The sequence below is a fragment of the Capricornis sumatraensis genome, chromosome 2, assembly GCF_032405125.1.
Source record: "Capricornis sumatraensis isolate serow.1 chromosome 2, serow.2, whole genome shotgun sequence".
Classification (NCBI taxonomy): Eukaryota; Metazoa; Chordata; class Mammalia; order Artiodactyla; family Bovidae; genus Capricornis; species Capricornis sumatraensis.
This window is the reverse complement of record NC_091070.1, coordinates 145,256,167-145,400,345: the sequence shown is the minus strand read 5'-3', so window position 1 is coordinate 145,400,345 and position 144,179 is coordinate 145,256,167. Positions and strand designations below refer to the sequence as shown.

Here is a 144,179-nt window from a genome sequence, read left to right as displayed (position 1 = left end):
CCTCAACCAGAGAATTCTTTGTAGAGACTGTTTTACATTTTTTTTTAAGCAACTGAATTGTGTACAAAGGAACCCTGCGGAACTGCTAATATTTAAATGGTTTCAGACGTGCAATATGGCTGCTGAAATACTGCAGTGGAAATCGATATGACATAATTAATCATGCTACATATAGGTCATGTCAGGATCTAACATAAGTGACAGCCCAAACCAATAATAGCAGCATTGCAAAAGGGTTTTACCATCACATTACATGTTTAGAATGTTTTCCATTGTAGCTTTGACTCTTTATAAGTCAAAGATATCATAAATAGAATTTCACAGAATGAACACATGCCCTCAGATTTCTTCCATGTATGTGTGGCACTTTACAAGTTAAGGTGTTTTGAACAGCTAAAACATTTTTTGAACGTATGTGAATAAATTCATTTTCACTGAATCGAGGCATATTAACCACAACTAGAAGAATAGCACTGATGACTGCTTAAGGCATTTTTTTTCTAGGTCTTACCTACTTCAACCTACTAGAGAAAAACAGTATCAGTAAGAATCAGTAGTGACCAGAGCATGTGGACCTTTTTACTAATTCCTGATAAGCCCTTAGAAAGTTTAATCTCCCATTAAAAAAAAAAAGTCCTGACAAAAATGTTGACTAATTCAGTGGCTCATCTCTTAAGTTTTCTTGAGTATTCCTTCCAAAAGCACAAGCATGCCTTTAGGACAAAAGTGATCTTTCAGAGTTACAGATTGCACTATGATAGAATAAAAGCCATAAGAACTGTGGAAACAGTATATCATAGTTTTATTTCTAGTGGCCCCAGGGGGACTTGAAATCTGTGAACTGAAAAAATACATTTTAATACACAGTGTTTCAGTACAAAACTGACAGGAGTGTCACTCCTCCGGACAGGACCCAGCACATAGTAATTTCTGGAAAGATGTTAAGTTATAAACGGAAGATTAATCAGTCTGTGGCAACTGGTGGGTAAAGAAAGACTGAAGATGTGACACTGGAAAGAAATGAAAGGAGATTTAAACAAGGGAGAGAAAACAGATGTTGCTCCAGACAGATGCTGCTGGCCTAAGTATCAATGTTCTCTTGCCCTAAATAATAATGTCCACCAGGCTCATTAAATTTACTAAAGATGATCCTGAGTGAAGAGGACAACCATCTCCTTGGAAAGCAGAACTGAAATACACTACTGCTACTGCTGCTAAGTCACTTCAGTCGTGTCCGACTGTGCGACCCCACAGACGGCAGCCCACCAGGCTCCACCTTCCCTGGGATTCTCCAGGCAAGAACACTGGAGTGGGTTGCCATTTCCTTCTCCAATGCATGAAAGTGAAAAGTGAAAGTGAAGTCGCTCAGTCGTGTCCGACTCTTGGCGATCCCATGGACTGCAGCCTACCAGGCTTCTCTGTCCACGGGATTTTCCAGGCAAGAGTACTGGAGTGGGTCGCCAGTGCCTTCTCCGGAAATACACTAAGTCCCCCACAAATGAATGAGTTCTGTTCTGAGAGAGAGTTCAAAAGTCCAACAATGTTAGCCTAGGTAGCCAAATAACATGATCAGCCATATAGTACTGTACTGTAACAGGTCTGTATACTTTTCACACAAATAATACATAAAAAACAAACAAAAAGTAAAGAAAACATTTTTAATTTTACAGGATAGTACCTTGAAAAGTATAGTAGTATGGTATAACAGTTGGCACTACTTAGCAGTACTAGGTATGTCACCAATGCTTCTGGACATCCTGGGCTTGAAATAAAGAAACTGTACTTCTGTACTCTATACAGCACTGTAAAGTACACAAATGCACAACCACTTGCAGAGGATACACACACGTGACAATGTACGCCAGACACACGAACTAACTTATGTGACTGGACATGAGAATGCACGTTTGCATCTTTGAAAATTAGAAACTTGAAGGTTCATATGTAGGGGACTTCCTGTATTAAAAGACCTTAAAGAAAGTAACAGAAACAAATCACTGGTAATTAATGCAAGGGAGAAAACAAGCAGAGGAAAAACCAAGTGACAGGTAAAAAAGCTGGAGAGTGACAAAGAATGTGCAGTGATTGCAGGGAGAGCATATAAATTTTCATCTAAACCTGGGCTTGAAAGTGAAAGTGAAAATCGCTCAGTCGTGTCCAACTCTTTGCGACCCCATGAACTATACCATCCATGAAATTCTCCAGGCCAGAATACTGGCGTGGGTAGCCTTTCCCTTCTCCAGGGGATCTTCTCAACCCAGGGATCAAACCCAGGTCTCCCGCATTGCAGGAAGATTCTTTACCAGCTGAGCTTCCCTTGTGGCTTCAACTGCTGCTGCTGCTAAGTCACTTCAGTTGTATCCGACTCTGTGTGACCCCACAGACGGCAGCCCATCAGGCTCCACCTTCCCTGGGATCCTCCAGACAAGAACACTGGAGTAGGTTGCCATTTCCTTCTCCAATGCATGAAAGTGAAAAGTGAAAGTGAAGTCACTCAGTCGTGTCTGACTCTTAGCGACCCCATGGACTGCAGCCTACCAGGCTCCTCCATCCATGGGATTCTCCAGGCAAGAGTATTGGAGTGCGGTGCCATTGCCTTCTCTGGTGGCTTAAACTGGGGCTGTCCCAAATACAGATAAAAGGTCACCTTAGAAACAAGGCATTGCACAGATAAGTGTAAGTGAGCTATTAAGATCTAGGGTTTGCCATTTAAAAGCACATTTTGGTGACCACTAGATCTTCTTTTCACTGCTTATAAATTCCAAGCAATAGTCCCCCTTTCTTTATGCTAAGTCATAACCAGGTTAAACTCAAGGGTAACTGTGGTTCCAGATTGAGTCCACTTTTAGATCCCAGGACTCTGGGGAAAAGCCTGCTTTTTCTAATCAGTACCCTTACACTTTCACATCAGATTTAAGTTCTAACCTCTGAGATGGCTTTACCTAATTGGCTGGAATTAAAAGGATTCTGCTCAGGACTTGTCACTTAAATGTGGTAGTTAGAGAGATAAACAGATGAAAAGAGAACAATGAAGTGACTATGTGTAGGGAAGAAAACATTAAAGGGAAATTTAATAATAGTTTCCAAGTACATGAAAGGAGTGTACAGAGAGCACAGGGGCCATCTGTTCATTAATTTGACTAACAGCAAACAAATCCAAACTGTAGAATGAACGAGATGGACTATTAACCTCAGTAGGCTTTAAGAAATAAGATGAATTCTCTTCTAGCACAGGAATAGTTTTTTCCTGAAAGAATCTAGAGAAAGGACTAATTAAAATCCTTATCATCTATAAAACTCTATGATTCTCTATTATAACAATTACATGTATGTAAATGCATGATTTGAAATATTCAAATGGTATGATTCCTATGCAGGAAGTTATGATGTTGCTCACTTCCCCATCAGCATTTTTTTTAGTAATATTAAAAGAATCAGAATTGCACTTAATATTTTCAGTTCACCTGTATGAGTCAAACTAGGTGACAAGGGGTTTTGCCTTTTAATCTGGTTGAATTGTTTATATGAAATATTAAATCTTACTCGTAGACAGGGCAAACTTTCAATAGGCAAACTAAAAATTCATGCACAGAAGCTTCATTCAGAGTCTTAAGAAAGTGGTCATACAATTCATCAGTGCAATTACACACACAGAGGTGTACAGAGAAGTTAACAGAGCTTGAGTCCAAAGAGCTGAAGATTAGAGTATGTTACATCTATTAGAGAGTGTTCATTTAAGTCCACAGCAAGTCAGTGAGCAAAATACTGAATCCAGTCCTTGAGTGCAGAGGTCCCATGGAAAAATAAGTACTTGTTCCTGAAAAGTAGTTTTGGATTCTTAAATTTGATAAACTCTATGTCCCTAGTATGTCAATTTTTGAAGCTTTAAGTTCCATGTTAAAAATCTTGATTTTTTTATTTATCCTATATCCCAGTTGTATAAATTATACATTGGAATTTTAAAGTTACTTAAAACAAAATTGTTATTTATTTATGACATGAAAATTTGGCAATAACTTGCTACTTAGTGAGATCTGCCACTCACCATTTTTCCTTTAAAAAATACAGGGAGATGAACAAAATAGCACTTCAGATAAGAAAACATAAAAAGTTACTACTATCAAGGGCTATTTGATTGAGGAATGCTAAGTTACCATTAATGAGTGAAATATCAGTGAAAAACCAAAATATATTTGAACAATAAATAATAAAAATAACAATAATAACCAAAATGACCTAGTATCTAGATCCCTTCTGGTTATAATGGAAACCTGCACAGAAGGACACATACTTTGTATTTGCCTTAGCTTTGCAACTCAATTCTAACACCAGTGCGCGCGAGCGCACATATGTTTATTGCCTTAATTGAAGGTGTTCACAGTGGCTGATTCCCATTATCCAGCTGAAGAGTCTTGCGAGACAGTCTTTAAAGGACCTTCCCTGGGAATTCTCTTCTTGATCATTCTCAATGGGTTGGATTCGGGACACCTACAAAATGTATTTTATTATATATTATTTCAGTGTTTAAGTATTGACTTACTTGGATAAAGCACTCATCTATTTAAAATCCGATGTTATATTGCTGGACCAAATGCTGAGCTTAAATACTGTTCCATTTCTTTCTTTCTGGATGATTATAAACAGCTTTTGTTTTTTAATTGGAAGTTATCAGCAATCAGCTTTTATGTTAAACATAAAATGGGATCTGAGCATATGATATCTTGAATTCAGTGATTTGTGTCTTCAACTCTATTGATTAAGGAAGCTGTGTGGCACAGTGGATGCTGCAGTCAGGTAGTGTGAATGTCAAATGTTTGAAGGTGGGCTCTGCAGCAACTGACATTTTCACAGGCAGTTTAATCTTTCAGAGATCTGGCTTTCTTATCTGTAAAGTGGAAATAATAATACATATTTGAGTGGATTTTGATTAGGATTAAATGAGATGAGATGCACAAAGGTCCTCATCTCTCTATCCAAACATATTATGGTTGTCCATAAAAACCAGAAGCAAGATAAAAAGTAAAAAAGAGGAAGAAAAAGAGAGAGAACAAGAAGTTTTTTATAATTGGTTGGAATTCCAGGATGCTATAGTCTACAATTCTAATATCCAAACAAGCTTTAAAACCCAAATGTTTCTTTTTTGGTGCAAGCTCATTTGGTGGTGTTTCTTACCACCACTGGTGAATTCCTGTGAGGCAATTTGTACTCTGCTGTGTTGCAGAAATATCCATCTTTGATTACAAAGTGATGCTCAAGATCCTGCTTGTGTAACAATACACAGTATTTTCTCCTAAAATATAAAATAGTTTAATCCTGAGAAACATCTAGCACGAATGATTTAGGATACGGAATCACAGTCCTATAACCAACAATTGTTACAGACACAGCCTACATTTTACCAGAGGAAGGTAGATGGATGTCATATTCCCCAATACTGGCCATCTTTATTTTGCTACTTGCTTCTTCCTTCATTCACTGTGTCCTCTGATGAGGCAAAATGAAAAGGAGAAGAGAGAAGGAAGAAAAGCAGTCACGTATGAAGTGTCCGCTCTAAGATTCAACTTCATCACGGTAGGTTTTCCTCCTGGTAGAGCCTGAAGTTGGTGAGTATTTCAGAAAAGAGAAATGATGTTAAGTCCATCTAAGAAGAAATTACTAGAGAACTTCAAACTTGAGGCTATGAAACACCGTAAAGTTCATCCAAGCAATTTCTTGTTTTAAAAAGTTGGGGATGTGAGACATAAGAGCTAAAGGTGACAGCACCAGAATTCTCTTGGGAAAGACAGCTTTTTTGGAACCATTTCTTTCTTTCTTTTTTTCTTTTTTATGGTGGTTCTGTTTCAATTTAAAATTTTATAATAGCTCTGAGTTTTGTTTCTTCTCAGGAATTTCCTTCCGGTACTATTTGGAGAAAGAGGCTAGAAACTACTCTCCAAGAGAATTGTTCCTCCCTAGAGAAAGGGGAGAACTCTAGGTGGCTTTCTCTGATAAGCTAATTAACCCAGAGGCAGGCCAAGCTTTTACTGGAGTATTAGCTATAGATCTTATGAAATATTTCCAAGTCCCGAGGAGCCAAAGAAACTTAAGGGTTTCCACAATGAATCTTTAGGAGCACAGGTTCTCTAATTGGTTGCATGTTGGAATCACCTGGGAGCTTTAAATAAATACTTAGGCAACTCTGGAGACTTCGATTTAATTGCTATGAGGCGTGCCCTGGTTAGTGGGATTTTAAAAGGCTCTCCAGATGATTCTAGTGTGCAGCTAATACTGAAAACTGTTTCAGAAATTCTGCAGGCCCAGCTGGATCCATGCCAACCGCTGGCAACACGTCCAAATCACCTGAGGTGCCTGATATACTACCAATCCCCTGGCTCAAGCCCAGGCCTACTGGATCAGATTCTTGAGACTGCATTCAGGAGTCTGGCCTTTTTTTTTTTTTTTGAATGCTGCAAGTGATGGATTCCCTTTTACATCAGTCTGAGAACCACTGCCAAGAGGTGTAGAAAAGTGATTAGTTAGCAATGTGAGCACTGTCAGGTATAGACAATCAATTCTTTCTTTAAAATGCTATCACTTCTTTGGCAAAAAGAGCATGGCCTACAAGAGCAGTAATACTGAATGTTTCTCAAAAAAAAAAAAAAATCTTTGTGTTCTAACACTTCTGGGAATAGCTGCACGTTGCATTCCTTGTTGAGAGCTTCACGGGGCATAAGGTGTTAAGAAGATTTGTAATAAACACTTATGTTTCATTTTAGCTCAGTTTTCCAATGTACTGACATGAAACTCCATGCAAGTCTCTTAATACGAATGTGTTCATGTTATTTGGTGGATGTCGGTATCCCTGGACTCTATCTGAAGTTTCTTAACTTCGCTAATTCTAACAACCTGTCCAATACTTTTAGTCCATAGTCACAACTACGTTGTCAACCACCAACCCTATTTACCTCCTGGCCTGTCTCCCTCATGCAATAAACTTTCTCTGGCCATTCTGGAAATTTCCCAACCAATAATTTTTTTCCTCTGCTCTAGTCCATCTTACTCTTTCTCGATTTTATTTCCATTATATCCATTCTGTAGTCAAGCTGAACATTCTTTGATGGCATCCTCAATTCTCTTGCCCTAATGCTCTTCTCTCACCTGCCAAACAAAATCTTGGTGTAAGCTGGTTCCTCTGTCTGGAACATCCTCTTCTCCCCTCTTTGGCTAACAGCCCTTCAGATCTCTCTTTACAGGATGTTGCAGCATCACTAAGTTTGGATAAGTCACCATTTATGTGCTCCTCTGACAGGGAGGTCCGGCGTGCTGCGAATCATGGGGTCGCAAAGAGTCGGACATGACTGAGCGACTGAACTAACTAACATAACTATCATCACTCTGTTCTTACAAAATTATTTATAAATCTATAAGTAGAGACTCATGAGACTGTAAACTCATTCGTCCTGAGAAATGTACCATAGTGTTACTTATTTGATATTTGTTGCATGTCCCATAGGCTTCCCTTGTGGCTCAGATGGTAGAGTCCACCTGCAATGCAAGAGACCTGGGTTTGATCCCTGGATCAGGAAGATCCCCTGGAGGTGTGCAAGGCAATCCACTCCAGTATTCTTGCCTGGAGAATCCCATGGACAGAGAATTTACTGTACATCACAACTGATGATAAGAAATATAACTCACCCATGTACCCATGCCTTGATTTACACTGATATTTTAATCTAACGAATGGCTTATTATTTCTTTCTTTCCAACAAAGGTCTGTCTAGTCAAAGCTATGGTTTTTCCTGGAGTCATGTATGGATGTGAGAGTTGGACTATAAAGAAAGCTGAGCAGCTGAAGAACTGATGCTTTTGAACTGTGGTGTTGGAGAAGACTCTTGAGAGTCCCTTGCACTGCAAGGAGATCCAACCAGTCCATCCTAAAGGATATCAGTCCTGCGTGTTCATTGGAAGGACTGATGTTGAAGCTGAAACTCCAATACTTTGGCCACTTGATGCAAAGAGCTGACTCATTTGAAAAGACTCTGATGCTGGGAAAAATTGAAGGCAGGAGGAGAAGGGGACGACAGAGGATGAGATGGTTGGGTGGCATCACCGACTCAATGGACATGAGTTTGGGTAAATTCCAGGAGCTGGTGATGGACAGGGAGGCCTGGCATGCTACAGCCCTTGGGTTCGCAAAGAGTAGGACATGACTGAGTGACTGAATCACACTGAACTTTTAAAAACACATTAGATTTGCTAAATCAGTAGCCTAATACTACCTGTCAGAGATGAATCAAAGGATCTGGGTAATGGATCAACTGTATGATAAGTTCATATACAACCAGGCACTGATTAAAACTTATTTAAAAAACTTGCCTATCTGGGCATGCCTGGTGCGTCAGTGGTGAGGAGTCTGTGCAGGAGACACAGGTTCGAACCCTGGTTGGGAAGATTCCTCATGCTGCAGAGCAACTAGCCCTGCAGAGCGTTAACTATTGAACCTGTGCTCTGGAGCCCGGGAGCCGCAACTGCTGAGCCCATGGGCTGCAACTACTGAAGCCTGCATGCCCTAGAGCCCATTCATACAAAGTCATGTGCATAAAGTTTTATATCAGATGTATTCATAATTGGGAAAAACTAGAACAGCCTAAATAGCCTTCAATTGGTAAACCGATTTTAAAAAATGGTGGTACATCCACACAACAAAATACCACTCAGCAATAAAAAAGGAAGAAAAAGAAAACAGGTAAAAACATGAATGAATCTCAAATGCATTAAACAAGGTGCAAGAAGTTAGACTCAAAGGCTATATACTGAGTGAATCCATTTGTATAACACCATGGAAAAGGCAAAAACATAGGAACAGAAAACATATTAGTGCTTGCTGGTGTCAGGAGATAAAGTAGGAGTTTGCTATCATTTTAGGGTGGTAGAAATGTCCTATAACGAATATGGTGACGGTTACATGATGGTAAGGATTTGTCAAAAGTCACTAAAGTGTGTTATAAAAGGGAATTTTATAGGATGTAAATTATGCCTTTGAGTTCACTTCAGTCGCTCAGTTGCGTCCGACTCTTCGCGACCCCATGAACTGCAGCACATCAGGCCTCCCTGTCCATCACCATCTCCCGGAGTTCACTCAAACTCACGTCCGTCGAGTCAGTGATACCATCCAATCATCTCATCCTCTGTCGTCCACTTCTCCTCCTGCCCCCAATCCCTCCCAGCATCAGAGTCTTTTCCAATGAGTCAACTCTTTGCATGAGGTGTCCAAAGTACTGGAGTTTCAGCTTTAGCATCATTCCTGCCAAAGAAATCCCAGGGCTGATCTTTAGGATGGACGGGTTGTATCTCCTTGCAGTCCAAAGGACTCTCAAGAGTCTTCTCCAACACCACAGTTCAAAAGCATCAATTCTTTGGCACTCAGCTTTCTTCACAGTCCAACTCTCACATCTATACATGACCACTGGAAAAACCATAGCCTTAACTAGACAGACCTTTGTTGGCAAAGTAATGTCTCTGCTTTTGAATATGCTACCTAGGTTGGTCATAACTTTTCTTCCAAGGAGTAAGCGTCTTTTAATTTCATGGCTGCAGTCACCAACTGCAGTGTTTTTGGAGCCTCCCAAAATAAAGTCTGGCACTGTTTCCACTGTTTCCCCATCTCTTTCCCATGAAGTGATGGGGCCAGATGCCATGATCTTAGTTTTCTGAATGTTGAGCTTTAGGCCAACTTTTTCACTCTCCTCTTTCACTTTCCTCAAGAGGCTTTTTAGTTCCTCTTCACTTTCTGCCATAAGGGTGGTGCTATCTACATATCTGAGGTGATTGATATTTCTCCCGGCAATCTTGATTCCAGCTTGTGCTTCTTCCAGCCCAGCATTTCTCATGATGTACTCTGCATATAAGTTAAATAAGCAGGGTGACAATATACAGCCTGATGTACTCCTTTTCCTATTTGAAACCAGTCTGTTGTTCCATGTCCAGTTCTAACTGTTGCCTCCTGACCTGCATATAGGTTTCTCAGGAGGCAAGTCAAGTGGTCTGGTATTCCCATCTCTTTCAGAATTTTCCACAGTTTATTGTGATCCACACAGTCAAAGGCTTTGCCATAGTCAATAAAGCAGAAATAGATGTTTTTCTGGAACTCTCTTGCTTTTTTGACGATCCAGCAGATGTTGGCAATTTGATCTCTGGTTCCTCTGCCTTTTCTTGAACATCTGGAAGTTCACGGTTCATGTACTGTTGAAGCCTGGCTTGGGGAATTTTGAGCATTACACTACTAGCGTGTGAGATGAGTGCAATTGTGTGGTAGTTTGAGCATTCTTTGGCATTGCCTTTCTTTCGGATTGGAATGAAAACTGACCTTTCCCAGTCCCATGGCCACTGCTGAGTTTTCCAAATTAGCTGGCATATTGAGTGTAGCACTTTCACAGCATCATCTCTCAGGATTTGAAATAGCTCAACTGGAGTTCCATCACTTCCACTAGCTTTGTTCGTAGTGATGCTTTCCAGGGCCCACTTGACTTCACATTCCTTTAGTAAACTCTAATTAAAAAATAAGGACCATTAAGCACTCCATGAATTAAGTCTAAAGGCCAAGTGGTACCTAGAATTTGATTTGTCAGTTAGTGAAAGCATTAGTTGCTCAAGTGTGTCTCTTTGCAACCCCATGAGTTGTATAGCCCACCAGGCTTCTCAGTCCCTGGAATTCTCCAGGCAAGAATACTGGAGTGGGTTGCCATTTCCTTCTCCAGGGACTGAACCTGGGTCTCCCATTGCAGGCAGATTCCTTACTGTCTGAGTCATCAGGGAAGCCCAGTTATTGAGTTATTATTTGAATAGTTGATTGTTTCAGTCACAAAAGAAAGCACAAAATAAATGTATGGAAAGATATTCAAAATATACAAATGAAAATGAGGTACTTCATTTATTTTTGACCTTTAAGATGTATGAAAATTATTAAGAATAATTCTCTTATTCTTTTTTTTTTAATTTTTATTTTTACTTTATTTTACTTTACAATACTGTATTGGTTTCGCCATACATTGACCTGAATCCACCACGGGTGTACATGCATTCCCAAACGTGAACCTCCCTCCCACCTCCCTCCCCATAACATCTCTCTGGGTCATCACTGTGCACCAGCCCCAAGCATGCTGTATCCTGCATTGGACATAGACTGGCGATTCGATTCTTACATGATAGTATACATGTTACAATGCCATTCTCCCAAATCATCCCACCCTCTCCCTCTCCCTCTGAGTCCAAAAGTCCGTTATACACCTCTGTGTCTATTTTGCTGTCTTGCATACAGGGTCGTCATTGCCATCTTTCTAAATTCCATATATATGTGTTAGTATACTGTATTAGTGTTTTTCTTTCTGGCTTACTTCACTCTGTATAATCGGCTCCAGTTTCATCCATCTCATCAGAACTGATTCAAATGTATTCTTTTTAATGGCTGAGTAATACTCCATTGTGTATATGTACCACAGCTTTCTTATCCATTCATCTGCTGATGGACATCTAGGTTGTTTCCATGTCCTGGCTATTATAAACAGTGCTGCGATGAACATTGGGGTACATGTGTCTCTTTCAATTCTGGTTTCCTCGGTGTGTATGCCCAGCAGTGGGATTGCTGGGTCATAAGGTAGTTCTATTTGCAATTTTTTAAGGAATCTCCACACTGTTCTCCAAAGTGGCTGTACTAGTTTGCATTCCCACCAACAGTGTAGGAGGGTTCCCTTTTCTCCACACCCTCTCCAGCGTTTATTGCTTGCAGATTTTTGGATCGCAGCCATTCTGACTGGTGTGAAGTGGTACCTCATTGTGGTTTTGATTTGCATTTCTCTAATAATGAGTGATGTTTAGCATCTTTTCATGTGTTTGTTAGCCATCCGTATGTCTTCTTTGGAGAAATGTCTATTTAGTTCTTTGGCCCATTTTTTGATTGGGTAGTTTATTTTTCTGGACTTGAGCTGCATAAGTTGCTTGTATATTTTTGAGATTAGTTGTTTGTCAGTTGCTTCATTTGCTATTATTTTCTTATTCTTAAGAATATTCTCTGTTGGAGAGAACACTGGATATCAAACCAAAAACCTTAAGAGTACCTTTTCCCCCTAGCATTTCCACTTCTATATATATATATCTTAAATAAGTTTTATTAATTGAACTTATAGGTATGTCTGTTTTAGAGATGTTTACCCCAGTATTGTTTATAATTGTGGGAACTTGGAAGTGGAAGCCATTCTCTATGCCTAATAGAGGTAATGGTTAATTCATATGGATGAAAACTTTTTCAATGTAATTCTGTAATACTGTATAGCACAGTGATTATGATTTTGCACTCTGCAGTGATAAACATGGAACATACATCAAAAGTGGAAAATACAGTTCTGTATTCCCGTCTCAGAACACAGATAGGTTATATGACCTTGAGCAAATTACTTAACTTTTTAAAGTCTCTCTGAAAAATATGAATAAGATACATTCAAACAATTTTTGTAAAAACTAAAATGATATGTTATGTTCTTTGCATAATTCCTGACACATATTAAGCTTTCACTGAAGATTTAGCTTTTACAATTATGCCTGATATGATTATATATTCATTGACCTGTGGCCATATTCACAACATACTGTTACGAGAGCAAAAGCAGGATCAGAAAGGAGCAACCAGGCAGGTCCTCTACCACACACAAACCCACCCACACACTCATGGGGCCTCGAGGCTATTTTAAGAAAATATTTCCAGTGATCACTGTGGTAGGATATGGATACTTTCTATTTGTGTTTTGCTTTTCCAGATTTTCAAATTTTAAACAATATACCTGAATAACTTGTTGCTTCCTTAACAGAAACAATAAACCACAATAAAATGTGGTTGTTTTGTAAGACAGGGAATGAAGTCACTGTTTATCTTCCTACTTTCAGTCAAGTAGAATTTTACATTTTCTCCTCCAAAAATGTTCATAGAGCCATGGTGTTCTGGATTGACTTTGAAGCCCTCCATAGAGTCCCAAGGACCGTCTAGCAAAAGGGAGCCGATCTGAGAGAAGAGGAGAATGAATGGGTAGGAGCAGTTTTCCATGTGTAACTAACGATGTGTGCACTGAGAGGGATTTTTTTAAATCCATCATTGTTTTATTTTCTCCTTAACTAATGACTACATAAATCATATAATTTTAAAATGTAGTCATCAACTATTTATTAGTAAAACGAGATGAGATAGCTTGTTTATATTCAGAAGTAATTTACTGAAAAGAGGCTTTTATAAAAAGCCTATTAGATAAGATTGGAAAAAAAATCTATCTTTTATTCTTTGTGAATTGTATGATCATGTATAAATAGTGTGGAGAAATAAATAATGAATACAAGGAAGCACAAATAGGAAAAAAATGACATATGGCAAAGTAATATCAGTATATACTTACTTTTCTAAACTAAAATGTTGATGCCTGGTTGGCATTTTTAAGCCTGCATTTAAAATTGTCCTTTTTAAGCAAAATTAAACAAATGAGAAAAGAGTACAGCATGCAAACACTGATTTACTTCAAATATTTTTCATAAGTACTCAAACCTTAGATTGAGAAAAAAGCCCTAAAATATGAAGGTATTTAGTTCCACTAACTATTCCAATATCTGATCACTAATACAGTTGTTTTGACAAGCTCCTATATAACATTTACATTACAGTTCAGCAGCTCTGTAAAACAAAGATTTGCATTCCAGAAAAGCAACTGAATCTCAAATAGACTGCCATCATTATTCAAGCACAACATTTTGAAACCTCAAAGGAATTTATCACAGACAGCACTGTAATGTATAATCATATTTATTTTGGCAGGAAACCACAGGATTGTTTTGCTGTTGCTATGACACTAATGTATGCAACATTTTATAGTATAATATTTTCTGCCACATGTGCTATGCATGACATAGACAATCTATATAAATTTTTAAATCCATGAAATATATCTATAAGGATAGGTATCTATATCTATTAGGATAGGTATCTATATATCTCTATCTATCTATTATCTATCTAGCTCCTGAAACAAAATGAAAATCCTATTAAAGGAAGCATTATTGTTACAGGAGAGAACTAATGTTAAGCACCTACCATGTGCCAAGAAGTTCATTTGTGATCTGTTAATCCCATCAATCACTCCATAAGGAAATGATTATTATATCAATTTTTCAGAAAATGAGGAGAGGAGTATTCATCTAATCCCACCTAGTTTGACTAGCTACAATGTAGTCAAACCAAGCTTCAAACTGAATATGCTTGCATGTGTGAGTGCCGGGTCACTTCAGTCATGTCCAACTCTATAACCCTATGGACTATAGCTCACCAGGCTCCTCTGTCCATGGGATTTTCCACGCAAGAATACTGGAGTGGGTTGCCATGCCCTCCTACAGGGGATCTTCCAGACTCAGGGATGGAGCCCTCCTTCCTGCTACTCCTGTATTGCAGGCGGATTCTTTATCACTGAGTCACCAGGGAAGATCTCAAGCTCAAGACTGCCAGCTGCAAAAGCCTGTCTTTCCATCCTTCACCTACCCTATGCTATGCTATGCTAAGTCACTTCGGTTGTGTCCGACTCTGTGCAACCCCATAGACGGCAGCCCACCAGGCTCCCCCATCCCTGGGATTCTCCAGGCAAGAACACTGGAGTGGGTTGCCATTTCCCTAACTCTGCCTAAATTTCAACACAGGCTACACTCTGATATCTATGATTTTATAATCTGCAAAGCAGTCAATGTAAATATCAACACATGGCCTTTTCTGGGTCACCATGAATTCCCTTCGAATTTTCTTATCCATATAAATTTCCATTACAGTTGCCATTATTGTTGTTTAGTTGCTAAGTTGTGTCTGACTCAGTGACTCCATGGACTATGGCCCGCCAGACTTCTCTGTCCATGGTGTTCTCCAGGCAAGAATATTGGAGTAAGTTGCCATTTTCTTCTCCAGGGGATTTTCCTGACCCAGAGATCGAACCTGTGTCTCCTGCATTGGCAGGTGGATTCTTTACGACTGAACCACCTGAGAAGCACAGTTGCCATGAGAATTAAACATAACACAGAAATTTCCATCTGTAGTATTATACACTTCTTATGCTATTTCTAGATTTTTTGAGTTGTGATCAATGCTCACAACTTTCATTCCAGTGATGCTTCTGTTGATAAGGGAGTGCTTTCACACTACGAGCTTCTTGGGTAGTACAGGCTAGTAAAAAGTCCCTGATCTATGTACAAAACTGTAATCTGCAATCTTGTAAATTCTTTCTAGCATTACTTTCCTTCCCTGTTGTAGGCAAAAGGGGATCACTTTTGGTTGAAATGATTAGATCACATAAACCTTAAAAGAAAATAATGGAGAAAAATTTTTTTTCTCAAAAAGCATTTATTTCATCTACCTGGCTCTATCCATTAAATGAATTCTCAGAGTTATCTCAGATTAGCCATAAGTGGCTATAGCAGCCTGTCCTATTAATATATGCCTCAACAAAACTAAAAAAAAAAAAAAGTAGATATCAATTGCTCTTGGATCTATAGGAAATATTTCATTTTCTATCAAATCCCATCCATCCTTATATTTATTTAAAACATTTTTTTCCCTTGCCATATAGTGTCCCCTCTTTAGATTTTGTTGTTTGGCATCGGTTAAAACTGATGATGCATAAGCATACATCATTTGCATGTGCTTACCTATGCAAATCTGAATGGTAGCCTTCTGCCTTAAGAGGGAGAATAAGCAGAGGGCAAGAGAGAGGATAAAAATAAAAGCACCTAGTGCTCTGCTGCTGGAATGAATACAGCTTAACCCAGGAGGATCCCTGGAAGGAAAGAAGACAAGGAACTCCTTTTCTGTTCAGTTCAGTCCTCAGTCATGTCTGACTGTTTGTGACCCATGGACTGCAGCATGCCAGGCCTCCCTGTCCATCACCAACTCCTGGAGTTTACTCAAATTCATGTCCATTGAGTGGGTGATATGATCCAACCATCTCATCCACTGTCGTCCCCTTCTCCTCCCATCTCCAATCTTTCCCAGATCTGGGTCTTTGCCAATGAGTCAGTTCTTTGCATCAGGTGGCCAAAGTACTGGAGCTTCAGCTTCAACATCAGTCCTTCCAAACAATATTCATGAATGATCTCCTTTAGGATGGACTGATTGGATCTCCTTGCAGTCCAAGGGACTCTCAAGAATATTCTCCAACACCACAGTTCAAAAGCATTAACTCTTTGGTCCTCAGCTTTCTTTATAGTCCAAGTCTCACATCCATACACGACTACTGGAAAAACCACAGCTTTGACTAGACGGACCTTTTTTGGCAAAGTAATGTCTCTGTTTTTTAATATGCTGTCTAGGTTGGTCATAACTTTTCTTCCAAGGAGCAAGGGTCTTTTAATTTCATGGCTGCAGTCACCATCTGCAGTGATTTTGGAGCCCCCCCCAAAATAAAGTCTGTCACTGATCCCATTGTTTCCCCATCTATCTGCCATGAAGTGATGGGACCAGCTGCCATGATCTGAGTTTTCTGAATGTTGAGTTTAAAGCCAACTTTTGACTTTCACTTTCACAAAGAGGCTCTTTAGTTCTTCTTCGATTTCTGTCATAAGGGTGGTGTCATCTGCATATCTGGTTATTGGTATTTCTCCCAGCAATCTTGATTCCAGCCTGTGCTTCATCCAACCCAGCATTTCTCATGATGTACTCTGCATAGAAGTTAAATAAGCAGGGTGACAATATACAGCCTTGATGTACTCCTTTCCTGATTTGGAACCAGTCTGTTGTTCCATGTCCAGTTCTAACTGTTGCTTCCTGACCTGCATATAGGTTCCTCAAGAGGCAGGTCAGGTGGTCTGATATTCCCATCTCTTTCAGAATTTTCCACAGGTTATTGTGATCCACACAGTCAAAGGCTTTGGCATAGTCAATAAAACAGAGTAGATGTTTTTATGGAACTCTTTTGCTTTTTCAATGATCCTGTGGATGTTGGCAATTTGATCTCTGGTTCTTCTGCCTTTTCTAAATCCAACTTGAACATCTGGAAGTTCAGAGTTCACGTATTGCTGAAGCCTGGCTTGGAGAATTTTGAGCAATACTTTGCTAGCATGTGAGATGAGTGCAATTGTGCGGTAGTTTGAGCATTCTTAGGCATTGCCTTTCTTTGAGATTGGAATAAAAACTGACCTTTCCCAGTCGTGGGGCCATTGCTGAGTTTTCCAAATTTCCTGGCATATTGAGTGCAGCATTTTCACAGCATCCTCTTTCAGGATTTGAAACAGCTCAGCTGGAATTCCATCACCTCCACTAGCTTTGCTTGTAGTGATGCTTCCTAAGGCCCATTTGACTTCACATTCCAGGAAGCCTAGCCTTAGGTGAGTGGTCACACCATCATGATTATCTGGGTCATGAAGATCTTTTTTGTATAGTTCTGTGTATTCTTGCCACCTCTTCTTAATATTTTCTGCTTTTATTAGGTCCCTACCATTTCTGTCTTTTATTGTGCCCATCTTTACATGAAAATTTCCCTTGTTATCTCTAATTTTCTTGAAGAGATTTCTAGTCTTTCCTATTCTATTGCTTTCCCCTATTTCTATGCATTGATCATTTTTCTGTTCAAGAGAAATCTTTGAAGAAAGGACAGGAAAATGACACAGATGAAAGGTTGGCGTGTTTCCTAAGGTGGGTGGGATGGAGGAATAGTTTTCCTAATGACACCCTGGCCAGCATATAGCCCTTTTTCACTGTAAATCACTGCTGTGGTTAGATAACCCCTGCATATAGACTGCATTCTTTTGTAACCCCAAATTCCTATTTTGAAACTTAATTCCCAACATGATGAGTCTAGGAAATGGGTTTTAGGGGGTGATTAGATCTTTTATGAATGGGATAACTGTTCTTATTAAAGGGACCTTACAGAACTCCCTCAACACTGCTGCTGTGAGAAGGCACAGGGATAAGGCCATCTGTGAACCAGGAAGAAAGCCCTCATTAGAGACCGAATCTGCCAGTGCCTTGATTTCAGACATCCCAGCCTTCAGGACTGTGAGAAACAAACTTCTGTTGTTTATAAGCTACCAGTCTATAGTATTCTGTTATAGCAGACTGAATGGAGTAAGACAACTCCTCTGATCAGAATCAGCACCCGGCCAAAATACATTTCACTAAACTAGCACAAAGGCTAATGCCAAGAGAATGCACTGGTCATAGCAAACCCTGTCTTCCAACAACACAAGAGAAGATTCTACACATGGAAATCACAAGATAGTCAACACCGAAATGAGACTGATTATATTCTTTGCAGCCAAAGATGGAGAAGCTCTATACAGTCAGCAAAAACTAGACAGGGAGCTGACTGTGGTGCAGATCATGAACTCCTTATTGCCAAATTCAGTCTTACATTGAAAAAAGTGGGTAAAACCACTATACCATTCAGGTATGACCTAAATGAAATCCCTTATGATTATACAGTGGAAGTGAGAAATAGATTTAAGGGAATAGATCTGATAGACAGAGTGCCTGATGAACTATGGATGGAGGTTCATGACACTGTATGGGAGACAGGGATCAGGACCATCCCCAAGAAAAAGAAATGCAAAAAAGCAAAACGGCTGTCTGAGGAGGCCTTACAAATAACTGTGAAAAGAAGAGAAGCAAAAAGCAAAGGAGAAAAGGAAAGATATAAGTATCTGAATGCAGAGTTCCAAAGAATAGCAAGGAGAGATAAGAAAGCCTTCCTCAGAGATCAATGCAAAGAAATAGAGGAAAACAATAGAATGGGAAAGACTAGAGATCTCTTCAAGAAAATTAGAGATACCAAGGGAATATTCATGCAAAGATAGGCTCGATAAAGGACAAAAATGGTATGGACCTAACAGAAGCAGAAAATATTAAGAAGAGGTGGCAAGAATACACAGAAGAACTATACAAAAAAGATCTTCATGACTCAGATAATCAGGATGGTGTGATCACTCACCTAGAGCCAGACATTCTGGAATGTGAAGTCAAGTGGGCCGTAGAAGCATCACTATGAAAAAGGCTATTGGAGGTGATGGAATTCCAGTTGAGCTATTTCAAATCTTAAAAGATGATGCTGTTAAAGTGCTGCACTGAATTTGCCATCAAATCTGAAAAACTCAGCAGTGGCCACAGGACTAGAAAAGGTCAGTTTTCATTCCAATCCCAAAGAAAGGCAAAGAATATCAAAGAATGCTCACTACCACATAGTTGCACTCATCTCATATGCTAGTAAAGTAATGCTCAAAATTCTCCAAGCCAGGCTTCAGCAATATGTGAACCATGAACTTCCAGGTGTTCAAGCTTGTTTTAGAAAAGGCAGAGGAACCAGAGATCAAATGCCAACATCCGCTGGATCATGGAAAAAGCAAGAGAGTTCCAGTAAAACATCTATTTCTGCTTTATTGACTATGCCAAAGCCTTTGACTGTGTGGATCACAATACACTGTGGAAAATTCTGAAAGTGATGGGAATACCAGACCACCTGACCTGCCTCTTGAGAAACCTGTATGCAGGTCAGGAAGCAACAGTTAGAAATGGACATGGAACAACAGACTGGTGCCAAATCGAGAAAGGAGTATGTCAAGGCTGTATTTGTCACCTTGCTTGTTTAACTTATATGCAGAGTACATCATGAGAAATGCTGGGCTGAATAAAGCACAGGCTGGAACCAAGATTGCCGGGAGAAGTATCAATAACATCAAATATGCAGATGATACCACCCTATGACAAAAAGTGAAGAACTAAACAGCCTCTTGATGAAAGTGAAAGAAGAGAGTGAAAAAGTTGGCTTAAAGGTCAACATTCAGAAAACTAAGATCATGGGATCCAGTCCCATCACTTTGTGGCAAATAGGTGGGGAAACATTGGAAACAGCGGGTGACTTTATTTTTCTGGGCTCCCGGATCCCTGCAGATAGTGACTGCAGCCATGAAATTAAAAGACGCCTACTCCTCGGAAGGAAAGTTTTGACCAACCTAGACAGCATATTTAAAAAGCAGAGACATTACTTTGTCAACAAAGGTCCATCTAGTCAAGGCTATGGTTTTCCCTGGAGTCATGTATGAATGTGAGAGTTGGACTATAAAGAAAGCTGAGCATCGAAGAATTGATGGTTTTGAACTGTGGTGTTGGAGAAGATTCTTGAGAGTGGACTGCAAGGAGATCCAACCAGTTCATCCTAAAGGAGATCAGCCCTGGGTGTTCACTGGAAGGACTGATGTTGAAGCGGAAGCTCCAGTACTTTGACCACCTGATGGGAAGAGCTGACTCATTGGAAAAGACTCTGATGCTGGGAAAGATTGAGGGTGGGAGGAGAAGGGGACGACTGAGGATGAGGTGGTTGGATGGTATCACTGACTCAATGAACATGAGATGGGTAAACTCCAGGAGCTGGTGATGGACAGGGAGGTCTGGCGTGCTGAGGTTCATGGGGTCACAAAGAGTTGGACACGACTGAGCAACTGAACTGAACTGAACTGATGCCTGGTCAGTCAAACGGCACGACAAGGCTGTACTGAGGCAGAGTCTACGTCGTCTTTATCATTTACCTGATTTTTACAACAGTCCCTCACAGACTTGTTTCTGTTTGGTTTTGTTCTGCTTCAGTGTTGATCTCCTTCAATTTATTTTCCATTCTGAACATGCCATTTCCTTCCTGACACACTTTCTTGGCTCCTTCTTGCTTATAGGGTAACAACCCCACAGTGTTGCATAAAAGACTTTTCATGTTTTTTCATAAATCTGACTGAGAATACTTTTCCATATACTTCTTTTTGGTTTGAATGGTGTGGCTATTGATGAACTTTGCCTATTTTTCAACTAGTATGTTTTATATATTATAGACATCAACTCACTAGCAAGTATGTCATTTATATTTTACATGTTTATTTTTAAAAATGCTTGAACCTAAATTTTCTAGTTATTGCGAGAATGAAACTAATAGAGTCCCTCCTTTATAAAGTCTACAACTCATCACACTTTCACAATTTTATTGATATTATCTAAGATCTGTCTCATTTTGTCATTGCTGCATTCATTAATTTTGCAGTAGATCTTTCCTTTAAAGGAATTCAATCATTTTGCCCTGTTTCTGTCACTGTATTTACCATGTGTGTGCGTGCTTCGTCGTGTCTGACTCTTTGTGACCCGATGGACTGTAGTCTGCTAGGCTCCTCTGTCCATAGAATTTTCCAGGCAGGAGTACTGAAGTGGGCACCCACTCCCTTCTCCAGGGGATATTTCCGGCCCATGGGATGAACCTGTGCCCCCTGAGCTGCAGGTGGCTTCTTTATGTAAGATGTGTAAGAACCTGGGAATTCTTCCAGGTCTGGTGCTTTACGGTTATCTTAATGCTTAAATGACCTTTTGGGTGGGAACAGAAGTCTTATGTCACAAACTCTTTCATGGAAACTCAGAGACATTACATCATTCTATTCGGGCATCTAACGCTGCTGAGGGAGAAGTCTGTAGCCAGCATGCTGTTAGTCTTGCGTGGTGTGTTCGCTTTGTGTGTATTTGCTTTCACTCACTAGGCACACTGTATTAAAACCTCAGTTGGCTACCAATAACAAAGGTGTGTTTCTTTCTTATACTACACATTGGTGCTCAGGTACTATGGATCTGCTCCAAGCTGCAGGCTGGGCATTGGCCTGCTGCCCATGACTTCCCATTCTGTGACCCAGGCTGTCAGAAACAGCCCGTATCTGGAACATGGCCTTCTCCGAAAGAAAGGATCATGAGCAACAAGATTGGGCAAAGCTTATGATGACTCCTCAAGCTTCTGGTTGATGGGCTATCTGTCAAGTTCATCCACTTGTCACTGATCAAGTCCAAAGAAACTGAAGCAGAAAGGATACTCTGCCTATGGAAGGGGGAAGATAGTAATTAGGAACGATAATATCAGCCACCACGATATTTATAGAATTCTTTCTTCAGTGTTGAAATTTGAAGTTTTCACTGAGAAATATCTAAATTCTAGTATATATTTTCATTTTACCTGGTATCTTGTTAATCCTTCGAGTCTAAAGATTCAGATATTTATCTGGAAGGAAAGTTTCCTTATAGTATGTATCTGAATATTGTCCTCTTCTTCAACATCCATATAACAAGTATTCTGAGGTATATCCTTCATATCTACTACAGATTCTGAAACCTGTCCTTAACATAACTGATTTTACTTTCTCCATGGTGGATTTTGTCTTTGTGATTTTGAACTTTCCAGGTGGCACACTGGTAAAGAATCCACCTGCCAGAGTAGACGCAGGAGAGGCAGGCTCGATCCCTGGGTTGGGAAGATCCCCTGGAGTAGGAAACGGCAACCTGCTCCAGTATTTTTGCCTGGAAAATTTCGTGGACAGATGAGCCTGGTGGGCTACAGTCCATTGGGTCACAAAGAGTCACATACACAGTAGGTGAGCTCACACACACAGTATCGGTTTTAATCTTGCCATGACATTGTTTTCTTAGTTTCCTAATTGTATCTTTGTGCTAGCTATCTTTCATCTCTCATTAAACATATTTGCTTTAATTTCCTTGACAGTAGAAAATATATATTATCTACAATAAATTTAATATCTTGAGCTCATCTTTTTTTCCTAAAAAATGTATTCTGACTCTTAAAAATGTCTCTTCTGTGTCATAAAATCATCTTAAAGAATTTAAGTAACTGTCCTGATTATTTATGCCTGAATCAGAATAGATTTAGCTCAGTTTATCTTCCTAAACTTAATGCGAGAAGATTCAAAGATCCTTTAAGTGTTTTCATGAATAGTCAGGGGATCCTTCACTTAGATCTGGAGCTGAAGAGCTGGAGAATGCAGTTTTACAAGATTAGGTTGATGATTTGGCAGCCTGAGTGGAGTGGAAGAAGCTGAGGCCATGGACATTTTCAGGAAGGTCAGTTTATTTCTACACAGTTTCATTGCTGCGGTTGCTGAAATGTCAGGACTGCTATTCTGTTCAGCTTAACCTCTTCTACAGCAGAATGATATAGTCCTTGGATGTAGCTTATTTATTTTTTTGACGGAAGATAACTCTCCATCCCATTTTATAATACCTAGTCAGTTCGGGAAGGGATTTCTTCATTTGGCATGGACCGTTATTAATGAGAAGCCTGATCAGAGGAAAGCTTCTTGTCGGAAGGCTTTCTCTTGGGGTGTACTTGCCTATTTGCTAACCCTGTTTCATATGGTGTTGGTTCATGGTGCTGAATCATGTGGTAAGTAAGACTTATTCTCTCAGAGGCTGCTCCTATCTCTTGTTCTCACTCTTTGAAATCTGGAGGATATTACTGGGATTACATAGGATTCTAGCCACTTCTGCAACATCCAACTTCTTTACTGGCAAAGAAAAATTTTAATTGTCCTTCGGTGACATCCATCAAACTGAAACTATTCATACTATATCTAGCAGAAATGCCTAAAATTTTACTCTATCTAGTGTTTGCTCTCAGTGACACAGCTATTAAGACATTAATTCCTACTTGACTCTTGCTAATATAGGAGAGTAAAGCTAATGAATATGTAAATGTTTCCATCTTCATTTCCTAGAAGAGGTAGGATCTTTTTATATTGAAGTATAATTGCTTTACAATGTTGTGTTCGTTTCTGCTCTACAACAGAGTGAACCAGCTATATCTCTCTCTATATATATCCCTTCCCTCTTGAACCTCTCTCCCATCCCATACCCATCCCACTCATCTAGGTCATCCCAGAGCCCAAGTTGAGCTCCCTGTGCTTTATAGCAGACTCCCACTAGCTGTTTCACACATGGTAGTGTATTCATGTCAAACCTAATCTCCTTGAAGGCAGGAAAAGGGGATGAGATGGTTGGAGAGCATCACTGACTCCATGAACCCGAGTCTGAGCAAACTCTGGGAGACAGTGATGGCTAGGGAAACCTGGTGCACTACAGTCCAAGGGGTTGCAAACAGCTGGATGTGACTTGGCGACTAAACAACAACAATCTCCCAATTCCTCCCCTTCATCCCCCATGTCCACATGTCAATCCTCTATGTGTGTATCTGTATTCCTGCCCTGGAACTGGGTTCATCTGTACCATTTTTTTCAGATTCCACATATATGCGCTAATATACGATATTTGTTTTTCTCTTTCTGACTTACGTTACTATGTATGACAGAGTCTAGGTCCACCCACATCTCTACAGATGACCCAATTTCCTTCCTTTTACGGCTGAGAAATAGTCCATTGTATATATGCAAGACATCTTCTTTATCAATTCATCTACTGATGGACACTTAGCTGCTTCTATGTCCTGGCTACTGTAAATAGTGCTGCAATGAATGTTAGGGTACATGTGTCCTTTTAAATTATGGAAGTTTCTTAAAAAACTAAAAATAGAACTACCATCTGACCCAGAAATCCCACTACTGGACATATACCCTGAGAGGCAGACTTGTTTTTTTGACTCCTGAGAGTATTTAATAGTGCCTTTCTTTGTATTTTTGCTAACTCCTAAAGCCAGCACCCCTGAAGATTCTGTTTGGGATGCATGGGCTCTTGAAGGCAGGAGCCAGAAAAGGATGAGTTGGAAAGGGAGAAGTGGTGTGACTGAAGAAAAATGTTGGCTCCCTGGGACCTTCAGTTGGTGGGATGTGTGGGTCCTGAAAATGACAGGCACCTGCACACAGCTTGTGTAAGGGCCCCAGGACAGACAAGACCAAAAGAGAGGTGTGCCTATGGCAGCTGGACCCTGGGCATGAGGCATAAAGACTTGTGCGCTACAACCAAGGTCTCCGTGCCCAATCTGGCAGAGAAAAATACACCAAATGCTCTCAAAAGGCTTGTGTGAGTCATAAGGAAGGGGCACAGGGATTTAAATAATTCTGGGGCAATTTTTCCAAGGGACTTTTGACTCCAGTGTTCTTGCCTGGAGAATCCCATGGATGGAGGAGCCTGGTGGGCCACAGTCCATGGGGTCGCAAAGAGTCGGACACGACTGAGTGACTTCACTTTCACTTTTCACTTTCCTGCACTGGAGAAGGAAATGGCAACCCACTCCAGTGTTCTTGCCTGGAGAATCCCAGGGACGGAGGAGCCTGGTGGGCTGCCATCTATGCGGTTGCACAAAGTCGGACACGACTGAAGTGACTTAGCAGCAGCAGCAGCAGAGAGAAATATCTTGTGTGGTATTTTGCATAACTGGCTTCATCATATATAGACACATTTTATACACATCAACTTAAAAAAACACATTCTACAATAAATCGGAAAACTTTCCACATCTTGATTTACCTCATCCGTTTCAGCTGTTGAATAGTAATAATAATCGGTAATGATTAAGGGCTTCAGAGGTGCCAGGCTGTGCTAAGTGCTTGCTTATTATCTTACTGAACACTCATGACTGTCGTTCTATGAATCATTCTATGCAGGAGGAAACTGAGTCACAGAGCAATTAAGTAAGCTGCCAAGATCAAAGCACCCCAAACTGCCAGCCATTCTACCACTAGAAACTGTGAACAGGAACACCACACGAAAACGTTCTGGATCCTACTGTAGGAATGTAGCCCAAAGGATTTAATAATTCACTACAGATAAACATTTAGACCTCTCCCGATTTGATATTACAAACAGCTGTAGTAAAGTTACTGGTAACTTCAATGTTTAGTGAACGTTGAGACATGATGGGCTGGTTTCCACAGATGATTAATTCTTTTCATAAAACCAAATGTAATGAATGTTCAGATTTACTTAGCCTTCAGAAAAATCATGACTTTCCCTCAAACTATGGTAATTAACTATATGACAAACTCCCTATAATTAAGGGATAAATTGTTGGCATTTTATAAGCAAGAACACTTGCATGCTGTAATTATTCTGTAGCTTACAGTTTATCAAATATGTACTTTGAATATAAGAAGTTATATAAGTACCTAACTTCTAAAAGAAACCCATTGTCTGGCTCTACACAAAACCGACAACCAGAAAATGATAGCTTGGCATAACCACGCTAAAACAATAGGCCATAACTGCCAACCCAGCTTTAACACCAGGCCCCCTTTCTCTCCTCAGAGGGCCAGCTTAAGGAGCTAATGTCACTTCTCAACTGTCAATTATAAAGATCAAACTACTAGGGAGGGTTTTTGCATTCACTTGTTTCCCATTGTGATCTACGATGGAAATCAGTACATTTACTCCAAATATTCCTTATTAAAGAAGGAAGAGAAAGCTCCTCTGGGCTTCTCTGAAGTGACGGCCTTCCTCCATTTCTGGCTGATGGGCAGAAACACATATCCTTTCAGCAGCAGAGCTCCAAGGGGAAGCCCAAGACTCATGATTTTCCTGTGTGAGTGCAGACAGGGTTCTGCCTGGAAACAGGGATGGAGAGAGTGGAGAGGGAAGGCGGAGCTCAGCGGGGCGAGTGCCAATGCTCTAGGTGTGTAGACGGAGAATCAAATTAGATACCAATCATCTTTATTGCCTACCTATCACATGGAAGATAAAGCACACGAATGTATCATAAACAAAAATGTTAAAGAATAAACACTGATTTCTTGCAATCAATAGATTCTAATAGAATATTTTTGCTTTCATCATCTAGTATCTTAAAAGTCGCTGTAAATAAAAATGAATTTGCATAAAATCAAGAACAGAAATATTTTAATCATTTAATACACATAATGATGTAATGGTATATAAGATATTTGGCAAGGCTAGCAGACCTCTAAAGAAACATTTTGCAAATAAATGTTAAAAAGTAGAAGACTGGGATTCCTGTTCAAGTTAATATGTTGAGAGGTGCTTAAAATACCTAATTTTTACCCTGATGATTTTCTTCAAAGTATGTTTAAGATCTCTACCTAACTGCTATTGCTTTTTGTATTTAAAGTTCAACAAGATCTAAAGTGAATATGTATTCTTCACTTCAGTTTAGTTTAGTTGCTCAGTCATGTCCAACTCTGCAACCCTGTGGACTGCAGCACATCAGGCTCCCCTGTCCATCACCAACTCCCGGAGCTTGCTCAAACTCAAGTCCATCAAGTTAGTGGTGCCATCCAACCATCTCATCCTCTGTTATCCCCTTCTCCTGACTTCATTATTTCCCATTTCCCAGCATCAGAGTCTTTTCCAATGAGTCAGTTCTTTGCATCAGGTGGCCAAAGTATTGGAGTTTCAGCTTCAACATCAGTCCTTCCAATGAATATTCAGTACTGAATTTCCTTTAGGATGGACTGGTTGGATCTCCTTGCAGTCCAAGGGACTCTCATGAGTCTTCTCCAACAACACAGTTCAAAAGCATCAATTCTTTGGCGATCAGCTTTCTTTATAGTCCAACTTTCAAATCCATACATGGCTGCCAAAAAAACCATAGCTTTGACTATATAGAGTTCTGTCAGTAAAGTAATGTCTCTGCTCTCTAATATGCTATCTAGGGTTGTCATAGCTTTCTTCCAAGGAGTAAGCATCTTTTAATTTCATGGCTGCAGTCACCATCTGCAGTGATTTTGGAGTATAAAAAATAAAGTCTGTCACTGTTTCTATTGTTTCCCTATTTACCATGAAGTGATGGGACTGGATGCCATCGTCTTAGTTTTTTGAATATTGAATTTTAAGCCAGCATTTTCACTCTGCTCTTTCACTTTTATCATGAGGCTCTTTAGTTTCTCTTCACTTTCTGTCATAATGGTGGTGTCATCTGCATATCTGAGGTTATTAATATTTCTCCCGACAATCTTGAATCCAACTTGTGCTTCCCCCAATCCAGCATTTCGCATGATGTACTCTGCATACAAGTTAAAAAAGCAAGGTGACAATATACAGCCTTGATGTATTCCTTTCCCAATTTGGAACCAGTCCGTTTTCCCATGTCCTGTTCTAACTGTTACTTCTTGACCTGCATACAGATTTCTCAGGAAGCAGGTAAGGTGGTCTGGTATTTTCATCTTTTTAAAACTTTTCACTTAGATATATATTTTATTGGGGCTTCCCACGTGGGGCTACTGGTAAGGAATCCACCTGCCAATTCAGGAAACATAAGAAAAGAGGATTTGATCCCTGGGTAGGGAAGATTCCCTGGAGCAGGGCATGGCAACCCACTCCAGTATTGTTGCTTGGAGAATCTCACCGACAGAGGAGCCCAGCAGGCTACAGTCCATGGGGTCACAAAGAGTTAGACACAACTGAAGCAACATAGCATGCATGCATGTATGTATTTTATTACATAGGTATATATCTTGAATCACTATACTGTATAACTTTTCTTTGCTGTTTACCAATGACATGGACATCTGCAATCTGCTTAACGACTTGAGTTTCCCAGGTGATGCAATGGTAGAATCCACATACAAAAAGATCTCCTGGAGAAGGAAGTGACAACCCATTACAGTTTTTCTTCCTGAAAAATTCCATGGACTGAGGAGCCTGGTGGGCTGTAGTCCATTGGGTTGCAAAGACTCGGACATGACTAAATAGCACACACATAACTACTTGGGAGCTTCTCTTAACTGTATAATGAGAACATTTATTGTAAGAGGGCATCAGCTAAGCCATGGTAGAAAAGAGATTAAAATAATCAATGACTTAGAGAAGGAGTTAATTTCTTTTTCAGAACCACCTAGGGTGTGTATGTGGACTGCTCCCTGAGCTCATCCAGAACCCAGGTTGTCCAGGAGGATTGGTCATCTTCAAAAATAAAAGATGATTCCAGTCACTTATCTTTTCCATTTGTTGATAAGGAATACAGACTGTCCAGCACAAGAGTTTTCAGAGATGACCCAGAGGTTGTGGCACCTACCCTTCTGTTTACATTGCAGGGGTCTAAACTTGGTTGCTATGTTGCACCTAACTGCAGGGCAAGCTGGGGAATAAAGACTACAGCTGGACAACCATCAGTTCAGTTCAGTTCAGTTCAGTTGCTAAGTCGTGTCCGACTCTGCAACCCCATGAATCACGGCACGCTAGGCCTCCCTGTCCATCACCAACTCCCGGAGTTCCCTCAGACAACCATGAGTGTAGTTAAAATTGGAGTGAGAAACTCAGTTACTGAAGAAGAGGAGAAGGAATACTGATCATCTATTAGCAGCCTTTGCCACTATAATGATGAAAGTGAACGTGTTAGTTGCTCAGTCATGTCCGGGCTACCTCTTTGCAACCCCATGGACTGTAGCCTGCTAGAAAGAATTCTTCTTTCCATAGAATTCTCCAGGCCAGAATACTACAGTGGGTAGCCATTCCCTTCTCCAGGGTATTTTCCCAGCCCAGGGATTGTACGTGGATCTCCTGCCTTAAAGGCAGATTCTTTACCACTGAGCCACCAAGGATACTCAGCTTTAAAAATTGTTGTAAAGAACAAAAGTATACTTTGTAGAGCACAGAAGTGGTTTTGTGGAAGCAATCAGGATACCATTTAGCACAGCGTGCATGATCACTAAATGGTCATTGTTATTTTTATCATCATCATCACCATCATCATCATATAGTGTCTCTATCCTCATTTAAATGCTTAAAATCCTTCCACAGTATCATGGATAAGTGCTTATTTAGCTATTCTTGAATCCCTATAGTAAAAAGAAATTTCATTGCTTTTAAGGTGGGGAAGTTATTAACTAACTTCCAGACATTATTTATCTTCCTACACTTCCTTCTCTTTCATCCTGATTGTGATCTCTGAGATCCCATAAAACAAATTGCATCCCTCTGTCATACAACAGTCCTTCAGATCTTTATGGGAAGCTATTGCTTCTTTCTTGAGTTTCCTTTTCCTATAAACTTATTATTTTTTAAACAATATTTTTGTTCCTTCCAGTCTCATAACTCATGACTTTGACTCTACTCACCATCTTAGACACATCTATTTGCTCACTTAAAAAAATCTGCTGTCAGCTCTTGTTTTATCAACGTTCATCTTAAAACCAAGGGTGTACACAGTATACCAAGTTGACCTGAGCAAAGCAAACCATCAATCCCTCATTCAGGACATCATTTTCCCTAAGTGGGACTTAAAACCATATTAACTTCTGGCAGTCATATCGTGCTGTTGACCCATGCTGAATGGTAGGCTCCTATACCCTCTGAGCCTTTTGCATTTGTGCAGTTAACCTAGACATACTCTATCTTACAGGAACTTTTTTTTTTTTAAGTCCAAATATGAAATACTTCCTTTATTTCTAGTTAATTGTTAGTTGTACATTTATTGCAATCTTCCAAGAATTTTTAATATTTCATCTAATTTATCAATTATCCTTCACAGATTCACCTGGGGCTTCCCAGGTGCATGCCTCAGTGGTAAAGGCTACACCTCTCAATGTAGGAGCCGCAGGAGATGTGGGTTCGATCCCTGGATAAGGAAGATCCTCTGGAGTAGGAAATGGCAACTCATCCCAGTATTCTTGCCAGGATAATCCCATGGACTGCAGTTCATGGGGTCGCGAAGAGTCAGACATGACTGAGCATGCATCCTATGCGACCCCTCCATAGATTCATACCATCTAAACCCCCAATTAGCATCTATTAGTAACTTCGTCTAAGATATTGATCAAAATCTGGATGTGGACAGGGCTGAGGAGAAGCCATTAGTAACCCTCTGTTACTAAATGAGCAGTCATTTAACCAGTTACATACGTGCATGAATGCATCATCGCTTAAGAAATATTAACCTATCTAGCTCATAGAAGTCTCAAGAAAAGTTATTATAACCTGGCTTTTCTGTTCATTGCTACGTCCCATGAGGCCTTGACCTGCTACTCAAAGTGCTACCTCGTCAGGGTCCCTTAAATCCAGCCTGATCCTCAGGGCCTCGCTGATCAGGAAAGCACACTGGTGTTTCCCTGAGGCCAGAACTTTACACACTGAGGTTTAACAATATTTATTGAGTCCTGAGTATATGCCAGTTGTTACACTACACAGATTTTCATACAAAAGAAGCATGGAAGAAATGGAATATGTATAATGAAAAATGTATACATTCTCAAGTAAAACTCTTGCCCATGAGTGGGACCACTGTATAATATGCCTTATCTTAAAGCTATGGCAGATTACAGCACAGTCCATGTACAGACTCAACTTTTAAGCCTGAGAGGCTCAAAGAAATGTTTTCTATGTGATACGCATTTTTAAAAGTTGCTCTCTTCAGTGATTAAGTTTTTGCTAAATACCACATTAGACTCTGAGCTTATTTTAGTAAATAAAAAATGTGAAAGAACTCTCAAGAATAATTATTCATTTGCTCTAGATAACAATCACACTTTAGAATTTAAATTATGAATCACCTGTACAGATGTTACCTTTTCCAAAGGACTTTCTACTCGAGGAATGCTTATCATTGGCATCTGTGCCAGGTTATCCGTGTGTGTATGTTCATTTTCTGGTTGTCTTCCTTTGAAATTATTTACCACACATACAACCTACAATTTCAGGAAAAAATACAATTAAAACAAAGCCATGCTCCCTATAAACATGACCTTTGTGAGCAGCCTGATTAATCACAGTAATAAAGTATTGGCATGACTTAAACACTACATGTCTATAACTTTACATTCAAATTTATCTTGTAATCCAGTGCAAGTGTGTTCAAGAGCATTCATCAATTAATATGTAGCTCAGTTAATAATGACATCGCTATTATTCCAAAATTTTCATTAAACTAGTTTATAGTCAATGCTCAAACTGATCCAAAAATAACACCATAACCTTATAAAAATTCATAGCAAGCTAACCTTTCCTTAATGTGGCTAACCTACAACTTAATTTAAATGTTAATTATTTCCCATTGCTTCAAGATCTTTACATTCATAATAGACCTACTACGATTGACACTTTCTCATTTAGTAGCACCATTAACCCTAGTTTATTGTCTATTACTGCATCTCATATATATCTGGCATTTCAACAACAGCTCACTATGGCTACCACTAAAATAGAAGACCTTTTACACAAAGGAAACTGACCCTTGTTTCAATTGATTATATCCCATACTAAACCAGAAGTTCTCATATTCTACTGTGCATGAAAATAAAGTTCTGGCACTTAAAATAAAGACATTCCTAAGCCCTCTCCTAAAAATTCTGATTTCATAAATGAAGGATAAGGTTTAGGAGTTGCCACTTTTACAAGGCATTTCTGAAGCTTCTGATGTAGCTGGATCAAATTTCAAGAATTAGTGATTTAAATAATACAGGAAAATTAATTGTTTATATTGCTTATATTGAACTAGTAGGTAAGATATTCTTGAGCCTTCTTTTTCTGGGTTTTATATTCTATTATCAAACTGAAATAAAGAATTTACTTGTAGCTAGTTTATAACTTAACATTCATTTAATAAATAAATGCTTAATATACAATCACAAGTTTACACTGTATATTTTCCACAAATCACAGTGGAAAGTGTAGGGCTCATTATTGAATATTTTTGGAGGTCAAAAATTACATCTTGATTGTTCTCCAGCTTTTAAATTAAATTTTAAAATCTACAAAATAACACACACTATTAGATTTTATCTCGGAAAAAATTTCCTTGCAAACTGATATATACTTATTATCCTTTCAATTCTTTGCATAATTACAGATCAGAGGCACAGATCAAAGCCTAATAACTTAATACTCAATTTCATCACTATCATCCAGATTGGCAAAGGTTTGGAAATGGGTACCTGATAAACATTCTATCAAATGATGAGCCTGCAAAGGACTAATAGATAGTAACTGACCTAAAGTAGAGGTCAGCAAATTTTGTCTGTAATGAGCAGATAGGACATATTTTTGGCTTTGTGGGTGTATAATCTCTGCAGCAACTATTCAGCTCTTCCATTTTGGTGTGGAAGCAGCAATCAAGCAATATAATCAAGAATTTGAGCTAACAACAATATAACAAACAACAGTTTCATACCCATTTCATGAAAAAAATATATATATACACAACACATACACACACATTTTCTTTGCATTAATATTATGCATGCTAAGTCACTTCAGTTATGTCCAACTCTCTGTGACCCTATGGACTGTAGCCTACTAGGCTCGTCTGTCCATGGGATTCTCCAGGGAAGAATACTTGAGTGGGCTGCCATGCCCTCCTCCAGGGGATCTTTCCAATCCAGGGATCAAACCCTCATGTCTTATGCCTCCTAAATTAGCAAGTGGGTTCTTTACCACTATGGCCACCTGGTAAGCACCATTAATATTATATAAATTTATGGAAAATCAGCAGGTGAAAAAAAACTGCTACAAATTCTTCTGAATTAAAATTTGCTGAAATAACTATATACACAGAAAAATGGAAGTCATTAGATGAAGAACAGATTTAATAGTGGCTACTGAAATTAGTATAATTGCTTTTTATACTAATTTTGGTTCAGAAAACTCTGAAAGTTATTACCAGTTATCTTGTTGCCTTAATTGAGGGTCAGGACAACACCACTGAAGCAGCTAAGAATTCACACGTGAAATATTTAAATGCCTAACACATAGCAGATATTCATTAAAGCATCTATTAGCATAATGATTACTCTTCATTACTGTTATTATTTAAATTATGAGGAAGGAAATTATCAAATCTTCCTTAGAATCATATTCAAATATTTAGTAAGTCTTGTCTGGTAACATTTGCAAATATGAAATTGACTTCCTATTAGAAAAATGCTCATAGGAAATAACAATAGACATGGTTTTTGATGCTGAGGCTGAATGTCCTGTTCTTGGACAGTCCTCTGGGTCTCAGTTTTCTCAATTTGAAAGTGAAGAGGTTGTGACAGATTAGCAAAGTCAGCTCCATTTCTTTGGCTGAAAAATTCAACAAACGTTCAAAATAAAACCCAAGATGTGCCCATCTTCTGATCCTACTCCAAACCTTGATCTTTTTCTGGATTCTATCAGGGAAAGGAAATTCCCCCTCATCCCCAAACCCAGTTGCATGTGGCTGAAAGCTTGAACACTTCCTGTACTCAACCACTCAATTTGTTCAATTCTTCTTTCTAAAGATTTTGAATTCTTATATCTGCCTTGTTCTATCCCTAACACCAACTCCAAAGACTAAGCAATCATCATTACTTGCCTGAATTCCTGCAAGGCTTTCTCAAGACTAAATCCAATCTTGACTCCCTCCAATCCCTCTCTACAAAGAGGTGAGAATGGTCTTTCCAAAATGCAAATTTTATCATGTCAACCTCCTTAAAACTACTTTGTGGCTTGGTTTCTCATTCCTCTCAAAATGCAAACTCAGGTCCACCTTTCAGCCTTCTTTCTCTATTTTCCAAACACCTTCTGTTTCCTTTCACTTCCTTTTGTTTGGAATACTCATGTCCTGTCTTTGGGCATATCTCATTCATCTGTGATATCTCATCTCTGCATCACCACCTTATTAGTCTTCCTTGATCCCAGGCTGTTTTTATTTGCTGGCAAGGACCTGTGATTTTTTTCACTGAAATACCTATCTCTATATGAAATTATATATCTGCAAGCATAGCATTTTGGTTGATGTGATTCTCTTCCAAGGTTATCAGCTCTATGGAAGCAGACATGCTTCTTTTTTGGATCACTATTCTATTCTCAGTGCCAGGTGAATGAACAGATTAATAAATGATCATGAATCCAGGATAAAAATTCTCAAATTTTCTGATGTTCCCATATATAATTGAAAGTGACTTTCTTTAGAAACATTCTATTTTTACATTAGGGGTTTCCATGAGTGCAACTCTACCCTCTCTTCCAAAAAATAACACTAGTAATAAGTCACCATTACATATAGATTTTTGTTTTCTTTTTCCAGTAGTGATAATAAATTAATCTGATCCATTTGTGATCAGTTTGCCTCTTCCTTGTGGCAAATAAAACATCTCTGCTGTATGGGGTTATGTGCATGGGCTTTGGGGTCAAACAGGCCTGGAGCTTAATCCTAGGCTCTTCCATTTACTAATTCTGTGAGCCTAAGCAAGTTATTTAGTATAACTACATCTGTCTGCTTTGTCTGCAAAACTAAGACAATAATAATTATGTCTCACTGTGCATGAGAATTAATTAATACAGTAAAGAATACTCAAATAACTATTATTACTGTTAGGAATATGCACGATAACCTGACAAGCTCTTGCTTTGGTCAGTAAAGTTGAATTATCCTGCCTGATACTGTAATATCCATCTTTCTTGGAAGTACTTTGAGGCATTCATTTTTATAAAATAATATGAATCAATCTACAATAATAAAGTCATCAAAGGTGAAGAGTATGGTATCCATAGCCTTCTCTGTACCATGCAATTGACTGACTTGACTACATATGTGATTTCACTTAACCCTCAAAAGAGCTCTGGCAAGTAAATAAAACAGTTCATTCATTCATTCATCAAATGTCTCCTGAGAACTTCCTATATACCACTGGGAATATACAGTGATGAAAACAAACACCATCTCTGTAAGTGGTTTACATTCTAGAGAGTTTGACAGCAAAAACAAAACCCAAAATATTATATGTGGTATACTAAAAGTTGAATCGTGCAGGGGAGAAAAGTGAATAGGAAATGAGGAAAGGAGTCCGGGGGAGAGGTAATCACTTTAAATACAGTTCAGGGGAGGCTGCACTTTAAGAATAATGAGGAGCTACATGGGATGGTCAATATCACACATTGAGGAAAACTGGCAAAAAAAAAAAAGTGGCAACAGCAGCATTCAATGTAGGTTTTTCTGACTCCCACTCCTGTTTTGTTCTCTAAAATATACACAGGAGCATTCCAGCAGAGGCAATGTGCAGGCTGGACAGAGTGTGTGAGAGACGAAGAAAACTGACTGGATTCCAAGTGTGGGATTTCCACTGTAAAAAAAAAAAAAAAGGGAAACATAACTTGACCAGGAAGAGTGCAGCCAGACTCTGGAGGATCCCAGAAGCCCAATGGAAGTGTCTGGTTTAATCCAGCACGAGAGAAGCTTGGTTTCCTGTTTTTTTTATTAGCAATGAATTATATTATCACGTGTATGAAGCAGCATGCAAGGCATCTGGAGGAGAGTCTAAAGTGAGAAGGTAGCTAGGAACCGACAGATATAGAAGAGGTAAGCAATTAGATCTCTACAATCAAGAAGTGATGGTCAGAACAGCAAAGAAGTAAGACACGGGAGAAAGATTCTGTAGTGGAAACGAGCTTCAACTAGATGAATCACTGAGTGTGGGGAGAGTGAGTCAAAGGCATATGCTAGACTTTGGATGTGGGTGACAGGGAACATGAGTGCCTTGAACCGACACACAGTGGCTTGGAGTAGGTTAGTGGTAATTTTATCTTGTAATCATCTTAGTGATCTGCACACACTGCAGAATAATTGAAAACACTCCAAGATACTGCAAGCCAGAGCTATAGTCACTGCTTGAAATAAATATTCTACTTAGTTGCCCAAATGAGAAACTCGAGAATCATCATAGATTGTTGTCCTCTTCATCCTCATCAATTCCATTGTTTCATCAATTTCCAAACCATCCCACCTCCAGCCAGCCTCCCCTCCCTCTGTGCAATCAGAGGCCCATCCACCACTTCCCTGAATCTGCATAACCTGTCTCTATCCTCACCTGGAGCTTTATTTTCCAAAAACATATTTTTAAAGCACAAATCTTATCACAGAGTAAAAGCGTCTGAAAGGAAACAATCTCTCATTTATGAAATTATTTCAGTCATCCATGTGGCCATGAACTAAACATACACACCATTTTGTTTACACATTATCAGTCTGTGTAACAATCCTTCAAGGAGACTGTAACCTTATTTAAATCCTTATTGCCAAATTCAGACTTAAATTGAAGAAAGTAGGGAAAACGACTAGACCATTCAGGTATGACCTAAATCAAATCCTTTATGACTATACAGTGAAGTGCGAAATAGATTTAAGGGACTAGATCTTATAGACAGAGTGCCTGATGAACTATGGACTGAGGTTCATGAAATTGTACAGGAGACAGGGATCAAGACCATCTCCATAGAAAAGAAATGCAAGAAAGCAAAATAGCTGTCTCAGGAGGCCCTACAAATAGCTGTGAAAAGAAGAGAAGCGAAAAACCAAGGAGAAAAGGAAAGATATAAGCATCTGAATGCACAGTTCCAAAGAATAGCAAGAAGAGATAAGAAAGCCTTCTTCAGCAATCAATGTAAAGAAATAGAGGAAAACAACAGAATAGGAAAGACTAGAGATCCCTTCAAGAAAATTAGAGATACCAAGGGAACATTTCGTGCAAAGATGAGCTCGATAAAGGACAGAAATTGTACGGACCTAACAGAAGCAGAAGGTATTAAGAATAGGTGGCAAGAATACACAGAAGAACTGTACAAGAAAGATCGTCACGACCCAGATAATCACGATGGTGTGATCACTCGCCTAGAGCCAGTCATCCTGGAATGTGAAGTCATGTGGGCCTTAGAAAGCATCACTACAAACAAAGCTAGTGGAGGTGATGTAATTCCAGTTGAGCTATTTCAAATCCTGAAAGATGATGCTGTGAAAGTGCTGCCCTCAATATGCCAGCAAATTTGGAAAACTCAGCAGTGGCCACAGGACTGGAAAAGGTGTTTTCATTCCAATCCCAAAGAAAGGCAATGCCAAAGAATGCTCAAACTACCGCACAATTGCACTCATCTCACATGTTAGTAAAGGAATGCTCAAAATTCTCCAAGCCAGGCTTCAGCAATACGTGAACCGTGAACTCCCTGATGTTCAAGCTGGTTTTAAAAAAGGCAGAGGAACCAGAGATCAAATTGCCAACATCTGCTGGATCATCAAAAAAGCAAGAGAGTTCCAGAAAAATATCTATTTCTGCGTTATTGACTATGCCAAAGCCTTTGACTGTGTGGATCACAATAAACTGTGGAAAATTCTGAAAGAGATGGGAATACCAGACCACCTGACCTGCCTTTTGAGAAACCTATATGCAGGTCAGGAAGCAACAGTTAGAACTGGACATGGAACAACAGACTGGTTCCAGATAGGAAAAGGAGTATGTCAAGGCTATATATTGTCACCCTGCTTATTTGACTTATATGCAGAGTACATCATGAGAAACGCTGGACTGGAAGAAGCACAAGCTGGAATCAAGATTGCCGGGAGAAATATCAATAACCTCAGATATGCAGATGATACCACCCTTATGGCAGAAAGTGAAGAGAAACTAAAAAGCCTCTTGATGAAAGTGAAAGAGGAGAGTGAAAAAGTTGGCTTAAAGCGAAGATCATGGCATCTGGTCCCATCACTTCATGGGAAATAGATGGGGAAACAGTGGAAACAGTGGCAGACTTTATTTTTCAGGGCTCCAAAATCACTACAGATGGTGACTGCAGCCATGAGATTAAAAGACACTTAGTCCTTGGAAGGAAAGTTATGACCAACCTAGACAGCATATTCAAAAGCAGAGACATTACTTTGCCAACAAAGGTCCATCTAGTCAAGGCTATGGTTTTTCCAGTGATCACGTATGGATGTGAGAGTTGGACTGTGAAGAAAGCTGAGCGCTGAAGAAATGATACTTTTGAACTGTGATGTTGGAGAAGACTCTTGAGAGTCCCTTGGACTGCAAGGAGATCCAACCAGTCCATCCTAAAGGAGATTGGTCCTGGCTGTTCTTTGGAAGGACTGATGCTGAAGCTGAAACTCCAACACTTTGGCCACCTCATGCGAAGAGTTGACTTATTGGAAAAGACTCTGATGCTGGGAGGGATTGGGGGCAGGAGGAGAAGGGGACGACAGAGACTGAGATGGCTGGATGGCATCACCTACTCGATGGACATGAGTTTGGGTGAACTCTGGGAGTTGGTGACGGACAGGGAGGCCTGGTGTGCTGCGATTCATGGGGTTGCAAAGAGTTGGATACGACTGAGAGACTGAGCTGAACTTAACCTTATTTAAAGAGGAAGAAACTGAGGTTAGGTAAATTGCTTAAGGGCACAAATTGAGTAGATAGTGAGGATGAGATTCAACCAAACTTTTTCTCTGTTTCAACTATCTGGGAGCTGACAGAGGCTTCCAAATCACCTACATTTTTAAGCAAGAGCCCAAATTACTGTTATAGCACACAAGGCATTCAGAGTATCCCCTGTGTGCTTTTTCATTCCCCTTCTTGTCACTCATGTTGGATGACTGGTATCATTTCTGGGTGCCAGATGGATACTGTGCCTTCGGCCTAGAATACAGGAGGGGCTTCATACATGCTTATTTTTTGATACATTTTCTGTTGCCTGTGCACTGTGCTCTTTGCCCTTCATTCCTTATGCCCCAAGCTACACCTATCTGCTTTACAAATTCTTCAAGTTTATATATAGTCTCTTCTTTCTGATTCGGCCCTAATTCAAACAGAGTAGATCTCTTGAGTGTATGTACCCTACATCTACCATTACATCATCCTCTCTAGAACTCTTCATGTCCATCTCGTCCCACCTGACTGCAATCTATTTAAGTACCTGGACTGGATCCTTTTCATGTACTTATTCCCAGCACCAAGCACAATGCCTGGATTAGAGTAGGGTCTCAGTAAATGTTTGTTTCATGAACGAAGAAAAGGAGGGAATGTTTGAGGGAATAGACTGTCCTGTCTGACTCCAGAAACAGACTCCCAGAGAAGACCAGTCATATTTATCTGAGGCCCTTTGCAGGCCTGGTTAAAGAACTATTGTCAGATGTAACTGTGTTTCAGCTCCGTGGGTCTGGAACATCTTTGCTGGTACCTCATCAGGCTACATCTTCTCCTCCTTTGGGTATAGGAGGAGACTACTGTATAAAGCAAAACATACTTTCGCACTGACATTAAAATCAGAAACACTGTTTTTATGGATAAAAGCTTGTTTAGTCATTACATGGTTAAAGCACCTCCATATGACCTTTTCATAAGGTCCTTTTCCTGGATGCATGGGAATGTTTGAAGGGCCCTATGGAAGATTCTGAGTATGTCCAGTAAGATGGTCTTGAGCTCAAGGGGGACCCCTAGTCCAATTAATCATTCCCCACATCGTTCTCAGACGAGGAAGTGAAAGGAAAATATGAGTGCTCTAGACTTAACCTTGCAAGGCATCATGATGTTCACTGGCAGTCAAGGGAAGATGGCTACAGCCACAGGAGATGAAGCCTGATGAAATACCAGCAAAGATGTTCCGGACCCACAGAGTTGAAATTCAGTTACATCTGGCACTAGCGCTTTAATGCTTCAACTTTTGGCATGCTGTTTGCTGTGCCTATGATTATTTTCTTAGGATTTAAGTGAAGCATTTTTTTTTGTTTCTTTTATAAAAAGTTAGCCTGTTTCAACTGTCATAAGTGAAAGCAAGGGAAAGGTTTGGGGCCATGCCTGGGTCCCTGTTTGCATGAGGCTACAGGATATCTCTGGGGGTGGGGAAGGTAAGCCTAAGTTTCCAAGGGACCTTGGACACAGCAGGGAAAGGCATCAGAAAGAAAAATAGCAAACGGTCTAGAAAGGGATCAGGGCATGGTCACTACTTTTACCACAAGAAGTTCTAGAAGAAATAACCTATATAAAATGCCCAGCACATAACAGTGCGCAAATCATTGGTAGCTGGAAAGGTTTGTATAAGCTTTAACGTACTGTTATAAACAGGGAGGCCTGGCGTGCTGCGATTCATGGGGTCGCAAAGAGTCAGACACGGCTGAGCAACTGAACTGAACCGAAAGCCAGATTGAAACAACTAAACCTACAGAACTAAAATCTACAGAAGTAGTCCAAGGAGATTTTTATTGCAGAAGTAGAGATGGCAGGCTTGCCTCATTAAGAGTCACTACGTGTATGCCTCACTCCTTGGCAAAATCTGATTTGAGTGATATTGCCTTGGAAACTCTCCATGGGTTTTCAGTCACTGAAGGCGACCGGTTCATCTCACAAGTGAGGTTCACCTGTTAGGTTCTGGGACTTGGCAGCTCAGGAGAGGACTGTTCGGAGGCACCAGGGCACTTTGGGATACTCTACATACTTCAGGATGCTAAGTGCCCTGAGGAAATTTTTTAAACATACATATACACAATGGAGTATTACTCAGCCATTAAAATAATACATTTGAATCAGTTCTAATGAGATGGATGAAACTGGAGCCGATTATACAGAGTGAAGTAAGCCAGAAAGAAAAACACCAATACAGTATACTAACACATATATATGGAATTTAGAAAGATGGCAATGATGACCCTGTATGCAAGACAGCAAAAGAGACACAGATGTGTAGAGTGGACTTTTGGACTCTGAGGGAGAGGGAGAGGGAGAGGGTGGGATGATTTGGGAGAATGGCACTGAAACATGTATACTATCATGTAAGAAACGAATCGCCAGTCTATGTTCGATACAGGATACCGGATGCTTGGGGCTGGTGCATGGGGATGATCCAGAGAGATGATATGGGGTGGGAGGTGGGAGGGGGGTTCAGGATTGGGAACTCATGTACACCCGTGGTGGATTCATGTCAATGTATGGCAAAACCAATACAGTATTGTAAAGAAAAATAAAGTAAAAACAAGATTTTTTAAAAATTAAAAAAAAATTTTTCCCATTTCAAAAAGGTCCACAATAAAGTTTTGTGTGTGTCTGGAAAAAAAAAAAAAACCTATTTGTAGGAAAGGAATGGGAATGCAGATGTAAAGAACAGACTTGTATACACATTGTGGGAAGGACAGGACAGGACAAATTGAGACAGTAGCACTGAAATATACACGCTACCATGTGTAAAATAGTTAGTAGGAAGCTGTTATATAACACAGGGAGCCCAGCCTGGTGCTCTGTGATTACCTAGAGGGGTGGGATGAGGGGGTTGGGGAGGGAGGCTCAACAGGGAAGGGATATGTGTGTGTGTGTGTGTGTGTGTGTGTATAAATTATGATTGGTTTGCATTGTTGTACTACAGAAACCAACACAATATTATAAAGCAATTTTCCTCCAGTCAAAAAATAAATTCAAAAGAAAAAACATCTAGGGAGGTATGAGTGTTTTTTTAGCCCCATTCCACTTTGCATGAAAATAGTCTCTTCACTTTTAAATGTAGAAAATAGGCACTTTTCACCCCAAGCCTGACCTTAGGCAGAACAAATGAAGGAGAAGAAAGAAATGAGTGATTTAAAACATACATATTTCCATTTCAGAGACCACCTTTCGAAAACTAAACCCAGTGATTCACACCTGTATTGTCTAGTAGGTGGCTATACACATTAATTAACAAACAAATTATATCTAAAGAAACTTGTACTTACAAGAAATACTGCTATAGATATTCCAACCAGAAAGCCTGCTATCACATCAGACCAATGATTTCGATATTCTGCAACTCTGTTCAGTCCAGTAAGAAAGGCCAAACACATTAAGCCTAGGCACAAAACGGGCTTAGCAAGTCTTGTTCCTTTGGCTTTGATTGTGTTGGTAATGTACATCTGAAATAGCAAACAAAAAGCGTGAATGCATTTCCTTATATATCTACACCTTATATATGTATCAGTACACACATATTTATAGGAACAGATATATTTATATAATTCAAATAATTAACTACAGTTTATAAATTTTTTGAAGAATTTTCTTAAAAGTAGAGTTTAAAAGTAGTGATTAGTTAATTGTACTTACCTTATATTGAGTAATGGTCAATTCTTATGTAACATTAATCATTTAAGATACTGAGTTGCAGACATTCCAAGTCACTTTTCACAAACTTTTAATTACTTACTCTCATTTTATCTGAATTTACATTTTATATGAATACTGCTGGAAAGGGAAAATTAATGAATGTTTTTAATGTTTACATTTCTGTATACCATATTGAGAGGATGTACACTTTATAAAAGGGACTTCTCAGGTGGCTCAGGGTAAAGAATCCACTTGCCAATGCAGGAGGTGTGGGTTTGATCCCTGGGTCGGGAAGATCCCCTGGAGGATGAAATGGCAACCCATTCCAGTATTCTTGCCTGGGAAATCGCATGGACAGAGGAGCCTGGTGGGCTACAATCCACAGTATTACAAAGAGTTGGACAGGACTGAGCTACTGAGAGTGCATGCATACTTTATAAAAATCAAACTTGTGAGCATATCTATAAAAAACAAAATCAAGTGGATTTCACTAAATAGATATTACTTGGAAAAAATAATTTAAAGTTCATTACAGTACCAACATTTACTTTTATGCTGTTATCTGAAATTGTGAAAATACTTTGTTTAACAAATTTTATCAACCAGCATAAGAACAACAACAAAAAACCCTTAATTATATAGGAGAAATGTGTCATTTAAACCAAAATAATCAGTAAACACCTACATTTTTGGCATCTTCATGTATGCTAATGAATAACGTGTAACTGTCAGCTGGTTGCACCGAATGAAATCTTTTCAAGTTGTGAGACACCATGGTCAAGAAACCCAGTTCTTCCCCAATCTGATTTATTTTATAGCTCAACTGCTCATAATTTCCTATATGCATTTCTATAGAAGTGAATCTGTTGACTGTGAAGGAGATGTGTCAGTTATTTCAAGTCACTGTGTGTGTTTAGTTGCTCAGTTGTATCCAACTCGTTGTGACCCCAAGGACTGCAGCTTGCCAGGCTCCTCTGTTCATGGGATACTCCAGCAAGAACACTGGAGAAGGTGGCCATTCCCTTCTCCTAAGGAATCTTCCTGACCCAGGGATTGAACCCCAGTCTCCTATATTGAAGGAAGATTCTTTGCTGTCAGCCACCAGGGGAGCCCCTATTTGAAGTCACTGCTGCTGCTGCTGCTGCTGCTGCTAAGTCGCTTCAGTCGTGTCCGACTCTGTGCGACCCCATAGATGGCAGCCCACCAGGTTTCCCGTCCCTGGGATTCTCCAGGCAAGAACACTGGAGTGGGTTGCCATTTCCTTCTCCAACGCATGAAAGTAAAAAGTGAAAGTAAAGTCACTCAGTCGTGTCCAACTCTTAGCAACCCCATGGACTGCAGCCTACCAGGCTCCTCTGTCCATGGATTTTCCAGGCAAGTCACTAGTAATTATTAAAGAGATGGCTTTCACAGTACAATAAGTTTTTATGACATTAATGTCAGAATCTGATACTGATAATATAGTCAGAAAAATACTTACAAATGCATATAACCACTTGCCTATTGTCCTCAGTTGAATTAAAAAAAAAATACATTTGACTAAGAGATTAAACCAAAATCAGCACTTAAGCTTTTAGTACATGGGAGCCATTTTTGGGTGCTATGAAAATCAGTAATTCTCTTTTCTTTCTTTTTTTTCTGGGCAAAGTTTGTAGCCCTGTTAGACGCCAGTACACACTATGAATATTTAAACAGTTCATATGATACAAGGTTTCTATCTAGCCAAGTTCTAGCCTTTTGCAAACTATCTTAGGTCTCAATACTCAAGGATATAAATTTTAAAAGCTGGATTATCTTCATTTTGGCATTTGACCTTCAGAGCTATGTCTGTGTATTCTAAGCCTGTGCTTAGAAGAGCTGAATAATCTCAGTTAAGAAGAATAAGTAGACATGAGAGAGAAATAGGAGGAGATGAGAAGAGAAAAAGATGCTTTTGCCATTCCAAGAGAATATATTAAAGAGTCCAGCCCACATGAGTAACAAGACAAGACTATCACCCCACTTCAGATTTCCAGTGATAAATCTAGTAATTTCTTATTTGACTCACGCATATAAATAGAGTGAAATCTAAGCTGCTAGTGAGATTCTCTGATTACTGACTTCTTACCTTTGCATTTCTTCATGTCTGTCAGAACACTAAAAGACAACTACCCTCATTAAGACAAAATGAATATGAAATGATAACTGAATAGTATTAATATGCTAATAATCATTAGAGCTATGATTTTCATGAGCGATGTCTGTTCAAAACAATGCTCTAAGCATTTTATTTATTAAGTCCTCAAAATAACCATAAAATATCATCATTATCTTCATTTGACAGATAAAAAAACTGACTCACGATAAAGCTTATTATAAAGAATACACAATTGGAGTATTGAGGGTGGCCCTTTTGAGAAAGAGAGATGTCAAAGGGAAGTAAGGATAGAGCATTTTGGTGTCTCCAACATTCCTTTCTCTCAATTAATTTCTTGCCTGGAAAAAAATGGCCAGTGAACATAAACTAAGTATCAGTGAATGCAAGAGAAATAAAATTAAAAACAGGGGAAAGAAGGCCATTACAGCACATAGGGATGAGGCTACATTTGTACTCTACCATCAGGGAGAATTAGGAAATGGTGCAAGTGCGGTTTGTGTAGAAAATCTCCTATAGAATCTAAATAACTTTGGAAAGTATTTGCCTTCTCCTTCATCTCCAGAGGCCACCTCAGATAGAGCTCAGGCCTTACTTGTCCAACTTGTGTTGGCTTATTAGTAATCCTTGAGCTTGGGCTATGATCCTCTTAAGATTCTCTTAAATTTCAATTCATTCCTAAGTTGTATGACTCAAGTATTGTTTATAAGCGGCCCCAGGATACAGCCTGGTCACTATGCAAACTCATGAAGAAGCTTCTATAATAGGAATAGCCTGGGATTTTGCTCTTCTTCCAACAGACCCCACTTAATGTCCAGAACCAGAAGAGAAGAAAATTGAATGCAAAGGGTTATGAAGAAGGGTGACATTCATTCAAATACTTTCAACTTTAAAGTGGATCATAACCCTTTATAATGCACAGATTTTTCTCAGTTGGCATGGATGTCACAAAAGAAAATTTTGAGTTTTCACTTATACATACTAGAAAACTTTCTGGTTCCCTAGTACTTATGAATATGACTGCCTTTTAACCAGTCTAATTGTGTTATCCTTACAGAAGGTCTATTATCCCTAATTTGCAGAAAAGGAAATTATGGCATAAGAATCGATTAAGCAAGTTGGATGCAGGACAGAAATTGATTATTTATGCTCTCTTGGTTTTTAATTCACTTATGAAACCATCTAGGTTAACCAGATGTCAAAATGTAACTAAAATAAAACACAAACAGAAGGGAGTATGATTTGAGCAGGATGGTATCTGTTCAGTCCTCAGTGGATGTTCACTACCTTATAAGCCAAGCCATTTAGCCATAATTGGGCAGTTCTTATCCACCCATCCCACAAATATCTATTAGCACAAATGCAGAAAGCCCAAACTGGTCATTTGCTATCTGCTAACAGCTGGGGTATATTCTTCAACACCTTTTCCCTTGTTTATACATTGTCTACAATAATTGACACATATATAAAGGGGTTTTGCTTACTTGAGTGCTTTTACTAAAATATAATTACAAAGCTCAGGCTTCCCTGGTTGGCTCAGACAGTAAAGAATCTACCTGCAATGCAGGAAACCCAGGTTTGATCCCAGATTGGGAAGATCTTCTGGAAAAGGGAATGGTTACCCACTCCAGTAATCTTGCCTGGAGAATTCTATGGACCAAAGAGCCTGGTGGGCTATAGTCCATGGGGTCACAAAGAATTGGACACGACTGAGTGACTTAACACTTTCACTTCACAATCACAATGCCCATGTCATGTAGTAATGTGAATGGACACAATTGTAAGAATAATCATCGATCTCTTGGGTAAACTGAGAAAGCACTGTATAATTTTAAAAACAATACTATTATAAAACAAAAATAAAAACACAAATGTTTGTGTTAAGCACTTACTATAAACCTGAAACTGTTATTCAAAGAGAAGCCATCTAGGTTATATCCAGAAGGATGAGTATGAGTTCTCAGTGAAGAGGAAGTGGGGGAAAAAATTGTCCTAGACCCAGAGAGAGCATCCATGGCCCACTATATGTCTCCCAACACCTGCATCATCCCCACAGCACTCACCACAATGTATGGTTTATGCTAATTTGCCCCTTCACTATACTAATGACATACAAGCCAGATCTGTGTTCTGTACTGTGAACCTTGTGCTTAGTTAGTCCTTTGTCTGAAACACTGTAAGCACTTGAAATAACTATTAGACTAAATAAAAGAGGGAATAAATGAAAAATGCAATGGTACAGGAGAATGAGTATGGAGTATTTCCCTCACAGCATTTGCCACTATCTAAAAATCATGTTCTCTATTTTGTGTATGTATGTTTATCTGTTGCCTCTATGAGAATATTCCATTAGCGTAAAACCTCTGTCCATTCACAATTCTACCTGAAATTCATTGCTGTTGTCATGGGTTAGTCACTAAGTCAAGTCCAACTCTTTGTGATCCCGTGGACTACAGCCCACCAGACTCATCTGTTTATGAGATTTCCCAAACAAGAATACTAGAGTGGGTTGCCATTTCCTTCTCCATGGGATCTTTCCAACCCAGGGATCAGTGTCTCATGAATTGGCAGGTAGATTCTTTTACCACTGAGTCACCAGGGAAGCCCACTTGAAATGCACAGAACTCCTTTTATGTAGAAGGTACTCAGAAATGTTGAATTAGTGAATGTGTAAATGGTATGCTTGGGGAAAAGTGAATTTTTGAACTTTTGTCAGAAAATACACATCACTATCAGAAAATGTCTTGCATATGCCTTTGTTTACTTGCTATTGTCCTTCTCCTGTCTATCTCATATTGCCTGAAACAAAACTTGATATAGGACAGGCACCTGTGATGGAAAGAATATTAGCTCTCTAACAATGCTGAAGCTCTAATCCCGGGAACTTGCGAATATGTCACCTAATCACATGAGTGTTTAAAAGTGGATAACCTTCCCTAGCTTTAGTCAGAAAGAGATCTGAAGATGCTATGCTATTGTCTTTGATGATGGAGAAAGGGAGCCACTAAGCAAGGAACTGAGATATCCTCTGAGATCTGGAAAGGTAAGAAATGAACTCTCTTTAGAGCCCCTTGAAGGGATGCAGCCAGGCTGAAACCTTCAGTTTAGCCCAGTGAACCCAGACGACTTCAGATCTACAGAACTCTAGGATTATAACTTTGGGTTGTTTCTAAGTCCCTACGTTTGTGGTATTTTGTCATGGTTTAAAAAGAAAACTACTATAATCAATCAATATCTGCTTCGTGCGTGAATGAATAAATGGACTGGAATTTGTAAAAATGACCTATAAGAGAGAACTGTGGCACTGAGATTAGATCATCTGCTCTGGAATCAAAGAGTTATGGGTTGAGTCCCAGCTCTGGCACTTAAACAAGTGAATAACTTGAACAAGGTATTCAACCTATTGAATCTTTGAACTCCTTATGCATAAAACGCAAATGATAGAAATATTATCAGGCAGTATGGAAAGAATTAAATGATGTAATACAGGTAAAGTACTTAGCACAGCGATAGTGCACAGTAAGCTCTTAGTATAAACCACACATTGTGGTGAGTGCTGTGGGGATGATGCACGTGTTGGGAGACATATAGGGGCCATGGATGCTCTTCTGGGGTTCAGTCATGGTCAGGTTGGAGAACACAGCAGGACACAGACCGACTACATTGCGTGTTGCTGCGGAAGTGCCTGGTGAGCGGATATCATCAGGGCTGAGAGTGGAAAACCCACATTCTTCTCCTGCTTTCATACTCTTTCACTTTTTCCTTATGCTATTTTGCCATTTTTCCTCCCTTTCATGTTCTCTTAAAAGATCCACTAATTATTTGCAGGTGATTATCATGAACTCTCTTAGCCTTTGCCTTTTCTTTACTACAAACTAAAGGCCTTGATTTCATCCATCCGTTTCTATATATTTATTTCTTTATATATAAGGGCTTCCCTGGTGGCTCAGATGGTAAAGAATCCACCTGCAATGTGGGAGACCTGGGTTTGATCCCTGGTTGGGAAGATCCCCTGGAGGAGGAAATGGCAACCCTACCCCAGTATTCTTTTTTTTTCCCCAGTATTCTTGCCTGGAGAATCCCCATGGAGAAAAGAGCCTGGTGGACTACAGTCCATGGGGTCACACAGAGTCAGACATGACTGAACAACTAAGCACACACAAAGTGCTTGATACACGGTGCAGTAAAAGTGCGTATATATACATGGTTTCAAATGACACTGAATATAGTTTCCTGTGCTTTACAGTATGTCCTTGTTTATTTTAAACATAGAAGTGTGTATATGTTAATCCCAACCTCCTAATTCACCTTCACCATCACCCTTCTGCCAACCACTCTGGTAACCACAGATTGATTTTCTATATCTGCGAGTCCATTCCTGTTTTGTAAGCTCATTTATATCATTGTTTAGATTTCACATACAAGTGACATGATATAACACTTGTCTTTCTCTTCCAGACATACTTTACTTAATATAATAATCTATAGTGCTGCAAATGACATTTCATTTTTAATGGGTGAGTAATATTCCATTGTATACATACACCACATCTTCTTTATCCATTCATCTGTCAGTGGACACTGAGGTTATTTCCATGTCTTAGCTATTGAAAATAGTACTGCTATGAAAACTGGGGTGCACATACCTTTTCACATTAGTTTTCTCTGGATATATGCACAGGAGTGGGGTTGCTGGATCATATGGTAACTCTAGTTTTGTAAGGAACGCCCATATTATTCTTCATAGCAGCTGCACCAATTTACATTCCTACCAATAGTGTAGGAGGGTTCCCTTTTCTCTACACACTCTCCAGCATTTAATATTTGTAGACTTTTTAATCATCACTATTCTGACTGGTGTGAGGTGACACCACATTGTGGAATGGATTTGCATTTCTGTAGTAATTAGCAATGTCGAGCATCTTTTCATGTGCCTGTTGGGTATGTCTTCTTTGCAGAAATGTCTTCTGGCCATTTTTTGATAGATTGTTCTTTGATACTAAGCTATATGAGTTCTTTGTATATTTTGGAAATAAATTCCTTGTTGGTACTATCATTTGCAAATATTTTCTCCCATTCCTCAGGTTGTCTCCTCATTTTGTTTATGGTTTCCTTTGCTGTGCAAAAGCTTTTAAGTTTAATTGGGTCCATTTGTTTATTTCTTGTTTTTATTCCATTACTCTAGGAGATGTATCCAAAAAATATTGCTGCAATTTATGTCAAAGAGTGTTCTGCTTATGTTTTCCTTTAGGAGTTTTATAGGGTCCGGTCTTACATTTAGGTCTTTAATCCATTTTGAGTTTATTTTTGTGTATACTATTAGAGAATGGTCTAGCTTCATTCTTTCACCTGTAGCCATCCAGTTTTCCCAGCACCACTTATTGAAGAGACTGTCTTTTCTCCATTATACAGTCTTGCCTCCTTTGTCACAGATTAATTGACCATGAATGAGTAGTTTATTTGGATTGCACCCTATAGTCTTGGGACTTCTCTGGTGGCTCAGACAGTAAAGCGTCTGTCTACAATGCAGGAGACCTGGGTTCGATCCCTGGGTTGGGAAGATCCCCTGGAGAAGGAAATGGCAATCCACTCCAGGACTATTCCCTGGAAAATCCCATGGACAGAGAAGCCTGGTAGGCTACAGCCCATGGGGTCACAAAGAGTCAGACACGAATGAGTGACTTCACTTCAATATAGTCTTACTCATGAAACTACAATTCACAATCAGGTTAGAACTGGATTCTTTAAACTGATATCCAAGTTTTGACTACTTTGATTAATACATCCTTAAAAGCAACAGTTTTTTTTTTTAATTTTGGTTTTGCTTTTTTAAATAACTACATAGCATTTCTGGTCATATTGTTTGTGGTCCTCACATGGACCAATGCCCTACCAAGTTCCTCTTATCCTGGATTCCTGGAGTTGTTTTCAAAAAAATCAAATTTCGTAATTGTTTTCAAAATATCAGTCCACCTTGTCAAAACCATTTTGAACTGTGAGGCTGACATCTATCAAACTAGTTCTCCTTCTCTCAGTTTCTCGTTAGTACCATACAGATCACCAATAACAAGACAGTGTCAAGGGTGGAACTCCATGATGCTCAACTGGAGACTTAGTCGCAAATGGGTATAAAAACACTGAACAAAACATGGAGCGTTCACTTATTAAGCCAGGTGTGCAGTGACCTAAAAGTCTTATTATTGTATCCAAACTTATCTATGATCATAAATTTGCCAAACTGCAATGTAAATGTATCTGATGGGGTAACAGAACGGTGTATTAGAACAGAGCTGTGTAATTCTATTGTAACAGAATTGTGATGAAAGGTAATGTGATGGTGGAAAGGCCATGGACTTTGTACCAGACAGATTTGTGTTCACCTAACTCAGACTTTTCAGAGCTGTGATGGGAAAGTGCAATAAATGGTGGTGTGCTGAAGTCATACTTTAATACACTACAGCACAGGTTGTATGGAGCATGCATTTACTTCCCCCCACCCCACAGACTGACCTAATCTTTATCATGGGCATCCATCCCACACTGGAGAGGAATGGAATGGGGGAAGGGGAAAACCTGAATAAATGCTCAGTTGTTCTGAGTTTCTCTCTGTTCTCTTTCTGGAAGAATACCCTGGCCCAGTTGGAGGCCTTCAAGACTGCATGGCTGAGGAGAGGAGGTGATCTCAGGGTGGCCACAGGGCTGTCCTGCTGAATAGCCTCCCCTGACTTCCCTTTAGCTCAGATGGTAAAGAATCTGCCTGCAATGCAGGAGACCCAGGTTTGATCACTGGGTTGGGAAGATCCTCTGGAAAAGGGAATGGCAATCCACTCCAATATGCTTGCCTGGAGAATCCCATGAACAGAGGAGCCTGGCAGGCTATAGTGCATGGGGTTCAAAGAGTTGGGCACAACTGAGTGACTAATACTACTACCGCACCGTGCTTCTCCCACGGGTCTCCTGAGCCCTCTCAACAACCACTGTGAATGTCCCTGTGGCCCCCCTGACTTGGCACATTTCAGCTCACACTCCGGTCCTCAGCACATCCCCTTCTGGCCTTGGGGATTTCTGCCCTCTCTAGCTTGGCTGCAGCTTCCTGCGGCTCCCATAGGACCGTCTGCTCTGCAGCTTTACCCACCTGCCAGAGGGCTGCCCTGAGGTTAAGCTCTCCCAGTTTCATGACAGAAAACAGACATAAGCCCATCTACTTTCTGTTTTCTCTTCAACCTTTATGGAGTATCTGTAATCTGGTGGTCAACTGCCTTCTCAGGGTTTCTAAACTAAGGGTGCTCACCCCAATGCTGATACCTGCCATTCTACCCTTTTCTCTCCTCCAGTCCTCCCACTTCTTGGCAAAGAGATGGAACTGTCCGCTCCAGGTGTGGTTGCACCATCCTTTTTATATTATATCCTGTGTACTCTCTATTGTTACCTTGTAATAATATATGCAAATCTTCAAATTTTGCTTTTGGTATGTAAAGGTAGCTTTGGAATTTAGAAATTCCTGTTCTCTTAGGACAAATGAGACTTGACTATTGAAGCCAAACACCACCTTCCTTTTCTAACTGGTACTGGCCCATCTCTTGTCTCAGTTTTATTGAGGAATAGGGCTTCCTTGGTGGCACAGTGGTAAAGAATTCACCTGCTAATGCAGGAGACGTAAGACACAGGGGATCGATCTCTGGGTCAGGAAGATCCCCTGGAGTAGGAAATGGCAACTTACTCCCAGTATTCTTGCCTGGAGAATCCAATTGACAGAGGCATCTTGAGGGCTACAGTCCATGGGGTTGCAAAGAGTAGGACCCAACTGAGGGACTGAGCATACACACACACTGAGGTATAATCGACAAATTTAAAAAATGGATATACTTAAGGTATACAACATGATGCTTTTTTACATGTGTTTTAAGGGAAGAATTGATTGAAACTGCCCATCCTGGCCACGTACCATATTAACTATCTACATCAGTTATTTTATGACAGGAGGTCCTGGTAAGGAATATGAAACTAACGAGCCACCACCAAGCAGAATTCAAGAATTAGAGAGGGTCAAAAGGAGACACAATGTGTCCTACCAACTTCCCAGAATCCTCCTTGCTGGAATCCATCTTGGCTGAGCAACACGTACACCACCAAGAAGGAAGGACCCTGAGCCAGAATGACCAGCCAGGGACAACCTGAAAACTCATCCTATTATGATAAAACTCAAGACTGTGAACCAAGTGGCAGAGCAGTCCTCCTGAGTTCCCTTACCCTGCTGGTCCCTGCTGGGGTGCCCCTTCCCAAAAAAGTCTCTTTTTTGCTAGTATGTGTGTCTCCTCAGACAATTCATTTCTGAATGTTAGACAAAAGCCCACTCTCAGGCCCTGGAAGAGGTCCCCCTTTCTGCAATGTGCTCACTACAGTCAAGCTAATTAACATAACCATTACCACACATCGTGACCATTTTGTGTGTATGTGTGTGGTGAGAACATCTAAGATCTACCTACTCTCTAAGCAAGCTTCAGGTCTATAATACACTATTGTAAACTATAGTTACATTGCTATATATTAGATCTGTGTGGTATGTATAGGTGCAATACTATTCAGCATTAAAAAAGTGGGAAGTCCTATCATTTGAGATAACACAAATCAACCGGAAGGACATTATGCTAAGTGAAATATGCCAGTCAAGAAAAGATAAATATTACAAGATCTTACCCATATGTGCAATCTAAAATAGTCAAACTCATACATGCAGAGAGTGGAGTGGGGGCTTCCAGGAGCTAGAAGACAGGAAACTGGAAGATAGATGTTGACCTTTCTCTTATGGCATGTTCTTCTCTGAGACACTGAATAACAGATGAGAAATCCTAGAGCTACGTTGTACAATATAGACGCCACTAATTAGAACTATTGAGCACTGGAAATATGGATAGTGGGAACAAAGGACTGCATTTCTTAGTTAATTTAAATTTTAAAACTGGCACTTGCTTTGATTATTAGAAAACTTTTAAATATATTTGGAATAAATTGGTTATGTGCTTGTACTTTTACATTGTAAATTTTATGAAACCTAAATAGAGAGCTAATACTTGAGATGAAAATGTAGTATCAGAACTGAGATGTATTATAAGAGTCAAATAGACCCTGAATTTTGAAAATTTTGCAGAAAAAGGAATGCAAAATATCTCATTAATACTTTTTATATTGATACATGTTGAAATTTTAAAATCTGGACATACTTGGTTAAACAAAAATATTTCAAAAATTAATTAAACTTTTTGCTTTTTAAAAATATGACTATTAGAAAACTAACAGTCATTTATGTGATTCATTTATATTTCTACTAGATAATGCAGACCTAGACAAGAGCATCATGATCCAAAGGAAATGAAAACTATATCAGTTAATATTCAAAAATATTGTCCTCATTTCCGCATTTATTGCTATCTTATTACTTTATTTATCATATTGGTTGGAATTGGGTACTGTACATAAAATCATTTTTTAGGACACTTGTGCTCTGTCCGACAATAGTTATCTATATCTTTTCAGTTCAGTTCAGTCCAGTCACTCAGTTGTGTCTGACTCTTTGCGACCCCATGAACCACAGCACGCGAGGCCTCCCTGTCCATCACCAACTCCTGGACTCCACTCAAACCCATGTCCATCAAGTCGATGATGCCATGATCTTATCCTCTGTCGTCCCCTTCTCCTCCTGCCCTCAATCTTTCCCAGCATCAGGATCTTTTCCAATGAGTCGACTCTTCGCATCAGGTGGCCAAAGTATTGGAGTTTCAGCTTCAGCATCAGTCCTTCCAAAGAACAGCCAGGACCAATCTCCTTTAGGATGGACTGGTTGGATCTCCTTGCAGTCCAAGGGACTCTCAACAGTCTTCTCCAACACCACAGTTCAAAAGCATCAATTCTTTGGTGCTCAGCTTTCTTTACAGTCCAACTCTCACATCCATACGTTATCACTGGAAAAACAATAGCCTTGACTAGATGGACTTTTGTTGGTAAACTAATGTGTCTGCTTTTTAATTTGCTGTCTAGATTGGTCATAACTTTCCTTCCAAGGAGTAAGCATCTTTTAATTTCATGGCTGCAATCACCATCTGCAGTGTTTTTGGAGCCCCCCAAAATAAAGTCTGACACTGTTTCCACTGTTTTCCCATCTATCTGCCATGAAGTGATAGGACTGGATGCCATGATCTTCGTTTTCTGAATGATGAGCTTTAAGCCAATTTTTTCACTCTCTTCTTTCACTTTCATCAAGAGGCTCTTTAGTTCTTCTTCACTTTCTGCCATAAGGGTGGTGTCATCTGAGGTTATTGATAATCTTGATTCCAGCTTGTGCTTCCTCCAGCCCAGGATTTCTCATGATGTACTCTGCACAGAAGTTAAACAAGCAGGGTGACAGTATACAACCTTGACATACTCCTTTTCCTTTTTGGAACCAGTTTGTTGTTCCATGTCCAATTCTAACTGTTGCTTCCTGACCTGCATATAGGTTTCTCAAGAGGCAGGTCAGGTGGTTTGGCATGCCCATTTCTTTCAGAATTTTCCATAGTTTATTGTGATCCACACAAAGGCTTTGGCATAGTCAATAAAACAGAAATAGACATTTTTTGTGGAATTCTCTTGCTTTTTCCATGATCCAGCGGAGGTTGGCAATTTGATCTCTGTTTTTTTTTTTGCCTTTTCTAAAACCAGGTTAAACATCTGGAAGTTCATGGTTCACATATTGCTGAAGCCTGGTTGGAGAATTTTAAGCATAACTTTACTAGTGTGTGAAATGAGTACAACTGTGTGGTAGTTTTGACCATTCTTTGGCATTGCCTTCTTTACATCTATTAATACATTACTGTTTCAAGAAGCACACAATGTAATAAAATGATTTTATGAAATTATCTTGAATGTTCAGAGTTAAACTGTCAGTTCAGTTCAGTTCAGTCGCTCAGTAGTGTCTGACTCTTTGTGACCCCATGAATTGCAGCACGCCAGGCCTCCCTGTCCACCATCATCTCCCGGAGTTCACTCAGACTCACGTCCATCAAGTCAGTGATGCCATCCAACCATCTCATCCTCTGTCGTTCCCTTCTCCTCTTGCCCCCAGTCCCTCCCAGCATCAGAGTCTTTTCCAATGAGTCAGCTCTTCGCATCAGATGGCCAAAGTACTGGAGTTTCAGCTTTAGCATCATTCCTTCCAAAGAAATCCCAGGGTTGATCTCCTTCAGAATGGACTGCTTGGATCTCCTTGCAGTCCAAGGGACTCTCAAGAGTCTTCTCCAACACCACAGTTCAAAAGCATCAATTCTTCGGCACTCAGCCTTCTTCACAGTCCAACTCTCACATCCATACATGACTACAGGAAAAACCATAGCCTTGACTAGATGAACCTTAGTCGGCAAAGTAATGTCTCTGCTTTTGAATATACTGTCTAGGTTGGTCAGCACTTTTCTTCCAAGGAGTAAGCGTATTTTAATTTCATGGCTGTAGTCACCATCTGCAGTGATTTTGGAGCCCCCAAAAATAAAGTCTGACACTGTTTCCACTGTTTCCCCATCTATTTCCCATGAAGTGATGGGACCGGATGCCATGATCTTAGTTTTCTGAATGTTGAGCTTTAAGCCAACTTTTTCACTCTCCTCTTTCACTTTCATCAAGAGGCTTTTTAGCTCCTCTTCACTTTCTGCCATAAGGGTGGTGTCATCTGCATATCTGAGGTGATTGATATTTCTCCTGGCAATCTTGATTCCAGCTTGTGCTTCTTCCAGTCCAGCGTTTCTCATGATGTACTCTGCATAGAAGTTAAATAAGCAGGGTGACAATATACAGCCTTGACGTACTCCTTTTCCTCTCTGGAACCAGTCTGTGTTCCATGTCCAGTTCTAACTGTTGCTTCCTGACCTGCATACAGATTTCTCAAGAGGCAAGTTAGGTGGTCTGGTATTCCCATCTCTTTCAGAGTTAGTCCATTTTTCAGGTTCTGATTATTATAACAGCTTTTAAAAATATTTTGCCTCTAAAATATTTTGCAATTAATCAATTGCTTCATATTTTATTGATACCCTTTAAATACTTGGTGCATTCCATACTTAGTATAAATCAGGAAGAAAAGCTCAACTTTAGGCATTTAGTGAGCTGGGTTAAAATGTCAATCCACCACTGGTTATTTCTGTGACCTTAGAGTAGCTAATTTCTGTGAATCTCATATCATTTGTTAAATGAAAATGATAACATCAGTTTGTAGGATTTAGCACAATTACCTCACAAGTAGTATAAGTTTTATTACTGTCACAAGGCACCATGAAGATTTGTGTTTGCCCTGTGCCAGGAATAAACCTAAAGGATTAAAGTGATATATTTGGATTAAAACTACATTTTCTGAGAGAAATAACAAATTATATTGCTTAAATTATGGGCATGGGAATAAAGGTCCTTGAACACATTGCATCTGAAAAACCAAGAGTGGCCATCCATTTCCTTTACAATATACTTAATGGGTCCCTAACAAAAGATTACATAATCACAGACACAGAATTTATCATGTAGTTGATGTCCCTGAATGGGTAATGCTGGGGAGTCACAAATGTGAAGTGAATTAACAACAAGCTCAGTGTTCAGGACCAGCTGGTACGTGCAGTTAAGATCAGAATACGCTCAGTGGCTCAGCTGCCCTCAGCACAATGGCTGACTGATGGTTTGGCTCTGAATAACAACCCTTCATCACTGAAACATTTACCTTATTCCTTAAGTACAGCCGTGGCTGGTTTCACATGGAGACCATTTCTCTCCAGTATGACCCCATGATAAATATACTGTACACACAGCACTTTGTCCATCAAGCAGAAGAACAAAAATGCTTTTACGGGACATTTTCTCACATTTCCATCATGTAACAGCTGTTTCCATTCGCCACACAAAAAGTAAACAATATTCAGGTAAACCTAGGCTGTCGTCGTCCTCATTTTGCTCCCCAGCATTTTGCTCATAACAATTATGAAAAGACATCATTTTTGTACTGAAACAATATATATTTTTTCTCCTTTGCTAGCTTATGAAGGATAGAAATATCCTTTCCTCTTCGTCACCTCGGTAACTGACACAGTGCTTGGCTAACTCTCAATAACTAATCATACTAAACCTTAAGATCCCCTGAATGCTTGCTACATGTCAAGAACGGTGCTAACTTCAGTACCAGTGTCAATCATGTAATCCAAATAACCCCATGACTTTGGGACTTAACAGTAGCAGTAACTAAGACATAGAAAGGTTTAGCAACTTGCCCACGGACTTTTGGCTACAAGTGATGGAGCAGCATTCCAAATTCAAGAAGCTAGTGAGGGCTTCCCTGGTGGTCCAGTGGTTAAGACTCTGGACTTCCAATGGTTGGAGTGGGCAGGTTCAATCGATCCCTGGTTGTGGGAACTAAGATCCCACATGCCAAAGGGCATGGTCAAAAAACTATAAATTTCAATCAGTTAGCTGCCTAGTCCATGCTCTGACCACCACCACGGCACATGCAGTAGCCTCTCTCAGTCAGAAGACACAGGTTCAATCCCTGGGTCAGGAAGGTCCCCTGGAGAAGGAAATGGCAGCCTAGTCCAATACTCTGGCCATGGAAAAATTAGATGGACCCAGGAGCCTGGTGGGCTATAGTCCATGGGGTCACAAAGAGTCGGACATTACTGAGCAACTGAGTGTGTGTGTGCGCACACACACACACGCGCGCGTGCACACACACACACACACAGACACCCCTTGAGATCAAGGGCTGAAAGTCTTTGTCTTCAAATTCTTAGCATATTACAGGTGTGCAATGGTTTTTGCTAAATTAATGACTATATAATTGAATTAACTGTTATTGTCAGTGTTTTGAATTAAACCAACTAATTACTGTTTGTTTAAATCTAAATTTTTTCTTTAAAATGTGGCACAAGTGCTATCAATTGATATATAGTGAATCAAGATTATTTTACTTTGAGCCCTTCTAGATATCAGATGTTAAGATAATTAGTGTCATTGAATATTACTGAAAAAATGAATCTAGAGCTGTGAGTTTAAAGAAAAGGACAAAGTTTACTGCTAAAGAAAAACCTTGGGAATTGTGTGACCATGAACTCAACAGTGTGATAAAATAAGCAGGCAGGGAAACCAAAGCAAGTGAACAAAAACTACTGCCAACTTGGGTTTATTTGCACTGGATTAGTTTTTAAGGTGCTTGTGTAAATATTACATCTTCGACATTCCCTAATATTTGTATTTGTAAAGCATTTTGTGTTCACAGAACTAAAGAAGTGCAAAATAAGGAAGTTCACAGATAATCCAGATGCTTCTAAATCATATTCCATTAATTCTTGGGAAATTCAAAAAGGGGCGTCTAGAGCATGTATGAGGAAGTGTGGTGAGAGGATTGCATGATTCTATGTTTCCAGGACGGGTTATTTAATTTGCAAGGTCCAGTGCAAAGTGAAAATGAGAGATCTCTGTGAGGAGATCATCAGCAATGTCAGGATGATGAGTAGAGCATCAAAACCAAGCATGGGGCCCTTCTGAGCACAGGCCCCACGTGACAGTATAGGCTACACGCACAACGAAACTGGCCCTACCTGTTATGATTCCCATTTAGAGAGCCACTGGGAAAATTACCTGAAGGAAAAATGGATTACAATGGGCAGGAGGAGACGCTATAGACGAGGCTATAGGAAAATGATATTGGTAATCCAGGCAAGCTACGATGAGGGCCCCAACCACATTTGTAGGTGTGATGAAGCGAAGGATTTTATGCTGAAGTAACACCTCTTATAAGAGTTCAACTTTTCCATTTAATTTTCCCTATTTCAATTATATTTGTAAATTACCCCCAAACTACCATCTTACCACCACAGGCCTTCATGAAATGAAAATAGCCAGTAAGAAAAGCTTTATAAAGAAAATCAATTCCAGAATGAGTTTAAAAGACCGTGTCTTTTAAAAATGTTAAAAATGGTTCACCTGAATTAGCGAGTGTCATTGTCAGTTAGTTAAACTTAATAGCAATGAATATATGAGCACACTGGGGCCATTAGGAACACTTAAGTATAAGAAATATGTCTGACTGATGTGCAGTGGCTATCTTTAGTGTTCTGGCAAGTGCACTGTGATTTCTGGCTCGCCCTAAGAAGCCAACTGTGCTGGAACACTACATAATGCCACTGCCATGTGTGAGTCAAAACTCTACTCCTGGGAAACTACAGAGACATTAGCCACCCAGAACAAAGGGTCTCAGGTAAGGCACCTGGAATTCTGCATAGTCAGCACTCCAAGTTGTGCACATTGGTTTTACCGGCTGCACTGGGGGGCAGTGGAGGGGGTGTGGCTGAGAAAGGACATGTGGGAAGCATTCTGGATTCAGACTTTGGCTTCAGCATACACTGACTGTGTGACTTTGGGCAAGTTATTAAATTTCTCTGAGTCTGACTTTTTTTCCCGTCTTTAATTTGAGAATTGTAATAGCTCACAATTGTGAGGCCTGAGCAACATCAGCTACAGAAGCCCCTTAGCACCATACTGGCACACATGGTAAAAGCTTGTCACTTGTTATTCAGCTATTCACACAAATAAGGTGGACCTCTTTTTAGGGAAAGTGAGAATCAAAAGAGCGTTAATTTTTAGGGCTTTTTTTGAGTGTATAAGTATTGTGAAGTTGACTGGATCCCCAACCCCTGGGACACAGACCGGTTCTGGTCCATGGTCTATTAGAAACCAGGTTGCACAGAAGTGAAGCTTCATCTGCATTAACAGCCACTCTCCATCACTTGCGTTACCACCTGAGCTCCACCTCGTGTCAGGTCCTCAGCAACACTGGATTCTCATAGGAGCACAAACCCTACTGTGAATTGTGTGTGTGAGGGATCCAGGTTGTCCACTCCTTATGAAAATCATGATTTCCATGGCCCGCCCTGGTCCATGGAAAAATTATCTTCCACGAAACTGGTCCCTGGTGCCAAAAAGGTTGGGGACTGCTGCTGTACAGGATGCTGAGGTCATGTCCATGAGCAGCCTCAGACTGGGTTGGGGACAGAGGTCCTTTCAGCCAGCATCTCTGTGGATCTAACAAAGCTGTGTCCACATTCTCAGGCAATGAGGAGAAAGTAGGATCATTTAAGGCTGTACAAAAGCACCTCCCCACCCTCGAGATGTGCATGGATTCCCTTCAGGCCTCATCTCCAATGATGAGACTGCGTAATGGTTTTCCTAGTTGAGGTTACAGTGGCAAAGAGGCTCTGGGGGAGGGCCTGTGGAGACCTACATAAATGCCAAGGTGTACCCCCATTACCTCTCTTGTCTCTAATAAAGTGCCAGAGAGAGAGAGTGCCAATGCTTAATTTACTTAGTAAGACCTATTTATTCAGAAGAATTGATCCAGGGCTTAATAGGCACAACCTCTGAGTATCATTTTCTCCATCACTATCATTAGAGACTATAGATTTACTAGGGGGCAAGGGCAAAACATCTTTTAAAACGTCATAGTAACAAATAAAGAGCATCCGAAATGGGTTGTCATTATTTGAACCAATCAACAGACGTTTCTAGACTGCCTTATACTCATGCTACTGCTGGCATTGTGATGGCTATAAAGGAATGGTCTCTAATGCCAGTGAATTTATAGTCTACTGGAGGCAGAAATACATAAATGATAAAACAACTGGGCTAATCTTTACCTTTTTTAAGTGCTCCTTTACCAAGGCCTTTCCAGATCAGAACAGGAGCAGTGACAGCAGTCTACCCCAGGTGCAGGCAATAACAGGAATGCAATAATAAAACCAACTATCTGCTCTATATAATTGCCAGGCAATTCTAAACAATGTCAGTGAATACAGACTTCTGCTGCTCAGAATCATGTTGGTTGTGGCTAACTGTATTCTTCAAAACTGGCTGCAACAGTCTCCCATTCCCTGGTCACCCCCTCATTAAAAGGTGAAGTCAAATTCTTCTCCCTTTGAAACTGGGCTATCTTGTGACTTGCTTGTAAACAACAAAACACAGCAGATGTGACACTATGAACTCATAAAAGCCAGTGAACTTCTGCTTTGTTCACTGAAACACTTGTGCTTGGAGTCTTGCAGGAAACCTGACCCACCTGGGGCTGCCATGTTGTGAGAAAGCCAAGACATACAGAAAAGTCACTTATAGGTAGCCTAAGTCGTGAAGTCCTCCCAGACCTGATGCAGCAATTGAATGAACAATCCTTCAGATAGTTCCATGCCTGAGATATCAAGGCATCCTTGGAGCCAGTCTTTGAGGCCAAAACATCATACAGATGAAAGATAGCCAGGCCGCATCTTTCTAAATATCTGACCTACAGAATCTGTGAGCACAGTAAATTGTTTTATGTCACCAAGACTAGAACAGTTTGTTAAGGAGCAACAGTAAGTGGGACACTGGTTTAAACTGAAATAATTGCTATTGTTACTGTTGAGTGTTAATATATATCATGATCTTCAATCAGCATATTTTTACTACATAATTTCTAATTAATATTGTATTGTACATGGAAGTTAATTTGACCTCCCAGCTATAGTACTTTCACCTTCTGGCATGTGCATTCAGCTATATATATTCATCTGGAGAGTAAGTTTGCTCTAAAGACTGGGAAGCATTCAACCATGCCTTGGCTACGAAGTGTCTCCAATTCCTATGGTACTAAAATGATAGCTTAGTAAAGGTAAAGATGAAGAAAGAAAACTTAAACTATTTTGATTCTGCCAATTTATGTGACTACCTGGAGTTTAACTTAATGAATAATAGGTTATTTCAACATAATAAAATCACAAAATAATGTAAATACAGAGTATAGTATTTTGCTGGGAATGTGCAAATTTTACTTCATACATAAAATATTTTACTAAATTTTAATGCCTTTAAAATATATGTCCATTGACAGATAAATGGATAAAGAATTGTGGTACATATATACAGTGGAATATTACTTAACCATAAAAAGGAATGAATTTGAGTCGGTTCTAGTAAGGTGGATGAACGTAGAACCTGTTATACAGAGTGAAGTAAGTCAGAAAGAGAAAAACAAATATCATACATTAATGCACATACATGGAATCTAGAAAAATGGTACTGATGAACCTGTTTGCAGGGCAGGACTAGAGACGCAGATATAGAGAAAAGACTTGTGGACAAGTGGGAAGAATTGAGCAAGTAGCACTGAAACATATACATTACCATAAGTAAAACAGATAGTTAATGGGAAGTTTCTATACAACACAGACTGCTCAGCCAGGTGCCCTGTGACAACCTAGCAGGGTGGGGTGGGGTAGGGGTGGGAGGGAGGTTCAAGAGGAGGAGATATAAGTATACTTATAGCTGATTCACATTGTTGTGCAGCAGAAATCAACACAACATTGTAAAGCAATTATCCTTCAATTAAAAATATTAAAACAATTTTGTTCACTTTAAACTTGAAAAATGAATCAATACTATAATGTTTATTACTGTTACCATGTAACTATTGCGGAAAGTAATTTTTCCATCCAGAGGAAGGGATACTAAAGGATGATTTTCTTTGGTGTCACACATGCTAGGTGTGCCACTGTAGATAAGTAGATTGAAAGCGAAAGTGAAAGATGCTCAGTCGAGTTCCACTCTTTGTGACACCATGGACTATACAGTCCATGGAATTCTCTAGGCCAGAATACTGGAGTGGGTAGCTTTTCCCTTCTTCAGGGGATCTTCCCAACTCAGAGACTGAACCCACGTCTCCCATATTGCAGGCGCATTCTTTACGAGTTGAGCCACAAGGGAAGCCCAAGAATACTGGGGTGGGTAGCCTATCCCTTCTCCAGTGGATCTTCCTGACCCAGGAATCAAACCGGGGTCTTGTGCACTGCAAGAGGATTCTTTACCAACTGAGCTATCAAGGAAGCCCTTGATAAGTAGATTACTTTCAATTAAAAAGACGAGAGTAAACTCCAAAAAGGAAAGCAACTTTGATATAGGTAATAAAGACAAAGAACTTGTTTCTTTTCACTGCAGAATGTTTGAACCCTGTTCCACACAGTATACTTCCCACACGGGAAGCATAGAGTCTATCCCACTACCAAAGCCAACAAGAGCTGGACAGTGCCTTCCTCAAAGTCCTGGCCAGAAGTTTGCTGGCACACAAGCCACACTCAGTCAGTCAGATATGCCTGAAAGTGATGCAAAAAAGCAGACAAAGTGAAATATCCATTTTATTAGCAGTTGTGGTGGTAGTCGTGCCGGTGGAGGCACTACCAGAGGGTGGCCATGTGGGGTCCTGGGTCCTGCAGGCACAGCAGTGTATCCTCACCGTGTCCTTCCTGTGGTCAGGTTCTGGCTGCTCAGGTTCCATCGGTTCCTGCTCATTCCCTGAACTTAGTTTGTAAGCCCGTCCTTTCACCTCATTTGGGCCAAATCAGCCAGATTCACTTTCCATTATGTGTAGTGGAGAACTCTGGTTGATACATACAAAGATGACTAGAATTTTGACTAGCTGAATATGGAGGTAGGATGTACTGAAGATATTATATTAATAGGTCAGGAGAACAGCAAATGTAAAAGTACTAAAGTGCAAAAAATATTGTAGTTAGTGACTGGTGATGATCAAGTGTGAACTGAGTTCAGGTGACCTGGGAACTGAGCTCCTGAAAGAGGGTGTAGTGAATGAAGGGAGGTGTCTTAGCTGAAGCTGCCATAACAAAATACCAGAGACTTTTAATGAGAGGTATTTATTTCTTCACAGCTCTAGAGGTTGGAAGTCTGAGGTCAGGGGCCAGAATGACTGGGTTCTGATGAGAGCTTCCTTCCTCGTTTATAGAAAGCTGGTTTCCTACTGTGTCTTCATATGGCACACAGAAAGACCCAGCTCTCTGGTGTCTTTTCTTATAAGGGAACTAATCCCATCTTGAAAATCTCATCTAAACCTAATTACCTCCCAAAGGCCCCACTTCCAAATGCCATCAAGTGGAGGTTAGAGCTTCAATATGTGAATTTTACAGACAGAAGTCCATATAGTGAAAGCTGTGGTTTTTCCAGTAGTCATGTATGAATGTGAGAGTTGGACCATAAAGAAAGCTGAACACTGAACAATTGATGCCTTTGAATTGTGGTGCTGGAGAAGACTCTTGAGAATCCCCTGGACAGCAAGGAGATCAAACCAGTCAATCCTAAAGGAAAATCAATCCTGAATATTCATTTGGAGGACTGATGCTGAAGCTGAAGTGCCAATATTTGGCCACCTGATGTGAAGAGCCAATTCACTGGAAAAGACCCTGATGCTGGGAAAGACAGAGGGCAGGAGAAGAAGATGACAGAGGATGAGATGGTTGGATGACATCACTCACTCAATGGACATGAGTTTGAGAAAATTCAGGGAGATAGTGAAGGACAGGGATGCCTGGCATGCTCCAGTTCATGGGGTTGCAAACAGTTGGGCATGACTTAGTGACTAAACAACAACAGGAATTTTTCAGGGGACACAATTCAGTCTATGGCAGAAGGGAACACAAGCTTAGCCAGGAGGAAGAAGGTCTCACATGCCATATACAGGGGTGTGACCCTTGAAGGGTTGATGAGGGGAGGCTATGAGGAGCTTTTGTGCAAAAACAGACTTGTTTACTGCTTTAGGAGTGTTACTCAAGTGGCACAGTGTAAAATGAATGGGGTGAGTGAAGCACTTTCTTAGGAAGCTTCTGTGAGAGGCTACTGCAACAGTCAAGGTGAGTGACTTAAAGGAACCATGTTCAAGGAGAAGCATGAGGGGCAGGGTGGAGAAGACAAGTCTAAATTTGAGAGAGATTTCAAATGTGGAACCAATATAATTAATCAGACATCTGGATGTGGGGGTGTGGAAGTGGGAGGAGTTGAGGATGACTCAGAGGTTTCACTTGGGTAACTGAGACAGTAGGAACGCCAATAATCAAATCAGAAGATAAAAAAGCAGTAGCTAGTTGGAGCAATGGCAGGTCATGATTTCAATTTTTGAAATGCAGAATTTAAGAAGCTGATGAAATACAATATATTTATGTTCAAGTTAGGAATACACACGGAGTTCAGGAGAATGGTAAGGCCAGGGAAGGAGCTTTGGGGTTCACTTGAAAAGACATGGAAGTGGCAATGAATGAGATCACCCATGAGATGGATAACTGAGGGAACAAAAAGAGGTCAAGGATGGAAGTCTGGTAAATGCTGGTAGGTGGTTTTATGACATTGCAGTAAAGCACTTTTAATAAGGGAGGAGGCCAATTTAGAAAATAAAATGTTCCCGAAGTTTAAAAAAAGAAAAGTTCAGATAGAAGGGGGTGATCAAGAGTCTTGCTGATAAGTCACTTCAGTCGTACACGACTCTGTGCGACCCCATAGACAGCAGTCCACCAGGTTCCCTCATCCCTGGGATTCCCCAGGCAAGAACACTGGAGTGGGTTGCCATTTCCTTCTCCAATGCATGAAAGTAAAAAGGGAAAGTGAAGTCACTCTTTTGTGTCTGACTCTTAGTGACCCCATGGACTGCAGCCTACCAGTTTCCTCCTTCCACGGGATTTTCCAGGCAAGAGTACTGGAGTGGGGTGTCATTGCCTTCTCCAGATCAAGAGTCTTAGTAATGTTGAAATGGTCAGACAAACAAATGTCTGAAAAGGCTTCTGATAAGATCTCTGGTGGATGAAGTCTGAAGAGTAGTTTAGGTAGAGTGTAGCTGGGGTGGAGAAGAACAAAACCCACATAATTACTAGTTTATAAGGTGAGGGAGTATCAGTTAGTCTTTCTAGATGCAGTCTTTCAGCAATGAGAAGTTAGTTCAAATTTATGGATGGTATTGTAGGGTTGTTGGTTTTATTTTTGATGGTGGAGATTTTACGATGTCTCAAGAAATCACGTTTTCCTACATTGTACATAAGCTAAAAGCACACATTCCTATATACAAAAATATGCCTGATTAATATGTCTGACAAAGGAAAGAAAGCAGTAAATATACTATCTGTAAAACATTTAGCCCAGTAAGCATGCCATAATAACAGTTATTATTTTTATACTCTAAATTTCTACACTATTATAGAAGAATTTCTATTTGTTATTCGAAGTCCTTTGTTCTCCTTTCAAAATTTTCTTTACATGGCATAAACAAACAAAAGGCCCAAAGCAGACTGTGTTCACAGGAGAAGGTAATGTCTTTTGTAATACAGTGGAAGATGTGCCAAGAATCTCCTTGAAATGAACTATCAGTTCAGTTCAGTCACTCAGTCGTGTCCGACTCTTTGTGACCCCATGGACTGCAGCGCGCCAGGCCTCCCTGTCCATCACCAACTCCCGGAGTTTACTCAAACTCATGTCCATTGAGTCGGTGATGCCATCCAACCATCTCATCCTCTGACATCCCCTTCTCCTCCTGCCTTCAATTTTTCCCAGCATCAGGGTCTTTTCCGATGAGTCAGCTCTTCGTATCAGGTGGCCAAAGTATTGGAGTTTCAGCTTCAACATCAGTCCTTCTAATGAATATTCAGGACTGATTTCCTTTAGGAATTGAACTATAGCATCCATCCATTTAGGAGAAGTTTGATGACTGAAATAACAGTTATAATTTTTGCTATACATTACGGCACTTCAAATGCAAATACATTTGGTACAGAGAGGATCACAGAAGACGATACAGCACACTCTTAAGCCCCTGCTGCGCATTATCTTATGAGAACCTCTCTAAGTTAGAACTAGATGAAAGCCGTGTAGCAGCCAGAGAGGTAAGTTCCTCTGATCTCCTCTCAGCAAAGATCAAGCTATTGTGCTGTTAGGAGAGAAGTGAGCTGAGAGCCTCTGCCTTTAAAGCAGTTGGATTCACCATAGTGTTTGAGCAGAGGCCACAATCTTCCTGGCCAGCCCCAAGTCAATGACTAAGCATAGCATGGGTTCTAAGGCTTGCCCATGTATGCCCAATGTGGGCTCTTTTCATGGACAACCTCTGCTCAGAACTGGCTAAGACTCTCCCTATCCAATCTTGTGTCTTTCCTCTAACTTCTGCAAATATTGCCCCCCCTCCAACCCTCCAATAAATCTCTTTTACTTCTTGGAGAATCCCGACTAATGGAGTCAGTACCAGGGCTGGTCTAAGATAGCAGGAGGTAAGATGCGTTTGGGAACATATCCTGGCTGGAAATGAGGGCCTCATCCTACGTGGTGTGTGAGGCACAGACAGTCCACCAGGTAGCTATGCAACTGCTAAAAGTCATCAGTAGTGGCTTGGAAGAATGCTCTGGTAGGAACAGGATAACTCATCAGTCCCCAACCATTTTGGCACCCAGGACTGGTTTCATAGAAGACAATTTTTCCATGGACCAGGAGAAGGGGGAATGGTTTCAAGATGATTCAAGCACATTACATTTATTGTGCACTTTATTTCTATTATTATTACATTAGCTTCAGCTTGGATCATTAGGCATTAGATTCTGGAGGTTGGGGACCCCTGGGCTAAGTAACTCATTCTGGTTTACACAAACATCCCTGATTTCAGCACTGAAAGTCTGAAGCCTGGTGGTTGGTCCCTCTAGGTGGGAGGAAGATGTCAGCCAGGTCAATGATTCAAGCAATTGAGGAATCAGGGAAACAATGCCTTCAGGGATAATAAAATTGGCTGATTCTTATTAAGTCTTGCTGGTGCCCTACAGAGAGAAAATGAAAAGCTGAGGGGAGTTAACGAACGAATGAAAACTGAGTGTGTAGGCCAGAGAGCCTCTTTGGTAACTTAGAAAGAGGTTGTTTATTCTGTAATATGAGGGTAGAAGAAGCTGAAGACCAACTTATGACTTACTAACTAAAAGTCAAGGGACCTTCAAAGATGACTGAGTGCTCAGCTAAAACAGGTCCATTATGCACACAAGGTCAGGACCCTGGTGCAGAAAATCTGAGACCTTAACACAAAGGACGGGGACATCTGGGTAGATATGACTGAAGATTTTGATTAACGAGGCTGCTGTAAACCCTTAGAGCCTTCAGATGTGGCCCACCTCTACCTACAAAATGCTAGCACTCCCTCAGCTTACCCATGCCAAGATGCATGACTGGGGAAATAAGAAGTCACTCTCCCCCAAAGCACCGGGGGGTCCCTCATGATCTGCCCCTACTGCTCCTCCTGACTGCCAGGCCAATGACTAGGATTAAGTGGCCCAGGATGTGAGGACCCTGATGAGAAGCAGATAGACTCCACCCTTAAGAAGCTGCAAGAATTAGCCAGCATACACAGGCTGGAGGCAGGACAGACCTAGGGGGCTAGATTTTGAAGGAACTTTATCAATAAGAATGAAACAGAAAAAGGATAAGCAAATGTCTGTTGACATAGGGATACTTTCCCTGAGCAATTAGGATTTAACAATCTTGCAAGGCTCCAGGGGACAGTAAAAACACCTTGCTGGGCTGGCTCCTAAAAGCCTAGAGAAAATGACTGCTTTCTCTTAATAAACCTGACATGCCTGAATTGCCCTGGCAGTTGGTGAAGGAAGGAATGAGAAGTCTCAAAGAAATGGGCACTGCTGGAATGGACATATGATATGATCACAAAGGCCTGCTAGAGGGTTGTGCATCACGGAAGGACCTAGGTGATGAGCTATTCATTGAGGTGTCAGGCAAGTGTCAGCAAGAGGGCCACCAGCACGATGCAAAATCCCAGCAGCACCCCTCCTGTACGGCCAGGATGGTAGAAGAGCCTATCGCAGAGCTGGGTTCCCCAATACCCATGTGGATGATGGGGAGCCTGAAGAAACAGAAGCCAGTTATGGTGCTGAACCATCAGAAGCAGGTCTCAATTATTATAATAATGCAGAGGCCTGAGTGACAGTCAAGGAGATTTGACCAGCTGAAAGTTTTAGAGATGACTTACAGATCATAGCCTTTCCTCGGAGCAAAACAGATGGAGAGCCAATGAGACAACTTTTGGACCCAGAGGGAAGGATCTGCAACACTACAGAAAATACATATTTTATGTATTTATGAAAAATATATATTGTAATGACTTTCCCAGTTCTGCCCCAAAAGGACTGATGACCATTCATTCAAGTGACTATACACTGGGCAAAAGAGAATATCCAGATATTTTGAGGACTATTGGACACAGGATCTGAGTGGACACTGTTAACCTGGATACCTGAATGAACATCATCATGGCCTCAAGGTAAAGTAGGGTCATGTGAGGACTACATAATAAATGAGTCCAGACCAGACTCTGGCTCACAGTGGATTTACTAGGTCTGAGAGCACAGCCAGTGGTCATTTTCCCCTAGGCAGGTGGAGTACTGGGGGAATTCAATTGGAAGCTTATGAAAACAGTATTCTTCCACTCCTGCCAGGATAAAAATGAAAAATCATATTGCATTAGGAAAGGGAATGGTAAAGATTTAATGCCACCACTTAGGATCTCAAGAATGTAGGGGTTGCAGGTCTCCTCATGTGTCCATTTAATTTACCAGTCTAGACAGATCCTAGAGAATGACTATAGACAACTGAATCTTCAACCAGGTAGAGGTAATCACTGATTTGTCCAATGTGTTCTTTTCTGTCTCAAGCAAGAAGATGTAATCGGTCCACTTTCGCTTGGAATGGGCTGCTCCTCACCTCTCAGTTTATGTCAGTGCTGTGTTAACTTTCCGACTCATTTCCCACATCATAGTCTGAAGTGAGGTGGACATTTTGGACATCTTACTGAAAGCCATGTTGAGCCTTTACATCCAAGACATCATTCCGATCAGGCAAGATAAATGAGAGGTGGTTAGCACACTGGAGCCTTGACAGACACTTGGGGAAACATCCCACACTCATGAATACACTTCTGGCCCGTAACATCAAAGTGATACTGCCTACCACAGAGGTCTAATAAGCACGGCCAATGGTAGCTATGTTACCATGCAGTCAACTACCGTACTTGTAAAGAAGTTGAAGATAAGTTAGAAGTTGTCCTTTTTAAAGCCATTAAAGTTCTGTGCCATCTGAAAACACTATGCAGAACATAAGATACTCAAAATTAAGGTTCATAAGAATAAAATATGCATTTACTTAAAATCAAAGTACAATTAAAGTCCAATAATAATGACCATTCATATTACTTTTAGTGTTTGAGCTACTTGGCTGCCTGGAAAATAGGACACAAACCAGGAAATTATGGAATGCATACTTTTCGGACAACTTTCCTAATTCATATTGTGCAACATTTCAGTGAAAATCAATGAGCTAGTTTCCTTCACCGACTATGTGTAAGGCACTGGGAAGTAAAATGCAGTTGCCTTCTCTTCACTGGGGCACACCTCAGGAGGTAGTGTGATGTAAGATACCTAATACTCGCTCTGGCATCACACCACCCTGGGTCACAGTCCTGGCTCTAACAAATACTAGCTGAATAACCTTGGGCATGTTAATTAGCTTCTGTATAAGAGTCAGACACAACTGAAATGACCACTCATGCACACATGCATGCATCCTTAGTTTTGTTACTGGTAAAATGAAGATAGCCAAATTTCATTCCAGCCATTGTGAAGATTAAGGCATAGAGAGTTCTTGGTATGGTGCTAGACTGTTCAGTACAGTTCAGTTCAGTTCAGCTGCTCAGTCGTGTCCGACTCTTTGTGACCCCATGCATCACAGCACGCCAGGCTTCCCTGTCCATCACCAACTCCCAGAGTTCACTCTAACTCACGTCAACCAAGTCAGTGATGCCATCCAGCCATCTCATCCTCTGTCGTCCCCTCTTCCTCCTGCCCCGAATCCCTCCCAGCATCAGAGTCTTTTCCAATGAGTCAACCTTTCGCATGAGGTGGCCAAAGTACTGGAGTTTCAGCTTGAACATCATTCCTTCCAAAGAACACCCAGGGCCGATCTCCTTCAGAATGGACTGGTTGGATCTCCTTGCAGTCCAAGGGACTCTCAAGAGTCTTCTCCAACACCACAGTTCAAAAGCATCAATTCTTCGGCGCTCAGCTTTCTTCACAGTCCAACTCTCACATCCATACATGACCACTGGAAAAACCATACCCTTGACTAGATGGACCTTTGTTGGCAAAGTAATGTCTCTGCTTTTCAATATGCTATCTAGGTTGGTCATCACTTTTCTTCCAAGGAGTAAGTGTCTTTTAATTTCATGGCTGCAGTCACCATCTGCAGTGATTCTGGAGCCCAAAAAAATACAGTCTGGCATTGTTTCTACTGTTTCCCCATCTATTTCCCATGAAGTGATGGGACCAGATGCCATGATCTTTGCTTTCTGAATGTTGAGCTTTAAGCCAGCTTTTTCACTCTCCTCTTTCACTTTCATCAAGAGGCTTTTTAGTTCCTCTTCACTTTCTGCCATAAGGGTGGTGTCATCTGCATATCTGAGGTGATTGATATTTCTCCCGGCAATCTTGATTCCAGCTTGTGCTTCTTCCAGTCCAGCGTTTCTCATGATGTACTCTGCATAGAAGTTAAATAAGCAGGGTGACAATATACAACCTTGATGTACTCCTTTTCCTATTTGGAACCAGTCTGTTGTTCCATGTCCAGTTCTAACTGTTGCTTCCTGACCTGCATACACGTTTCTCAAGAGGCTGGTCAGGTGGTCTCATATTCCCACCTCTTTCAGAATTTTCCACAGTTTATTGTGATCCACACAGTCAAAGGCTTTGGCATAATCAATAAAGCAGAAATAGATGATTTTCTGGAACTCTCTTGCTTTTTCGATGATCCAGCGGATGTTGGCAATTTGATCTCTGGTTCCTCTGCCTTTTCTAAAACCAGCTTGAACATCTGGAAGCTCACGGTTCACGTATTGCTGAAGGCTGGCTTGGAGAATTTTGAGCATTACTTTACTAGTGTGTGAGATGAGTGCACTTGTGTGGTAGTTTGAGCATTCTTCTAAGTTACCTAATTTGTCTGGAATATAGGTCACTAGTGGTATTTTATGAACAATTATAATCCTTTTCATAATCATTTTTATCTTTATCTAAAGTCTTTCTTTAAAAAAAATTTTTTTTTTACTCTTTTGGCCACACCACGTAGTGCATTGTATCAGTTCCCTGACATTGAAAGTGAAAGTGTTAGTCACTCACTCATGTCCAACTCTTCGCAACCCCATGGACTGTAGCCCATCAGGCTCCTCTGTCCACGAAGTTTTCCAAGCAAGAATATGGGAGTGGGTTGCCATTTCTTCTCCAGGGCATCTTTCCGAGCCAGGGATGGAACCTGGGTCTCCTGCGTTGTGGGCAGACTACTGTCTGAGCCACCAGGGCCAGGTGTCAAACCCACGCCCCCTGTACTGGCAGCATAGTCTTAGCCACTGGATCACCAGGAAAGCCCCAAGGTCTTTCTGGATTTTAGTAATTTAAGTCTTCTTTCCTCTTTTTCTTGGTCAGTTTAGCTAAGGGTTTGTCAGTTTTGTTGATTTTTTCAAAGAGCCAGCTTTTGGTTTCATTGATTTTCTCTATTGCTTTCTATTCTCTAATTCCACTTATATCCACTCTAATTTTTATTATTTCCTTCCTTCTACTTCCTTTGGGTTTAGATTTCTTTTTTTTTTTTTTTCCTTAGGGTTGAAGATTGGGTTACTTTTCAATAAATGAAAGCTTGGCTCCATTTAGCCACAGCATCTAAGTAAGCTGGTGAAAGTGTGAAAGTGTTAACTCGGTCAGAAGTGTCTGACTCTTTGCAAACCTATGGACTATAGCCTGCCAGGATCCTCTGTCCATGGAATTCTTCAGGCAAGAATACTGGAGTGGATAGTCATTCCTGAGAATTCTCCAGGGGATCTTTCTGACCCAGGGATTGACCCAGGGCCTCCTGCATTGCACACATATTCTTTACTGTCCTGAGCCACCAGAGAAGTCCAAGCAAGCTGGTGATGGTGTATAAACCCTGAGGTGTGCATCAGAGCACTGGCTCTGGGTCTACATCTGATTTTCCTATTCCTGTGCTCTCAGAGAAAACAGGGGTCCCACAGCTGCTAAAATCTATACATTTCATATCACTTGAGTCTGGTCTCATCAGCCCTAGGACTTTCAGTCTTAAGGAAACCAGCTGAATTCAAATGCTTATCATTTCAAGTCTGAGACTGACCATCTCCTTAAAATCGTCCCTTCACTTTTAGTTTCTTTCCTTTTTAATTCCCTCTTTACTGTTGATGTGAAGAATCTGCTTGCAATGCAAGAGACCCTGATTCGATTCCTAGGTCGGAAAGATGCACTGCAGAAGGGGTAGGTTACCCACTCTAGTATTCTTGGGCTTTCCTTGTGGCTCAGCTGGTCAAGAATCCAACTGCAATGTGGGAGATCTGGGTTCAATCCCTGGGTCAGGAATATCTCCTGGAGAAGGAAAAGGCTACCCACTCTAGTATTCTGGCCTGAAGAATTACATGGACTTTATAGTCTATGGGCAGAGAAAGCAATGGCACCCCATTCCAGCACTCCTGCCTGGAAAATCCCATGGACGGAGGAGCCTGGTAGGCTGCAGTCCATGGGGTCGCTAGGAGTCGGACACGACTGAGCGACTTCATCTTGACTTTCCACTTTCATGCATTGGAGAAGGAAATGGCAACCCACGCCAGTGTTCTTGCCTGGAGAATCCCAGGGACGGGGGAGCCTGGTGGGCTGCCGTCTATAGGGTTGCACAGAGTCGGACATGACTGAAGCGACTTAGCAGCAGCAGCAGCAGCAGACCATTTTAAACTTCAGGAGGAGTTTACATCAGTATGTACAGGCTTGATGCATTCTACATATTCAATATATATTTACAGGAATTGGAGTAAATAGAATCATTCTAAAGAACTGCTTCTGTACGGCATTTATTTGCTTATTAACTTGAGCATGAAGTCTCAGGTTGGTTTACAAGGTCTTTCTGATCTATTTATCCTTGCTAATTCTTTAACCCCACAATCCCACCCCCACCATATACTCCTTATGAGAGGTACCCTCCCTCAGTCCCTCCAAAATATATCTGCTGTTTTTTGCTCCTGGCCTTTGCTCTCCCTGTCCCCTTACCTGGATTGACCCTTTACCTATTCAAATCATATTCACCTTCAAGACCCATCCCAAGTACCACTTACTTCTGAAGCACTCCCCACGGTGCTTGCCAATAGTGATCTCTTCCCTCTTGGACTCTCAGAGAAAGTGCTGAAGGATCCCCCAGCTGCTCCAATCTATACATTTCATATTATCTGACTCACAGGCTCCCACTGTCATTACCAGGTACATTAACAATCATATTTCACTCAGAACTTTATTATCTGTGTACCATCCACAGGAAAAACGTATCCAGTAGGCACAGTGACACTTGTAAGGACCTATGAAATTGTCTTCATATTAACACCAGAAGGTAAAAGTGAATAATAAATAAAATATTCAACATATATTATTTATAAATTTGTTTTTATAGCAATGAAATCATAACATTATACACATGCTGTTGTTGCTGTTTAGTTGCTAGTTATGTCTGAGTCTTTTGTAACCCCAGGGACTGTAGCCCATTCGGCTCCTCTGTCCATTAGGGTCTCCAGCATTGGCAGGCTGATTCTTTATGGCTGATCCACCAGGGAAGCCCACATATATATATATATTTAGGGGGTTCCCAGGTGGTGCTAGTGGTAAAGAACTTGCCTACCAATGCAGGAAACATACTAGACACCAGTTCAATCCCTGGGTCATGAAGATACCCTCAAGCAGGAAATGGCAACCCACTCCAGTATTCTTGCCTGGAAAATCCCATAGACAGAGGAGCCTGGCAGGCTACAGTCCGTAGGGTCACAAAGAGTGAGACATGACTGAAGCTACTTAGCATGCATGAACGTACTTTTTAATGGCAGAAGTGGCCCAGGAAGGTACACATCCAAATGCTAGGGACTACAGAAGTCATAATGGAGCCCCGGCTATCTTATATTGCCCAATGATAGTAAGTCCTATTTGCCTAATTAGAATATCCAAAGGCTGCCAGCAATCCTCAAACCGGAGTTTGCTAACACCTAAAGCTCAACATTCAGAAAACGAAGATCATGGCATTGGTCCCATCATTTCGTGGGAAATGGATGGGGAATCAGTGGAAACAGTGCCAGACTTTATTTTTGTGGGCTCCAAAATCACTGCAGATGGTGACTGCAGCCATGAAATTTTTTAAAAGACGCTTACTCCTTGGAAGAAAAGTTATGACCAACCTAGATAGCATATTGAAAAGCAGATACATTACTTTGCCAACAAAGGTCCGTCTAGTCAAGGCTATGGTTTTTCCAGTGGTCATGTATGGATGTGAGAGTTGGACTGTGAAGAAAGCTGAGCGCCGAAGAACTGATGCTTTTGAACTGTGGTGTTGGAGAAGGTCCTTGAGAGTCCCTTGGACTGCAAGGAGATCCAACCAATCCATTCTGAAGGAGATCAGCCCTGGGTGTTCTTTGGAAGGAATGATGTTCAAGCTGAAACTCCAGTACTTTGGCCACCTCATGTGAAGAGTTGACTCATTGGAAAAGACTCTGATGCTGGGAGGGATTAGGGGCAGGAGGAAGAGGGGATGACAGAGGATGAGATAGCTGGAGGGCATCACGGACTTGATGGATATGAGTCAGAGTGAACTCCGGGAGATGGTGATGGACAGGGAAGCCTGGCGTGCTGTGATTCATGGGGTTGCAAAGAGTCGGACACGACTGAGTGACTGAACTGGACTGAATTGAACTGAAGAAACCCCAGACATATTAATGAAATTCTATGACATATTTTTCAATATTTCAAAGAGCTTAATAGAAAAGTATATTTACCCATAATAAGCCCACATGCACTAACTGAAATGTCAGTACTCTTTGCCTTTGCCTGGAACTATACTAAGTCAGTTGGCAACAATGGTGATCTCATGCTGCTGAGTGGTTCTGATACATGGAATACACAAGGAATTTTTGAGATGTAATCAGAGATGGCAATGGCACCCCACTCCAGTACTCTTGCCTGGAAAATCCCATGGATGGAGGAGCCTGGTTGGCTGCAGTCCATGGGATCGCTAAGAGTCGGACACAACTGAGCGACTTCACTTTCACTTTTCACTTTCATGCACTGGAGAAGGAAATGGCAACCCACTCCAGTGTTCTTGCCTGGAGAATCCCAAGGATGGGGGAGCCCGGTGGGCTGCAGTCTATGGGGTCGCACAGAGTCGGACACGACTGAAGCGACTTAGCAGCAGCAGCGGCAGCAGCTGAGAACCAGATGCCACTACAAATCCATAGGTCAATCACAGAATACCTAGATATAAGTACCACTTACAGAAGCCAGGTAAAATTATGGTAAAGAGACAGAGTATCCATGTGTCTTCAATCATGCACTGTTTATTATTTAATAATTGTATGTATGCAAGTTCAATAACTGCATTGTGCAGTTTCAAACAGCATATTACATTTTTATTATTATGGACCATTGTTTAATATCTGGGCTTAAGTTGGGATGGGAAAGTGTTACTCTGTTAAACAGAACATTTGAAAACATGGAGTTCGTGGAGGAGTGTGGTAGCTGGGAAGAAAAAGGTAAACTATAAAAGGGGTCTATTGTGGTGAAAATACTGGAACCCAGTGGGTACTTGGCAGACAGCTTTAGTTCCTTCCCCTGCCCAATACCAATTACCATACAGCTGAAGGATCACAACAGAAATGTCAGTCGACTAATAGCAGTGTGGCACCCGTGGTCAAGTGACAGCATAGCAGCCACATTATGAGTAGATGCTCAACAAATACTGTTTGATGTATTGTCTACCAGACACAATTTTGCTCATTTGAAATCTGGAGCTCAGGGACCTTATTCATTTCAGTGTTAAATGACTCCTGAGTGGGGATGATTTCCAGGAACAGCTTTCTGATGTCAACCAGGTCTCACCAGCCAGTGAAGACAAATTTGTGAAGACAGTTCAGAGACGTTCTTTTTACCTTCTCCAATTCTTTCTCCAAACGCTGTCCCCAACTAGATGGTCTCATGGAGTCAACTGCTTCAAAAATGGGCAAGGTTCCCCCAATTCTGGAGGAGGTTTAGGGTGGTTTGTTAAGCAGCAACAGATAATGCAAAAAACTAATAAATATAGTTGACCCTTCCCTTTTTAAAAAAAATACTTTCAGAAAACCTGAGGTCAGAATTGGAAGTGATCTACAGAGACCATTCTATGACTTTTTGTTTCAATGGTTTATGAGGTTAACTGGAAAGGCATCAAACATTATGTCTCATTCCAATTCTGGAGTTCATTTGATTTTAACTGAAAAAAGTTTTATCCATTTTATATGAAAAGAAATGCCACAAGCTTAATTTAAATATTATTCTAATACAACTCAACACTGAATTATAAATTTAATGGTTGAAGGTTAAATAACCTCCAGAATTTTTTCCTGGGAAACCGACAGCATTTGCAGAAATAGGCATAGTATTTTCTTCCCTGAAAGTTCTCAGAAAAGCAAAAGATAACAACTCTGTGATCAAATTATCCCCACAGCCTTAATTAAAGTCAGATGCTAAGGGAGAGTTCAAGTTCCTTCATTTTATTTACTAATCCACAAAGAGAAGCATCAGGAAAATGTTCTTCAATTCTTATTTGCATACTTCCTAATAGGGCTCATTTATTTTTATTTATGTGTTTATATATGTTTATAACACCTTCACCACAATAAACAAATATATCTCTGCCTAAATACAGCAATAAGCATATTTCCACAGAGAATATGAAAATATGGCTGTTTTCCCCTATTCATCTACATGTAAAAATTCTGGCAAGCATTTCCTGTTGAAAACCCCAACATTTTTATTATAAAGTTTTCCCAAGGTGTCTCCAGTGAAGCTGGAGAAAATATATGCATGTGTATAGGTTCAGATATAACAGCAAATCCTGACTGTACTGCCTCCATTTGCAGTAGGAGTTATGTTCAGGGTTGCCATAGCAGCCACCCACGCTCACACACACACAAAGGGGTGGTAGAAAAGAGAGAAAAGCAGTTAGCAGAGAACAGAATCTATTGTTAAAAAGACAGCGGTATCTTTCAATGTAATTATAAGCAGGAATCCTGATTTTCAGTCTGAACCGCTGTTTAACGATAGAAGATTTCTGAGTGCTAGATTGTTATCACATTTTTTTTTTCCTCTAAACATATCTACCACCTAAACCTTTGGTTTTAACTTTTATGGATGCAGAGGTTATGCAGGACCAGGAGGGGATTCAGCTAACCACACACACATTAGGGCTGTTGCTGCTGCTAAGTCGCTTCAGTCGTGTCCAACTCTGTGAGACCCCATGGACTGTGGCCCACCGGGCTCCTCTGTCCATGGGATTCTCCAGGCAAGAATATAGGAGTGGGTGGCCATTCCCTTCTCCAGTGATAAATAATCAACTATTACACAAATAGTAAAAATAATAAAGAAATTCTAAAATAAATAAGAACTAGTAAAGTATTAAATAAATAAAAGTAAAGCACTAGTGCCTGGCATATACTAAATGCTCAATAAATGTTTGCTAATAATAATTGTTATTGTTAAAACATCTCCAAGTGCTTATTACAGACTAGAACAGTGTGTGTGTGCGCGTGCTCAGTCACTTAGTTGTGTCTGACTCCTTGAGACCCCATGGACTGTAGCCTGCAAGGCTCCTCTGTCCATAGACTTTTCAGGCAGGAATATTGGTGTGGGTTGCCATTACTCTCCCATGGGATCTTCCCAACCCAGGGATTGAACCAGCATCTCCGGTGTCTCCTGTATCGGCAGCTGGATTCTTTACCACTGTGCCAGCCTGGGAAGCCCCAAGTCTAGACTAGATAAGTGTGACTTTTAATTCAGACGTAGCTTAAATAAGTGCCTTTAAGTAAGCTGGTAAAACAAACAAAAAACAGATAAGAAGTTGCTAAACAAATGCCAACAGACACACCATTTTGGCAGAATAGAAACACCAAGAGTTTCACTACACTAACACATTAACTACCATTGGCATACCCTGATTACACAACAAAATCTATATCAGTGCTAAGATAATTATGTAACAGTATTTGGTGTCTGAGAGTATTCTGGAATTTGTCTCAAGTCACTGGCTTGGTCACATGTCTATATGCAAGATGTGTTTACAATTAATGTGTGTTAGTTGCTTAGTTGCGTCTGACTCTTTGCGACCCCATGAACTGTATAACCTGCCAGGTTCATCTGTCCATGGGATTTCCCAGGCAAGAATACTGGAGTGGGTTACCATTTCCTTCTCCAGGGGATCTTCCCAACCCAAGGATCTAACCTAGGTCTCTTGCATTGCAGGCAGATTCTTTACCATCTGAACCACCAGGGAAGACCTTTACAATTAACATCCAGATACAAATACAAACATAAGATTTAGATGTGATGACAATGAAAGAAAAATATTTTACCGTTCCTGATTCACACAAGTTTTAAATCTTCATATTAAGGCTAACTGCTCCACCTTCTAGAGGAGCTGGAACAAACATTCAAGCAATTTAGAGACTAAGAAAGAACACACATGGATTAGAAGATTTTATATCAAGTCTACAAGTACCTTAAAATGTGCAGCAGAAAGCAAAACTAATGGGCTAAAGAAATCAGGGGCAATTAGAGGAACAGTGTTGGGAGCAGTATGAGGGTAAGAAGAGAGTTGTAACTGGAAAACTGTACAGAAGAGAAAATGAATAGAATGAGATTTGTTCCTTAATGCTATAATAATTTTCCTGATGGGATTTCTTTTAGACTCCAAGAAGTGAATGGTAGAATTAGCTTGGCTTAAACGTTTTAAAAATGTTAAAACGCACACCCTTATGACCTCCAAAATGACTCTGCCATTGTGAGTATTATGTAGGATGCTATAGTTCCACTCTTAAATTGTCTTTTATCTAGAAATCTTTATTTCCAATATCAAGCAGCGGTGTCACAGGAAATATTCTATCTTTTAGAGATAAACTGACAAGCTTACGTTAGGAACATTAAAAACATTTCCATAAACGAATAGCTCTTTGAGGGGAAAAATAATTCTGAGTTTTTCCAAGCAATTAGAAATTAGTCAAATTTGGCTGACGCTGGCCCTGAGATTTCTTGTCAATGAGCTGAAATCAGAAGTAGTTACTGGCACCATTTACTAGGAGAACTCCAAAAGGAAAAATGTTCTGCACTTCTTACTGAAGCTAAGAAAAAGTCTTCAAAAAACACTTTTGGAGTACAACTTTATAGCTTCAAGGCAGCCTCTGGTGATAAAGGGTAAGAACGATGGATACAAACACTGGGGACAAGAGCTGCCTGCCCAGCATTAATGCACTCAGTGGTGACCACTTCCTTCCACCTAAACGTCCTAAGACAGCTGCACCTACGGTCTGGCTCTTACCACTAGGATGACAGCAAATACTCAAGAATGAATAAAACGTGTATAATTTTTAAGGGCATTTTGGTTAGTTCTATAACAAAATACTAAAACAGTGGCTGAGATACTAAGATGATAGAGTTACCAATAAAAAAGAACTTTCTAGAAAAAGAGTGCCTCTTTCCCTACCTTCACCAGGGAACACTGGAAGTTGAGTAGGCAGCAAAGAGGCCTCGGTAGTTCTCTTAATTACACTATTATAAGTTTATAAGGACTGCAAAGGACAAATTTGTTTCCATTAAGCCCTATTTAATATAAAGACAAACATATTCTCAAATGGAAATGCTAATGGCTATATTTTTCAATACAACCAACTACCCACACATAATCTCATGAGAGTCAACTGACTTAATTTTAGTCACAGTACCAACAGCTTTTATTAAAAATAAATTAAATGGCCTGCAGAAAACTGTTAATGTGACTTCCATTATGGCAGGGAGAAATAATTTCTACTTTGGGAGAATTACCAGAAAGACAAATTAAGAATGGCTTCTAATCCTTACTTACTGTCAGATACATAGCTGCATAGACACTGAGAGCCGCTTCTTTGGATGGAAATGTCTTCCTTGCTCTCATGATGAGATCTGGGTTGCCTGTGCAGGCTTCTTCCCCACTGATGAACTGCGTATATTGCTGACACCCAAGGGCCGTGTAGTTGGGTTTACACAGGGCAAGAAAATGGGGAGCCAGGTTTCCTGTGACAACTTGTCCAGCATTTACAAAGATATCTGTTGCAAACAGTCCAAATGTATAAATTCCTGAGGAAGAAAAACACACCATTTTAAACCCTTTGCTTTGTTGTGGTTCAGTTTACAATAAACCAACATGGAAATATTTTAGAAACTATAGAATAGTTCATACACCTCCATAGGTATGGTTCCTTCCATTTCACTCCCTCCAGCTTCCCCCTTTGCTTTCTGAAGTAGTGGGAGTGTTAAATTATTTAACATATTGAGTTGTCTGCCACTGGCTACATTTTTATGCATGGCAGGTTTATAAGACATAAGATAAAAGAAGAAAATATATTCTAAGACTGTGTTTGGGTAATGTGATGTTTTAAATGGAGACATGTTTCCCTTGAGAGGGTTCAGTCTATCACCTTCTACTAATGTTAGCAATCTTTCTTTTTTCCCTATTTTTGAATATCTTACTAACATAATACAGAGCAGTCATCTCCCTTTAATTATACCTCTTAAGCCCATTCTAACTAGTATTAACTCAGCTGGAGGTGCCAATTAGCAAAATCCTAGGCCATCAGTTTTAAAAAATCGTGTAACTGCTAAGTCCCAGCTTATTTTTTATGTATTGAGTTTCAATTTCTCAAGTTTGGGACAATTTAGTAAATAATAAAGCAATTAGATTATAATTTTAAAATTATCTTCACAATATTAAAATTTACTTGCTTTGTTTACTGGACATAAAATATTAAGTACATAAATTTCCCCCCTTTTGTAAGGAATATGTCAATTTACTCAAAAACCGAAACTATTTTCTAAATTCAATATAATTGGCCACTAATGCCAAAACTTATCTCTCTATTTAGGCAAGAAAGGCAAAACAGATTCTTTGGCATCATTGTCAAACTTCCAGCTACAATCTACAAGGATGTAGTATCAATGTAATGAAATCCATTCTTTCATAATTTTTGATAATAAAATCCATCAAGGACATTTTAAAACTATACCAAAATACTACTTTCCAAACAGCTGGTTCATTAAAAAGGCATATAATTCTATTATGATAATTAGATGATTTTTTTCTTTGTCATGTATTTCTGGATTGTTTGTTTCCTAAGGCTTTACATAATTATTGACTGTTATGTTGCAAATCAGCAGGAAAAAAATATTTTTCCAGGATTAGATACGTGACTATCGTTTTCATTTTCAAAGTATTATATAAGATTATAAAAGGTTCTAACACCCAAATCCGCACACAGCAAAACTCCATGAATATATAAACCACAATGAAACAAAGACCTTAGTTCTTTATTGAAAACATTTACAAGGAAGAGCTTTCTTTCCATCTTACCAGCATTCCATGAGTCATACAAGTAAATGTTATTAAAATCAGAAATTTGGCAGAGGTAGAGAAAAAGAAAGGAATGAAGCTCAATAAAATGTCATTGTATATACCCTCACCTTTCAAATCTCATGGCCTAGCATAGGAACCTAAATGGCAAGTGTTCATCTCTCTTCCCTTGAAATCTAGGCTAAGATGTACTCATTTTATTTAACTAAACCATTCTTTTATCTGGTATAATAAGTTTTCCTGTCTAGAGAGGAATATTTGATAAAGATATGGAAATGTCTCTTGATATTTATAAAGCTCCCAAATGTGCTTCAGAATTAAAATAGTGCATCAGGCCCAAGTCCAATATTGAAGTTGACTACAAAGATACTTATTAAAGTGAGATCCCATGAGTGTATCCTCCAGATACACTGGAGTGTGACCTCCAGAATAAAGTCACTAAAAAAGAGTGATGTCCTATTCTATAGTAATGCTTTTCTTGCAAGATTCCCTTTTATTATAGTAAACTAGAAACATCCAAATCATGATAAACAAGGAAACAAGAAACAAATCAAGTACTTCTAAATATCTTTTAAATCACATAAGTAAGAAACATGCACAGGCTTATATGCATACTTTATGCCATTCAGGCAGAGCTTGTTTTATTGAGCTTCACTTTATTGGACTTCACGAATAATATTTTTTTTTTTTTTTTTTTTTACAAATGGGAGGTTTGTGGCAACCCTGTGTTGAGCAAATCTACTGGCGCTATTTTTCCACTAATATTGGCTCACTCTGTGTGTCTCTGTCACATTTTAGCAATTCTCTCAAGATTTCAAAGATTTTCATTATGATTTATTTGTTACTGGTAATCGATGGTAGTTCTTTGGGTGCAAGACATACTGTACTCATATAAGGCAGTGAACTTGATAAATGTGTGTGTTCTGACTGCTTTACCAACTACTCATTCCCCTATATTTCTCTCCCTCTCCTCCAGCCTCCCTACTCTCTAAGACACAGCATTACTGAAACTATGCCAATTAAAAATCCTACAATAGCCTCTAAATATACAAGTGAAAGGAAGAGTCACACATCTCACCCTTAATCAAAAGCTAGAAAGGATGAAGCTCCATGAGAAAGACATGTCGAAAGCTGAGACAGGCTGGAAAGCTAGGTCTCTTGTGCCATTTAGCCAAGTCACGAATGCAAAGAAAAAGCTCTTTAAGGAAATTAAAAGTGCTACGCCAGTGAACATACAGATGATAAGAAAGTGGAACAGCCTTATTGCTGATTTGAAGCAAGTTGTAGTGGTCTGGACAGATCCAATCAACCACAGTACGCCCTCAAGACAAAGCCTATTCCACAGCAAGGTCTTAACTCTCTGCAATTCTACAGAAGCTGAAAGAGGTGAGTAAGTTGCAGAAGAAAAGTTTGAATCGAAGCTAGCAGAGGATGATTCATGAGGTTTAAGGAAACAAGTCATCTCCATGGAAGGAAAGTACAAGCTGAAGCATCAAGTGCTGATACAGAAGCTGCAGTGTTATTCAGATGACCTAGCTGAGATCATTAATGAAGGTATCTACATTAAAGAACAGATTTTCAATGTAGATAAAACAGCCTTCTATTGGAAGAAGATACCACCAAGCACTTTCAGATTTAGAAAGAAGAAAAATGCCTAGCTTTAAAGCTTCAAAAGACAGGTTGACTCTCTTCTTTGGAGCTAATGCAGCTGGTGAATTTAAGGTGAAACCAATGCTCACTTACTACTCTGAAAAGTCTAGGGCCCTAAAGATTTATGCTAAATATACTCTGCCTGTGCGCTATAAATGGAACCACAAAGTCTGGACAGCAGATTGTCTGTTTATAACATGGTTTACTAAACATTTTAGGCCCATTGTTAAAACTCGCTGCTTAGAAAAAATATTCAAGTTATTACTGCTCACTAACAATGCGCCTGGTCACCCAAGAGCTCTGATGGAGATGTACAATGAGATTAATGTTGTTTTCATGCCTGCCAACACAACATTCATTCTGCAGGTCATGGATCAAGGAGGACTTTTGATTTTCAAGTCTTACTGTTGCAGGGACGAGCCAATTCTGATTCCATGTTGGATCTGTTTCTTTGATTTTAATCTTCACTTTTCTTTTTTTTTTTCTTTTTTTTTTTACTATATCACACACAATGATCTGTCTCCAGGAACCCTGCCCCTCTGCTTTTGTTAGAGACAGTCTAACCCAGCCCACCTGTGAATGGCTGCACAGAAGAATAAATTAACATATCCCCTATTTTGCAAGATAAATACCTTTTTACTTTGCTTCCTCACCTCCTTTCCCTCTCTGTTCTATAAAAGACGTTGGCACCCAGACTCCAATAAGATGGTCATTTTGAGATATTAGTCTGCCATCTTCTTGGTCAGCCAGCTTTCCAAATAAACTCATATTCCTTGCCTCAACACTTGGTTTCTTGGTTAATTGGCTCGTTGTACAGTGAGCAGAGTGAGCTTGGTCTCAGTAACATTATTATTTAAGAAGTACATTTCATAAATTTGTAGCTGCCATAGATAGGGATTCCTCTGATGGTTCTGGACAAAAGGAATTTAAAATCTTCTGGAAAGGACTCACTATTCTAGATACCATTAAGAACATTCATGATTCATAGGCAGAGGTTAACATATTAACATTAATAGGAGTTTGAAAGAAATTGACTTCAACCCTCATGGATGATTTTGAGGGGTTCAAGAACTAAGTGGAGGAAGTAACAGCAGATGTGGTGGAAATAACAAAAGAATTAGAAGTGGAGCCTGAAGATTTGACTGAATCACTGCAATCTCATGATAAAACTTGAATGGGTGAGGATTTGCTTCTCACAGATGAGCAAATAAAGTGGTTTCTTGAGATTGGAATCTACTCCTGGTGAAGATGCTGTGAAGATTGTTGAAATGACAACAAAGAATTTGAAATACTACATAAAGCAGCAGCAGGGCTTGAGAGAACTGACTATAACTTCAAAGGAAGTTCTATCATGGGTAAAATGCTATCAAGCAGCATTGCATAATACAAAGAAATCACTAGAGAAAGGAAGAGTCAATCACTATGGCTAACTTTGTTATTATCCTATTTTAAGAAATTGTCACAGCCACCTCAATCTTCAGATTCTACCAATATGATCGGTTGAGGCAAGACTCTCCACCAGCAAAAAGATTACAACTCATTAAAGGTTCCAATGATGATTAGCATTTTTTAGTCATTTTTATTTTTAAAAGTATTTTTAATTAAAGTAGGTACTTTTTTTTCAATAGACTAAAATATAGTATAAATATAACTTCTATATGCACTGGGAAACCAAAAAAGTCATGTGACTCACGTGATTGTGATATTCACTTTACTGTAGTGGTCTAGACCTGAGCTCAAATATCTTAGGAGGTATGCCTGCATATTCTTTAGAAATATGGGCGCAAGCGAATAAAAAATTTTTACTTAAGTAGGCATAATATAATTTAACAGAATTTAGGAAAGTTCAGTTTCATAAAAAACACTTCAGTTCTAAGTATATTGTTGCTTATTTTGTTATTAAATGATTCTCATGCAAAGATTAAATGGGTCAAGAATACAGTATTGATATATGTGACAAATATAACTTGTAAAGTTTTATATAAAAGTTATCCTTTCAACAGTATAAATGAGAGCTATGGGGATATATAAGTGGATGGCAATAAAAAGAACACTCTTAGATATGAAGACCTTTCATCTCAGGAGAGCTTTAAAATCATGATGACATCTGATTAGTCTTTAATGGGCTTTTATATAGATTAGGTGATCTAAGCAGTGTTCAGAAAACTAAGATCATGGCATCTGGTGCGATCACTTCACGGGAAATAGATGGGGAAACAGTGGAAACAGTGTCAGACTTTATTTTTTGGGGCTCCAAAATCACTGCAGATGGTGACTGCAGCCATGAAATTAAAAAAAGCTTACTCCTTGGAAGGAAAGTTATGACCAACCTAGATAGCATATTGAAAAGCAGAGACATTACTTTGCCAACAAAGGTCCGTCTAGTCAAGGCTATGGTTTTTCCAGTGGTCATATATGGATGTGAGAGTTGGACTGTGAAGAAAGCTGAGTGCTGAAGAATTGATGCTTTTGAACTGTGGTGCTGGAGAAGACGCTTGAGAATCCCTTGGACTGCAAGGAGATCCAACCAGTCCATCCTAAAGGGAATCAGTCCTAGGTTTTCATTGGAAGGATTGATGCTAAAGCTGAAACTCTTAATACTTTGGCCACCTCATGTGAAGAGTTGATTCATTGGAAAAGACCCTGATGCTGGGAGGGATTGGGGGCAGGAGGAAGAGGGGACAACAGAAGATGAGATGGCTCAATGGCATCACTGACTCGATGGACAGGAGTTTGGGTAAACTCTGGGAGTTGGTGATGGACAGGGAGGCCTGGCGTGCTGCGATTCATGGGGTTGCAAAGAGTTGGACATGACTGAGCAACTGAACTGAACTGAAATGTACTGAAGCACAGTATCTCCACAGTCCCCATTTTGATCCCATCAATATGAGAATAACATCGAAGGGTTATAGTATCCTTAATACTAATAAGAATTTATCCTAAATGTTGTTTAGTATATACAGTTGTATTTTTTCTTATTTGATAAAGCCAGGAAATAATAATCTAAATTAAGTTTAATTGTTTCAGTTAAAAACTTGCCTTGGCCAAATGTCTATTGAATTGAGATGATTTTCAGTAATTCATCAATATTCATAGGCATTCATGCTAGAATCTGAGATTTAAAGTATCATTAAATCTTGTCCCTTAATAAAATCACCAACACAGTTTTGTTGGTTTTACAAAAAAACCCAACAATTGAGAAGTAGTTCATGGAGTGCTACTTATTATAATTAACAAACACAGCATTTCTTTTCTTTGTCCGGCTGTTCTTTTTCGTCTTTTGTGATATTCAGTAATCAACCTAGATCATCATTTCTACCTAAGCACTGTTTCTGAAATTTAACAAACACTAAATCATTTCTTTTATTTACATAATTTTTAATTTCTTTTAGAATATTAAATATCTAAGTGTGGTGGGATTTTTTTTCCCTTAAAATAATGTGGAAATGACACCATGAAGTGGAGTTTTGCAGAAACTAATATGAGAAAGGAAAGAAAATAATATGAAGTGTTTATTTTAAAACCAAATTGACACATTTCAAAGAAAATATAACCTAATATTTGCAAACAGTTAAAATGCTGGGCATTTTAAAGGTTAGCTTATACATAAACATTATTTCAGAAACAATAAAAAGAATTCAATGAACACATACCAAGAAATCGTACAGTTCTCCTCACCAGTGGGTTTATATAGCAACAGTCTCCAGTTAAAATAGTTTTTTCCTGGTTTTCAAAATCCCTTGTGGCCAGTTGTAGGCAAAACACAGCAGTTTCTCCAACTATTATCTTGCAAGGAAATAAAAGATTAAAGAATATTAGAATTTAACCAGCATAAATGCAGAATATTTCTACTTTTAAAAAATGAATAAAAAGGAGTTCTTCTGAGTGGTAACAATCTTGATATAAAGCTGAACCGTATTTGGTTGACCAAACCTTTTTATTATAACCTCCCCCTCATATATATAAGACGCATATTTCTCTTAATTCAAAAATGTATGAAATTAATATGGTATGGGATAAGGGGTGGGATGGGATGGAGGCCCAAAAGGGAGAGGATATATGTATACATATAACTGATTCACTTCATTGTACGACAGAAACTAACACAATATTATAAAGCAACTATACCCCAATTAAAAAACATCCCCCAGCAAGGAACTGGAGCAAGTGTCATGCATCATAATAATATTGATGAGCAAATGAGAGCTTGAGGAGGTTAAACAATTTGCCCCCCTATAAGGCCAATCACAAGCCAGACAGAAATTTCTGACTCAGTCCTCGATCTGTTGACTCTATTTAATACCACAAACAACCACACTAGAAATAAGATTATGAGAAACGAAACCAGAGCCAAAAGCACATCTTCCAATTTGTCATCATTTAGGTCACTTTTTAGGTCATCTTATCAAGGTTAAATTCCCTGACACCCACTAGAGAAGTGATTTTGGGGTCTCTGTGGAAAGTAATATCTATCATTACAAGATATTCAAATTTCTAAGTGGGAGGTAGACAAGGAGTGTTTGAGTGATTCTACCCTCTGAGCCTCCTCTTCTCCAGGGCAGGTATCATGGTGTCTCCACTGACAGGTTGACTCCATCCCACAGTACACTGAACCCCAAGCTCAGTCTGTTAACACACTACAGTCCCTAGACTGTAGCAGACACCCAAGAATTCTGAGTGTATGAATTAATTCATCCTCGGTAGATCAGAGGTCTTCGTCTGCCTCTTTTACTTGATTCCTAATAACCAACATTTTCTGCCTTGTTTCTGCAGTGAAGGCTCTACCCTATACCCTAGTTCCTGTAACCAGGTTCTGTGTGCTTAGTTTCTGACTTGCTTACCCATTTACAGTTACCAGACTAAAAGCTGCCTTGTTCAGGCTACTCTTCTGAGTTTCCCTAATGATAACCTCTTGCTTGTCTGTATCTCTGCACATTGCACTTTTCTGAATTTTCTGTTTATGTCTTGAGCACAGCTGACAAACACTGTCAAGGTCAATATTATCTGGATACCACTAAAAGTGTGTGGGGGCTAGTTCTTCAGTAGTGTTGGACTGTTTGCGACTCTGTGGACTGTATATCCCACCAGGCTCCTTTGTCCATGAGATTTCCCAGGCAAGAATACTGGAGTGGTTGCCATGCCCTTCTCCAGGGGATCTTCCTAAACCAGGGATTGAACCCAGGTCTCTTGCGTTGCAGGCAGATTTTTCACCACCTGAACCACTAAAAGAATCCCACTCAAACTGGATTAAGAAGAATAGGGAATTTAATGTAAGGTTGGCGGGTTATCTCAGAACCTAGTGTAGTAACGCACAGGATTAGGTTCAGGGTTGGAAATGTCTCAGGAGTCCAGGCAGCCATTCTCTTAGTCTCATTCTTCTTTTCTGGAGTCACGCTCTCACCTCAATTCTCTGAATGTCTGACTCACTCTTGTCTTTCTGCAATCTGCGTCTCCTGCTTCTTAGTGTATATGAGTGCCCCAGCAGGCTTGCCCCAGCAAGAACTCTGTGTTGAACATGTCAGCTCAGTTCAAGGAAAATTCAACTAATTAGATTTACTGAACCTGGAGTCGAAATTCCTGGAAGGTTCAGCTTGAGACAGGTGTCTCTTCTGGTCCAATTAATCAATGTTAAGAAGGTGTGATATGGTGTATGAAAACTGCCTTATGGGTATAAAGGTTAGTTTTCAAAGAGTCGCAGTGATGTCTACTTCAAACTCCCATCCATTACACCTTGCTGGACCTCCTCCCTGCTAGCTCTTGCCTAGACTAGCAATTTCCATCATGTTCTCTGGATACTGTGTTTTTTTGCATACCTGGACTTTACCTAATCAAATGCATGTGCCTAGGCCCTAGCGTCTGCTTTTCTTTAGTGGGTATGTCTACTTTCCATGCTCTAATTCTCCCTCCCTCGCTGGGATATCTATGGGACTCCTCAACCAAATCATATTCTTAACTTCCCCCATCTCAACCTCCTAAGTCAAAACTCCCACTGCTACAACTCTCAGATAAATTCAAGTAATGAAAATAACACAATTCTTATTATGATGAACACCTAGATGCCTCTGAGTTAAGGACACGGCACTGATCTTTAAAGAAGGGTTTATAATCCAGCTGGGCGGATACAAAATGAAACTATGGCGGAAGGCTGTACATGCTGAGTTTTGACTGGTGTGGATAGTAAGTGCCAGTAGAACATTTAGGAAGTGTCATGGACTCACTGAAGGCATCTATGGTGGCCATGAAATGTGCGCCGCTAGGATCTCTGCTCTGGGAGGTTTTTGGTCTGATGGTCCCAGTTGTCACTCCTTTGGATTAATTACTGGGTCACAGGTTTCCCAGATGGTTCAGTGGGTAAGAAATCAGCCTGCAATGCAGGAGGCTTGCAGGAGACGCAGGTTTGATCCCTGGGTCAGGAAGATCCCTAGAGGATGGCCACTGCAGTATTCTTGTCTGGAGAATCTAATAGAGCCTGGCAGAGTATAGTCCATAGGGTTGCAAAGAGTTGGACACACCTGAAGTGGCTGAGCATGCATGTGACCAAGCACTGCCTGTGGGGTCTCCTAGGAATGGCTAAGCATGGTGGGGGAATTCAGGTGAGACTATTCCTCCGAGATGTGACATAAAGACTCCCCACAATTCTGGTCAAAGTTTTCTTGGAACCATGCTGTGCTCTGAGGTGCCTCCTACCCTATCCTTCCTTCCCTCTCTTCTTCACATGAGTCAGATCTTCATCATAATCTGAATGCTCTCCTTGCCTTCTCTGGCTTACCACCCTCCAACTTTTGTCTTTTACAAATGTTTCCCTTGATAAATCTCTTATATATTTAGTCACATTTGGTACCTGCTTCTAGGAGAGCCGGTAGCTCAGATGGTAAAAAATCTGCCTGCAATGCAGGAGACTTGGGTTCAGTCCCTGGGTCAAGAAAATTCCCTGGAGAAAAGGAAACAGCAACCAACTCCAGTATTTTTGCTTGGAGAATTCCATGGACAGAAAAGCCTGGCAGGCTATAGTTGATGGAGTCACAAACAGTCAGACACAACTGAGCAACTAACACTTTCACTTTTTCCCCTAGGAGAACCTAAATTAACATGACATAAAAGAAAGATAGGGGGTGATCCTTACTATACTTTAAGGAAGAATAATTAGTAGACAGACGGAGAGAATTCTGATGCAAGCCCTACAGAGAAGGCAGTATTAGAACAGGAAAGGAGATAGCATTTCTCCTGGTAGCTCTCAACTTGACCTGAACATAGGCTAAGGTGGATTAAGTTTGCCTTGGAGGCAGAGGCTCTGGTCAGTGAATTGCAGACCTAAATTCTATGTTCTTTGATTTTTATTTTGATTCTTTTTCTCTTAGCCTGTCAGAAGCCCACTCTAGAGGACTTCATTTCTCCTAAGGCTTTCCCAACCCCTGTTACTAAATATTTCTCTCTCCCTTGGGCTCCAGATGCAAATCTCCACTTATTACATAGCAAAACCACTTATTACATATCAAAATCTCTGCATGCTCAGATTGGCATGTTGAAGTGCTCTAAGTCTTCCTATCCGAAACGAAATTCCTGTCTCCCACCCTAAACCTCCTGTCACCTAGGACACATAGGCTGAAATTCTCCCCTTTACTCCGACACTAAACCTTCATTTCCTTCCTTTGCCTCTATCAACTGTTAAATTCTATCAGCTTCCTTGCTCAGTCCAGTAAAGAATCCACCTGCAATGGAGGAGACTGCCTGCAATACAGGAGACCCTGCTTGATCACTGGGTCGGCAGATCCCCTGGAGGAGGAACGGTAACCCTCTCCATTATGCTTGCCTGCGAAATCCCATGGACAGAGGAGCCTCGTAGGTCACAGTCCATGGGGTCACAAGAGTCGAACGTGATAATGACTAAACCATTCCACTACCACCAGTGCTCTTATATTTTGATTATATTTCAAATATGTCCACTTCTATCATTATCCCTATTTAAAAATTCAGTCCCTCATTTCTTTCCTGCATTAAAACATCATCAGAACTCACCTCTGCGCTTTCACATTCCCTGCTCAAATTGTGTGCTATCCAGGTCCTCTATTTACAATTTCCAGTGTGTCTTCATAGGCAATGGAATAACAGGAGCTGTTGTAACAGACTATTTACAGATGAACCTAAACCCATCTTTTTCATCTTCTCTTACAAACCTCCAGACACATTATGTTATAGTCACAGCTAAACATTTTCATTCTCAAACATACCAGGCATTCCCATATATTCTGGCTTTTGTACTTGGGCAATGGTAGGCAGTCCTGTTCTTAAGACATGATTTACATATTGCCTACTCTACTGCAGCTCTATTCCTGGGACAAGCCATCCCTCCCTCTCTGCATTCCAATAGCACTTTGTACATTTATTATGGTACTTTACACATGCTCTTACAAGTATCAGCAACATCTGTCTCCTCCACTTAATTGAGAGGTTCTCTGCGACAAGGATTGTATAATGTTTTCTTTATACTTTCATATTAAAGCACAGTGACTGGCAATGAATATGAATGGCTGCTAGAATGAACGAAATTTAGCTCAGTCTGCCCTTAGAGATAAGGACACCGATCCAGAGAGAAATAAAGAAGTTAATCATGTCTATTCCTGGCACAGCCAAAATTTGAATCCAAGATCAGAGCTATTTTCACCACAGCCTCTATCTAGGACTGTGTAAGCCTTTCCTCTAATTTTTCCAGGTTAAGCCAGATCACCTCCCTGCTCCACTCTGACACTCCTCAAGACTCAAGTCACACCCAGGAGTTCCATCGTATTTCTATAGTTTTAAGAGAAACTTGTTGGGGCACAAAGCACCTTCACAGCTCCTGGGGTCTCTAGGTATGAGAGAACTGAGTATAGAAAGACTTTCCTGATCCTTTTGACGCACATTCCAACCTTCCAACAAAGACGAAAAGAGCTTCACACCATCCTTTCTAACTCTGCCATTATTATTATTTTTTTAAGGTTCTGTTTTCAGAGAAATTTCTTCATATTTCTACTGCAAGCTTTTGGTCCTTATATGTAACTGAGGTTTCACCACCATTGTCAAGAGAAGTTCTTAATCGGGAGTCACTGCCTGCCATTTTCATTAAACTCCCAAAGAAGCTCTTCGTGAAAGATCCTGATTGGCTGTTTTCTCTCCTGGGAGTGGGAGACAGGAAGCATGACAGGACAAAGACACAGAAGCAAGAGATGGAGATGCTAAAAGCTTTGTCACTCCATCCTTTGTAGGTTTCCTTGATAAAATTCCCTTTCTCTGTGAACTTATAACTGAAAGCCATTTCCAGAGAGAGCTGAGGGGATGAACAGTGCTAACCGAGCACGGATCCTCCTCCTGCCTGCCACAGGCCGCCCCTGGCTCCAGGGAGTGAGACAGGAGTGGAACACTGGGAAGGACATCGGTGGCTCTGGTGGGGAAAATCAACTGATTCCCTGAGGGCCAGCAGTTCACAGGGGCCATTCCTCCCCTACCTCAGCAAAGATTCTGATTCACTGGGAAATAATAGAAAAAGGAAAAAAGACTCTAATGGTAAAGGGGGGTGTAGGCTGGCACAGGGAACACAGCAGGAAGCCCTCAGTTCATTTCTTGCATCTGTTTTCCAGCTCCCCTCACATGGACTCACTAACCTCATCCCACCACCAGCCCTCCTCTGCCAAGAGAGGCAAAGGCCCCTGCTCCCCCAGTTCTACAGGAAACCCTGAAGCAATGTCCGTGGAAGTTCACTCAAGATCTAGGACAATATATCCAGAATGTGAAAAGATGCCCACCAAGGGCTGGGGAGCTGATACTGAAGGGCTGTCACTACCTCACAGGGCTGCGTGTGAGCAAGTGCTGTTGCTTGAGTCACAGTCCCCTCCCCACCGCAACTTGACAGTCTACCTCCTTGGAGGAAACAGTTGTGCTCCTGAACCTCTCCCGTCCTGAAAATGGAAGCCCTACAGTCCACTGAGCAACCAAAATGGAGTACTGTGTTCTAAGTACTATGTCCTAGTACCATGATACATCCTCCTCCAAATGAGCCATCTGTCATGCTTTACTGAACTCATGGCTGACACCACGAAGCTCCATGAACCCTCTCTTGTTTATCAAGCTGTACCTATACACCCCCCCCCCTTCCTAAATGACCCATCCATGTCTCCATCTCATCTTTGAGAATAGATGTGGTACCCAGTTCTGTTTTTATCTTCTACCCTGTTCCCCAGTGAGTAAAATGCCCCAGCTGGCTGATGAATAGCAAGCTACAAAAATGCAGCTGTGAATCATAAACCACTAAGTATAAATATCTCTATTATGAGCACATGCTGCCCTCATACCTCAACTCCCAAAGGCTGACCCTCTTGGAGATGTATTTCTTAATGACAAACTGAACCAAGTTTTTTCTTATGACATCATAGTCAAACTCCAAACAGCTTCATGTTTTCATTTATAAAAAAATCCAATGAGAAATTCCTCTCCCCTTCAACTGCTGGCCACTCAAACATACCCATGCTTCATCAGCTTGAGATTAGTACAAGAAAAATATTTCCAATGTACTGCTGCAGCAGAAACCATGCAATCAGTGTGTCTACTTGGCACGCGTCTCACACACTTCAGATATATGTCAGATAATACCTGGAAAGCAACTTGCATTCATAAAAGTTTAGTAATGGCACACAGTTAAATTTTAAAATGTAGGAGGGTACCAGGAGTTTATATGTGGAGTCCCATCAAACACATCATGCATTCTTGGTTATTATAAAGACACATATATAGAGAGTGAGCTCATTTCCCATCTAGCCAAGGAAAGTTCTAAGCTATACTAGGAGGGAAAAAGCTACATTGGGTACTGTCTTATTAACTTTGTATCATGATATAGAGAAACAAGTTTCTCCCATGTACATACGGATTTCATACTTGCTAAGTAAGAAAGTTGCTAACTTCTTGGAACAGTTTCTGAGTAAAACTGAGGTTCAGAGAGACGAGAATAAATTGAACTAAAAAAATAATACTTGGCTTCCCTGGTGGCTCAGATGGTAAAGAATCTGCCTGCAGTGCGGGAGACCTGGGTTTGATCCCTGGGTCAGGAAGATCCCCTGGAGAAGGGAATGTCTATCCACCCCAGTATTCTTGGCGGGAGAATCCCATATCTCATAGACAGAGAAGCCTGGTGGGCTAGGGTCCATGGGGCCGTCAGACATGACTAAGTGACTAACACTTTCCCTTTCCCAAAGAAGCAATAGTTGTACGATCCCTCCTAGCATTTAAAAAACTATGGCTATGTCTTGTTACAACCTGTAAATGTCAGAATTTGACCACCAAAAACTTGTGTTCTCGATTTCATAGCATAAAGTAGCTACTTAGCCTGGACCAACATTCCCTGCACACCTGCCTCTAGGTGACTTATATCAAAGGATGAGTGACTTATGACAGTTTCAGACCTACAAGGCAACAAATCAGGTGTCTTTCTCCATGTTCTCTGCCTCTATCTGCTGACTAGAGCAAAGAGATTTCTGGGTCCAGCAGTTGTTGGTGCCACAAAGTGGAAGGAGGCCAGGTCCCCGGAGATAGCGGGCCTGCACTGGACTACTACTTGAGTGGATGATAAACTCTAGTGTATGAAGTCACTGAAAAGTGGGGCTAGTCACTGAAATGTGATAGTGGCTAGAACTTGCTAATTTACCTGTTTTTCATAAAAAAAGGTTAAGTCTCAGGCTTAGAGTGTTCTGCAGAAAATAATGGTCTAGAATAAAAAAAATTGATTTTCACTGTATTTATTTTATGGTTACCTTCTATATCAAGTGATGCTATAAATTATTCCATTTACAGTAATACATTTTCTTTTATAATAATGTTGGTAAAATAGATTGGCTTGAAGAAGAAATAAATCATAGTTGAGGTGATATGCAGCCATGATAGAAATCATGAAGGTGAGTCCCTGAGAGGCAAATCTGGGAAACTTTTAATAATAGCTAATATAAAGCTCCGAGAAAGCAAAGGAAACAAGATGAAAATGCAGCCTATGGAATGGGAGAAGACACAGACAAATCATGTATCCAATAAGGGGTTGGGAAGATCCCCTGGAGAAGGGAAAGGCTACCCACTCCAGTATTCTGGCCTCTAGAAATCCATGGACTGTACAGTTCATGGGGTTGCAAAGAGTCAGACACAATGAGCAACTTTCATTAATACTAATTCAAAACATATAAGAACTCACACATCTCAGTAGCAACAACAACAACAAAAACCAACCCAATTAAAAGTGTATGAAGGAACTGAATAGGCAGTTTTCAAAAAAAAGATATACAGAAGACCAACAGGTACATGAAAAGGTGCCCAACATCACTAAGCAACAGGGAATGTAAAGCAAAACCATAGTGAGAGATCACCTCACACTTGTCAGAATGGCTATCATAAGAGATGACACGTGTCGGCAAGGTATGGAGAAAAGGCAACCCTCGTGCATTGCTGGTCTATTGATCAGAATGCAAGCTGGTACAACTACTACAGAAAACCATATGGAGGCTTCTCAAAAAATTAAAAATAGAACTACCATGTAATCCAGCAATCCCAAATCTGAGGGGTATTTATCTAAAGGAACTGAAATTCGAATACTGAAGAGACGTCTGCACTCTTATATTCATTGTGACATTTTTCAAAGTATCTAAGATGTGGAAACAACCTAAGCGTTCATTTACAGATGAATGGATAATAAAGATGTTTCATATATATGTAGTGGGATACTATTCACCACAAGAAAGAAGGAAATCCCACAGTGTGTGACAATGTGAATGAACCTTAAGGGCATTATGCTAAGTGAAATAAATCAGATAGGGAAAGATAAATATTGCATGGGATCACTTACACATGGAATCTAAAAAAAGAAAGAAAGAAAGAAAGAAACAGTGAAATTCATGAAAACAGAGTAGAACAGTGGTTTGAATCCCAGGGACTGGGAAGTTGGGGAAATGCAGATATACTTGTCAAAGGGCACAAACTTTTAGTTATAAGATTAACATCTTCTGGGGGTTTAATGTACAGCATGATGATTATAGCTAAAAATACTGTATGATATACTTGAGTGTTGCTAAAAGAGTAGATCTGAAACATTCTTCGAGTGCTTCATGAATAAAGTTGAGTTTCTGAATATGTCATGTTAATAGACCAGCTGGGAGGTTAGATTGATCCTTCAAAAGTGTTTGTCACAGTTTGCTTTGCTTCCCTAAACTTTTTGGAAGTACATCTGCCACGTGATGTGTTGAATGTGGTTAAGTGAATGAATAAAATATCTCAGTAAAAAAAAAAAAATTCTCATCACACACACAAAGACAGTAATCATGTGCTGGGACAGAGGTGTCAGTTTATGCTATGGTGGTAATCGTTTTGCAATATAAAATGTATCAAATTAACACACTGTAACCTGAAACTTATACAATGTTATATGTCAATTATATCTCAATAAAGTTGAGGAAAAAGCTTTTAAAAAACTTACATGACATGTACTACTTTTTAGGGACTATTCTCAGTACTTTGGAAATATTTGTTGTTGTTGTTCAGTCGGAAAGTTATGTCCAACTTTTTGCCATCCCATGGACTGCATCATGCCAAGCTTCCCTGTCCTTCACTATCTATAGGAGTTTGCTCAAACTCATGTCCACTGAGTTGGTGAAATTTAATATTTAAAACAATCCTCTCAGACAGGTATTGTTATTGAAACCCAGCTGCGGATGAGGAATATCAAGCAGAGAAAAAGTGCCTACAGTTGGGTACAGACTGAGGAACCAGCATCTCAACCCAAGGCAGTCCACCTCCTGAGACCATGCTCTTAACCTTTACATGTTACTGGTAGCAGTTAAGATGTGGGTGTGTGGCAACCAGGAAGCCTTAATACCCTAGGGAAAGGACAGTTTTAGCGCAACCGTGGCTCAAAAGCAGCTTAGATTGAAGGATATGAAGCCAAGAACTAGATTTATTCCTGTGAATTAAGGTTTGTAGTCTTTAAAAAGGAGACTCCTGTTCAAATGCAGATGACAGGGGGCAGGAACCAACCAATGGATGGGGCGATCATAATGAATCAATGTTTAGTTGGGAAACTAGAGGAAAGGGATCTGCTTTTTTGAGAGTGCTCTATGGGAACAGATACGTGGTCCCGACAGCAGCAGCATCCGCAGCACCTGGGAACTGGATGAAAATGCTGCTTGGATTCTATCCCAATTCTAATAACTCAGCAACTCTGGGCAAGAGTTCAGACCATTAATGTACCAATAAGCCCTCAAGCTCTCTCAGGTCTTCCCTGGTGGCTCAGCGGGAAAGAATCAGACTGTCAATGCATGAGACACGGGTTCCATTCCTGGGTTGGGAAGACCCCCTGGAGGAGGGCATGGCAACCCACTCCAGTATTCTTGCCTGGAGAATCCCATGGACAGAAGAACCTGGTGGGCTACAATCCATAGGGTCGCAAAGAGTCAGACATGACTGAAGCAACTTAGCAAGCAAGCAAGGGAATGTGGGATGCCTGGAACAGCATAACAGAGCAGTTTGGTAAGTTGGAATAGTGTGAAAGTCCAGACACTAAGCCTGGGGTGCATATGTGTGTGCAATGGGGGACAACAGTGGAGCAGGATGAAGATATAAAAGAAACATGGTCTACCTAACAACAAGACGCGGACTTACAAGCTATGCTCATTCTTTTTTTTCTAATGATTAGAAGCTTGTAAAAAAAAAAAAATTTAAACTTCTTTCCTAATTGAAATAAAAGCTAATTAAACTTTACATGACATAAATACTTTGCTCAACTGTTCATATAAATGTAGGAGACATAAGGTACGAGAAAAATGAATCATAAGAGCACTGTAATAAAATTCATTCTGTACACTTGTGTTGTTTTTTTAAATTTTCTTAACATATAAGGTCAGATTCTGTATGTTCCACAAATCTGCAGTCCAGTACTGTTATAATGCACCTGCCATTCCTCAAAAGAGTTAGTTCATCATCAATAAAATAAAAGCTACGTCGTTCAGTTGTGTCCCACTCTTTGTGACCTCATGGACTATACAGTCCATGGAATTCTCTACGCCACAGTACAGGAGAGGTTAGACTTTCCCATCTCCAGGTGATATTCCCAACTCGGGGATCAAACCCAGGTCTCCCGCATTGCAGGCGGATTCTTTACCAGCTGAGCCACAAGGGAAGCCCTAATAAAAACTAGTATACAGGTTATTAGCTTGCTTTCAAGCTCTTCTAAAGTACATGTTTGAATTAATTTCCCCTGTTCTTATCAATAATAAAAAAGCAACATGAGAAAATTTAAATAGTCTTTGGGACTTGAAGATAATAAAGTTTCTATAAATGAGCCTTTGAAGCACAAGCAAAAATTAAATGTCCCTATGTCAGTGCTTCTTTCCCTTTCACTTTTCACTTTCATGCATTGGAGAAGGAAACGGCAACCCACTCCAGTGTTCTTGCCTGGAGGATCCCAGGGACGGGGGAGCCTGATGGGCTGCCGTCTATGGGGTCGCACAGAGTCGGACACGACTGAAGCGACTTAGCAGCAGCAGCAGCATGTCAGTGCTTTTAAAACTAAGTTCAACAGCATGTTAACTAGTTTTTTAAGAGGGGTTGTGGGGAGACTCTTGGGTGAAAAAAAATCAGCTTTAAACTCTAACCCCTCCTGGAGAGTCACAACGCATATTAGCACATCAAGATTCATAATTTCCAGCTGCCCCAGAATGGTATTATTCTACTGTCTTCATTTTACAGATGAGGACACTAAGGTGTAGAGAGATTACCTGCTTATCTAAGGGCATTCAGGTAAGAAGTCAGGAAGCCAGGACTCACTCAACCTCATGCGGTCCAGTTCTGGCATTCAAGTTGACACTGTACTGTTTTATTATTTTGTTCTAATTTAGGAAGATAAGTCTGGCAGTTAAGGCTTTCTTGTCTGAACTTTCTGCATTTAAAGGTGTGATTTCCTCCCAATTAGCTTTCCCACATGACCCAAAGCATGACAGTCTGTTCAGTAAAAGTGTTACCTTTTCTGCCCAGTGTTTCCCAAACTTCTCTCATCTTAGCAGTCTGTCTTCCAGGTAGAGACTGTATCAGAAACATTAGGCAAAGTAAGTAAAAGCAAAATCTTCCTTATTTTTTAAGAAGAGAAAAAGAAGAATTAGGAAGAAATAGCTATATACCTATGATAACTGGATAAAAGAATTAGGGCTCTTTAGAAATAAAAAGCTGAGAAATACTAACTTTATAAAGTAATGATGAACTCATGCACCACTCCTCTAACATTAGGTAAGTGAAGTGGCTCAGTCATGTCCGACTCTTTGTGACCCCATGGACTGTAGCCTATCAAGCTCCTCCATCCATGGGATTTTCCAGGCAAGAGTGCTGGAGTGGATTACCATTTCCTTCTCCAGGGGATCTTCCCGACCCAGGAATCAAACCTGGGTCTCCCGCATTGCAGGCAGACGCTTTACCATCTGAGCCACCAGGGAAGCTAACATTAGGTAGAGAATGTCTAAAACAAAGAGATCAAGTATTAATTCACACAATGAAAGAGAAAAATACTACTTTGAAAAATGACACAGGTGGGAAATACAGAGGCATTTAAGAAGTGCTTTGAGATGTTTTTGTGAGCAGAAAACAGTCAGGGAAGTAGAGTTGGATTTACCTGACCTTTCCAATCAATGGCTAAGAATGACATTTCTTCTCTATAGTACAGAAGAATTATACTTTTCCTCACAGGACTTCCTTGGTGTGTCTACTGGCTATTGAATCCAGGGGGAATCATCCCAGGTCCTGAAATGTTGCATTACTGTCTTATGTGAAAAGTAGAAGTGTTAGTCACTAAGTTGTGTTGGACTCTGCAACCTCATGCACTGTAGCCTGCCAAGCTCCTCTGTCCATGGGGATTCCTTCAGCAAGAATACTGGAGTGGGTTGCCATTCCACTCTCCAGGGGATCTTCCTCACCCAGGGACTGAACCCGTGTCTCCTGCATTTCAGGCAGATTCTTTACCATCTGAGCCACCGTCTTATAGTAGACAGTAATTTTACTTTTTTCTTTTTTTCCTGGAGAATCTATACTTCTGTTTGGTTAAGATTTCTCCTGGACCAAAATGCAACTTTCTGTTGTATTAATATACCAGGATTGAATGATTCGTGGTCACCTTCAAGTGCCTTACCCACATATGTATTCAACAGACTAAAATCTGTGTAACACTCTTCTTTTCATAAAAAATAAGCTTCTGAGGTGACAGCTCTGCCTTGGAAAGGAGAAACAATATTCCCTGCAATTTCAAATTCATCATACAGATCTTTCTCTTGAGGCCATCTTCTTCCGGTTTTCCTGGCTTTCATTTCTGTCATCTTTAAATAGACTGGCAGGACAAATGTCTTTTAAGGCCATTCATTTTTACTTAAAAAAAAAAAAAGACTAGACATTTAAAGAACTTTATTTTTAAAACACACTCGCAGGGGGGAAAAAAAGTTGATTACACAGGAAATCCTTCTACTTTAACAAGTCATTAAAAATGTTGATGAGAATGTATGAAGATTAGCATGATTGAAATCCAAAAATAAATGAATGAGATGAATCTTGGAACAGAAGCTCATTTTGCAGTCTGGTCTCACTTGAATTTGGTGTATGTGTAACTTTTCAGCTTATTGCTCCCAGTGTATTAGGGAAATGTATAATTATAACTTAAATGTGAAACCCTAACAGTTCTGATTCAGTTGACTTCATTAATAAGAAAGCCAAAGTAAGGGTTTCCAAGATATGGGAAATATATTTCAGAAAACTGATTATTTATTCCAAATGCTCTGAATTCAAGCTTATGATATATACATATTTATTCTATAAATTCAAAAATACATTCCCTTCATTGTCATTTCAAAAAGTGATGTATGTAACACTTACCATGGGCCAGGTACTGTCCTAAACACCTTACGTATGTCAATTTGTGATCCTCACAACTACCCTATGATGTAGGCATTATTCCTTTTCACAGATTAGTGAAAGTCGCTCAGTCATGTCTAACTCTTTCAGACCCCATGGACTATACACAGTCCATGAATTCTCCAGGCCAGAATACCGGAGTTGGTAGCCTTTTCCGTTTTCAGGTGATCTTCCCAACCCAGGGATCGAACCCAGGTCTCCAAACATTGCAGGTGGATTCTTTACCAGCTGAGCCACAAGGGAAGACCTTTCACAGATAAACTGGAGCACAAAGAGATTAAATAATTTTCATAAAGTCTAATAGCTAATGGCAAACCTGAGATTCAAACCTGGAAGCATAGCTTGAATTTTAATATTATATTCATCATTAAAGGTTTTTTCAGGAATGGAGTCAAAGCACTTAATAAAATCCATATTAACCTACTTTATGACTCAATGTCAAGGTTGACATTGTAATATTTTATTACTTTGCTTTAAGAAGAAAGTCTAGCAGTTAAAGTTTTTCACCTAAACTTCTGCACTTATGAATATAATTTCCCCCAATTAACTTTCCTGAATAAAGCACAAATTTGGAAATTGACCTAAAAGTTAAAAAAAGCTAGATGAGGCTTACAGATAAGGTATTCTAATGAAGAGTTGTTACTGTTTTAGTTGCTAAGTTGTATACAACTCTTTGTGACCCCATGGACTGCAGCCCACAAGACTCCTCTGTCCATGGGATTTCCCAGGCAATAATTCTGGAGCAGGTTGCCATTTCTTTCTCCAGGGGATCTTTGATACCAGGGATCAATCCTGCATCTCCTGCATTGACAGGCATATTCCTTACCCCTGAGCCACCTGGGAAGCCTATAACAAACAGTTATATGTATTCAAACAAAATGTACAGAATCTGTATGGATAGGCAGAGTACAGTGGGGCTGGGAAAATTTAATTTCTGCAATGTCTTCCCAGCCTTCTGCATCTTACTTTAGAATCAACCTGTTACTCCAAAATGTCATTTTGAAGTACTGCTGCTGCTGCTGCTAAGTCACTTCAGTCATGTCAGACTCTGCGCGACCCCATAGACGGTAGCCCACCAGGCTCCCCCGTCCCTGGGATTCTCCAGGCAAGAACACTGGAGTGGGTTGCCAATGCCTTCTCCAATGCATGAAAGTGAAAAGTGAAAGTGAAGTCACTCAGTCGTGTCCAACTCTTCATGACCCCATGGTCTCCAGTGCACCAGGCTCCTCCATCCATGGGATTTTCCAGGCAAGAGTACTGGAGTGGGGTGCCATTGAAGTATTAGTGATGCAGAAGTTTGGTGGGAGTTTCAGATAATTAGCAGGAAGTTCATTTTTAAAACTCTGAAGAAAAATTACAGATTCATTTTTTTTTTCTCAAAGGAATAATGACTAAATATGTATTTGCAGATGTTTAACAGAATAGGTGGCTCAGTGGTAAAGAATCTCCTTACCAATGCAGGAGACGCAAGAGACACAGGTTCGATTCCTGGGCCAGGAAGATACCCTGGAGGAGGAAATGGCAATCCATTCCAGTATTTATGACTGGGAAATACCATGGACAGAGGAGCCTGGTGGACTACAGTTTACAGGGTTGCAAAGAGTCAGACATGACTGACCACACATGCATGTGTCCTTTGCAATGGAATAGTGGAAGCCTACAGAACTGATGTAAAAATGTGTCTACACATATGAATTATTAAGGGAAAGAAAGTCTGACTTTGAAATCCCTTATCTCTTTTGTACATAGCTTACTCAGTTTCTCTGCTATTTTCCTACAACTACTCCCTGTGAGAATCACATTAACTTTTACACATATTTGAACATGCATGTAAACAAACTGCCCTTAGATAAGAATACCTGACTTTTACATTTGGGAGGAATTTGATCTTATCCAGACCCTTTAACCTTCAGAAAACTTGTTCAAATGCCCAAGCCAGGCATCATCTTAGATTTTTCTTCTCTCCTGAATCCTATTGCAGGCTGTCAAAATATTGAGAGTCATCACTTCTCAGCAGTTAGCAAGAGGGTTGCTGAAAACATAAAATGCCAGCTCAAAGCCCTCTGGTGCCAAGGTCCATAACTCTGAGCAGCAATATCCAATGAAGAGTTTAGAAGCAGTTTCCCCCTGTTCTGTCGCTTCTGTTTCATTCAGAAATAAAATGAATCTTTCTGATCTCTTTGACTGCATAGAATATCTTCATGTTAATGGTTCTGGTTTTCATATTGACCCCAGAGGGTGCTGGCCCGCTTCGATCTCTCCACTGGGATCACCTGTGTGGTGGTCTGGTAACAACAATTCAGAAGGTTAAAGGAGCCCCCACTTACAGAGGACAGTACTAACTACTGTATGAAGGACATAAGAATTTCTTCAAATTCTCTGGCCTCCACCTCTGACTGACCCACAGCGGATCTTGAGAGGTGCTAGGCCTGAACAGACATTGGGTGGGAAGGACAAGAGTCCTCTCAGGGGTACGAGAAGAGGGTTCTGGTTAAGTAGCCTCTCTTTCCAACTCTAAAATGCTACAAAACATCTCAAAATCATAATTTTTTGACCTATTGCTTATTACATTTCACAGTTGGCAGGCATTTTGAGAATTCTGCAATTCAGTGCCAAAAGGTAAATTTGTTAACAGATAGCTGAAATTCTATGAACATTTGAATCCTGTGAATATAGCACTCAAAGACTCAGAAAAACATTCCCTCAAAAAGTGACAGGAAACAATTCTACTTAATGAGCAATTCTGAGCACAGTTTTCTGGCCAGCAGTTTTAGACAGCTATTAAAATCTCAATCAAGTTTGCTTTCAAAATCTTAATTATAATCTCTCCATACGAACTTAAGCAAAACAGTCGAAATGAACCTGTTATGTGCAGCACTGATCATTTTAAAGGTTTATTCAATATCAGTATTTATAATTCATTACAGCATTAGAATATTCAAGTGAGCTAAAATTCTTCATATCTTGAAATAAAACAAAAGCCCTACTTAATAAACATTGATTGAACCTAAACTTACATGAAGAAGATACAGTAGTTTGCTAATCAGTGTTAAAAGCCTCTCTTCCTCATAGAGCCTTGATTTTGCTCAGTTAGCAACCTTCTCTCCCGGCCATGATCTTCTGGGGAATCAGGGCCACCTTGGCCTCAGGGGATGAATGATCTGTCAAGTCCTGATAGCTTCATGTGTGACTAGTTCAGGCCTGGGTATGTAATGAAATTCTGCCTAAGGAGGGATGAGGTGACTGCTGAGAGTGGGTGCTTCTGTAATAGGGATTCTTACTTAGAAACTAACCAAAGAAATATTCTTCTAGAGATTATCAGGTTTGCATGTGATTCCAGAAAAAGGGGGGCCACTGCATAATTGTGAGGGGAGCCAGCAAGAGCAGAGTGGTGGTGGTTTAGTCACTAAGTCATGTCTGAATCTTTTGCGACCCCACGGACTGTAGCCCCCCAGACTCCTCTGTCCATGGAGTTCTCCAGGCAAGAATACTGGAGTGGATAGCCATTCCCTTCTCCAGGGGAATTTCCTAACCCAGGGGTCAAACTGGTTCTCTTGTATTGCAATTTCTCTGGCAATGCAGGTGGATTCTTCATCAATACTGAGCCACCAGAGATGCTCCAAAAAGCAGAGCAGATATGTATCATGTCAGAATGGAAAGAAAAGGACAATCTGGCTCTTTAGTTCTTTGTTCAGAAACTAAATTAGACATTTTTGAGCCATCCGAACTTGGTACTCTCTGTTATATGATGCAATAAATTTCCCTTATTGTTAAATGGTTCAGTCAAGAGTTTTCTGTTATTTACAGATGTAAGCAATGTAACCGATACAAAAAATAAGGCCCTGAATTTGTGAAATACTATGGAGGATTTAAAATATAAAAAAAACTACATTTAAATACAAATAAGTACAATACCATGTGGTAAGTATAGGGGGTTAAAAACTGGAAGGGAATCCATTAAACTGGTGATGGTACGGTGGGGAGTGAGAAATAAATCTCATGAAAGTTGACTTTAATTTTTTTCTTTTTAATATGGCAAGTGGCTTAAAAGGATAAGGCTATATTTGTAGCCATGACTGTGCTGTGCTCAGGCTTGTTGGATTCTTTGAGATCCCATGGACTGTAGTCTGTCAGGCCCCTCTGTCTATGGGATTTTCTTGGTGAGAATACTGCAGTGGGTCGCCATCTCCTCCTCCAGGGGATCTTCCTGACCCAGGGATCCAAGCTGCATCTCTTGCACCCCCTGCAGTTGGATTCTTTACCACTGCATCACCTGGGAAGCCAGGGCTCTGTTTACGACAAAGTTAAATAGAGTGAAGACTGCGGGATAAGACTGAGAAAAGGAACAGGAAAAAGAGCTTTATAGGTGGGGTAACCATATAATTTGTTATTCAAACTGCTACACTTTTGAGTGTGAAGTGGGAGCTGAGTAATACTGACATGAAGACAAAAGGAATAAACTGGGACTGACCCAGGTAGCTCAGCTGGTAAAGAATCCGCCTGCAATGCAGGAGACCCGATTCGATTCATGGGTCAGGAAGATCTCCTGGAACATGGGTAGGCTACCCACTCCAGTATTCTTGGGCTTCCCTGGTGGCTCAGACAGTAAAACAACCAGCTTGCAATGTGAGAGACCTAGGTTTGATCCCTGGGTTGGGAAGATCCCCTGGAGAAGGGCATGGCAACCCACTCCAGTATTCTTGCCTGGAGAATCCCCATGGACAGAGGGACCTGGCACGCTGCAGTCCATGGGCTCACAGAGAGCTGGACACAACTGAGTGACCAAGTAGCAGCAGCAGACCCAGACAAGCCAAGACTTGCGGTTACCACAATTACAGGGCAAAATGGAATGTAAATAAAGTCTCAGAGGAGGAAAAGTATAGGATATCCCTAAGAAACAGTAACTGGGCCAATTTGGCTGGATGTAGATGACATATGGGAGCCTAACAAGAGATTATCTTAGATCATGCTGTAAATGGCTTAAGATCTAGGCGAGAAGTTGGTACTTAATTTTGTTCCCAGTCAGAGCCTATAACATTTTGGGGCAGGGGAGTGGTATGATAAGACCTGTGCTTCAAGAAAATCAATCTGGAAGCACAGGAGACTAGTGGAAGGGGTGAAAAGCCGGGTTAAGTAGCTGTTGCAGTAATCCTTCCAGGTAATGAGCCAGGTTCAGAGCAGTGGGGGAGTACAATGGTACATGTAAATAATGAAAGGAGAGCAGGAAAAAGAAAAGCTTAAGGCTATGTTTTGAGACCACCTACAGCCTCTGTCCCTGGAATTCTCCAGGCAAGAATACTGGAGTGGGTTGCCATTCTCTTCTCCAGGGGATCTTCCTGACCCTGGGATCAAACCTGGGTCTCCGGCCCTGCAGGTGGATTCTTTTCCTCTGAGCCACCAGGGAAGCACACAACTGTGGAGCAGGAGATAAAGAAAGGAACAAAGAAAGGACACAAAGCAGGAATGTCAGCAAGATGGAACAAAATGATCATGTCAAAGAAACCAGGAGAGGAGAATGCCACGGGGTGGAGGTCCTTGACCAGCAGCATTCGGTGTTGCAAAGCAGAGGAGGAAGTTAATGTCCAAACAAGAGGTTGTTGTTGGTGACCTCCAAGAAAAGGTCTGGCAGTGATGAAAGCAGAAAACGTTTCTGTCTTGCCTTTGCCTCTCACAAAACCTTGTTAGCTGAATCAGTGGGGCAAGTCCCCAAACGGTCTAACCGTAAATAACCTGACAGTGAGATCAGCTTAAATAATGAGGTCAATTTGGTGAGAACTGAAAGATGGGACTCTGAAATGGATAACAGTGCTTCATCCTACTTCATTCTTTGCTCTGTATCTCCCACTCCCCACCCTATTCACAAAACCAGGGCCACTTGGGTATATTTCTTTATCCTTTATCCCCCAAATTTAATCTCTGGTCTCCCTGATCCCTGAAAATCCTGACTTCAGGTGGGAGAGAACTACACTGCTATAGCCCAGGCTAAGTGATTCAATATCAAGTCTGCCGCTAATTCAAGTTGAACATTCTGGCCTATATTTGACAATGAGATCTATGCATTGTTCCTGAAATGCAGTTTCTACTTTGTGCCTGATTTCTGCTCACTCTACCTTGGTCACCTATTTAGCACCCCAGTGCCCTTATGGATGAGACTGGCAGTCCCCCTCTGTCTTCCAGGCAGTGGACCTCTTCTAACTTAGCAGCAAGTCTTCCCCACACCCACCAGCTCTTAGGTCCTGGGAGCTTTGTTCTGCCCAACACCAGGACATGCCCCAGGCCGCCCTGATGGAGCCTCTCCTACAGTACCTATTTTCTGTAACTCTTCTTCCACAGCGTGTGTTCTGCTGCAAGACCAGATGCCCAGAGCATCCTGGGGGTAGTCTACCCTCCTGTGCTCTTTCCTCAATTGTTCCCATTCCCAGCTATTCCTGACTTGATATCGTCCATTGGATTACAGAATGCCTCTCTGCCTCATCTATGCTGATACAGGGCAGTAGATGTTTGTATCCAATCTCATCTTTGCAAAGAACATCGTGTCAAGTGGGAACACTTGGAAACTGTAATCAGAGGAAAACAGATTCTGCAATGTGCTCCTCAGGGGCTTCCCTGGTGGTTCAGATGGTAGAGAATCTGCCCACAATGCAGGAGACCAGGGTTCAAACCCTGGGTTGGGAAGATCCCTTAGAGAAGGAAATGGCAACCCACTCCAGTATTCTTGCCTGTAGAATGCCATGGCCAGAGGAACTAGTGAGCTACAGTCTGTGGGGTCGCAAAGAGTCAGGACACAACTGGGCAGCTAACATACACACACAATGTGTTCCTCTATTAACAAAAACCATGGCATGTGATTCATGTACTTAGAGATGTGTAAGAAGCAACTGAGAAGCTCTGATCCACACATATGAAAGAACTAAAGGTTGCAACAGTATATTTTTTTGATAATATTCCTGGTATGAATAAAGCTGTCAACAATGATATTTTGGTGACAATACTTGAATTAAAAGTACCAATATTCCCTATGTGTAATTTCAAATAGTAAAGTATTCAATTCTTTTGATATCTATCCAGCCTGATTTGAAGCCTCTAATATTGCAAGGAGATCCAACCAGTCCATCCTAAAAGAAATCAGTCCTGGGTGTTCTTTGGAAGGAATGATGCTGAAGCTGAAACTCCAGTACTTTGGCCACCTCATGCGAAGAGTTGACTCATTGGAAAAGACTCTGATGCTGGGAGGGATTGGGGGCAGGAGGAAAAGGGATGACAGAGGATGAGATGGCTGGATGGCATCACTGACTCGATGGACGTTAGTCTGAGTGAACACCAGGAGATGGTGATGGACAGGGAGGCCTGGTGTGCTGTGATTCATGGGGTCGCAAAGAGTCGGACACGACTGAGTGACTGAACTGAACTGAACTGAATATTACTAACTGAGCACAAACATGAACACAAGCTTCTCTTGATGGGGGTATTTGCTTGAAAAAGGGATTGGCTGGAACCCAAGAACATTTACATAATTAGCACCTTCAATAAAAGTGAAGGAAGAGAGAAACACTTCCCCATTTCCAAGACATCTGGGCCCAAACTCCATCACACCAACAAAGAATAAACAATATGTCCTCGTGAGTGTGGTGAAGGGCATCATATATGAATATTTGTGTTTTTATATATATATATACAATTTTCCCACTACCTTGTGAGAGTCTTTTCATTGTTTAACCTCTACTCCCAATAAGTTGCCTGATACCTAACAGATATTTATTAACAGTTACATGAACCAATGAATGAATGAAACAAAGAAAAAAATACAAGTGATAGAACTGGGGCCTTGAGGGAACTTGCTGCCACTGTGTAGGCTGAAGATAAGACAAAATCCTATTTTTTTTTTTTTTAAATCAAGAATGCTTAAATGATGCCTTGAATAACCTTTCTCCACATACTTCTTTAACATAAACAAGGAGCTGGCAAAAGAAAAGGGCAATTGGAGGAGAATCCACACACAGTAATGAATTTTTTCCTCCAACAAGATTTATGGAAGGGAAATCTGTAATTTCCCTTCTGATCTAAGTTTAAGCTTCACATTGTGCTAATATTTTCACATCTTTCTCTATTTCTTAACCTTGATGAAAAAGTATGTTTTAAAAATCATATCTGAAGTGGTTACAGTAAACCAAGTGCTTGTTACTTTGAGAAAACTTTTTAAAATATCTATCCAGGTGTGTCTTCTGAAGTACAGCTCAAAATGGTGCTGCTGCTGCTGCTAAGTCACTTCAGTCATGTCCGACTCTGTGCAACCCCATAGATGGCAGCCCACCAGGCTCCCCAGTCCCTGAGATTCTCCAGGCAAGAACACTGGAGTGGGTTGCCATTTCCTTCTCCAATGCATGAAAGTGAAAAGTGAAAGTGAAGTCGCTCAGTCGTATCTGACCCTCAGCGATCCCATGGACTCCTCTGTCCATGGGATTTTCCAGGCAAGCATACTGGAGTGGGGTGCCATTGCCTTCTCCACAAAATGGTGCATATCAATCCAAAAGTATTCCTTAAAATCACAAGAAAAATAGATGAGGAAACCACTCAGTTTCTCTAAGATAACAAGAAAAACATCTCTACGTCTGCCCTGTCCAATATGTTGCCATTAGCCTTGGGCACTTACTTGGTTATTGAGCTCTCATAAAGTGGCTGGTCCAAATTGAGATGCACTGTAAGTGGGCTTCCCTGGTGGCTCAGATGGCAAAGAATCCACCTGCAATGCAGGAGACCTGGGTTCCATCCTAGGTTGAAAAGATTCCCTAAAGAAGGGAATGGCTATCCACTCCAGTATTCTTGCCTGGAGAATTCTATGGACAGAGGAGCCTGGCAGGCTACAGTCATGGAGTAACCAAGAGTCAGACATGACTGAGCACACCCACATGGATATTTCAACTAGATATCATGGGACTAGATTCTATTTTTATACTCCCTGGTCCATCAAAATTGCAGATGGTTCAGGAGATTCTGGTTTTCAGAGGAGCCAGAGGAGAAGCAAGATCTACCAGGGTATCACGGATATAGATTTTTAGGCATTTACTTACTGTGCACATCCGATTGATTTTCTAAGGTAGAAATACAAAATTAAATAAGAGAAGAGCTTTTAGAAAACTTTTCACCATGTTTCTTTGTCTTTTGGTCTTTAAAAGATAAAATGCTCTATAATAAACACTCTACCAAACAACTGAGCATACATTTGTGGATGGATTAAGTAAATACACAGAAAACTCCAGTGTGTTGGATGGGTATTTTAATCAACTGTTCTGACATTTGTCATGCTCCTGAATTAGATCCCACTCTGATGTGTCAATTACACATCCTGAAACAATCAATTCACCATCCATTATTCCTACAAGGTCTAAGTAAAACAAACAGATCAGAAAGGAATCAACTCATAAAATTTGTACCTTTTTTCCCTATATTATTTCCAATAGTATTATTGTTTCTATAGACATATGCTAATGTATCTAGAACTTCTAACTTTTTTCTTGACTACTAATTTTTGTGAATCAAGTAATGTTTCTATAGACAGACGTTTTTATAACCCATCTACTTAAATGCAGCAAACTCAATAAACTCTTTGAAGTGAACCAGCTTCTCCCCTTATAAAGTCTCTCATCTTTGCATTATTTAAGTATACCTTTTTCCTGGTATGTTTTTAGTCCACTCAGTTTCCCTGTAAGTGGCTGATATTTGCAGATATTTGCTAGGGAGGGATGGTTTATTCTCCGGTCAAGAACTGGCCTAAGAATACTACTGCTGGGTAACTTGCTCCTGGATATGTGATATGAATAAAGAGTTTTTAGTATGTTAATATATTGGCAAAGGCTAAAAATCATAGACAAGGCTCTTACAGAACACTGCCATCATATATAGTATATACTTCTACTACAGTAGACCAAGCTTTTGGAAAGTACCTGTTAAATAAACCAGTAATTAAAGATAATAAAGATGAAAAGGAGATGGTGTAATAGTATGAATGTAACTCTTTTAAAATGCTCATGCAAAACTACCTCTGGTGTTATAGTTATGCTATAAATCATTAATGAATGCAACTTTTGATGAAAGTTGTAAGATTTTTTGACAGTTACAAGGTTTTGTCAGTCAAAAACCAAGGAAGAAAAGCAGGAATGAGTTTTAATTCCTCTAATGTCTACAACTAGCATTTTTAACATGTATGCAGAGCAAATCACGCAAAATGCCAGGCTGGATGAAGCACAAGCTGGAATCAAGATTGCCAGGAGAAATATCAATAACCTCAGATACGCACATGACACCACCCTTATGGCAGAAAGCAAAGAAGAAATAAAGAGCCTCGTGATGAAAGTGAAAGAAGAGAGTGAAAAAGCTGGTTTAAAACTCAACATTCAAAAAACTAAGATCATGGCATCTGGTCCCATCACTTCATGGCAAATAGATGGGGAAACAATGGAAACAGTGACAGACTATTTTCTTGGGCTCCAAAATCACTGCAGATTGTGATTGCAACCATGAAATTAAAAGACGCTTGCTCCTTGGAAGAAAAGCTATGACCATCCTAAACAGCATATTAAAAAGCAGAGACATTACTTTGCCAACAATCCATGTCGTCAAAACTGTGGTTTTTCCATTAGTCATGTATGGATGTGAGAGCTGGACTATAAAGAAAGCTGAGCGCCAAAGAATTGATGCTTTTGAACTGTGGTGTTGAAGAAAACTCTTGAGAGTTCCTTGGACTGCAAGGAGATCAAACCAGTCAATCCTAAAGGAAATCAGTCCTGAATATGCACTGGAAGGACTAATGTTGAAGCTGAAACTCCAATACTTTGGCCACCTGACACAAAGAACTGACTCACTGGAAAAGACCCTGATGCTGGGAAAAATTGAAGGTAGGAGAAGGGGAAAACAGAGGATGAGATGGTTGGATGGCATCACCAACTCGATGGACATGAGTCTGAGCAAGCTCCAGGAGATAGCTATGACAGGGAAGCCTAGTGTGCTGCAGTCCACGGGGTCACAAAGACTTGGACATGACTGAGCGACTGAACTGAACTGAATGTCTACAATGGTTGAATCTCAGCTACAATTCCTGACTTTTTTATTTATCTTTGTATTATCAGATCTTTGCCCAGTTCCTGGCATAGAGAAAAATATTAATATGAATGTCTGCTGAAGAAAGGAAGGAAGAAAGAGAGGAAAGGAAGCGGGGAGGGAGAGAGGAAGAATGAAAAGAAACTTGGCTTGGTTGAATCACACACTGAATACCTGCCAGCTGAATGAATGATATTCTCTATGAAAATGTAGGATCTGACTATGGTAGGATTTGTGGATCTGACACCATGTACCATGCCCTGGCATCAATGTTTCATCACCCATCCATCCCACACACTCACATAACCCATGCAGCTCCGAATTTACGCCTTTGCTAATACATTAATATGATAAAAAAAACTCTTTATACATATCACATATCTAGCAGCAAGACAGCTTCCTTTTTATGGCACAAGTCCTCACATTTACGTTTTTATCATACCTACTTATCTGGGATCCTGCAACAATTGAAAATAACTTGGGAACAGCAGAATTGACAAAAGGAAATATGAAAAGATAGTTGAATACAAATGGATCCCAGATAATACTCCGGGAAGAAACTAACACTCCCTCCCTTTTTTCATTTCCATCTTATTTAATGTTCTTACAGTTCAGCTCTTTTCTCCTAATTCAAAATACCCATAAATTCTTAAATTTGAATCCTTAATTCAAAATATATATATTATTCTGGTTGTTTAGATCAACTCAGTATAGCCTTGATTCACTCACTGAACATGTTTATATCTTTAAACCCACCTCATCTTACTTTTGGGCTTCCCTGGTGATTCAGCTAGAAAAGAATCCGCCTGCACTGTGGGAGACCTGGGTTTGATCCCTGGGTTGGGAAGATCCCCTGGAGAAGGGAAAGGCTACTCACTCCAGTATCCTGGCCTAGAGAATTCCACGGACTGTATAGGCCATGGGGCCTCAAAGAGTTGGACCCGACTGAGCGACTTTCACACACATACACACACATCTTAGTTTATAAGCACTATGTTTTCAATCAGCATTTCAGCTATCTGATGTTCATATGGAATTCTTACCACACTCTCTAAATCTTTTTCCTCCACTTGTGATGGGTTTATTGTTGTATTTGGACTTGTTTCAATTACACATGAATTATTGCTCCCTCCTATTGTTTCTTACTTTCTTTCTCCTTCTAAAAACTCCCTAAGGCAGTCAATTGGACTAAATGAAAGAAGCATACTCCCTCTTTCCAAAGTTCCCCCTGGAACCCCTCAGTACATCCCTTGCATGTCATTGGATGTGGCAGGAAAAGAATGGATTTTGGAGGCTGGGAGATCTTCTGGTTTCAAATTGCTTAACTGCATGCAAGTAACTTAACATTTTTTAAGTCTCAGTTTCTTCTTTTGCAAAAGGGTGACAATACAAAAAGACAGAACATTTGTGAAAGCTGAATCACACACCCTCCCCCCAAAATTACCATGTTTTAAAGCACTAGCTTCTCTACAAGGAGCATGTGCTATAAGAAGACCAAGAGTCAATGAGGTCAGGTCTCAGGGTACACTAATTAGTAGCAGATCCATGATCCAAGCTCAGATCTATCTGATCTAAATCTACCTCAGCAAATATTAGTTCTTTTTCCCTTCCATCCAAATCCAAACATGCTTGTCCTTCATGGACGCATCCTGTATTGAGTAACTACACTACCATGTTTCCAGAGAAGCCTTCTTGATGTAGTGTGTGTTATTTGCTCAGTCGCCTCTGACTCTTTGAGACCCCATGGACTAGAGCCCACCAGGCTCCTCTGTCCATGTAATTCTACAGGCAAGAATATTGCAGTGGGTAGCCATTCCCTTCTCCAGGGATCTTCCCAACCCAGGGATCAAACCGAGGTCACCCACATTGCAGACAGATTCTTTACCCTCTGAGCCACCAGGGAAGCCCCTTTTTTGTAGGCTGAGTTCAAATTGATCATTTTCTTCACTGGTCAACCACAGAAGTTCCCTCGATATTCATTCAGACATCAAACAGTGGCCGAGTCCCAGGTGCTCTTCTAGTACCAGGGTGAGTTTTTTAAAACACTAAGGTTATTTCTGCATTAGCCTGGATCCTTGACTGGATCATGAGCTTCCTGAGGTCAGGAAAGCCCTGCTCATTTATCTTCACACCAGCTGCCCTTTTCTTTATACTCTCTACAAAGCACGTTAAAGATCAAAGGTTTAAAACATCAGGGACAGGTCTAATCTAAACTCTGCCACTGTTTTACTGTAAGACTGTGAGAAAATTTAATTTTTCTGAGCCTGGGTTTTATCATCTCTAAATGATTATAAAGGATAAGAGGTCATGAGGTTGCTACTGCCGATGTCCCATCATTACTATTTAACACATGAATGCCAGAACCAATGTTCTGCAGATCACTTCTGCAGGAACAGCTGTAAGGTCTGAAGTCTGGTTCCATACCAAACCTTTCTGAATTCTGTTGCCTCACATCTGTTGTTTAAACTTGGCTCAGAATCAATTTCGGAGCCTCTGATCACTGCCTACTGGGAAGGATTCCTGTTCTCCACTGCTAGTGATCCTGATTGGGGCTGCCAAGTCCCATAGCCCCAGACTGTGTGTTTGGGGCCTCATCTCAGAACCCTGTTCTGTCCCCTTGACTCTTCTGGATGTGCCTATTCAGACCAGCCTGCCTTTTCTTACTCAGGATGCCTTCCTCCATATCACCACCTCTTTGCTTTCCAGCACTGCCCTGCCTTGCCCTACTTTTCAGTGCCCCAGTTCCAGGCTGCCATCCTTTTGGTAAACCTCGATCAGGACAGGTCCCTGATGAATAAGTGACCCTCTATCAGAACTGCCTGCAAGAAGCCTGCCTGCCTACAATTCAAGCTGCCATCCTTGATTCAGTCATAGCAGTCCTAAATGTACCACCTCTGTTACCAAACCCATATTGGGCATCAAGGATGCTCTAGACCCCTTTTCTTTTGGGAAAAACAAACAAACATTAAAATCCTGTGGTCTTTCTGAACCTCCCACTTCTTTTTACTTATGCCCAGCTTTTCCAGACTTGGCCAGCTTGTATATTGCCAAAGCTTTGGCTGCAGTGTTCTTGACATGCCATTAACCTGACTGCTTTTACATGTTTCCTTTGCAACCTTTAATCTGTTTCCTCTTTACAAATCCCTTTAAGTTCTCCCTTCCAGGTGGATGAAGCCAAGACACTAACACACTCACATCATAAAATTTATGCAAATCCAATTAATCCAATCAAAGCTTGTTTGTGTAAAAGCACATCTTATGTGCTCTTTAAAGTCATTTCCCATGAATGGAAATCTTAATTAGATGACTAAATTTAGAAGGATAGAGCATCTTGCAAGAAAAGCAAGCATATTTAATCCTTAATGCCATAAACTGGAAAATCTGAGCTTCACCTACCAAGAATAGTACAGTTCCATTACACATAAATTTCAACCTGTGCTTTTTAAAAGAACTGCACGAGCATGTCCTCACATTTCTAGAGCAACAGGCAGATGCATATTTTTCACTTCACTATCCAATTTAAAATGAGAAGACTGAAGACATTTACTACACAGGTGAGTACACCTGTTACGTAATTTATAAAATGCGAGTTAAAATGACCTTATTATAGAAGCAAAACACAGCAATAGTAACAAAAATATCCTAGCCAATTTTAATTGTGCATACTAACATAAGCTTTTGCAATTATACAAATTTAGCATTGTCCATTGTTGCAAATAATGATTTAATATTATGTAACATATGTGTTGGAGAAGACTCTTGAGAGTCCCTTGGACTGCAAGGAGCTCCAACCAGTCCATTCTATAGGAGATCAGCCCTGGTGTTCTTTGGAAGGAATGAAGATAAAGCTGAAACTCCAGTACTTTGGCCACCTGATGCGAAGAGTTGACTCATTGGAAAAGACTCTGATGCTGGGAGGGATTGGGGGCAGGAGGAAAAGGGGACGACAGAGGACGAGATGGCTGGATGGCATCACCGACTTGATGGACGTGAGTCTGGGTGAACTCCGGGAGTTGGTGATGGACAGGGAGGCCTGGCATGCTGTGATTCATGGGGTCACAAAGAGTCGGACACAACTGAGCGACTGAACTGAACTGAACATATGTGTCTGAAGGGTTAACTTCTTAGTTAAAATCAGTTCCATTATGAAAACAAAAGTCCTGATTTCTGAGATGTGATTAAAGTTTCACAACTGATCATTCAAAAAAAAAAAAAAATCAGTTACAGAAATAAAGTTTGTAAGACAGGCAGATTTAGATGTCACATTCTGCAGACAGATCAAGTGAGCCTAGAGGTGAGATAGTATATCACAGGTTTATCTCTCCAAGCTGATAAGGGAATTTTTACTTCAAACCCTTGAGTATTACTATACAGTACTTTTCACTAAACATCCTTATGTTCTGAACCTAATTACCTTTCTATTCCAGATACCCTTAGAGTTTCTTCAAACAAGAAGGTTTCTCGAGTCTAAAAGACTTTGTTCTTTGCTTGGAACACCCTTGCCTCACTTACCTGACTAGCTAATATCACCTCTCAGAAATATCTTTCATGCCTTCTTCCCTTTTCCTCATCCCAGATCACTGTCAGTTATCAGGTTTAGGATATTTCAACTCTTCACTTACATGGAACATGAGTTCCTAGAGAATGGAGATTCTTCCTTCCATCTTTGAATATGTAGAGCCCCTGACACCACAAAGCCTTGTCCAGGGAAGTCTGATAAATATTTCCTAAAGAATAAATGAGGAATGAATTACTAAATACCAGATCCTTGTGCTTTAATGTGATTGGGAGTAGGCTATTTCCTTTGTAACCATTGGATTCTTTGGAGAGGAACTAATTTGCACTTGTTTGATTTTTCACCCTAATTGGGAAATCCTGAATTTCAATGAAAAGTATCCATAAACAGTAAAATCCGAATTTCATTTTCCTGGTTCCTTCTGAAGTTAATTGAAGTTGTAAGTGATTCTGCCTGCACCAGAGCACTGAATCTTCCTTTACTCATTAAGGTCATTCTCTAAAGCACCACTAATTTTTATCACTCTCTGAGGAAAGAAACTCCTCTCAAAAATAGTTTCATGTATTGAGTCACATGTTTCAACTCTTAATCTATAATTACTAATGAAAATGTACAGAGTATGATTCAGACACCCTGAGTGACAATAAAATCTTGACTCATCTCATTTAAAAACCCTGCTAACGATGACCTGAATCCTACTTGAGAACATCAAAAAAGTTTTCTAATTACCAAACACGCAAACTTCACATGTGAAATGTATTGGTGGTTTAATTTACCAAATAGAATGGAAGATGATATGCTCTTTAAATCAACCAATTTGTTTTGAGAAACATAAAGTAATGAAAATAAAGAAAATATCACATTTGATGAAGAAAGAGCATATGCTACATAAATGCTTATATGTGTGGTGTTAGTCATGTCCGACTTTTTGAGACCCCCATGGACTGTAGCCAGCCAGGTCCTCTGTCCCTGGAATTCTCCAGGCAAGTATAGAGTGGGTACCCATCCCCTTCTCCCTGGGTTGGGAAGATCCCGACCAATTTGTTTTGAGAAATATAAAGTACTGAAAATAGAGAAAATATCACATTTCGAACCAGTGTCTCCTGCACTGCAGGTAGATTCTTTACCATCTGAGCCATCAGGGAAGCCCACATAAATGCTTAAGTAGTGACAATTCAAAGTAATAAAAATTTAATTGTGCCTTGGACAATTAAGGACATGGGGGAAAAGACACAGTGGTTACAGAGGCAAAATGTGATGATGTTAAAATTTTTACAACAAATGATAGATGTTTGAAATATTCTCCACACAAAGTAAATTAAGATGTACTTTTAACTATATTCTATATGTATGTGTGCTTGGTTACCCAGTCACATCCAACTCTTCATGGCCCATGGACTACACAGCTCACCAAGCTCCTCTGTCCATGGAGTTTTCCAGGCAAGAATACTGAAATGGAGTGCCATTTTCTACTCCAGGGGGTCTTCCCGACCCAGTGACTGAACTCGTGTTTCTTAGGTCTCCTGCACTGGCAAGTGGATTCTTTACCACTAGGGCAACTTCTTTGAATACATGAAAAAATTGAGTGTACATGGGAAAATATTTGACATTAGGGATGACTGGTAAATAAAGTTAAATCTTAAAGATGGGTTTTAGAAAAATAATTTGGACTTTATGGTTTAAGTATCTATGAATAGCTACCCCAAATAATTTTAATTTATACTTCTCTAATTCTCTTCTCTTAAAACACACAAATCATTACTTATATCTACTATTTGAAAGGCATTCTATTGGGCATTATGTGGTGAACAAGAGTCAAAGATATACAAGATATATTTGCTCTTCTATAAGAATTTACAATCTTTTGATGGCCATAATATTTGCATGCAATTAACCATAAAAAGCAGAGACATTACTTTGCCAACAAAGGTCCATCTAGTCAGGGTTATGGTTTTTCCAGTGATCATGTATGGATGTGAGAGTTGGACTGTGAAGAAAGCTGAGTGCCTAAGAATTGATGCTTTGAACTGTGGTGTTGGAGAAGACTCTTGAGAGTTCCTTGGACTGCAAGGAGATCCAACCAGTCCATCCTACAGATCAGTCCTGGGTGTTCATTGGAAGGACTGATGTTGAAGCTGAAACTCCAATATTTTGGCCACCTGATACGAAGAGCTGACTCATTGGGAAAGACTCTGATGCTGGGAGGGATTGGGGGCAGGAGGAGAAGGGGCCGGCAGAGGATGAGATGGCTGGATGGCATCACTGACTTGATGAACATGGGTTTGGGTGGACTCCAGGAGTTGGTGATGGGCAGGGAGGCCTGGCGTGCTGCGGTTCATGGGGTCACAAAGAGTCAGACACGACTGGGCGACTGAACTGAACTGAACCATAATGCATAGACATGTAGTATACTACACTGTATAGGCTACCTACAGTTGGAAAGATTTTATTAGTCATTTGATTCCAAGAGGGCAAATCTGATCATAAGAAGTTGCGTGGAATTCTGTCTTAAAGATTGAACTCCTAGATCAGACTCAGAGAGAAAGTGCCACAATCTCTTAGCAATGTTTGCTGTGGTCATGGGAGGAACAGTATACCTTGTCATACAGTATTTTTGCTTACTGGGTGAAAAATTTAACCTACTTCCTTTATAGATAACTGACCATAAAATGACTTTATACTGATCCCAAAGCAAAACCACTAAGAAAAAAAAAAGTATGAAAAATTTCTGCTCTATTTTCCAGGAATGAAAGTACATCTGAAATACACTATTTGGTACTGGCCCCATGCTTTACAAACATAGGACATCTGAGAAAATCAGATGTGAGTGGCCAGAATGGTAAAATGGACTCAAATTCATGCGTTGTCAAGCTGAAGACCATAAATCGCAAGAAGAGTCAGAGAACTGAAAGATAACTTCATACACTGGGCTTCCCTGGTGGCTCAAACTGTAAAGAATCTGCCTTCAATGCAGGAGAACCAGGTTCGATCCCTAGGCCGGGAAGATCCCCTGGAGAAGGAAACGGCAACCCACTCCAGTAATCTTGCCTGGATTCCATGAACAGAGGAGCCTGGTGGGCGACAGTCCATGGGGTCACAAGGAGTTGGACACGACTGCTCCACTAACACTTTCACTGGGAAACCATCTAGGCTGTTCCATATGGCTTCAGAAGGCGAGAGACCACTAAGCAGAAGACAAGGAGACAGGCTTTCCCTGTTAAGGTAGACTGTCCTAACAGTCAGACGTGTTTCATGCACAGAAAGGGCTTCTCTGGGAGCCATGAGTCTGTTTTCTGCCCTGAGTGGAGTTAAAACCAGTTATCTGAGGTTACAGTGGCCAAAAAGCTATGTGGCTTTCTCAAGGTCTCAAAAGTAGCAACTAACAGAGCAAGGAAGACAACTCAGGTCACTTGCCAGTCAGATCGGTGAGTCACTGCTCCTTTTATTTAAACTTCAGATCCATGAAACCTGCATATACAAAATTTATTAACAATTCTCTGCATTCACTAGTTCCATAAAATAGTATATTATGACTGCGGTTCCTTTTGTCTTGCTTTCTCTCCTCCTCCCCACTCTACACCTGCAATTCCTCCTGTTTTATGTAAGTATATAAGGGCAAAGAGTTATTTAAAAAGTTTATAGGAAAGATTACCATTGGTTAGATGCATCAAGAGAAGTGTTAGGAAAAAGATGGGATTGGGGCTGCCCCAAAAGAATAGAGATTATTTAAATAGATGGAAACCAAGAGCAGGGAGAAATACATAAAGCACATGGAGCAGAGAGCTGCACTTTCTTAGGTCACTGCTGTTTCACAGGAAATCACACCACAGGACTGGACCAAGATTCGAGAGTATTTCTAAGTTCCTCCAAAAAAAAAAAGGATTCAAAATATATAAATATATAAATGTCTTTTTCCCTGAAATATATCACTGAATAGTTTTTCCATGACTCTAACTAGTTCCCAAACTTATGCCAAACTAGTATGCTAAATGTAGTAACTATGTCGTGAGTGCAGTTGTTCAATTATATAGTGTGACAATTATATTGTGTCATGTTAAAATCATATTATAAGAATTTAAGATCTGTGTATCAAAAACGGGTAATTTTTTGTTATATCCATTTGCAAATTTCAAATGTAGTTTTACTTTTTGTCTGAAAAGATTTGATGTCAACAAAATAAAGGAAAGCATCATAGAACCAAATGATTTTGGTTAAATTAAATGCTTTTTTCCTAACCTGCTACTACCTCTTCACTATCATAGATTAAGTGTTAACTGTAAATACAATATTCAATCAACAGTATAAATTCATAAAAAAGAAGCTATCACAATAATCACATACTCTTCATCTCTATCTTTTAACTATTAATAATACTGCTATGCAGAACGATTTCTTGTAGGCAGTCATAACCCCTCCCAGAGATGACAAAAAATTTGGTCCTGAGGAGGAGAACCATCTCTGTGTTAAAAGCACATATGCAGGTACATCACTTCCTTGCTGTGGGGTCATGAGCTAGTTGATTAATCTTTCTGAGCATCAGTGTCCTCATCTGTAAACTGGGATAACAATAGTGCCTATCCCTAATATTGCGAGGATTAAATTAGTTAATATGTGTAAAGTACTTACAAAGATTGATGTACACCAAATGCCTGTATATGTCCCACTATCCGTGTAGTTTCTCACTGGCTGCGTGGCCTTGGGCAAGTCATTTAATCTCTCTGGCCATTCATTTGGAAATTAGGAGATGAAACTAAATGATCTCTAAGGCCTCTTTCATGATGAAAAAGTTCCAGCTACAAAGAAGCATAATCTCTCTCACAATGGGTTCACAAATCTTTTCCAAAAATGGAGTGGCAGAAAAAGCCTGTCAGTGTGGCTTGAATAAAGTGTCTACTGGATTCCTCTATCTGTATTCTAGACTGAGCCCCAGGAAAAAGGAAAAGGGGACCCCAAGGAACCATGTGATGGAGCCAGTGAGAAGAAGAAACAAAGGTCTCTTTGTGAGAGACCAAAAGGGTTGTCACGTAGTTTTGACTAAGTCTCTTCATTCATTTGAGTAACTCAGCAAAGCCCACGCTGGAAAGGCACGTGTGAAGGAAGAGGTCATTGCCACCAACCGAAGATAGTGGTTTGTTTTTCAACTGGAAATGTCAGGAGCTCATTTTAAATTACAAGATGAGGCCCCAGGTGCACTGCCTTTATCCAAGACTGCTCAATTTTGATGTTTGGGAGAACATGGCATTCTGCTTTGATGAGATCTCTGGAAATACAGGATATTTCTCAGTGTCAAGAGCACTTCCGTGCAATCCAGTGTGAGAAAAAGCTAAATCTGAAATCTCGATTAAAAACCTCGATAGGAAAGTACAGTTTTTGCTGGCCCTGCTGAGAGCACCCTTAAAAAGGGGATCATTATGCTCGAAATGCAAAACACAATTTCCGCAACATAGAAGTTCTGGTTGTATCAACACACGTCCTTAGAGAGGAAATGCCGTAAGCTACTTTGGTAACTGTAGATATGTCAGGACTACGTTTGTCTTTAAGTGCCCCATGATTTCATGAGCCTTTTATTTCCTGAGATTGTTGTGAGAGATTTAGAGAAGGGGGAAATTAGCTTTAATCCTGTTTTTCGAATTTGGAGCAAGTCAAACAATCTCTATAAGGCTTGTTTTCAAGGTAAGCTACCGATGGAAAGTACTCAACAAATGTTCGCTCAGGGAAAGAAGGAAAGAGGAGGGAGGGAAGAAAGAAATCCCAATAGTCACAAGAGTTTTATCAGAAAGGTCACACACCAAAGAGACTGCCATAAATCTTTTTGGCATCATATGCTAATTAGCAGGGGTTCTCAGGTGGCACTAGTGGTAAAGAACCTGCCTGCCAAAGCAGGAAGCATAAGAGACACAGGTTTGATGCCTGTGTTGGGAAGATCCCCTGGAAGAGGGCATGGCAACCTATTCAAATATTCTTACCTAGAGAATCCCATGGACAGAGGCTATAGTCCATAGGGTCATAAAGAGTCGGACAGAACTGAAGCAACTTGGCATGCATGCATTTTAATTAACAACTAAAGTAGCATTGTTGATTAAAAAAGATATATATATATATATTTAACTGATCAAAGTAGAGAATTTTAGTTAGCATGATAAATGCTAAAAAAAGGACTCTTGGTAAAATTCAAACTATGCAGATTGACTAAAATAGTTTGGAAATACTTCCTATCCTTGAACAAACAAGGTATAAAACTCTTCAAGGCCTGTAACCTACAGCCCTCTGACTTGGTTCTCAATGGGCAGGAGTATTTCTGCTTGAAGTGTGTCAATTGGCGGACACAGAATCATACCTTGACTATGCTTCTTTTCTATATATCTTTCATATAAGGTTTATACACTTAAAATATGCCAAAGGACCAAGATCTGCCAGTTTATTAAACTTACAGAACAGAGTGTATGGACTACTTTCCTATTTTAATGAATGGTTATTAAGTGTGTGCTCAGCAGAATTTGGTTATTAGAATCGCATCATCACAAACTTCAGTTAGTCCCTGGATAATTTATCTACCCAAAAATAACCAAAGAGCTGGGCACGATGAGTCAGATTATAAAACTCCGACTTTGAGATGCTCAGATCTAGTGATAGAAACATGAATAAAAATAAATACAACTTAAAGCACAATATAAGATTTTTTTAATGCCATAATGTGCTAAAGAGGTCAAACACAAGGTAAAGAACCCACCTGCCAATGCAGGAGACTCAAGAGATGCGGGTTTGATCCCTGGGTCAGGAAAATCCCCTGGAGAAGGGCATGGTAACCCACTTCAGTATTCTTGCTTGGAAAATCCCATGGACAGAGAAGTCTGGTGGGCTATAGTACACAGGGTTGCAAAGAGCTGGACAAGACTGAAGCAACTTAGCATACAGGCATGTGCTAAAGACATGAAGGAATCATAGAAGTGAATGCAGCTATCTCATCTAAGGAAAAACATCTAATCACAGGAGTCAGTGCTTGGTCTGAAAGGATACAGAGGAATGTTCCAGAAATTTTCTTTTCTTAGGAGAAGGGTGGGGGAGCACTATAAAGGTTAGAAGCAAGGGAGATAATGAATCCATATAAAAAATTATAAATTTATTAAATACCAAACACACACACACACACACACACTTCCATTCACACATGTTCTCTCAGTGAGAAAAGTCCACCAAAAGGCTGTCTTTAAAGTTTCAAATGCACCTGATCTGGAAAAAAATCTCAAGATTCTGTTTTCACCAAAAAAAAAAAGAAAAAAAAGTGATTTTCCTGACAGTGATTCTCAAACTACATCTGTCATAATAAGACTAAAAAAGTAACCAGCCTGCTGAGTGAAAACTGGCATTCTCAGAAATAGTTTAAATATTACTGAATATAGAACTCCATTTCACATGCTATATTCAGATAAAATATCTCCCATCAAAATGATATTCCTATGATTGTCCAAAGGCTGTTAAAAAGATCTTCCTAACTATAAGTTGAGATCTCTGACCTCAGAACTTGCCTCTTCCATCTATCTACATGGAATGTTGAGCTGGGAAAAGCAAGTTCTACTGGCTATTCCAGGTAGCTCAATGGTAAAGAAATTTGCCTGCCAAAGCAGGAGACACGAAAGACACGGGTTTGATCCCTTGGGTCGGGAAGATCCCCTAGAGTAGGAAATGGCAACCTACTCCAGTTTTCTGCCTGGATAATTCCATGGACAGAGGAACCTGGCAGGCTACAGTTCATGGGGTTCCAAAGAGTTGGACACAACTAAACACGCACGGCATGGCCACTGGCTATTCCAGTGGTCTTAGAAACCAATGAAGTTTTACCTTTGAACACAGACTGTAAATTCCCCTTTTCATGCCTGGTTGTAAATGAGCTTATACATTTACAAGCATAAGGTTACTGTAAAATGCACAGTGATATATAATCAAGATGCTTTAACTCTCCCCTGTCTTCTAGGAATGACACCATTTATGCTGTGAATCCAATTGGTAGGCAATGGTAGGTAGCCAAGAGAGAACAGGACTTGAAGTAATTGATTCAGATCCCACTGGAGCAAACTGCTTAAGCTCCTTAGATGTGTTACCACACATAGTACCTAAAAAAGTTATTATGAAGAGTTAATGACTTACCACTTCCATTCAACAGAAATGATTAAGGGTGACATCCTTTTGCCATGTACTACCAATAGATGTCATTGGCATTTATGTTAAAAGAGCAGCTATCACTTACTATTTCATGCATGTTTATATTTAATTCTTAAAAGGTATGGGAAGTATCATTTCAGTCTTACAGACAAGAAAGTTGAGGGTAAGAGATATAATTTCACACACAGTGTCTGAACTGTCAAAGGGCAGTGAATATGCCTCCCTTGTTATACATGCCAAGTAATACCATTGTGCCTAGCACACAGTAGATGTATTGTTATGATTCCAAACTTATAAATAATGACTTTTGGGAACAGTTCTAATTTAAAAATTAATATGATACAATGCATACTTAACAGATGGTATCAACACTGCTCCTTGGAAACATTATTTTTTCCAAATTACACAAATGAATGAGATGAATCTTTATAATAATCTTGAAATAAGAGCTTATGAAATATTTTGAAAGACAGCATTGGGTATTAGAATTATGAGCTATAATAATTAGGCCATTTCATACTGTTGGCTTTTTATTTTTGCTATTCTCTCTAGAAGAAACTAAGAAAAGAAGTATGAAAATCTCATTCATTTTGCTACTCCACAGAGTAAGTGTATTGGGCTGGCAAAGCCATGCTATAAGCAATCTAACCATCCCCAATGACCAAGCAGCTAGATAACCCACGTAATCTGCTCATGTTATGTTTTCCTTATATGCAGGCAGTGATTTATTGTCTCTAACATGCATTTACACCCATTTGATTCTCAAAACTCGCTCCACAAGACAGGAAAGATGGGCAGGAATAAGTCAACATTTTTTCAGACAAGGTAACTGCTGCAGGGAAGCCACAGGGATAATGAGTGACAGAGGATGGAGGGGGTGGGGGAGAAGGGGAGAGAAGGAGGAGGGGCAGGAGAAGAGGCAGAGGGAGAAGGAGAGGATTCAGATTCCTGACCCCCATAACAATCTCTTAATCAGTATGCAAAGGGGAGGGGATAAATGAAAAAAGAGACTATCAACGGAATGCAGGGAGGGAGAAGGGAAAGAGGGAGGATGCACATGAATGAATGAATATGAATGAGAATATCTAAGTAAAGAAAAGCCCTCAGAGACATGAGGAGGAGTTTAAACAGAGCCATAAATCCTCAAAGTGTAGTTCTTAACTTTTAGGAATCCTGGGCATTTCTGACAATCTGATAAAGCCACCAGGCTCTTACTAGAAAAATGCACACATGCCTGCACACACATATGGGCACACATACATACATAAGGTATTTTATACCACAATTTCAGTGTGTTCACTACTCCCCCCAAATCTAGTGCTAGAGTCCATTTTAAGAAACATGCCTTAGATGCAGAGGACGCCTCAGCTCTCCATGCACAGCTGTTTGCAGATCTAGAACCAGAGGATTCCAGAGAAAAGCAGGTACCCGCAGCACCATACCCATGTGCGCCACAGAGATAAGAAACGTGGCTGCAGATCAGAACAGAAACATCTTTGAATCCGTCCTGTTGCCACCCACCTTTCCATGACATTTCAAGCTTAATAGGAAACAAATCAATTTCCTACACTACACATTGAAACCATTATCTACTCTGGAACACAAAGTTTCCCATCAAATCAGAAAAAAGAAAAGAAACCGAAGAAAAAAGGTTTGAGAAAAATTTGACCCTTTCAGTATGGAATCCCTATGACTAATTATCTTTAAAGATCTGTTTGACATGTAAGGATAAGGTGCATTACAAAATAACTATATACACAGGCTTTGACGATTCTGGCACTGTCACTGTAGGACTCTGGACTGATCATCTCACCTTTTTACATCCAAGTCTCCTTCATAAGTTTACTGTGAAGATTAATTATATTAATGGATTGAAAAAATTTAATACAAGTCTGACATCTAATCTCAGTAAACATTTCATTTCTCATTAAAAAGTGGGCTTAAAGATAGTGTGTATGTTTAAAGAAAGTATGTTACTATGGTGAGCATTAAACAAAGGAACACATTAAATTTATGTTACACAGTGTCTGGTACATAGGAAATATTAGCTACTGTTACCCTGAAGAAATGAAGGTGCTGTCAAAGGCAGAAATCACTGACTGGATTGGAAGAACAGAGGTCTGATTGAATTCTACTGTTTTTGCGATCAGGCTCCCCAATTTTGTGGGTGATGGATAGAACTAGGTGGCTTCTGTCCACCTCAAATATTTTATCAGCCCTAGAGCCCCTAACAAAGATATTTTGCTAGATGCCTTAAATAGGCTGTGTGATTAATTATCCCTAAACCTTGGGAGGAATAATGGTAGCTAACACACATACACCCGGGCCCTAATCTGATATTTACATACGTTAACCAATTTCATACTCATAGGGTCTCCATTTTACAGAAGAAACAGGCATAGAAAGACAGGCTCAAGTTCACATAGCTGGAAAGTGGTAAATCTGGGCTTGCAATCTGACCCCAGAATTGTGATCTTAACCTCTATAGACACTGCCTCTCAGGAAGCATATTGTTTAATCCTTGGTTTATAAATAAGTAAAATTTCCCAAGTTCACATGGGTAGTGAGAAAAAGCAGGATGAGAATTCAGACCTAACGCTAGCGTGTGTGCTTTTTCTCCTGCCCACACCACAGAAGTATAGTGTATTCTGGGAGTGGACACGGGCAGCGTTAGGAGTGGGCACCCAAGGCAAGAGTCAAGGAAGGAGAGGTCTGTGGGGAAGCTTCGAGTATTTAACAAGATGGAGCTCTGGATATGAGATATCTTCCTATCACCATCTACTTCTACCACATTTAGAAATGCAACATCCTTGGGATAGCAGCAGTAGCAGCTCCATGCCTCAGTCTCGGAGCCAGGGGAGCTTCCTGTGGATGCAGGCATAAAGAATCAGAAATATCCCCTCACTCTTAAACGTGCCCAGCTCAGTGTTGTTTTTCCAGCCTTCATTCTGGCTCTATGAAGAGGGATGGTTTAGCTTTGTCTCCTTCAGATCATCTGTGTTACTCAGAGATCTAAGGAACAATAGGGGCCAGTGTAGTGGCCACTGTATCCAAACGTAGAGAGCAGAAACCACTGTCAACACCAGGTCTTTTAATCAACAAAAAACACAGGTCCCTTATTAAATTTACATCTGTAAATCCTGGAGGTGGTGCTTTTGTAAATGCTATACAGATCAAACTGAACAGTACCTGTTTTAAAAGAGTTTGTAAACCATGTCATCTTTGTAAATGAGTCAAATTACAGGTGTTTCCTGAGAACACAATTAAAATAATAATATTTCACAACACAAAACAGACCTGGGGATAAAGAGCCTAAAATTACCTTACACGGATATTTAATAACAGAAGAGCCCTACACTACGGTCCCCAAAATGTCCTAAAACACCACCCATCACACAAGTCCCTACTCAGCTCCCCAACAAATTGAGAAAAACTCAGCCTGACACTCCAGGACTCAGTGCTGAGACCCTAGTCCTCCTCTTCAGCCACATATCCCTGTGTTCCCCGCACACCACCTTAGAAACAAGACCGACCACTCCCTGTTTCACAAGTACAAGCTGCATTCTCTCTACCAAGCACGTAGTTCATGTTCATATAGCTGCTTCTTCGATGTCCTAACTCAAACTCCATTTTGGCCCTCCTTCAAATCACATCCCAAAAGCCGCCATTTGCTTCAAGAACCCTTTCTCCCTCTCTTCAATTAAAAATGATCTTGTCCTCTTTGAACCACCAGGGGTCTTTGGTATACGTGTGTGTGTGTGTGTGTGTGTGTGTGTGTGTACATATACATATATGTGCAGATAACACTTCTTTTATGGTGATTTATGACTTTTGGCATGGTTTTATCTACTTTCCCGACTTAGCGTGTAAACCCTCTAGGATCAGTGACCATAGATTACTTCTGAAATTGCCTTTTTTATAACCACTACTCTGGCTAAGAGAGTGCATGCAACACAGGAATTCAATAAGCATTTACTGAATTACTATTTTGTTAATAATGTTAACTATAGAGTGATCTCCTATGGATTACCAACTATGAGCCAAAAATGATATTTACATATTATATCCCATTTAATATTCAAAATCCTATGACTTAGAAAATCAAGAATTAAGGAGCTGTAAATTAGTTGTTACATAGCAATCAAGGTTACATAGCAAGTAAAATCCCTAACTCTTAATGTAACAGCAGAATGCACTTTGAATCTGTCAGACTCCATACATTCACCCCAAGTCAACAGTATATATAAGTGACAAAATGTAAAGAATATATTGCTTTTCACTTTTAGATAAATAAATCTGGTAAATTGGAAACCAAACCACTGATTGTGGTAGTGAGGAGAACTACTTTCCAAAATTAGTTTTAAGGATTAGAAATGAGTTTGAAGGTTAAATATATATATATATTATATAGAATCTTTATCACTACAGTCCAAGAAATGTAGAAGATGGGGAAAGAGACCATTGGAGGCATTTGTTTAGAAGAATGATTTATGAGTAAGCTGAATTTGAATCCTGTAATGGAAAAGGCACAGGTTTGACATAGTAGGGTTAAAATTCTGGACGTAATGTTTTTAGGCTTGGTCCTTGGCAAGTTAATTAACCTTTCTAAATCTCAGTTTTCCCAAAGGTTAGTTGACAATAATAACAGCTTTCATAAGTAATTCAAGTATTAGATAGGTATAGGGAATAGGGCTTCCCACGTGGTGCTAGTGGTAAAGAACCCGCCTGCAAATGCAGAAGATATTAACAGATGTGGGTTTGGTTCCTGGGTCCAGAAGATGTCCTGGAGAAGGGCACTGCAATCCACTCCAGTATTCTTGCCTGGAGAATCCCATGGACAGGGAAGCCTGGCGGGCTACAGTCCACAGGGTCGCAGAGTCGGACACGACTGAAGAGACTTAGCACGCACGCACAGAGGATAAAATCCAACAAATGACAGGTATTGCTAACACTATTATTAGTAACACTGTTTTCATGAAAAGTGACTGGGCTAAGTCAGTGTTCTTGAGAGGAATGGAAAGGCAGGGCTGCCATTACTGTTCCCAACCATTCACACTGTGAGAGGGTACTAGTGGGAAGAGCGGAAGAGGAAACAAAGGCCAGCATCACAGCTAGCCTCAAAACCCCAACACTTCCTTCTGTGCACACTGACTCCCAAATTCTCTCTCTTGTAACTAAAGAACTGAAAATCAAAACATGGGAATCAAGTCAGGTCATTCCTTTTAAAATCTCGTGAGTATATTCTGGATCCTCTCCCTGGCAGCCTTTCTCAGCTTCTTTCAGAGAAAGTGTTCTCTGGAACTAGGACAAGCAGTATGGCACTTGGCATCAGGTCGCAGAGGCATCAAACACCACACCCACCGTCTTCATTTTCAGGTGCTTCTAGTTTATTATCTGATCCTCGGGGGCCTCAAATGTTAATCGACTGTATATCCTGAAGGGTTGCTCTGAGAAGTGTATGTGGCCCTGACTATTCAGTGCCCAGCACAAAGTAGGCACTCAATAATGACTAATGAATTCCCTTTCCCCTTAGTAGCTCCCCCTAAGTGGAGAATAATCAAGTTCTTTGTGCAAATACGTTAGCACCTCTAAATGGCACCTCAACAGGGATGGATACTTGGATCTGAAAAGTGCTATCTCATTTAAATGAGACACAGAATGGTAATTAACAACTGACAAGTTACAGACATTACTGATTATGGTTGAAACCAAACCAGTGTCCTGAAAGTGACAGGCTTTTTTCTTAAAAAAAAAAAAAATCTTGAAAAATCCCTGAGCTATTTAGTCTCTTGAAAAACATGTGCCTTGGAAACCCAACATCTGCAGAAAGCAAAAGGACCTGATTACCAATTAATTTTTTCTCTTACAGCTTCTCAAATAGAGGTGAGAAAATAAACATGACACCATATTTGGACTTTCTGGCATAGTTTAGCAAATTACAATGGGAAAAAACAAACATTTTCTGGTGCAAGGTCTAACACTTTTCAAACCAGTAAACTTGAGCTGGATTTGAAGTCAACTATCACAGTACCTGTGATAAAGTTACTTTAAAGTTACCAAGAAGTTTCTTGGCTTGTTTATGGAATTCCATGATGGGTGGGAACTTTTCATTATTTTGTAAATTACTGACTAATTTCCCCTGAAATCAAAGAAACCATGAGTATCCAAACCTTAGATGTTCTTAACATTCATTACTGCAACTCAACCACTGAAAAAAAAGTACCTTTTCTTTCCCCCTTCATTTGTTATCTGCTGAGAGAGAAGAGAAGAAGCTACCACAGGAACGGAACCTCCAGTACTTTGACAATATTAAAGGAACCATATATTGTCTTCCGAAAAAACAGGAATTCTCTTACCGATAACTTTGCACCACATTCACATAAGAAATTATTAAACGATTATTAGCTTCGTAATTACATATGTATATGTGTGTGTATATATTTATGTGTGTGCAGGCGTGACCGTAGACACACACACACACACACACACACAGTTCATAAACCCAAGAGACATTCTCAGAGAGGCTCTAGGGGAAAAAGACAAGCTGCCCAGGGAGTGGAACAGCCTTTAAATAAATCTTGTAATTTAAGCACAGCTCCCGCTTTTCAGCAAGCACTGCTTCTGCAGCCTCTTCATTTAAGAGTTCTCATTTTCTTTTTTAGGTATTTGTTCCCTGGTCAGCTTAGTGCCATTGGCCCTGCCTTTCGGGAAAGAAAGCAGGCGGTAAACCGGACATATGCGCCCCGACTCTGGAAGCAAGAGTCCCTTCCACAATCCAGCAATTGATCCCCGTCTCCCTCTGGCCGGCCCCGCTGCCGCTCGCCTTCCAGTCGCTAGGTGAGAGGCGGCGGCCAGCAGAGCAAGGCCACAGAGTAGATGAACTCAAGATTCAACCCGATAACTCACCTCCTCCCCAGCCCCGACTCCCACCCGTCACCTCCTACAACCCCCTTCCCTCCCATCCCTCTTCGTGACACCCTACGGTGCAGCCATCGCGCGGGTGCGGGGAGGCAGGAGCGGCAGCCGCGGAGAGCCGGGGGCTTCCTTGGCACCCACCCACGACGCGCCCTAAAACACTGTCCTCTGGGGAAGGGGCTGCCGGCAACTTGGAGGAACTTAGAAGGCAGAGGCTGAGGCGCCCGGACCTCGGCGGGCCCTCAACCCAGAAGGCGAGGGGAGGAAAAACGGTGTCGGGGCGAGGGCGAGTGCCCCCGGGCTTACCACGAGCACGGGGACCCCGGCGGCCAGAGAGTAGAGGAGCACGGGGGGCACGGCGCTGCTGTCCTCCGGGCCCGGGTAGGGCTTGCGGTAGGCGCTGTCGTGGCAGAAGAAGCCCTGCACGTTCACGGTGAACGTGTCCGTGTACTCGAAGTAGTACGCCAGCATCACCGTCCCTGCCATGATCACCATCTGGAAATAGAGCATGCTGCTGGTGAGCGCCGCGGGCCGCAGGGGCATGCACGCCCCCCGGGCCGGGCCGAGCCGAGCGGGCGACGGACGGACCCCCTCCCGGGTCCGCCGAGGCAGCCACCCGGGGGCGCGGCGGCGGGGGCGGCAGGAGGACGAGGCGCGGGAGGCGGGATGGAGCTGCCGGAGGAAGAGGCGGAGGCAGGTCCGGGTTTCGAGGCGCCGGCGGGCTGCGGAGGAGGCGGCTACCCCCCGGACGAACCCCTGCTCCCCTCCCCGCCCCCTGCCCGCCGCAAGCGCCGCCCGCCCGAGCGCGGGGTCGCGCGGGAGGGCGGGGAGTCCCGGGCCGCCGGCAGCCGCCAGGCAGGAGACGGTCCGCGATGCAGCCGCGCCGGACCGAAGCCGCGGGCCCGCCGGGCGGAGGGGTGGACCAGGCGGCGGCGGATGGGACAGCGGCACCTGTACCCCTCGGAGGGCAGACGCGGTAGAGCTGGAGAAGCTCCTCGCCGGGGTAAAAACCCAAAAGAGGGGGAGGGGAGGCAGCAGAGAAGGAGCTTCTAGAAACTCCCTTCTGAGGCAGCAGCTGGACGGTTTAGGAAACCCGCACAACGCCTGGGAAAACGGTGCGTGGATGCGTCTTCCGGGGGCAGCCCCGCGAAGCGCAAAGTCCCGGTGCCCTGCAGCGACTTTCAGCCGGCGCTCCCTGGGATTCCTTAACCCCGCGCAGGACACACGCCCAGCGCTGGTTTCTAGGCGCAGAGAGAAGCATCATCTCAGAGGATTTTAGATTCGGAGTTTCTTTGCCTGCTCCTCCAGTTTCCTAGGGCTTTGTACGTAAAAACAGAGCTCCGGAGTTCCGGAAGCATCATCTCTGGTACAACGGCCCCTTTCTCGCTCACGTATTCTCCTCTGGCTTATCATCTCAGTTTCCCTTTATTAGATGCCTGTGAGACGAGGCATTGCAAATTCCTAGGACCCAGCGGTGGCAGCCACTAGGGAAGGAAAAACGGACCGTTTGCCTCACCTCGCTATTCCCTGAGTTCCCCGGTATTGCTGCAGTTCCCAGGGGTCAAGTGAAAGGATCGGGAGACAAAGAGGGCTCACACCACAGGCATACAGAACCCTCCAATACACTGGCCATGCACGCGTGTGCGTGGGTATGTAAGTAGCAGTGCAACTGCATGTATGTACAGAGCCCGTTCGTGTGCCATGTGTATCCCTGCCTGCAAGAGTAGGCAGCATACTGAGGGGACATGGGGGTGGGAGAGCTAAGGGGAACCTGACACTGCTTACCTTCCACTCCAGAGAGAAGGTAGGAAGCCTGTATGCAAGGCGAGGGGATGAGAGTACTCCCGGAGCCCTGCTCTTCTCATTACAAAGTGGAATCAATCTAGCAGATTTCTAGAATATTCATTTTAGTTGGTTGTAGCTTGATGATTTTTAGAGGTGGGCCTTTATCATCAGTAAAGAAACATTTTTAGGCGAAAAAGCCCTTTTAAATTTGGCAAATGATTGATTGTTTAGGATAAGATAATAAAGGCAGTGTGAATTTGATGTATAATATTTTACCTTCTACGGTGTTACAGACCTCATTTAATAACTAATTACTTAGTAGTGCTTACCAGATAAACAACACTTAACAACCTGTATAATAAACAGCTTTGGGCACTGGGAGTAAACTGTTCCTAAATGGACAAAAAAGACATCATATTGTGAAAATGTAATTACTGCAGAGATGCATGGTCTCGGGCTTCCTTTAGAAAATCATTCTAAGGCTGTAAGAGTGTTTGAACTGCAAATCTGGTTCTAAATAGGAATCCCTCAAACCCTTCTATTTAATAGAATTTTTTGAAGAATGGTGCTAATTCTAAAAGGTAGTTTTTAAATGTAACTTTGGATTAAGGAGAGTCTAATGTAGGTAATTTATTCAAATTAATGAAAGCATTCATTTTGACAAATTAATTTAAATTCAGATTTAAAATGCATTGTAATGCATTTTACACAGTGTCCTGGTGTACTGTGTGCCTAGTGGGCTTCCCATTACAGTAGCATGTGCTTCAGAGACACCAGGTCCGGAAGGTCACCTGGAGGAGGGCATGGCAACCCACTCCAGTGGTCTTGTCTGGGGAATCCCACGGACTGAGGAGCCTGGTGGGCTGCTCTCTGGTGGGTCGCAAAGAGTTGAACACAACTGAAGCGGCTTAGCCTGCGTGCACGTGTGCCTAGTACTATGCATAACACAGCAGCGCTGTTCACTGCTCTGTCCTCATCAGTGAGGAGGGAATGGTACATTGTGCCATTCACAAAGGTATTTAATCTGAATAAATTAAGGACCTTACCCCTCTAAACTTAAACAACAGGGAAGTGTTTTCACATATAAAATTATTGTCAAGGTTAGAGAATCACCATCTTTATCTCCCTAGATAAACCTAGCCTATATCCTTATTTGCAACACAGGGCAACATAATAGCACCAACTCAGGGTCCTGCCTCTATTCAAGTTCGTTCTACCACTTAACCAATTCAGGGAACCTGGGCAACATGCTGGACCTCTTCCTGCCTTAGTTTCATCACTGATAAAATTGATACTGGTACTTACTTTACAGGTTGATATGAGGATTATTGATGCTTATTTCATTATATCCAGCACATTGTGTTTAAATTATATAAAATATACCCTAGTCAGACATGTTTTTAGCAGCCTTAACCCAGGCCACTCTAATACCCATCCCCAGTCACTTCCTTCTCATTTTACTGCTTACAAAATGATTCTGGGCGTATCCATATTTCTGTAGGAATATCTGTTTTTCTGTAGATCTGTGCACATTCCATCTTCTGTTTCAGATGGTATCCATCTCAAGAATAAGATATTATGTTCCTTCAGAATTCTCAATGTCCCCATCATTTGTTCATGTTAGATGGTCAAATTGGTGTTGCTGATTGATTTGTGGTTGAGTTACCATCCAGTGCTGAAATTCAGAGTTAATGTTGAATCTTAACTCATGTTCTAAAGATACCAACATAAAATTTCTGTGAATGTTTCAGCAAATTGGTTCTACATAGAAATGGTGTGAGGCTGGTGAAAGAGCATGAGCAGTGTGCCCTTGGACTGGTTCCTTTCCTTTCCTGAGCCTGAGCTTTCTTAGAGACAAAATGAACCAATTTTTCTTACCTCTGGGCTTATTTTGACAATTAAATGAGAATATGTAAAGTGCCTGGCCCAAAGAAGGTACTTATTTAGGTTAGAAACACTTCCCTGTTTCTTCATTTTATTTTCTTATGAATCATTTAAGCTAATTCTTTTCCAAAATATGTATTTTCAATTTCAAAGAATCCTTTGGAACCCTGCCTCAATTATTAATTTAACTATCTGTTTCTAGATTAAAAACAGCACTACCCATATTTAATCTTTTGGAATCTTGCCCAAATTCTTAATTTAATTCCTAGGCATATTATTATGCTTTCAAATGTATTGTAGCAGTCAGTCTTTCTTAACAAAAAGCAAATTCCTCCCCATCTTAGCTCCCACCAAATTGGATAATATAGATCAAAAGTGTGGTATTTAGAGCTCTCTTCTTTTCCAACTTCCAGTGATTCATATTGTATTTATTTGTGCAGGACTTAACAACCACTCCATCCTACCATGTTTCTCCACCTATAAAACCATGATAAATCCTGGGACAGATCTTGGGGGACTTATTTATCAGTTCCAGTACGTCTCATCCACCCACCGCAATACTCATGTTCTAGTAAGAACTAGTAAAGTGCTAGACTGGCATAGGAAGCTGTAGTCCTTGTCTATATGGTTTGTAACTTTTCTTCTATAGATGGAAGACAAACATACAAAAAGTCAGGGTGGAGGTGGTCTTTAGATTGGCAGCAAGTGAAAAGACCATTTGAATAGTCTTTGGGAAGTCAAGTACTGAATATTTGTGGCTAGCTAGATGAATGAATTAGAGAAGGCAATGGCACCCCACTGCAGTACTCTTGCCTGGAAAATCCCATGGACGGAGGAGCCTGGTAGGCTGCAGTCCATGGGGTTGCTAAGAGTCAGACATGACTGAGCGACTTTACTTTCACTTTTCACTTTTATACATTGGAGAAGGAAATGGCAACCCACTCCAGTATCCTTGCCTAGAGAATCCCAGGGATGGGGGAGCCTGGTGGGCTGCTGTCTATGGGGTCACGCAGAGTCAGACACGACTGAAGCAACTCAGCAGCAGCAGCAGCAGCAGCAGCAGCAGCAGCAGCAGATGAGTGAATGAATGTATTATTCTTCAGTTTTAGAACCTCAGGTGCCTAACAGAAGGGAATAGGAAATGGACCTGGCTTCTCAATATTATGACCAAGTGGGTTCTGTACATCGAATCTATGCATATCGAGAGTCAGATTGAGATTCCCTGCTCAAGTTCAAGGATTTGGACCTCGTTAATTTATAGACAGAATGTTTGTTTAAAGTTAGGATCCGGCTTTACTTATTACTAGACTTTATTTATTGTTAGGTTTACATCACAGCTATTTCTGTTTTTTCAATTTTTTATTTTGCATTGGAGTATAGCCAATTAACAGTGTTGTGATAATTTCAGGTGGACAGCAAAGGGACTCAGCCATACCTATGCATGTAACCATTCTCCCCCAAAGGGATTCTTCCCTGGTAGCTCAGTTGGTAAAGAATCTGCCTGCAGTGCAGGAGACCTGGGTTAAATCCCTGGGTCATGAAGATTCCCTGGAGAAGGGAATGCACGCTACTCCAGTATTCCTGCCTGGAAAATCCCATGGACAGAGGAGACTGGTGGGCTACAGTCTGTGTGATCTCAGGAGTCAGACATAACTTAGCGACTAAACCACCACATTCTCCCCCAACTCCCCTCCCATCCAGGCTGTCACATAACATTGAGCAGAGTTCCATGTACTATACAGTAGGTTCTTGTCCCATTTTAAATATAGCAGTGTGTACATGTCCGTCTTAAACTAAGACTTAGAGAACAGACTTATGGTTCCTGGAAGAAAGGATGGGGAAAAGGGGTAGTTAGGGAGTTTGGGATAGACAGAATATTTTTGGCAGAGATGCCTGAGCATTTCCAAAGACCAAGAAGATGCAGAATTGTAAACATTGTCTTCCTAGTGTTTAAGGTAATTCAGAGGTAAACCCAGGCATTTTCCTGACGTTTTTCTCACTCCATGTACAACAGAGATAAATAACATTACAATGTCAATGCATAGCTGAGATGATGAGGTATGAAGAATTCAGAAGCTCTCAAAAAAAAAAAAAACACTAGAGCCTTCTTTTAAAAACTTCAAAAATCTGTGTTCATGGTGCTTAATGTGTGCTAGAGATGTTTAAGGAGAATCACACATGTGATAAGTCACATGACTTTGCACGAACATATATATTAGTAGGAGATCTCATGGGAATAGGTTTGGAAAAAGGCATATTTTAGGCCAGATAACTGCATTCAGAATAAGTAAGGACATCTGGTAATTCATTCTAATACTTACTGAACTGCAAAAGACAGTATCTTAACAGATCTTTATTGATGTGGATCTAGAAAATGAATAAGTGCACCAGTTTACTAACCTCAGGAGAGTTTGATTTAGAGAACACCCCTGAAGCTTGAATAAGAAATACAGTAGGACTGGTTAACTCAAGAAATGTTGTGCTTAAACCTTGTCATATAAACTCAAAAAGACAACATCCTCAACGTCAAACTAAAGAGAGCTAGGAACATTCGGCATTATACCTATAACTTTTTCATTTTTGCCATCATAGCATACTGCATCCTCACAGAATGATTTTCAGTGCTTGATTTAGGAGGTTGCTTCTTTCTCAAGAAAACAGGAAGAGAAACCAGCTAGAATAGTAATTTGTATCTCTGTCTTTGCGGTTCCTGCTGTAATGGGATGTTTATTTCAAAGGTCAGATGCTTTCGACTAAGGGAAGGGATACTTATCTTCAACGGCTAAGTCACTTCAGTCATGTCCGAATCTATGCGACCCCAGAGACGGCCGCCCACCAGGCTCTGCTGTCCCTGGGATTCTCCAGGCAAGAACACTGGAGTGGGTTGCCATTGCCTTCTCCAATGCATGAAAGTGAAAAGTGAAAGGGAAGTCGCTCAGTCGTGTTCGACTCTTCGCGACCCCATGGACTGCAGCTTACCAGGCTCCTCCGCCCATGGGATCTTCCATACAAGAGTACTGGATTGGGTTGCCATTGCCTTCTCCGATCTTCAACTGGGACCACTAAGAAATCTTGAAAGTGGCTATGTTACAGCTGTTCTAGTCTACATTTACAATGTTTTAAGTTTTCACTTTCAAAACAATTAACACAAATGAAGCACATGTTTTTTAAGAAAACCTAATTATATTTCACTGAAAGGAAAGGTATGAAATTGATGGGCCAAGTTAAAGCACAAAATAATTATTAAATAAAGACTGGGAAATAATGAAAAAAAACAACATGCTGTTATTTAAAATTATTATGTTATTATCCTATATTTAAAATTTAAATTATTAAGTCAGTGAAAGTTAATTAGGACATGTGGCTAATACTTAAACTGTATGCCCATGACAGTCATTTAGCCTCTCTGAATCTCAGTTTGCTCATCTGTAAAATTGGGTTAATGAATCTTTACAAAGCCATCAAATGGCTTATATTTATAAATGCTTAATAAATATTAGGAGAAGGCAATAGCACCCCACTCCAGTACTCTTGCCTGGAAAATCCATGGACGGAGGAGCCTGGTAGGCTGCAGTCCATGGGGTCGCTAAGAGTCGGACACAACTGAGCGACTTCCCTTTCACTTTTCACTTTCATGCATTGGAGAAGGAAATGGCAACCCACTCCAGTGTTCTTGCCTGGAGAATCCCAGGGATGGGGGAGCCTGGTGGGCTGCCGTCTGTGGGGTTACACAGAGTCGGATGTGACTGAAGTGACTTAGCAATAAATATTAAAGCACTGGACAAATCTGCGTTAGAAAACATTCTGATTAGGAGAAGAGGATACCTAATCTGACTGGGTCCTGGATTTTCTCCCCAGCACTGTTTCAAATCACAAAAGCTCAGATTAATTGCTGCCTGGTCTGTTGCTATATCTGTGAATATTGAATTGTTGACCATATGTTTTAATGATAAAAAACTTGTTACCTATAACTCCATGGATCCGTAACATCAAGGAAAGTTTCAAAATATTCACATTCCCTAAGAATATCTTTAAACAATTATTAAGGATAAGAACATAAAAGTGTGGCAGTTAAGTATGATGGATAAGCCCAAGGACCCAGAACTCTACAGAACTGAGTTCATATCTTTACTCTGTAGATTCATAATTGAGGGACCTTGGCCAAGTTATTTTAATATCTATGGTGTCCTAAAATGTGGATAATGTTGCCTGCTTCACCAAGATGTGGTATAGAACCTTGGCCACTCACGACTATAAATGATCATTATGGATATTGTTACTCTTCTGGTATAATTAATCCTGCCACTGCTGTGTCAGCAAAACTTTTATTGATCCATTTGGAAATGTGCCTGCATAAAATTCTGCTGAACTATCTATGTAACATCATGTTACTTGAAGACACCTGAAAGTCATTATGTGTGCTATGATAAATGAGAACCATCCAACTAAACAAAATCACAAATCCTGCTAACACTTTGAGAAACAGAGTTTCTTTAGCAGCGATATGGAGCATGTGGGAAAACTATGGTTATGACAGCTGTGGGTCCTTTGTCAAGGATACAGCTTGTGAATGCTAATCAGCATTTATTCGGTTGTCCTTCAATGCACTAGGTAGTGGTTGAAACAAAGATATAACAGAAACTAAACACTCAAAATGGTTCCTTCTATTCATATGTGGTCCAGGGTCAACTATTAGTTTAATATCAGAGGATTTTCAGAATACTGTTTTAGTGAGAACATAAAGGCTTCTGGCATGATGAATTTCTGGCCTAAATTTCATCTTTCTTGAATGGATTAGTAAATGACTGGGCTTTTTTCCATCTACAGATTTACAACTATAAGCATGGAAAGTAATTTTTTGGACAAGTAAAGACATAATGTCTTAATTACTGAATTGGAAAATAGTAGCAGAAAAATTTTCATTAAAATATAAGTGCATGTGGATTGTATCACTTTGAAAGAAAGTGGAGGAAATATTTGGAAAGGAAAGATCACTGTGCATATTGTTGTGTTTACTCTTGTGATTAGCACTCTATGCTGTTGAGTATGATTAATCATATTTCATTACTATAATCAATGCCTCAGTGTGTAATGGTGTCTTTAATTTAATGTAATTGATAAAGATAAAACATTTTACTTTGCTTTCCACTTACTGATATTTTGCTTTAATACTTCTTTTGGCTCATACATATCTCCAATAAAAATAGAAGATGAATAGTAAAATCTTAATTAACTTCAAAAAGGCTCTTAAATAGGGTATCCTGGGAAACTACTGCTTTTATTAATAGAAACCCTCTACCATTTTTTGTCAGAACTGTTAAATTAGTAATCAAATTGTGCTGAATATACTACATTTTTCTTTGATGATCTGACATAGGGGTCATTATTTTGAGTTCAGTTCTCACTATTCATTACTGTAGTGGTTCAAGATGTAGGAGATTAATCTTTGTAAGTGTTGATGGTAGGATAAATTCTGGGCACTTTGTTTAAAAAATGCCCCCAATATATTTTTATTTATTTGAAACCACAAGACTATTTATTGAGTGACTACTATATGTTAAAACAGTTCTCCCTCCACTCCATTTACTGAAGAGATATGACATCATCAGTCTTTCAAAAAGTAGTATATAGAATACTACCATGTAGTGAGGGTCCCAGTCTATGTGGAGTCTAGTTTAAATAGATCAGATTTTCACTAATCAAGATACTTGTTTGTAAATCTACAGCAGCATAAAACAAAAGTTGCTCTGTAGTGCCACAGAGTTTTCATTTCATTGCTTAGTGGACCTGTAAATGAGACCATAGGCTTGGGGAGAAGATGTCCCATGTCCTGTAACTTTGGATGATCCACCTTAGCTATTGAACCAAACCAGAAATGAAAGTTTCTGCTTGGGTGGCCATAGCAAAATACCATAGACTGGGTAGCTTAAACAATAGAAATTTTTGTTTTTACAGTTCTGGGGGCTAAAAGTTCCAGATCAAGGTCCCATCGGGCTTCCTTTTTTTTTTTTCCCCCTTGGTGAACCCTCTCTTTCTGGATTACTGACAGTGCTTTCTAACCATGCCTGCATGTGGCCTTTACTCTGTCCTTGCATGGAGAGGTAGCTCTTCCTCTTCTCACAAAGACACCAATCCCAGCAGATTAGGGTCCCAGCCTTATGACCTCATTTAACCTTTGTTGTCTCCCTTTTAGAGGCCCTATCCTCAATAGTCACACTGGAGGTTAGAGTTTAACAATATACGATTAGTGAGAGGACACTATTCATTCCATGAGAGCATTCCACTGCTCTCCCAATTCGATATATATTAAAGTGTTGCATTAGGTTGCATCATATGAAATAGCCATTTGAGGGCATGAGGAGAAGGGGCAAAAAAGGATGAGATGGTTGGATGGTATCATCGACTCAATGGACATGAGTTTGAGCAAACTCTGGAGATAAGTGAAGGACAGGGAAGCCTGGCCTGATGCAGTTCATCAGGTCACAAAGAGTCAGATATGACTTAGTGCCTCAACAACAACAACAACAGGTGAGAAATAGTTTGATTACTGGCAACGTCCAGGTGTTTATTTCATACATTGTAACATTAAGAAAGAAAAAGTTTATATTTACTCACTTTTTAATCATGTCTGAGCCTCCCAATCTGATAGATTTCTAGTTGAAGTCTTTAAAGTTGTTTGAGACAAGTGAATTTTTACTACCTCATTGTAAAAGTCAGAAAGCATGAGTTAAAATTGAATCAATGGCACATAACTTTAACAATTTACTTGGCAATACAACTGCTCTAAAACCCACCTCAGCCTAATTTTCAGACGATAAATGTTGGTACCTGAAGGACAGTCTTACTCAGTTGTGCAGCCGGAAGTATAAAAGGAATAAAATATGTGGAGTTTGGGCTAAGCATACATACTTTTTACCTTTGGGTCAGAAATTTAATTGTTTCTTCTTGCTCAAATTGATGAGGAAGCCAGATGCTGTGCTCCAGGAATTGCAATGCATCACTTACTGACAGGTAGTAGAGTCCAGTATCAAGTGAGATAAGAATGCTTAGAAATCAGCTTCATCGGAGGGCTTTACCAGTGCTGTCCAAATCACCCAAACCTCCTTTGCATTTACATATTGCCTCCTTCTCTCCAGCTGGCTATGACTGCTTTTCGAGGAGCTGATAAAATACACGTCTGTTACAAATCATCAT

The 144,179-nt window shown here is 40.4% G+C and overlaps 1 protein-coding gene across 1 annotated transcript; it reads right to left on the bottom strand.

Moving 5' to 3' along the window:
* Positions 1–31,209: 31,209 nt before the first annotated feature.
* On the bottom strand, positions 31,210–133,859 carry PLPPR5 (phospholipid phosphatase related 5). The gene is made up of 5 exons (XM_068960917.1): positions 133,623–133,859; positions 88,339–88,471; positions 81,515–81,765; positions 42,168–42,344; positions 31,210–31,374 (listed from the first exon to the last, which is right to left on the bottom strand). The coding sequence occupies exons 1-5, from the start codon at positions 133,857–133,859 to the stop codon at positions 31,210–31,212; spliced, it is 963 nt and encodes a 320-aa protein (XP_068817018.1).
* Positions 133,860–144,179: the final 10,320 nt, after the last annotated feature.

What these genes read in the sequence shown, in the direction of transcription:
- PLPPR5 (XM_068960917.1), bottom strand. Translation starts at nt 133,859, where the DNA reads ATGCCCCTGCGGCCCGCGGCGCTCACCAGCAGCATGCTCTATTTCCAG. An exon ending in CCGGGGTCCCCGTGCTCGTG is followed by an intron (nt 88,472 to 133,622) that starts GTAAGCCCGGGG and finishes TTTCCTTGCAAG; the next exon opens with ATAATAGTTGGAGAAACTGC. An exon ending in ATGCAGCTATGTATCTGACA is followed by an intron (nt 42,345 to 81,514) that starts GTAAGTAAGGAT and finishes TTGCTATTTCAG; the next exon opens with ATGTACATTACCAACACAAT.